The 129,967-nt window shown below is 38.0% G+C and overlaps 2 protein-coding genes across 3 annotated transcripts; one reads left to right on the forward strand and one right to left on the reverse strand.

Annotated features, from left to right (window-relative positions):
- Window positions 1-19,573: 19,573 nt before the first annotated feature.
- On the reverse strand, window positions 19,574-21,157 carry RAG2 (recombination activating 2). Its single transcript, XM_049779661.1, has one exon. The coding sequence runs from the start codon at window positions 21,155-21,157 to the stop codon at window positions 19,574-19,576; it is 1,584 nt and encodes a 527-aa protein (XP_049635618.1).
- A 379-nt stretch (window positions 21,158-21,536) lies between these two features.
- On the forward strand, window positions 21,537-108,754 carry IFTAP (intraflagellar transport associated protein). Of its 2 annotated transcripts, XM_049779898.1 has the most exons (7): window positions 21,537-21,627; window positions 41,072-41,227; window positions 80,591-80,748; window positions 82,893-82,964; window positions 90,404-90,470; window positions 101,574-101,713; window positions 108,368-108,754. In XM_049779898.1, exons 2-7 carry the CDS (start codon window positions 41,095-41,097, stop codon window positions 108,548-108,550), a joined length of 753 nt encoding a protein of 250 aa, XP_049635855.1. In that variant the 5' UTR covers window positions 21,537-21,627; window positions 41,072-41,094; the 3' UTR covers window positions 108,551-108,754. The 2 variants fall into 2 exon arrangements, with proteins under 2 accessions (XP_049635855.1, XP_049635856.1); XM_049779899.1 differs by lacking the exons at window positions 80,591-80,748; window positions 82,893-82,964; window positions 90,404-90,470.
- The last annotated feature ends 21,213 nt before the right edge of the window (window positions 108,755-129,967 follow it).

Consider the following 129,967-nt stretch of genomic DNA (forward strand, 5'->3'; position numbering starts at 1 on the left):
GAAACCTAATTCTTAAGAGCTGGACTTGAAGCTTTATTCCCATTCTGTTAGATGCTTTTGCGTTTCTGTTCCCGTCAAAGTAAAACAAGAACATGTGGTCTGTCATTCTCTTTCTGTGAGTTCAGTGAAGACATAAGATTCTGAAGTGTGGGGCCGGGCGGTGGCGCTGGAGGTAAGGTGCCTGCCTTGCCTGCGCTAGCCTAGGACGGACCGCGGTTCGATCCCCCGGCGTCCCATATGGTCCCCCAAGAAGCCAGGAGCAACTTCTGAGCGCATAGCCAGGAGTAACCCCTGAGCGTCACAGGGTGTGGCCCCAAAACCAAAAAAAAAAAAAAAAAGATTCTGAAGTGTGTAGGGAAGGATATCAAGGTGATAGAATTCTGAATTGGTCATGCTATAGTTCTTTTCCTCTTGTTTCCACAAGGTTGCATCATACTTCCATAGTTTAAGAGAATATTAAGGCTTAAAGTCTGTGTTCTAAGCTCTGCTTCTTGTCAGTTTGAACCTAGGCCTCTGTCTTCAGGAAATTCTCAACTATGGCCTACCCAGTCTCAGTGAGTTCTTGAATCTCAGGTAGAGTCTCCTTTATCCCTTGTGTATAAACACACAGAAACTTCTAGAATACACAGACCAGTTTTCATTATCTTCCAATAGAATTTGAATACATTTTATCTTGTCTTCAATTTAGCAGAATTGTATCTCCAGGACTATTTGGTAGTTGGACAGGCACAAGCACAAATTATAGGGATAGGAGTAATTAATGAGGGCAGCCAGCCAGCAATGGAAAATCTGTGTGCCTGTCTCTTTGACAGTTTTGCTGAATATCAGATGAGAACAAGGCAGTCCCACACTTAATAAGTGAACACAGAGGCACTTGGAGGATAAAGCTAGTCTAAGAATTAGAAAGGGATTTGAAACACAGACTGTACTTTCTCCTGATATTTATTCTGGAGTCAAACAAGCCCTACTATTACAAGTGACTGTCAGTGTTCTGCTTTTTCAGTTTAATAGAGTGGTTAAGGTCACAGGTTTGGAGAGCCCGTTCCACTTTACTATTTAGTGACTCTATGACCACAGGCAATTTTATTGTGTTCAACTTCCATTCCTTTACTTAGGCCACAATGCAAATGCATATATGATGATTGTGGCAATTAAATACTACCTTATAATAATATTACTGCTCTTAATGGCCCAGGGCACAAATATTATGAATTCTAGTTGTAGATAAGAAGATGAAAGCTTTTCCAGTTTAAATAAGGTTTCAAATATCTGAAGCAAAATTTAATTCTGCTGACTTCATAACTGTAGTCTCAAATTTAGGGTTCTAGTAGGTACCTCAAGATTTTCTGCCTGTAAAAAGCCCAGGTTGGAGGGTTCTAAGATGATTTGGATTTCATTACAAAATTAAAAGAAGAAATTATGCTACAGTTAATCTTTGCTGAGTGTTCTTTCAGGGCAGATGCCATGCTAAATAATTTTGCACCTTCATTTTTATTTTAAAAGTTTTAAAAGGGGCCGGAGAGATAGCATGGAGGTAAGGCGTTTGCCTTTCATGCAGAAGGTCATCGGTTCGAATCCCGGCGTCCCATATGGTCCCCTGTGCCTGCCAGGAGCAATTTCTGAGCATGGAGCCAGGAGTAACCCCTGAGCACTGCTGGGTGTGACCCAAAAGCCACAAAAAAAAAAAGTTTTATTTATGCTCTTTGAGCTATATTATATTAGTTATTTTTTTTAATCTTACACATGAGAAAATTAAGGTACAGAGCGATAGACCTTGGCAGAAGTCAGAGGTTATATTGGTAGGATCATTTTTTAATCAGAATAGCATAGGACATCAACAGGCAGCCTTGGCAATTCTCCAACACAAACAACTGTGTTCTTCCTCTACATGAAGGCCCCTCACCCCCTAACTCAGCTTCCTAAGAGCCAGGTGCCAGCTGGAACTGGGGGCTCCTGGCCTGTGATTGGCGGCCATCCTTTGTGGTTAGCCCTCTGTTGTGGGTGAGGTTGGGAAGAACTGTGGAGGCCCATAGATAAATAATGCAGCTGAGAGCCCAGGAGGAACAGGAGAGCAAGGAGAGGGAAATAGTGCCTTCTCTCTGGTCTCAAGAAATATCTGTTGAATTACAGACATCCTAATACTTGGGCCAGGCAGCCTGCTGAGCAAGGTAACGTTCATACTTTTCATGCCTACAGCCACAATATCCATTGCAGTTTTTATTTCTTATCAAAGTACCTGGACTTTTTTAGTTTGTTTTCTTGCTGAGGGTGAAGGGAGAGAATAAAATAAAATGACATCCATTTGAGATTTTTCTCCAGTGCATGTGAAAAGAGAAAAAGAGCAAGAGGCTAAGCTTAGGAAGACACTGGAGGGTGCTAAAGAAGAGGCAAGCTCTTTGTGTTATTGTAAATGTGTGTTGGAGAAAATGGGCTGTAGGAGTGTACCTTGAATAAATGAGGGCTCAAATTAACAGAAAAAAGGCTTAATCTGAGGAAGAGCACTATGCTAGTTCAGGCAAGAAAATGCAGAAGCTAACAGATTCTAGGGCTGAAGGAAATATTGGTTTTCCAGTTACTGGCAAATATTTGCACTAAATTGGAGTGAGTAGAAGACCAGTATTTCTGAATAATTGTAAGCTTTGGATCATTCATGCAAGGTGCACTAGAAGTCTGATTTAAAAAACAACAACAACATCACAATATCTGGATTTCACTCTCGGACCAATTTGAATCAAACTACCTGGGAACTGAGTAACTACTTTACTTTCTAAATAGTAATTCATCACCTGCTATGAGGTGATGAACTTGAGCTAGAATTCCAGCTCAGGGGTTATACCATTACGCTTTTAGTTTTGAAGTGGTTCAGCCAAAAGTTGCCTGGAAGTAAGGGTAAGAATCTTTGATAATTTTATGGATGCTTGAAATGTTTCTAAAAGGTATTTGATGTTGTTGACTTTTCCTGTTTATTTTTTATGATGCCAATGATCCCCAATTTCAGACATGCAAAGCACATATCCTACTGTCTCAGGCTCTGATGCTCTTGAAATTTAATGATAGGACTTGTTAAATAGATGATAGTTTGGTGGAAAGAATGAAAGCATGAGTGGGACAGATGAGACAATGAGAGTCATTTTAGGAAGCCCAGAGTTGTCACTTGGAACTTCACTGAGGTGTGGAGGATGTTGGGGAGATTTGAGGTCAGTCCTAGGGGGAAGATGTGTGAGGGGGTGAGGAGGGGTCCTCTGAAGCCCAGGCTCTGGAATAGCTAATGATAGCACTCATCACCAATAATTTTTGCCCCACCTCAGCCATCTATACAGGTGCATCAAAATGAAGTCAGATCTTGTGGAGAAGAGACAATGATAGTTGTAATTTTAGGGGATAGTGATGCAAAGCTGTTCGTGCCAGTGGGCACAGTGCTGAGCCAGTCACAGCCACTCCACCTTTTAGATTCTGAGACTAGTCCTATTTAGACTTTTTGTTAGAAGGCAAGTGAGTTGACATTTGCAAGATTTTTGAATATCAAAACAAATAGTCATCACAAACAAATCTTTCATATCCTAACAATATCTATAAGCTAGCTTTTAAGTCTATGTTTTATTCCCTTTTCCACATGTTTCCCAGAAAAGTAGATAGAGGTAAGAATAGTGACTTGAAGCATAGCTAGGTTTGAAAGTTTGGGGGAAATTTTGCAATCTGGAAAAATGATTATGTACATATACATATAAACACTTTTGTTTGTTTGGAGGCTATACCTGGCTGGGCTTAGGGCTTGCTTACTCCTGGCTCTGTAATTAGGGGTCATTCTTGATGGTGGGTGGGGGATCATATGAGGTGACAGAAAATGAACCTGTCAGCTGTGTCCCAGGTAAATAAACACCTTACCTGTGCTTCTACCTTCTGAATCTAGCTTTTAACAAAAGTTCCCCCTTAAAAGAAGTTTCCTCAGTTTTCCTTAATAAATGTATGCATTAAGTAAAAAAACCCCAGTTTACTCTAAAATCTATTTTAACAAAGATTTAAATGATTATAATGAAAAATTGAAGTGATATAAAAATGATTACAATATAACAGAAATCTCATTTTACTTTTTACCTTTTCACCTTTCCGGGCTTATATTTTCCAAAGGGTAAATATTAAGATTTAAATACATCTTCCAGGATCTTTGCACAAAGATCACACACACAAATATAAACAAATGCATACACTGGTTTTACTTCACCTGTTTTGTTTTATGCTTTGCCCTGTGGGCATTTTTCTATTTCTGATGCTCACAGGACCTGTCCACATATATCAATTCATACAGACACTTTACATTTCTGTGCTACTCTCCAATATCTATCTGAATTAGAGCTTATTGAATAATACCCTATTGGTGATTATTGTATGAAAGGAACATGCACTTTAAAAAATAGTTTTCTTCTATTTATCATACTTTCTAAATTTTCTCCATAGAAAGATCATTGTACACTTGCAGGAAGAATGTTCTATGGAATGACTTCATAATCATATTGTAATGCTATAATTATATTTTTATATGTTATATAAATATAACTTATACTATATTATATAAACATATGTATTGTATATTAATTTATATTTAATATATATTTACACACATATTAAATACATCCCACAATAAATATAATATTACATAAATATAATAATATAAGTGGGTCTGGTTATATTTTAATTATAATATGGTTATAAGGCTAGGATAATGCATTCAAGAATTTAAAAGAAATTAATGCCCCACTAGTGATAGAGCACCAATTTACACTCCTATAAGGATATACAAAGATACTTTCATTTCTGCACATCATCAATGCTGAATAATAGCAAGATATTTTAATGTTTAGTAATGAGACAATTTTAAAAATCTCATTAGGTCTAGTTTTTATAAATTTTATCTTCTTCTAAAAGCAATACATATTTACTTTGTTAAATTCATAGGTAAGATTTAAAAAATATAAAACCTCTAGAGCAGGGGTCCTCAAACTTTTTAAACAGGGGGCCAGTTCCCTGTCCCTCAGATCATTGGAGGGTCTGACTATAGTAAAAACAAAACTTATGAACGAATTCTTATGCACACTGCATATATCTTATTTTGCAATGAAGAAACAAAACAGATACAAATACAATATGTGGCCCGCGGGCCATAGTTTGAGGACCACTACTCTAGAGCTTCCACAGAGAGAATTATTGTGAGCATGTTACTGTTTTTTCACCGAAAAATGAGAGTAACTTCACCCCATCTTGTTTCTAGTTTGGGTAAAACTTTAAGAATTGAGTTAGAAAACAACCTCATAAAATTTTTTATTAGATTTCCAATGGCCAATAACTGCTTGGTGATGACACTTTTTTTTCCCAGTCATTTATTTTTTTATTTTTTTAATATAATTTTTATTTTGAGATGACACTTTTTTAATAGGAGTAGTTAGTAAATGTATTTTGAAGCAATTTGACATTTCAGGTCCATGGGAGTCAAGAGAACATGAAGTGAAGAGGGAGAGACTGGTCTCAGGAACCTATCAGCATACCCTGTGGTTAACTTTTTTATATAAAAGTTCAATATTTAACTTTCTTAGCTTCACAGATGGTCATGTATTTCTCTCTTTTCTTTTTTTAACACAACAATTCAAAATATTATCTTAAAATGTCAAAGACCAAATGCATTAGAGAAGCCAGGAAACGAAAAGTTGAGTGGAATGAAAAAGGCATTTTGGGAATGACTTCAAGCTAATGAGGCAGGGAAGACATGGAAAGGTCTTATACCTGACAGAGGACAGAATTAAGGAACATCACTGAACTATAAGCAATTCTGAGGAGCTTGTTGAGCTGCAATTAAAGTGCTTTTGAGGCTAATGAGACCTTAGAAATAGCTAAGAACAGTTTAGTCCCTGCACAGAGAACAATTGAGCAGTATTTACTTTTTAGTCAAGTATTAGAAATGGATTTCAGCTTTTATGAAAAATATGAATCATAATGCATCTTTGAAGAATAGTGCATGTGAGATGGAACAAACTTTAGTCACTTCTTGGGATGACTCAAAAAAGAACTTTGTCAGCTGTAGTCAGTATGGACACTTGTCACCTCGTCCTATCTCTGCCAAATCCCATTCATTTCTTGAAAATTTAGTGTCCATGACCACAAGAATATGAAAAAAATAGCATTAATTTGGTTAGTTGATTGATTGTGGGGGACTATAACTTTATATACCTAGTGAATCAAGAGCTTTGATTTAGGTACAATAAGAAGATATAGATGAAAGAAGGAAAAAGTTGCACTTTTTCTAGTTATATGAACTAAAGAATTTGAGATAACTGGGCTAATTAGGATAAGAGAGTACTCAAATGGCATTAACAGACTTCTCTTTTGTTAATAGTGTTAAAATTTTTTTCATAATGCATTTTGGTGGAATGCTTTGGCATATGAACTTGCTAATGCCTTTTTTATCAGAAGTAAAAATATTACTCCTACCTCTTCTAATTATGAATGATAGAATAGTGGCTTTCAGGCTAGCCTATGTGTATTATCTAAAATGCCTTGCATTTTTCTTTTTAAAAGCCCTTTGGAATCTTTGTACATGCATACCGTAGTTTGTTGTACATTTAGAGAGTTCTGTGGTTTTCTGTTCCTAATGTAGACACAGCCTTATAATTTACAGCAGCATTCGCTAATTAAAATTGTAAGCCTAATTACTATCCATGATACTTATTATTAGCTTGCATTCATAAAGCTCAAAATTCACTTCATCCGTTTCAAGTAGTGAGTAATTAGTTTCTTTGGGTCTGTAGCTTTATCACCCCTTTATGACCTGTTTGGAAGAAATAAACAACCAACCTCCTGGGAGATTGCTTTAAAAAGCTGGAAATTTATTGTCCAACTAGTGCGATGAGGCTAATGCAATCTAATATAGTGTGGAAAATATGACTTTTCTTTCATTTTAGTAGTCATTTTCACTTGCGTTTATTCAGCAACTGTGTACTAGGAAACTGGGAGGGGAAGGCAAGGGTGAGAAAGGGGTAGAGAAAAATCACTCAACAATTCTGTCTTCAAAGAGCTTAGCGTTCTGGTGGAAAGGAAATATAATTTTATGTAAAACAATACATTAGTGGTATCTACAGTTGTATCGCTGATTTACACAGGTATAAATGAATGGGAAATGACTGTTCTCAGCACAATGGTTAGCGCTTGACAGCATATTAAAATATAAGGTCTGAGAATAACATTTGGGGTGATTAAATGAATTATTGGATGTCTCATTTTGCAATCCTTCCAAGAAGCAGCAATGGGACATTGAAATCTTTTCTCTGCTGACTTGTTTTTCTTGTTCACAGGTACCTGCCAGCATGGCTGTCTCTTTGCCATCCACCTTGGGTGTCAGTTCTACCCCTGATGAAATTCAGCACCCATATCTTAAATTTTCAGAGTGGAAATTTAAGCTCTTCAGGGTGAAATCTTTGGAAAAAGCACCAGAAGAAGCTCCAGTGGAAAAGAAAGCTTCCTCTGAGGAGAAACTTTCTCTTCAGCCATCTCTAGCCATACCAGACCAGGCTGATGGCCTGAAGCCAGCTCTGTCTCAACCAGTTTCAAAGACTCACCCCAAGTTTCTGAAGAAACGTCACAGAGACGAGAAAGCTCGAGACAAAGCAATTCATCAAGCCAACCTCCGACAACTCTGCCGCATTTGTGGAAATTCTTTTAAGACCTCTGGCTTCAAGAGGAGATATCCAGTCCATGGGCCTGTGGATGGGAAGACCCAAAGCCTTTTGCGAAAGAAAGAAAAGAAAGTCACTTCCTGGCCAGATCTCATCGCCAAGGTTTTCCGAATTGATGTGAAGGCGGACCTCGATTCCGTGCACCCCACTGAGTTCTGCCACCTCTGCTGGAGCCTCCTGCACAGGAAGTTTCGCAGTGGCCCCTGTGAGGTGTACTTCCCCAGGGGTGCCACCATAGAATGGCGACCTCACACACCATCCTGTGACATCTGCTATGGTGCCCGCCAGGGACTCAAGAGGAAGAGTCAGCAACCCAACATGCAGCTCAGCAAAAAGCTCAAGACTGTGATTGACCGAGCGAGACAAGTACGTCAGTGCAAGAACAGAGCTCAGGCATGGCTTCGCAGCAAACAAGCACTGAGGAAGATCTCTGACTGTAGCAAGGTGCATCTTAGCACCAAGCTCCTTGCCCTGGACTTCCCAGAACATTTTGTGAAATCCATTTCCTGCCAGATCTGCGAACACATCCTGGCTGACCCCGTGGAGACCAGCTGTAAGCATGTCTTTTGCAGGACCTGCATTCTCCGGTGCCTGAAAGTTCGGGGTAGCTATTGTCCTTCGTGCAACTATCCCTGCTTTCCTACTGACCTAGAGAGCCCAGTGAAGTCTTTTCTGAGCATCCTGAATTCCCTGCTGGTGAGATGTCCTGCCAAAGAATGCAATGAGGAGGTCAGCTTGGAGAAATATAATCACCATGTCTCCAGCCACAAAAACGCCAAGGAGACTCTTGTACATATTAATAAAGGGGGCCGACCCCGCCAGCATCTCCTGTCCCTTACCCGGCGGGCTCAGAAGCACCGGCTCAGAGAGCTCAAGATACAAGTCAAGGCTTTTGCTGACAAAGAAGAAGGTGGTGACGTGAAGTCTGTGTGCCTGACCTTGTTCCTACTGGCTTTGCGGTCAAGGAATGAACATAGACAAGCAGATGAACTGGAGGCCATCATGCAGGGCCGGGGCTCTGGCCTGCAGCCAGCTGTCTGCTTGGCCATCCGTGTCAACACCTTCCTCAGTTGCAGTCAGTACCACAAGATGTACCGGACAGTGAAAGCCATCACGGGCAGGCAGATCTTCCAACCTTTGCACGCCCTGCGGAGTGCTGAGAAAGTCCTGCTGCCTGGGTACCATCCCTTTGAGTGGCAGCCCCCGCTGAAAAATGTCTCCAGCAGCACAGATGTGGGCATCATTGATGGCCTGTCAGGACTGTCCTCCTCTGTGGATGATTATCCTGTGGACACCATCGCCAAGCGTTTCCGCTATGACTCAGCCTTGGTGTCTGCCTTGATGGATATGGAAATGGATATCTTGGATGGCATGAGAGCCCAAGACCTGGAGGACTACCTGAACGGCCCCTTCACTGTGGTAGTGAAAGAATCCTGCGATGGGATGGGTGATGTGAGTGAGAAGCATGGCAGTGGGCCTGCAGTGCCCGAAAAGGCTGTTCGCTTTTCTTTCACCATCATGAGGATCACTGTGGCCCAGGGCCCTCAGGAGGTGAAGGTGTTTGAGGAAGCCAAACCCAACTCCGAGCTGTGTTGCAAGCCCCTGTGCCTAATGCTAGCAGACGAGTCTGACCATGAGACCCTGACGGCCATCCTGAGCCCACTCATTGCTGAGCGGGAGGCCATGAAGACCAGCCAGCTGAAGCTGGAGATGGGTGGCATCCAACGCACCTTCCAGTTCATCTTCAGGGGCACTGGTTATGATGAGAAACTCGTGCGGGAAGTGGAGGGCCTCGAGGCTTCTGGCTCCGTTTACATCTGCACCCTGTGTGATGCCACGCGCCTGGAGGCCTCGCAGAATCTGGTCTTCCATTCCATCACCAGAAGCCACAGTGAGAACTTGCAGCGCTATGAGGTCTGGCGTTCCAACCCTTACCATGAGTCGGTGGAGGAGCTGAGGGATCGTGTGAAAGGGGTCTCGGCCAAACCCTTCATAGAAACTGTCCCTTCCATCGATGCCCTCCACTGTGATATTGGCAATGCGGCAGAGTTCTACAAGATCTTCCAGCTTGAGATAGGGGAGGTGTATAAGCAGCCTAATGTCTCCAAAGAAGAGAGGAAGAGATGGCAGGCCACTCTGGACAAGCATCTCCGCAAGAAAATGAACTTGAAGCCGATTATGAGGATGAATGGCAACTTCGCCAGGAAGCTTATGACTCAAGAGACTGTGGAAGCGGTCTGTGAATTAATCCCCTGCCAGGAGAGACACGAGGCTCTGAGAGAGCTGATGGATCTTTACCTGAAGATGAAACCAGTGTGGCGCTCCTCATGTCCAGCTCAAGAGTGCCCCGAAGCCCTTTGCCAGTACAGTTTCAATTCCCAGCGTTTTGCTGAACTCCTCTCTACCAAGTTCAAGTATAGATATGAGGGCAAGATCACCAATTATTTTCACAAGACACTGGCTCATGTCCCTGAAATTATTGAGAGGGATGGTTCCATTGGGGCCTGGGCCAGTGAAGGCAATGAATCTGGCAACAAGCTATTCAGGCGCTTCCGCAAAATGAATGCCAGACAGTCCAAATGCTATGAGATGGAAGATGTCTTGAAACATCATTGGCTGTATACTTCCAAGTACTTGCAGAAGTTTATGAATGCTCATAAGGTGTTAAAAAAACCTGGATTTCTCATGAACTCACTGATAAACGATAGGGAGCCGCTAGGGACAGAGGACTCTCAGGAAATGCAAGATTCAATGGAGTTTTAAGAAGGACAGCCACCGTGGAGTTGGTTTTGTTAACGAGTTTTCTTCAGGGTTGCACTGAAGTCTTCTCCAAACACCTTCTATGCCTGTGGAAGGGTCTTCTCCAGGCAAGCAGTGGTAGGTGGGAGAGGCTACAGATGAAGAAACCTGGGCAAGAATGGATAACTGATGAGCTGATGAGTTGAGCCGTTTAGGGAGTTGAGAAAAGCAACAGGAGAAATCAGTTATTTGAAAGCTCAATAACTCAGATCAGGAGTAGCTGCAGGGAAGCAGACAGATGAACAAAGGAGCATGTGTGTGACTGAAGGCATGGAAATCAAAGAACAGCAGTGAAGCCAGGAGAGGGAATTGGGCTTGTGGTTTGCATTGTTTCCCCTCAATTTATTTTGAGTTCTTATTGAGATATAAGCATTGTCTGTTTCATTTTTACAAAGAAGGTGCTTTATTTTATACATTTTGTTGGCTTAGAAGATTCAAAAGAGCTTTTTCAGATTTCTCTATTAATAGTGTCTTACATTTGTATGGGACAATGACCTCTACCAAGTGTTTTCAATGCATTTTCTCATTTGGTATAGTTGTGCAGAAATAACCTACATCCAGAAAGATTTTCTTTAATTCACTCCTTTTTGTAGGTTTAAATGAAGTCTTTGTTGTAGTTTTATATGTGTAGGAGGTCATTTGTTGCCATGGATTTTTCAAGTAATGAGATAAGAACATAGCAGTAAGATAGAGCTAGTTATCCTGATAATAATGTTGACTTACCTATTAGTAATCAAGTACGATTTTTGTTTTTTCTTTTTACAGGGAAGGGTCATACCAAATGCTACTGGGTGTGGTGGAGGTGTCTAGGCCATTTACTGAGATACTTAGTCTGCTTTACAGGTCAGGGCTTAGGCCAAGCAATGAGATGTTTGGTGTTAACCAGCACCATACCAACAGTGAAGACATAATATTGGTGGTGTCATGTGGTGTAGGGATTGAACCAAGGGCTTCACATAGGCTAGGCATGTGCTCTGCCACTTGGGCTATCTCCTTGGCCCATTTTGCTTTTAAGTTTCAATTTATTTACTTTCCCATATAATTTGAAGCCATGAGGCTTTTACACTCTGGGTTTACTCACTGAATTAAAACAGAATTTTTGTCTCGATAAAAGTTTCTGCCAGGTTTTCCTCACAAGCATCTTGGGTCAATTGAACTAAATCCAGGTCTCATGAAATCCTTCCCTCTTCAATATATTGTTCTTTCTACTATGATTGATTTACTTGTCCTGTGGTCAGGTTTTTGTAACAGGACATGTTTGTACTTTTTCCACCTGCTCAATTTAGATTGAGACAGGGAAAAGTTGATATTTGTTGTGTATTTGTTGTCAATTTTGAAATTTCTTCACCTTCTTTTTTTTGCTTCATGCTTTTTCACAAGAACTCTGTACTTAGGTGTCCTTATAAGTTCCAATAAATGAAGAGTTAAACGATTTTCCCAAATTACATGAATACAATTACCTAATCTGGAATTTGAATACAGGATTTTGGTCTCCAAATTACATGTTCTTTCTATCACATGCACCAAAACTAAAACAAACAAATTAAAACAAACAAACAAACAAAAAACCCCAAACAAACCTCAAACCACATATTGTTATTGTTTGAAAAATGATTATAAGGAACTAAATAATTAACCACTCTTGTTTACAATCTTGGGATTACATTTATTGGGGGGAAGAAATAAATTGTATTTTGTCATTGGTGTGCTATATTTTCAGAAAAAAATAATGCTAATGTTCCCCAAAGCCCCCCAACCTTTGGTGGCTCAGCTGTTTGGAACTTATTTATGCCACCTTGAAAATTTGGAGTGTTCCAATTTCTAACAATTTAGAAGAAGCTTGGGATTTTATATTTTAGTGAGTATAATGATAAGTTAGTGTTAATTAGTTTTTTCTTCCTTTGATTTTATTGACCATAATTACCACTCTTCACACATAGTATCTCAAAGAGGGTTGTAATTTAGTTGTCAAAAGTGCATCAGTGACATCATCTTAAATGGTACGCATTTGGTGCTTTTGAAGGAATTGAATCCAATATTTTCCATTAGTAAATAGAACAGTTTCTTTGCTTTATAAAGATATATGTTAAAAATTTCAAAGACATTTATAATTTAGCTGTCAAAAGCATATACATATTTTAATGTTACTTCTTAAAAACTTAAGTTTTGCATTTTGTAAATGAGTAGGCTTTTTAAATCACTCATTCCTTCATCCTGCTTAATCCTAACAAGCATATCTCTGCACTAATACACAGCTAAATTCATGTAATCATACTACTCCCTGAAGCATGCTGGCAATAGTGTGTAGATTTTTTCCCCCTATTTTTACTCTCTTACTTGTACAAGTACTTTTCAATATTAAATTTCCCCCTTTCTAGCATGGTAGGAACTATTTTCAATGCATGTAACTAACAGCATGATTTATAACACAACCTGCCCCATAATCCCTTAATCAGATCACATTTTGATAAACCCCAGGAACATCTGGCCTTAGGAATTTCAATATGTAGAAATGCCGCCTTTGGTTGTTTTTATGCTCATTGTTGAGACTGCAATATCCTAGACTCTGGTTTTATACTTGAGTTTTATTTTTGACAATGCCCATTGTAAATGCAATTGCCTACTCCAGGGAAATTTGCACACGGAAAGGAGGCTTTTTATTTTTTTAAGTATAGACTGGGACTTCAAAAGTGCAATGCATTTTTCTCCCGTGAAACCTGATTCTACAAGTTTTTCTGCCAACCCACTGAGGTACACTGCAGGGACCAGTGATAATGGCTGATGAAAATTGATGAATGGTCCGTGTGAGGTCAAAAAGCGCATTGGGATTAATAAACATGCACTGAGAAGCAAGAGCAAGAGGAAAAGATGTCTTTTCTTTCTAGGTAAACTGGAATTTTTGTTTACCTCAATTTGTTTTCACAAAATATAGATGAAAATACAGATTTTTTTTGAGCATTTGGCTATTGCATTACGTAAGTCAATTCAAATTCCACACAGCTAGGAAGCAGACTTTCTGTAATTTTGGGTGGTTGGGAATACTGAATCATCATTGGGAGCAAGTAATTTTTGACTGCAGGATTTTAGATGTCTTCAAGTTATGCTATGAGTGATAGTACATTTTTCAGTTTTATGAAACTTTAAATAAAAGCAAATTGTTGTGTCTGTTTATTTTTCTTCTATCAACACAAATATACCTCATAATACATCTTTGGTGAGAAGTTTCTTTTTATGAAATTGCACTTCACTTTATTTTTCTACAAATAATTATACATCTTGTTTAGTACCTTCACAGACCCTTTTGTCTTTGCTTCAGAGAATGTTCATGTAATTAATTTTCTAATCATTTTATCATATGCTTTTGAATTAAATGAAGTATGTGTTTTAATATTTTTGTTTTGTTACTTATTTTCATTTGTTTTGTTACTTATTTCTGTTAACATTATAGTCATTGTAACAACTGCATGGGAAAGTATTTGAAATAAAAGTTTAAGATATGAAAATTGTGGTTAGTTGTGATTTATATTCAAATCATTGAATGTAACATTTAAAAAATAAAGTGACATCTTTTGTCTTGAGAAATACAATACAAATTTTATTGCTTTTGGATTGGACATCAAGGGCAAAAGCAGGATAGTTATAATGGTGTGATTTATCCTAATGTTGGATGAGACACTTCGGTTAGGGATGCTTGAAGTAAATCATAAGTTTTATAGAAATGCAGAGTTGGCAAATCATTGGTTTTCAATTCCTTTGAGAAAAAAACGTGGAGTTGTTTTCCTTCACATTTGAATTTTTGCCTATTCATTAGTTCCCCTATGAATACATGAAAGGGGGATATTCATAATCCCAAAATTTTGGTTCAAGTGTTTGAATTGTCTGGGGCTATACTGATCAAGAGACCAGCTTCATTAGTCATATACTATTCCTGATAAAAGTAATATTATTAATAGTAATAACAATAACAATACTAGTAACGGCAACTACCTTGACCACTCTGTAGTAAGCATTTTGCATGTATTTTCTCATTTGATCCTTTTCAATTTGGTATTAGCGATTTCTCCCCATTCCAGGGTTACTGAAGTTGGTCTCAACCAGAAAATAGCAAAGACACATTCAAAATTTCCTCTCTGCACTATCTTCTTGTGCATGACTCAGTCATCTCGTGAACCTCAGCATTTCAGACTTCTCAGGGTTGCCTTTATGGAGACTTCCCATACTACTTCCCTTCTACTCTGCATTGAAATTTATAGTGGCTGCCTCAAAGCAATCACACCAAATTAAAATACTGACCTCATTTGTATATAGAGGTAAACAACCTGTGTCCTAAGAATCTAAGCACCCTTCTACCTATTTGGGCTGCCTCTCCAACCACACCCCTTCCCATACTTGACAGAACTCACAGACTAGGAAGTAATAGACTTAATTCTCAGCAATCCCTTGGTAATTCTCTTTAGCATCAGCTAGCTTCTTTATTTTTTAAAAAAGACCACTTTGCCTTGTTTATTTTTCTTGCCAACCCTTCTCCCCCAAATTTATTGAAATGTAATCAATAAAATGTCTATATTTAAAGTGTAAATTCACATATGATATTTATCACAAGGTAGTCAAGAACTAAAGTAATACCTTCCTTAGTTTCCACATGTGTGAGTGAGGCCATTTTAAATCTACATTCAACATGCTTCAAATGTAGAATTCAATGTTGTTAACTATAATCACCATATTGTACATCAGAGTCTCACAATATGCTCACTTTAAAATAGAAAGCTTGTACCCCTTTACCAAGTTTAAATATTATTCCTGCTATAAAGGATATGGTATCTTCTTACCAGGAGCTAAGAGTGAGTTAAATTCTGTATCACTTTTGATATGCTTTATAATTCCTTCAGTTTATATTTAATCCTTTCTAGGATTCCTTCCATAAGCAGACAATGTGCTCTTGGCACTAGAGATAGAGCAAGGAATAACACAGATGGTTTCTGCTTGCAAAGAGCCAGGGGAAGTAGATGTTAAATCAATAATAAATCTAATAAACACATCACTACAAATTGTCCTGTGTATCATGAAGGAAAAGCATTCCATGCACACAGAGTAGTTCATACAAAGTATGATAGATTCATTGTTTTCTTTTATAATTATTTTTTTAGGTGATGGTGGGGAGGTATCTTCCCAAGCAGTACTCAGAGAGCTTGGAGTGCCATTCTTGGTTATAAATTGGCCCTTTTGTACTAAGCCTGATGGTTTAGTGCTAGGACCTAGTGCTGCTAGCCCAGCTGTGCTAGAGGCCTCTGGGGTCACTTCTGATGGTGGTAAAGTTATATTGGGGGAGAATGAGAAGGTGGAAGGTACTCGATATTGGCAACTGAATCCAAAGGTTTTTTTTTTTGGGGGGGGGGTCACACCTAAGCTCAGAAATCGCTCCTGGCAGGCTCGGGGGACCATATGGGATGCTGGGATTCGAACCACCGTCCTTCTGCATGCAAGGCAAATGCCTTACCTTCATGCTATCTCTCCGGCCCCCTGAACTCAAAGTTTTAAGACATATGCTCCATTACTTTGGGATCTCTCTTAAGGTTTCACCATAGAACTTAAACTCCATAGGATTTAATCAGGTCAGAGAAGTGGTATAAGGGTCAAGATACTTGTCTTGAATGCAGGCAACCCTGGCTTGAACTTTAGCACCTTGTAGCCCCTTGAACACTGTTAGGTGTGTCCTCCAACACTGATGGAGGGGATCCCTAAGAGGGACCTTGAGGCCTTCTGAGCAGCACTTGGGAGCCCTTCCCTGGGGTCTCAAACTCAATTTACCTGGGGGCTGCAGGGGCAAAATCGGGGTGATCCTTGAGTGCAAAGTCGGTAGTATGCCTTGAACATTGGGGGTGTGACCCAAACAACTAAACAAAACAAAACCAAAAAAAGATTCCTCTAGGGCAGGGCCACAAAATGTTGTACGGAGGGCCACAAACGGCCGCGAGTTTGAGACCCCTGGTAGAGGGGTCTTTAAGCCAAGATTGGCAGACAGAGGGCAAAAATAGATAAGGGGGTTATAGAAATGAGATAATAGCCTGTGGAAAGTCTTTGCAGTAGGAGATCAGTGGGAGTATTTAGGGAGTGAAGGAAGTCAGAGTGAATGGATCATGCAGGCCCAAAGGGGAGGACAAGCTGTTTATTTTTGAGACTTGGGCAGGCACTCTGTGTGTAGGTCTCAGTGACTTGAGTGGACACTGATTTTGATGAAAGTTAAAGAGTTGTAGCCTGGCTCTGATGAGTTCTTGTTGGGCAAGGATGGGTGCCTTTGAATAGTTCTTGGTGAGAATGAGGTGTGAGGGAATTTTCACAAGATTGGGATGGGTTGTGCATATTCATTTAAACAAAGGAGTAGTGGCTTTCAATACTTTTGACAGGTAGACAAGTTTTACCATGCATGATGCTTTCACTATTCTGGTCCAGATTCCTCCATCTATCGCAAACAGGAGAAGGGAGGCTCTGAAATACTTTCGACTTGGTTACTTTCTGTTGCCATAATTACCTATATTTGCCTGGACTAGTTTTCTTCTTTTTCTTGGAGAATGTCTCCCTCCTGTTATGGAATTTTTTTTTTTTTTTGATTTTTGGGTCACACCTGGTAGCGCTCAGGGGTTACTCCTGGCTTTACACTCAGAAATTGCTCCTGGCAGGGTTGGGGGACCATATGGGATGCCGGGATTCGAATCACTGTCTTTCTTCATGCAAGGAAAACACCCTACCTCCATGCTATCTCTCTGGCCCCCTTTTCTTTTTCTAAGGTAACAGATATTTCTGCCTGCACAAAACTTTTTAATGCCTTCTGATTTATCTGGATACTTTAATACTGATATCTGATCAAGGCCTAAATAAATATCTTGAGCTTCCCAGATTTCCTCTTTCCTAACTTCATAGAAATATTTTAATTTTCTTTTAGTTCCCTCCCTCTCACCCAACTTTCCAACAGCAACCAATTCTTCAGTTCTTTGAATACAAGTGGATGTCCTACTGTCAGCAGCTTTTAGATAACTTAGACCACATAGGCTAACAGTTTCAGATAGAGTGGGCCAAGAACATTTCTGCCTGACAGGTTACATATTCAGGTCACTCACAACCACCTGCCCCCGGTTTAATAACTCAGTAGAATGACTCAAAAAACTTAGAAAGTCTCTTCACTTAAATTTTGTTGATTGCTGTTTATTTATTGTGATGCTGGAAATAGAACCCAAGGCCTCATACATATGTGTGGAATGCACTCTAGCACTGAGTTACATCCTAGAACTTATTAGTTTATTTGAAAGGATTCAAACAGCCAGATGCGGAGGTACTTACTAAGATAAGTCCTTAAAGGCTCTTGAGTGAGAAACTTCTATCCCCATGGAACTGGGATATGCATTATTTCTCTAGAAACTTTCCTGCTTCTATTGATTAGGGTCTATTTTATAGAAGTTTCTATTAGGTTGTAATGATGATTAAATTATTGGTCATTGGTAACTAAATTCAACTTCTTTTTTTTTTAAAATTTTTATTGTGACCAACGTGCATTACAAATCTTTCACTGCATCATTTATGGTACATAGTGACAATGAATGAGGGGCATTCCCACCACCAGTGCTGTCCTCCCTCCACCCCTGTTCTCAGTATGCATCCCATATCTCCCTCCTTTACCCCCCAGAATGCTAGTGCAACTAGTCTCCACTTTACAGCTTGTTGTAGATTGAGCATCTATTCCACTGTCATTGGAGATAAAAAGAATAAGAAAAAGGGGAGAAAAAAATTTGGTGTCAGCTACCAAAAAATGAAAGAAGAGAGAGAAAAAAAAAAGAAAAGAAAAGAAAAATGGAGGAAAAAAGAAAAAATGGATCTGACAAATAAAAAAATTAAAAATAAATCTCTAATTAATAACCACAAGAATGGAAAAGAAAAAGTGGAAGAAAAAAGAGAAGGAAAATAAAGAAAAAATTAATAAATCAAAACAAAACAAGAAAAAGTAGGGGTGCTGGAGTGGTTAGGGTTTGGCGTTCCCCCCACTTTTTTTTTGTTGCATAGGCACAGTAAGCATTGGGGAAGAAAGGGAATTCCCATGGCCTAAGAGATTCAGTGTTTCTCCATCCTTGAAGCATACCATCATGGGATCAACCCCTGGCTCCATATATACTCATTACCCCATCCCAAACACTTTTTGTGATGCCAGGAAAGTTTCCTCTTGGTTGTGTGTGAGAAAATCAAGCCACTAATTTAATTTTTTATTAATTGCTACAAAGATTATTCACTAACAAAACTTATGGATAAAACTTTTCTGGTAGCTATGACTTCTTTAAAACATTTTTATTAAGGTAACATGATTTACAAAGTTATTAATGATTGAGTTTATGTGTACAATGTTACAGCACCATCTCAATCACCAGTGTTCATTTTTCTTCACCATTGTCCCCAGTCTCCCTCTGAATCACCAGTCTGCCTCTATAACAGGCACTTAATAAATTTGGACACTGTAGTTAACAATACTATTACTAATAGAGTTTTATGCACAACACATTACAGATTTAAATCACTTCTATGTTTCTTTTTTTGTTTTGTTTTATTTTTTTATTTTATTTTATTTTATTTAAACACCTTGATTACATAAATGATTGTGTTTGGGTTTCACTCATGTAAAGAACACCACCCATCACCAGTGCAACATTCCCATCACCAATGTCCCAAGTCTCCCTCCTCCCCACCCGACCCCGCCTGTACTCTAAACAGGCTCTCCATTTCCCTCATACATTCTCATTATTATTAGTTTAAAGATACTTTTAATAGAAAGTTCAGATCAGAATTCTCACTTAAGATATCTTTGAGTGAAATATTTCAAGCACTTAGAATGATAATAAAAGTATTTTTCATGGCAATTAATATATGTGCATATATATGAAACAGTATTTAAAGGAACAAAACCAGAAATACAATTTTATCACTTTTATGATGTTTAAAGAAGGGTTAAATACTTTGATGTATTACAATACTACATTTGAAATGACAAAATTCATTTGAAAAGGTTTGAAAAATTAATCAAACAATCGTCTAAGGAAGGACTTTTTGGCAGGAGTAAATATTTTCCCAGAACCTTTTTTGTGGAGGGATTTCAGTGGTGGCTTTTTCAAAGGTAGTGCTCGTTTAGGGGTTTGCAATGCTCTTGCTATCTCTACATGCTCATTGCAGTAATATTTATTGCTTCCTTCTGACAAGTGGATGAGTGTGCATTCTGCCAGATCCATGCACTGGGCATGAACCCAGTGCCCATCTCCATGGGAGCAGTAGATCATGGCAGGTTTGTTGAGCTCAGTTGAATAAAATGGCACCCAGGTGTTGATATCCACATCACAAGTAGGGCAGCATGTAATCCAATAGCCTGTCTCAGATTCATCTTCCTCATCATCTTCATTATAAGTATCAAATTCATCATCACCATCAAAACTATTAGCTTCTGCACTAAAACAAAATTCTTCTGAATCTTCAAAGGGAGTGGAGTCTCCTGGGTCTTCTGTTGATATCTGACTATTTGTGACTGGTTTTTGATCTTCATTCACATCATCTTCAGCACATTTTAACATATAGAAATAGTAAGCTTCTGAAACAGTCTGTTTATTGTCTCCTGGAATGCCAAGGAAAACATTTCCATTTCCCATGTTGCTTCCAAACCATATCTTGCTGTGCTTAATATCTGGGGTCCAGTCTGGAGTCTCCATCTCACGAATTTCTATCTTGTTATCCTCCAAAGACACTGTGTTGCACACCATTCTTTTTTGGTTGTCAAGCTGGTAACCGCCAACGATAACAAATTCATCATTGCTTGTTTGAGTTACTATTGCACTGGAAACCGAGATTCCTCCTGGCAGGATTGTGCAATTCACAGCTGGGCTGCCCAAGGGCAGATCAACCCTTATTCTGTACAGACTGGCTGGGCGAATGTTATTGGAAAGTGAATGCCCTCCTAAAATATAAATGGTATCCTTTCTGGCAATTGAGACATGAAAAGATAGTCCATCTTGAAGTTCTGGAAGATTGTATGATGTAGAACACCCAAATTCAAAATCCAACAAAAAAACATGGGGCAGGCAGTCAGCTACAGAATTCCATTTTTCTGTGGTTCTTTGGGCAGAAGGCATGTATGAGCGCCCTCCAAAAAGAACACCCATAGTTTTACCTCTACTATACACCATGTCAATGGAATGGCCATATCTAGCTTCGGGGACATCTCCTACTAAGTCTTTCTCTGTGCAGCGAAAGGTAACTTTTTTGTTGTTTTTGCAATCAACAGATATGATATATATCTTATCTGAAAGCTCATTGTTTGGTGTTTTCCCTCCATGGATGATGTATTGATGATTTTCAGACTCTAGGTTGCTTTTGAGTATACAAATGGCTGGATAGCGAAGAGGAGGTAGATAGCAGGAATCCTTTGAGAAAAATGCAGGCTTCAGCTTTAGATTGCTATTCTTTACATTAAAATGAAAAACTCCAGTGGGGCAGGATCTCTTGGGCCAGCCTTTTTGACCAAAGAAAAATACTTGCCCATCAAAATTCATCAGTGAGAAGCCTGGTTGAATTAAGGCTGTGCTGTTACTTACTGTTACCATCTGTAGGGACATGTTTTCTGATGTGGTGAGGTCTTTTATCTGAAAAATTGCCCCAAAGAACTTAATTAGACTACTTCTTTATATAAGTAACATTAGATACTTTTGCTTGTAAAAATTAAGGGAAAAAAGTTCTTCCACTAGCTTTATAGAGATTCAACTAGCAAAATGCAAGCAGGCACGAAAGCAAAGAGCAGCAGAACCTTTCTACTTAATACAATATAAGCTGCTGGGTCAGGCTTTACAAACGGACTGTCTTCCCGTAGATTTCTGGGAATTGTAGTTTGTCTTCTTGAATAATTTACTATTTGTCAGCAGAAAGAACTACACTTCCCAGGAGTCCGTTCGCCCTCTTTGGTTTATCTGGCTCCAATAGTTTATAGTTCCGGGAAAGAAGATTCCCTGCTAGAGGATGTCTCTCACTAGGACCCCAAAAGTGTGAAGTGACTGGAAGGGAGTCAAGTCGGAAAAGTAGGGAATGGGAGGTGAGAGTGTCTAACTCAGACCCCGCAAACACAGATTAGGGTTTCCTGGTAGGCTGCAGCACCCCGAGGTATACATGGGTTACCATCGCCTCTCCTGGTCACTCTTAACTGGTGACCCATTGGGAAGAGTGGCGTTGCCTGGCAACAGTAGCCTAAAGAGACGCCAAGTCTTGCAACCCTGTGCTTCATTAGGTTGCGGGGTGTGAGTGGGGCGACCGTGACTAAATCGTATGCTTAGTTTGCGAGTGCCTCAAGTGCAGGGGAAAAACTACTGGAAAATCTTCTCACCTCTCTTAAAGACGTTCTTGCCTAAAATCAGGCTTTTTAAATATTCTTCAAGGAAGCAGAGATTTCTAAACATTTCCCCCATGTCTTCTTCCTCCTCTCCTTTCATCCCTTCCTCTTTCCTTTCTCACCTTGTTCATCCTCTTTCTGCAAAATAATCCCTGGCTTTTATTTCAGTTACCTCTTTCCACCCCTATGCACTTAAGAGAATTCTTTAGTCATTGTTCAGTAAGCGGGCACTAAGCTGAGAGATGCCACAGTTACTCAGAATTTAACATTTGTATCTGTATATTTGAAACAGTTTACTTAGGTGTATTTACAAGAGGAAGTCAGCTTGATATTTTATTTTGATTTTATTCTTACTTACCTTTGGCTATAGGACCCCTTATAAGAAATATACTCTCTGTTTGCAGAGTGATGTCCTAGCAGCAACAACTAAGAAAAAAAAAAGAAAAGAAAAGAACAAGTTCTTGACTGTTGAGGTGAAGTCTTAATGTTTAAAACAGCTTAAATCTAATCTGTGTAGACATAAGTATAGAACGGAGACTAAGAATTCTGAACTCTGAAGGCTGGCTGTCTATGGTTCATGTCATAACATCCTATATAAATTGTGTTATCTGTATTAGGAGCTCATTTTTGTCCTACCTCATAGGTTGATGTAAGTTGCAGTGATTTCATACATATAAAGTTCTTTAGAACATGGCTTCTGCGTTCTTGTGATTATGCTTCAATTTACCAAAACCAACATTACCAATTAGTCATAGTCAATGATGTTACGTGGGAGATGATAAAAAAGGGAATTGTTTTAGAATCTCTGAACTTGGTTGGGTATAGATGAATTTGAGTGGATGATTTTCTTAGTCTATTGAGGACTAGATAAGCATATACCATGGGATGGTGGTGGAATCAGTTTGAATAACAAATTTTCTCTAATTCCTCGTTAACTATGCATAATCTGTACTTGGATTGTCTTAGTCCAAATCCGGACTCTAAAATTTAATTGTTGTGCAGCTATCTTAGCTTATTTTAGCTATTTTTCTTATCTGAAAAAAAATGGGAATAATATTATGACCTCATTTTTTATTGAAGTATTTGAAGAATAAAGGGACTATGTCAGTCAGCATAGAACCTGGAATGTATAAATATTCAATAAGTATAATTTGACATCTAATTTATTTTTATTCTCTTTGAGACAGTTTCTTGAACCATTCAGAATCTTTGGTTACTCTAATCAGATGCTTGTGGGGTATATTGCCTTCAAGCATGTTAATAGTGAATATTTTCTCGTTATTTTTCATTTACTTGAGAGATTTCTCAAGGTTTGCTATTTTAATGATTATTCTGTGGGATATTAAACTAAGAGATGGAACAGTGAATGAGGAATGTTTTTACTAATGTTATGAAAGCAAATATCTCATATGACCTTAGTGGCCTATAGATTTGTTTAGTTTGTTCTGTTTATGAAGTAAATAGGAAAGTGTTTCATTTATTCTTGGACTATCCAAAAATACATAAGGGAAGGCATCTATGAAGCTAAGAAAATGTTGTTTTGTGGTTTCTAAAAGGAAACATTGGCTCTTAATTCAGTAAATAAAAATCATTAGCAGTTACTCTTAACACGAAGTGTGATGTTTGTCAGAGTTGCTTTCTTTTGGATGTAGGATGCACCAAACCTTTTGTTAAATGCCTCTGAAGACTATTATTGGGGTACAGAGGGAGCCTTATAGGGTTGTGTTTCAGAATCTAAGGGTATATATGCTTAGTACTGACTTGTTTAGTCAGAAAACTTAAAAAAAGTAGTTCTCATTTTACCCCATTAACTTATTATTTTATTGTTTTTATTTTTTTGGTCACACCCAGTAATACTTAGACCTTATACCTGGCTCTGTACGCAAGGTTCAGTCCTGACAGTGCTCAGGGAACCAGAGGGAGTCCAGGGATCTAATCCAGCCCTACTGCAAGCAAAACAAGTTCCCTACATACTGTGTCATTTAAGCTCTTAGCTTATTATTTTAAGATGGCCAAAGGGATTTTGGCTTTTTTGTAAGTGAATATATGATGATTGTAGATTAAACAGAAACATTTTCCAGGGCCAGACATAAAGAGTTACCCATTTTTTGTAGTTTGATCTCTAAAGATTTCTGATTCTTGTCCAGGGTTCTCCAATTGATACCCTGCTATTAGCTCATATCATAATTTTGAGGCCCTAAAGATGGGGGTAAAGTTTATTACTGTTAATGATAAATTAGCTCCTCTCATAGTCTGGCAACTTATATAATTAATTTTTGGATTATTCACTTTAAAGCATAATGAGGTGATTTTTATATTTAAAGAACAATCAGACCATTGATTTTTGCTTTACTTGTTTAAATATGTTTTCACTGATATAAACTATGACATATTTCCCATGACTTTAAGATCATTATGTTAAATCACTTGTGTTTTTAAATAGTTTTACAAAGCTTATACTAGAACTAAAATAACCCAGTAAAGTGTTTTTCTTTAAATAGGCTAGATAAATAAAGGTAGATTTTGAAAAAGGTGACACTGGTCTCCAACTGAAGGAAATTTCAAAGTCAACACATTATTCTTTTAAAAAGACAGAAATATTGGGCCAATGAAGTTACACAATTTCCCCAACCTATGCTAACACCTCACAGTAGGGAGATTTTCATTTATTCTTTGTGAAGCCTGGACACAGTTGAGACTCAAAAGAGGACTAATAGTGTGAGGTCTGGGTTTGTACTTTCCTGAGTCTGAACTGACTCTTTTTTCCTTTTTTTCCAAAGAAAGTTCCTATACTCCTGACATCAAATCTTACTGATCAGTGTTGCTCATGTTTTTCTGACTGCTCCCAAATAGCCTATAATCTCCTGTTACTGCAGTCATTGAGTGCATGAATTAACACTATCTTGCACAGTCAGTCAGGTTTGAAAGTTATATGATTTTTTTTTTTTTTACTGGTAGTAAAGCCAAGAAACTAGGATTAAATATTTCTAATGACACTTCTGCCAGTGTTGCATTTTTGCCACCGAGATTAGTTCATGGGACCTGATGACACAGGAATTAAATCTTTTTAGCAGATCTGAGATCAGAAAGCCCCACAGTCTCTACATAGGTCAGCTTTTTCCCATATGGGCCCGTCAGCCTAGCAGCAAGTAACACATTGCTGGAATAGGGAAGTCATCATCCCCCCACCCCCTTAAATTTACAAATGTAAGGTTCCATCTTTTAAAAGCTTTATTAGAAATGAAGGTATTGGACCTACCTGCAGGCCAGAGGGGCTACTCACTCCACTCTTAATCTTTGCAGCTAACTCAGGTACTAAATTTCAGCACTTGGGGAAGAGTCACTGAGTGCCCAGTCTGATTGGCAAGCAGAAGGCAGGAGAAAAAGAATGTGTGTGTCTGCTACAGATGTTCAGAGACACTCATCATCTAGCAGGAGTAACTGACTGTGACCTGTTTTTTTTTTCTCCCCCTTTTCTTTAGATGGTTGAGGGAGATAATCATCAGGGTATACTCTTGAGATTTAACTATTTCCTTACTGGTAAACAAGACCCACTATTCTGTTAAAACAAATACTATTGAGTCCTGAATGATATTAGTATGCTTTTATTGAAAACATTTTAGAAAATTAATTTAACTATGATTTCAAGAGATGCTCTTAGGAATTACATGGAAATTTTTTTTTTTACTAATACTACTATCCATTTTGACTTCAGATTCTTCTTAAGTGGTCTTATAAAGCAAGATTCAGAAGAAATTAATTTTTGGAAGCCCACTACTAACTTTATTTCCCTGTTTTCTTCACAATCCAACCCATGTTGGTAGCCTGTCCTGCTTCTTCAAAGTTTTGAGAAATTTTTTCTTTTTTTTTTTTTTTTTTGGTTTTTGGGCCACACCCGGTGACGCTCAGGGGTTACTCCTGGCTATGCGCTCAGAAGTCGCTCCTGGCTTGGGGGACCATATGGGACGCCGGGGGATCGAACCGCGGTCCGTCTCCTAGGCTAGCGCAGGTAAGGCAGGCACCTTACCTCCAGCGCCACCGCCCGGCCCCTGAGAAATTTTTTCTAAAGCTGTCTTTATTTTGGAGAGACTAATTTTCAGAGAGATTTTAATTTTCATAGCAACATGGAGTAGAAGGCATACTTTCTGAAATTCCTCACCCTTCATATGTAACTCCTGCACACCTTCCACCTTCTCCAATTAGCAGCCCCAACAAAGGGGCATTTGATATAGGATGAACTTATATTGATACAACTCAAAGTCATTGATATTATAGTAAGACTTACTGGTGGTGCCTAGTCTGTAGATTTGGGCAAATCCATACTTGTCATATATATATATATATATATATATATATATATATTTCATCGTTGCAGCACACAAGATATTTTCACTAGTGTTTTTCTCTCTCTGGCAAAGACAAAACATGTAATTTTTCTTGGCTCATGTGCCTCTAAGGATTTTCTTTAAATAAAAACTATTTCCTTCCCGTAAAAAACAACAAAATAGTTTCAGTGCCCTCAGAATATTCTTTTCCATATATTCATATCTTGGGAAATTTTGTTTTTACTGTTTTCACATTTTATGTATTCCAGAATATCATGTCATTGGGATCAAATTTTATAAGGCCTTTCAGAGTAGCTTCTTCTAGTAATGTATATTTATCTTTTCTCCACATATTTTCACAGCTTGATAGCTCATTCACTTTTAGTGCTAATATTCCGTTGTATTGATATACTATAGTTGAAATTTATATTTCTGATGAAGGATACCTCAGTTGATTTAGCCTTGTTTTTGCAAGAAAGTTTTTATTTAAAATTATTTCAAAAGATACGTTCATTTCACTCTGGAGAGCCTGGGCTTCTACAGAGTGAAAAAAGTAAGCAAAAGGGGCCAGGAAGGTGGCGCTAGAGGTAAGGTGTCTGCCTTGCAAGCGCTAGCGTAGGACAAACCACTGTTCGATCCCCTGGCATCCCATATGGTTCCCCCAAGCCAGGAGCGATTTCTGAGCGCATAGCCGGGAGTAACCCCTGAGCATCAAACGGGTGTGGCCCAAAAACCAAAAAAAAAAAAAAAAAAAAAGCAAAAAAAAAAAAGCAAAAAAACATAAACAAGCAAATAAGGTATGTGTTCAAGGAAGAACACAGGTTTAAAGAACAAACCAAAATTGATTTTGGTTTTATAGAGTAAAGGTGCTATAAGCATTATTTTTCAAATTTTAATGTGGATATGTTTTCAACTTCTTGGGATTATATAAGATGCAGACTTTGTAGGTCATTTGAAAAGAGTATGTGTAATATTGAATGGAACTACCAAAATGTCTTCTATAGTGACCATACCATTTTTGCTACCCCTTTAGAAATGTGTGAGAATTTCTGTTGCTTTCAAATCCTCATCCTCCTCAGTTATTGGTGTGTCAATATTCTGGGTTTTGGTCACTCATATGTATGTACTAATCTCATTTTAGTTTCTATTTTCTTTATGGCATGTGATATTGAACATCTGCATATGGATGTCTTCTTTGGTGAGGTGTCTGATAAGGTCTTTTTACCTTTGTCCTGTTTCGAAATTGGATTATTTGCTTTCTTCCTAATTTTAAGAGTACTTTCTATAATTTTCATGACTACTGTTTTAATATTAATCACCATCAATTACAAAGTTACAAAATTTATCCCCATTTTGTGTTTTCCCCCATTCTCTTGTCTTTGTCATTCAATAGGGCTTTTTTTTTTTTTAATTTTTGTTTACCTTCTTAGTTATTTTGTTCTTGGATTGGATCAGCTTTGTGGAAGGCAAGCACCCTACCTACTGTACTCTCTCTCAGCTCTCAGAGTTTGTTTACTTTGCTCTTGTCTATTCACATGAATAGCTTTTGTTTTTAATGTATGAATGATATATTTCTTTCTCCTTTTGGTTTATTTCCTTAGTCTGACCCCCCTCCAGTTTCAGCCATGTTTTTGCCAAAGGCAAAATTTCTTTTTGGGAAGATTGTCTTTGCATTCCTGCATTGCATGAGCTCTTTTCTCAAAAATCTGTTAGCTCTGGACCAGAGCAATAGCATAGTGGGGAATGCATTTGCCGTGCACATGGCTGACCTGGATTTGATTCCCGGCATTCTATATAGTTCCCCGAGCCTGCTAGCAGTAATTTCTGAGCACAGAGTCAGGAGTAACTCCTGAGCACTGCTTAGTGTGCCCAACCCCCAACCCCAAATCTATTAGTTCTGTGTCTAGTTCTGGACTTTCTGTTCTGTTCTATTGATCTATTTTTTTCTTTTTTTACCCACACTACACTGTCTTGAATACCGTAACTGAGTTAATTCAAAAAATGGGCCACTCCTTAAGCTTAGTACCTGACTGTATTTTTTATTTATTTGTTCTATATTTTAATTAAAACTTATTTATCTATTTGGGTTTTTGCCACACTTGCATGTGCTCAGGGCTTACTTCTGGCCTTGCACTCAGGGATCACTTCTGGTAGGCCTGGGGATCAAACCCAGGTCAGCTTTGTACAAAGCAAACACCTTACTCACTGCACTATCTCTCTGACCCCTGTATTCTAATCTTAATTATATTTCATATGCCATAATCTTTAATAGTAGCTTAACATTTTATTAATTAACCATAGCTTAATTTATCTATCTGCCCAGTATTGTTTAGCTATCTGTTCATTATCATTTAATGATAGGATTTGATGATAGGATGCAGGATGAGAAGTGAAAGAAGACCATTGAGAGAGTATAGCAAGTAAGGTGCTTGCCTTGCATGGAGCTGACATTCGTTCTGTATTTAGCATCTTATACGGTTCCCCAAGTACTGCCAAGAATGACTTCTGAGCACAATGCTTGATATAAACCCTGAATTCAGTTGGGTGTGTCCTCAAAAAAAATAAATAAAAGAGAGATCTGGGTTTGATTCTCTTCCCAATAACTAGCTGAATGACTTTGTTATCTTTCAGTTTTTTTTTTGTCTCTAAAGTTGGGGTTGCTCTAGCTTTATTATTAGAATTAATGGATATAAAGTATATAGTACAGTGTACTCAATATGCCTTATTTTATGATGGTGATGCTATGTAGTTATATAAGAAATATATGCGACTGTTTTCTATTTTTAATGCAGAATTTTAGAGTATTTTCTGGGTTGACTAAAAACTCTGGCAAATAGCATAGTTGCTTGGTTGATTGTCTTTGATGTGTTGATCTATCCTTTAAAAAAGCATCATTTTTCTAGCTACTTCCATCATGATCTTTTTCTTTGTCTGCAAAAGAATATTGAGTTATTTTCCTAACCTATTTATGGTGTTATATAATGATTATGATACTTGAAATTCCAGCGACAGTGACAGTACTCATAAAGTTGACATATTGGATAACTCCACAGTAATTGCAAACTAGGAAATGGAACATAGCGAGCATGGGTAGGTCTAGGCAAGTACTTTAGCCTTTGCATTTTTACCAACACTAAAAAAAAAGCATTTTGTTGCATGACATTTAGCTGAATGTGTTAGTTGTCTTCTGAAGAAACTGAAAATTAGCAATACCTTTGGAAATGGGTTTTAAAAGTCTGAGCCCTTGCTCTGCCATTAGGAGAGCATTAAACTCTCAATGACCTGTCTCAGTCAAGGTCATACTCTACCAAAGTGTTTAGCAGAGAAACTAAATGTGAAGTAGTAAGAAATATTTCTTGAATGTTCACTGTGTAGAGTCATGTGGAATTAGGAAAAACAAATTCAGATACTGCTTTTTTCCTTTGAGAACATTTGTTCTAGTAGGATGAGGCAACTTTTGATTATGAATAAACATAGTTTATGTTACTCCTACATTTACCCTTAAAAGTTCATATAAGTTCATCAGAAAACCACAATTGTAGGTTAAACAGCTCATTCTTAAGACTTGAGCCAGTATAATAAAATGCAACCTACCAATATATTGATTTTTTGCTACCTCAAATTAAAATAATAGTGGACAACTAGAGAATATAAGTTATTGTAATTACAAAATAAAGTAGTCCCCTCCACTCTGTGAAAAGAAAATAATCATATATATTAAAACAATAATTGAGGGGCCGAAGAGATAGCATAGTGGTAAGGCATTTGCCTTGCAAGCAGAAGGATGGTGGTTCAAAACCTAGCATCCCATATGGTCCCCCGAGCCTGTCAGGAGTGATTCCTGAGCATAGAGCCAAGAGCACTGCTGGGTGTGACCCAAAAATAAAAAAAAAACAATAATTGAATGAAAAGAAAGCATAATATGAGAAAAATAGAATATTAGCTATGGAAGATAATTTTAAGTTTAATTATTTTAATTTTATATTCTAGTAACTTAAAAACAGAAGAGTGAAATGACTTTGCAAGGGTTATACAGCTTCAGGAGTGTGTGCATATGGTTGAGTGGGGAGAACTCTCTGTTGTGAACTCATGATAAGAGTTTTCCAAGAAATGCAGTATACCTCTCAAACATTTCTATGTCCACATGAACAAATGGAGAAATAAATGTTACTGTTGTTATTGAGTTAATGTTTGAAATAAGGATAAAGCCTGCTTTTTATTATACAAGTAGTTTTACTTTTTCCCTATAAATAATTAGTTATTTTTAATATATGAAGAACTTTTATTAAAGCACTGTGATTTACAAAGTTATTTGTAGTAGAGTTTTAGACACACAAGTTTCAGCACCTATCCATCACCAGTGCCAGCCTACTTTCCCCAATCTGTGAGGAACGATGCAATCATGCAATTCTTTGCAACATGAATACAAGTAGAAGATACCATATTAAATGTAGTAAGGCAGAAGAAAAAGGATAATACAGGATATCACTTACATGTGGTATTTCGAAAAACTGCAAGAGGAAATACAATGGTTTAAAAATCACTTTATATAAAGTGAGGATATAAATATAAATATAGTGAGGATAAGAGAATGAAGGGGGGAGAACGATAAATGAGAAATAATGTGGAGCAGGCTTTAAGGGGACTCACAAACATTGGTGGTGTTAAGGAAGGGCAGAGCTAAATATCCAAATGATACTCACCAACACTGAAATCATGAGATTCAAACTTTAACAACCAAACATAAAAAGGTGCCTGTCACGATGACAAGCTGGAAAGAAAAAGTATGGAAAGGGAAGATTGGGGAAAGTAGGCTGGCACTGGTGATGGATAGGTGCTGAAACTTGTATTATGTGTTGAGTGCAGATTATTTTTTTAGTTTTTACTTTTTTAAAAAAAATTGTAGATTTTTAGGATATAATATAAATAAAATAGAAAAGGGAGATGCTTGGCTTGTTGAATGAATCTCACATTAGGAACCACAGCTGAAAAAGGCAAAGAGAAGAAAAGAGGAAGCACAAAAAAAAATGTATAGTCGGAAGCAATCTACAGTTAGTGTGATGGATTGTTAAGAGAACTCATGACAAGTGACTTGTCACTTTTATTTAAAGCAGATCACTCAACCAGAATGACCGGTATTTTCACGTGTTCTGTATTCTCTGATTTGAGAGGGATTTATTTATTATTTTTGGAAAATAAGGGGAAAGATTTTCAATTTTTTATATAAGAAAAACCCACTTAAAACCCACTTTATATTTAGAGAAGCAAGGGATTTATGTTTCTTACTTTCTATCTTTGAGTATAAAAGCTCTGTTGGCAAAAAAATTATTTATATGTAGGGAAGTCCCAGTAGTGCTTCTTGGATTTAATTCCCTATACCCCATGGTTCCCCAAGCACTTCTGGGACTTCCCTAAAAATGAAATTATTTTTGTCTGTGAGTCAGTTATGTTGTGAACATTGAGACAAAATAAAATGTTGAGAAAAATTGTAAGTTAGGGCGGTCCAGGATTACCTCTTAAATTCTGTTTCTATTCCACAGTCATGGTAATATAGAATCAAAAACTTGTCTGATAAATGTCTTAAAAATCTCATTTCTTTTAAGAGATTGTTGAATAAAAGATTGATTTTATTTGCAAGACTTGGGATTTTGAAACACGTAGACATAGATTCCTAAAAGCAAGAGCTCATTCACTTTGTTTGGTCTATGACGGCTCCTAAATTAACTTTTGCAAGTTTTGCTTTCAAATAGACTTTCTGGTATTCTTTGCGCTGTGATGTGTGTAGGTGAGTAGTGGACTCAGGAAGTGGAGAGAAGGGGTGACTGTTATGGAGAGCGTGGAGTCGCTGTTGTGCAGTGCAGATGTGTATTGATGGGCCATTGTACCCCAATGTGAAGGTCTGATGACAATCCAGCTAGCAAATCTTGTTCAGTTGAATGCTACTTTGATATCATAGAGCTATAAAGTTGACCTAGAATCTCTAGTGCTTATGAAATCACCACTCTTCAAAGGAACTTTTACAATCTCTTTCTGAGAAACTCACTATTATTGTCCTAAATCACTGGTGATTGTAATTGATTGATCACATTTCATCACATTTCATCAGAAATGGTTGGAGTATTGTCTTGGAGTATTGGAGTATTGTCTATTTTTCTTCCTAAGTGTCCTAGACTTGAGGCCAAATAATATGACTGTATGAGTTTTTCTCCAGTGGCTGAAAGGTAGGGTATAACAATTCTAAAGTTTTGATTTTTAGAATACAAATAAAGAAACAAAAATGGTTATGGAAAGGTAATTATTCTTATCTTAAAAGCAGTGGATCTTCTGAAATTTATCAAAAAGAAGATAGGGAGAAAGTCGAATATTTAACTTCACTTTGTTTTTGTTTAATGGAATTAATAGCTGTAATAAAAAACAATTTAATATTTGGATGACCTGTCTCTGAGTGCAAATGTTTCTGGATTGACTTAAACAGCTTGGAGGAAGAGTGTATTTTGGGTAAGTTAAATTGATTTTATGAAATCCGCTGACGAACATCAAGACTTCATGAATGATGGCCTCAAGAAACCTTATTATAGTAGCCTAGATGGATGAGCAGGAAAGGAAAGCAAGGTTTTCAAGAGGAAAATTTCTTTTTAAACATGTAATTTGAAAGATAAGTATTATTCCCAACTCACAGAGCTTTAGGCAGGAGGAAAACAATCAGCATGCCTAAATTCGAACATTCTGGTAAATTTTAATAATCATTTAATAAAAATTTATTTCCCTGGAGGCGGAGAGCTAGCATGGAGGTAAGGCATTTGCCTTGCATGCAGAAGGATGGTGATTCGAATCCCGAGCCTGCCAGGAGTGATTTCTGAGTGTAGAGCCAGGAATATCCCCTGTGCGCTGCCGGGTGTGACCCCCCCCAAAAAAGTTTATTTTTCTTATTTTGCTTTAATTGATGTACTTTTTTTCTCCTGCTTCTGAACCCTTCCACTTTTTAAACTTACAGTTTGCAAATAATTAAGGATTTGTAAGAAAAGACTTATTTGAGGTGGCAAAGAAGCACACAGAGATCCCATGCAGTCTTAGTCTAGCCTTTAGCGGTGTTAATGTCTTGAGTAACTATAAAACAGGATACTATATAGGGACACTGACCCAATTGATAGAGCATAGAGCATATTTGGATTTCTATAGTTTTAGACACACTTATTTTATATATGCCTGTAGCTCAAATATATATATATATACTTGTATAACTGCCACCATGATGAAGATGCTCAGCTGTACTACCATTCAAGTAAATCCTTGTTTGACACATTCACCTCAGTTCCCACCTCTCATCACTAACCTTGGCAAACACTAACCTGTCCTCCATTAGAAAAACTCTGATATATCAAAAATATTGATTGCATTAATGAAATCATGTATTATATATAGTCTTTTGAGATTGTTTTTTTTTTATTCAGCCGAACTTTTTTGAGATTCACCATGATAGTTAATAAATTAGTGAATAAATTTTCCATGACAGTAAATAAATGGTGAATAAATTAGTTTGTTTCTTTATTTTTCAGAGCAATATTTCATGGGACAGATGCTCTAGTTCATTTATCCATATACTCTTTAGAGGATACTGAATAGTCTATATAGGCTTTGACTATTATGAATAAAGCATCTGAATTTTTAAGTACAAGTTATTGTACTTGGGAATGTCTTTATTTTTCTGGTATAAATGCCTGTGACTGCGATTGTCAATTTGTAAGTTTACTTGTTGCTTTCAAAAGAACTACTGAACTATTTTCCAAATGAGCAAGATTGTTTTACATGGTTACCAGGAGCATATAAACTATCCATACTAAAAACTGCATCTTTGACAGATTTGGTTTTAGTATTTTATTGTGGTTTTAATTTTACATTTATCTAATGGCGAATGATACCAAATACATTTTCATTTGATTATTTGCTGTTTTTTACTCTTTGGGTGAAATATTTGTGCTTTGTCCACTTTATTTTATTTTATTTTTTTGTTCTTGGGCCACACAAAACAATGATCAGGGATTACTCCTGACTCTTCATTTAGAAATTAGTTCTGGTGGTTTTTGAAGAACAGTATGGGATGCCCGGGATAGAACCTTGGTTGGCTGCATGCAAGGCAGCATCCTTCCCATTGTACTGTTTCTCCAGCCCCAAAGTACCACTGTTTTCTTCAGTTTTATTTTTTTTTAAGTTGTTGGGATTTGAACTGATAACCCCACATATCAAGGCAAGTTCTCTACCACTGAACCACAGCCCTAGCCCCAAATATATTTATTTTTTATTTGGGGGTCATACCTGGCAGTGCCCATGGCTTGTTTCTGGCTCTGTACACCGGAATAACTTCTAGTGGTACTCAAGGGGCTTTATGGGGTGTCAGGAATCAGGTATCTAAATCACGTTGGTCATGTGCATGGGAAATGCTCTGCTATTACTTTGGTTCCTAATAATGGTTCATTTTTAAATTATACTTTTAATGTCGAGTTGGTTGCTTATGTGATATAAATAATAATATAATAATAATAATATTTTCTTTAAGCCCTTGATTATCTTTCCATCTTAAGAGGATCTTTTATAGAAAAATTATAATTTCTTAAGAGATTTCTTGTCTTTTCATCTTATTTAAATTATGCTTTATTTATTTTTAAATTAATTTTTGGGTCACATCTAGTGTTATAAAGAGGCTATTCTTGCTAAGTATCCAGGGTTGACTCCTGGTGGTGCTTGGGAGACAACGTAGTGCCTAGATTCAAACCTGAGCCCCAGCATGCACTCCATCTTTCAGCTCTATCTTTCTGATTTCGAATAAGCAATGAATATGCATCATCTCCATTCAGCAACAGTATTGCAAACCACAGTGAGTGAGAGAGGTAGATGGGGGGGAGAGGTGAGGAAAGAGAGATAGAGATAAAGATAGAAAGATGAAGGGGAAAGGGGTAGAAAGTCGGAGAGAGAGACAGAGAGAGGGGGGAAGAGAGATGGAGATGGAGGGGAGAGGGCAGGAGGGAAATTGGGGATATTGGTGGTAGGAAATGTGCACAGTGAAGGGATGAGTGTTGAGTATTTTATAACTGAAGCTTGATTGTGAACAACTTTGTAACTGTACCACAGTGATTCAGTAAAAAATTTAAAAAATCATAATTAGGAATATTGTATTACTGTGTATGGTAGGAGAATCAATAATACTGTTCAGCATTAAAATCATGTTGGCAAAAATCTTACCTAATTTTTAGACTTGCTCATTTATTCTCTATAACCTTGAGATTTCTCTCAACTCTGATAATTTCTGTCACTGGATGTTTTCTTAGAATGATCTAAAAGATATAAAAAACCTAGAAGATGCAAACTTGTTATAGTTCAGTCAAGGAAAAAGAAATAATTTCATACCAAATATCTTCTATCATATAAATAAATCTGTACACTTACAATGTAATTGGATATTTTTGAGATTTATCCATTTCCCTAAATATAAAAGGAAGATTCATCCTGTGAAGGACTAAGGTTGATGGTTTTACTTCCTTAGGCAAGGTATTATTTTGATAATATTCACTCTTACCTCTCAGCACAGCAGGAGATTCTTGTTGAGCAGAACTATGAAAATTCGAGAAGGTTGACTTTGATAGTTTCTACACAGTGTATCAAATGCAATAAAAATGTGTTTATGGGGTCGGAGAGATAGCATGGGGGTAGAGCGTTTGCCTTTCATGCAGAAGGTCAGTGGTTCAAATCCCGGCATCCCATATGGTCCTCCGAGCCTGCCAGGAGCGATTTCTGAGCCTGGAGCCAGGAGTAACCCCTGAGTGCTGCCAGGTGTGATCCAAAAACCAAAAAAAAAAGTGTTTATTATTTTTCAAGTATTGAAAAATTTTAGTTTTTTTCCCATGGTGTACAACTCTAAGCATGCATTACAGATTAACTGTATACAATTAAGAAGAAGATTATGTATTTTGAGAAGAGATTAGTTTTTTTTTCAAGGTTTGCTGTACTTGTCTCTTAAATTTGCCTTTGTTTTAATAAGTTACTTTTAGTAAGAGCCTATTGATAGACACCAAATATGCTCTAAATCAGTGATGATACTATATTTTATACTGATGGCCTTTCGGTGATCCCACACTGCTGACTGGCTTTGGTGGCTGTTAGTTTCATTATTTGATAGTAGAAAAATTTGTAGAGAACTTTGGCATTTTTTGTTCCTCTCCCCATGTCTTAGAAACTTAATAAAAAGAGAAACTTGTTCTTTACCAAGCCTATATTCCTTCTTCGGTTGTTAAGTAGAACATGGCACTCATCCTTTGCTTTTTTTTTCGGAGGCTTTAATTTTTAAAGTATTACTGATTTACCACTAGATGTTTCTATAATTTACTTTTCATCACAATTTTTTTCTTGATCTTTGGTGTAGATTTTTAAACCTTAAAACATAAAGACTAAGTGAAAACATGTTAGCCAGTCTCTTTCTCAACACTTTTTTTCCCTTTTAGACAAATACTTCATGATAAAACACACAAAATGTTAATGGCAATTGAAAAATTTTCTTCTTTCTAGAAAACCACCAGGATTTGCATAACCGATTGACTGCTTTGTAATTGATTGTATGCTCTGTCAGACCCTGGAGACTTTTAACATTAGGTTATTTCTGGGCTTGAGTGATAGATAGCACAGTGGTAGGGCATTTGCCTTGCATGTTGCTGACCCAGGACGGACCCTGGTTCAATCCCTGGTATCCGGTATGATACACCGAGCCAGCCAGGATCAATTTCTGAGCACAGAGTCAGGAGTGACCCCTGAGCACCGCCGGATGTGGCCCCCCCCCCAAAATCAAAAACAAACAAAAATATTAGGTTATTTTGTTTTTATAGGTAAGGAAAGTCTCCACTTTGAAGGTGGAGATTTGTTAAACTCTGGATAATGGCAATTGGTTAAACTGGTTTTTGTAATAGTCTCTGCCTTATAGATTTCTCAAAACACATCAATTTGAGAATTGAAAAGAAGCTTTAAAGATGTATATTATCACTCTCATGGGATCTGTGGAAGACATTTTCAACAACACACAATTCAAACTGGCTATTTCAGTTTTATATTTGCTTACTGAAGTCAAAGACCTTCATGATTGGAGGAAGACACTCCATGCAATGCTGGAGTTCTGTGGGGTTCAATTCTGAAAAATAGATTGACATACTTTTAATGAAATGCATATCTTGAAACATAATGGCCACCTTTGAGTGTATTTATCATTATTTATCAACTGCAGGCATAATTTATTAAAGTTTAAATTGCTAAAGGCTGACAGTGTGCAGATAAATTTTCAGAAGCTATAACTTTTTCTGTTTATCTAAAATTTAAATATGAAACAGATTATTTTATGTTGTCTCTGCAAAGCTATACTTCTAATTTTTACTTTGTCTCTGCCCAAACCATGCCTCATCTAGGGTTATAACACATGAATTAGCTTGGTTTATCTTTAGGTAATCTCAGTACCTTAAGGTGAGAGAGATCCCTGTTCATATAATTGTAGGCAAAGGAAAAAATATTATGACTGATCAATTGCTAAATTAATTCCTTCCTTCCTTCCTTCCTTCCTTCCTTCCTTCCTTCCTTCCTTCCTTCCTTCCTTCCTTCCTTCCTTCCTTCCTTCCTTCCTTCCTTCCTTCCTTCCTTCCTTCCTTCCTTCCTTCCTTCCTTCCTCCCTCCCTCCCTCCCTCCCTCCCTCCCCTCTTCACGCCCTTCCTTCTTTTCTCCCTCCTTTCCTTATCTCCTTCCATTTTTTCCTTTCTCCCTTTGTCCTTCCCTCCCTTCCTCCCCCCTCTGTCCCTTCCCACTCTCCCTCTATCTCCCTTCCTCTGTATTTTTCTCCCTCCCTCTTTCTATTTCTCCCTCTTCTGTTTCTTTCTCCCTTCCTCTTTTTCTCACTCTTCCTTCCCTGGTGTGCCCAGGAGTTACTCCAGGCACTGCACTCTAGAATCACTCCTTCCAGGTGGAGGATCAATGGAGTGCCATGGGTTCAACTTGTTTTGACAGCAGGCAAGAAAACGGCTCTGCCCACTGTAGTATTTTATTGGCCCCATTGGTAACATTTTCTGAAATACTTTGTACTCCTATAATCCTCATTGTAAACCTATGAGAAACATGTATTTCATAATTCCTTACTTAAAACCCTTGAGCTTAGAAGTGTTTGGAGTGTTTTGGAGTGTAGAAAAGCAATTTGTGGGTCCAGAGCACATATGTGTGTACAATGAGCAAAATGCTTGTCTTGCATATAGCTGTTCAGAATTCTAACCCCCACATCCCATATGATTTCTGGGGAACAATCAGGAGCAATTCTTGCATGCAGAGCCAGGAGTAACCCTGTGCATTGCTGGGTATGGCCTCCAAACAAAAACAAAACAAAAAGAAAAAAATAGGCAGTTGGTGCAAATGCAAAATCTCAGTGAGTCTGATAAAGTACTTTAAAAGCAAGACCATTAGTATTTCTTCTGAGAAATAGATAAAGACTCATTAAGTTATTTAAAGAATAACCAATACCTTTCTATTAATTGGGAATAGGTTTTACTGTTAAATGAGGTTAGGTATCTTATGAAACACATTTTTAAATAAACTTTTTCGAAGTACTAAAGTGCAGTAACAGATTTTAATTTGATTAAAAATGGAAGAAATTGGGCTGGAGCAATAGCACAGTGGTAGGGCATTTGCCTTGCATGTAGTTGACTCAGAACAGACCTGGGTTTGATCCCCAGCATTCCATATGGTCCCCTTAACCTGCCAGAAGTGATTTCTGAGTGCAGAGCCAAACCTCTGAACACTGTTGTGTGTGGCCTCCCAGAATAAAACCCCAAACAAAAAACAAATAAAAAATGGAAGAAAATTTCTTCTAGCAATACAATATTGAAAATTGCTTACTTATATTATTTCATAATAGTTATACTGGAGAGCTGACTCATTATTCTCCAGCTCTTCAGCTTTCTGTAGTCAGTTTTCTTAAGACTATGCAAGAATGAGATGTTATTCAGAATGGATGGAATTTAATCAGATGAAATATTACAAGTAGACAACTTCAGTCTCTGCAAGCATCGACTCATTGTATCTTAGCTGACAAGTATTTTGTTAGCAGCTATAGGTTATGTGAACTATTGATATGAAATGGCTACCAACATTGAGAATATGATCTTCAGCTATGGAATAGATGGACCATACTCAGAATGAGGGATTTAGTCAGATCTCACTATGTCTAGGCCATATTTGGTGTCTTGGTCTACTTTCTAAATGGCTTATTTTGAAAGGATACAGTATGGTTAGTGAGTAATATTTTTTTCAGATAGACTGTTCAAGAGGTGAAAGTGCTGGAAGTCATGTCATATAAGGGCACTGGTGAATTTGTCAACTTCTAGCAATATTTATCTACAGTACCTGTTCAAATCAGTAATTCTCTATTGACTGCTAACCAATGTCATAACTTGGATACAATAGTGAAAATATGTACACCTTGCCCTTTATGGCGCTATATCTAATAGCACAGAAATAAGCATAGCTTCTGCTAAAGCAGTGCAATAAGAGACATTATAACTAGGTCTTTCTAGGATGATGGGAGATGGACAACTAAAGCCTTTAGCCAAAAACAAAATTCTGTACTGGATTTTGAAAAAGAGATTTTGTTTTTGTGAATGAAATGAGATTTAGAAATGACAGTATAGATATTTTATAAATATTTGAAAGGATGCTGGTAAAAGCAGGGCTGAAAATTATTCAGTCTCATTCTAAGGAACCAGGGGACTTCTAGTTGGAGTCTAGTCTCTCTGAGGAAAGATATTTAGGCCTAGTTTTGGAGGGAGTCTTTAATGGAGCTTTCCTGAGTATTATTTGTAATGTTCAAAGTTCTCAGTCTGTGGATGTGTTGGAGCTCAGACAAGTTCCCTGTTAGGCAGCAGTAGTGCAAAAGTACAGGGATGAGTAGATGATTATCACACAATTGGTAGACTTAAGCTCATGATAATGGTCATGGACCCTGGCATTAGACTCCCATAATTTAGCAACTTCAACTAGGTGAGGGTTGTTATGACTTTGGGGGTGGTGTGGGGTGCAGAAGTTTGAACTAAGGGTTTCACACGTGATAGGCAAGTGCAATACCACTGATCTACATCTCTAATCTTGTTAAAGCTGATATGAAGGTACTATTCAAGTGTTGAGAATAGGATCCAGGGATGTGATTTAGGGTAGAGGACATACCTTGCCTGTGTGATGCCTTGAGTTATATCCCTGGCACTGCAAGCAGCAAAAATTAAAAGTAATCAGATAAGTACCTATGCACCTATGAGCTCCAAATAAATAGTTAATAAATGTTGGCCAATATTTTTGTTGTTTTTAACTGTTGGTTGGATTGGTGATGGAATATTATATGCTTAAGTCTCACCTACCAAAAACTTGTAAATCATGACTCTTTAGTTTAAATAAAATTAAAATTGTTTTGTCATTGGATAAATGGTATGTTGGAAATTTATTTGAAGTGCACCTCACTTTGACAGACTTACCTACTTATATAGTTATGTGATATACTACCTATTTACATAGTTATGTGATATTTCAGAAGTTAAGAAGATATAAGTGGGGAAACTGAAGCAAAAATCAATTATGGCTACAAAATTTGGCATTCAAAATATGAGTAAAATTTTGGTGTATTAATGCAAGAAGAGTTTATTGCTCTAATGTTTTGATGTATGCTTTTGGAGATTTGAAATCCTTTTGTCTCCCTGTCTAGAATATTGTCATTGAGGCTGGCATCTTAGTTTCCTCTCAAACTCATATTTTCCTTTGTCTTGTAGATAAAGTGGCCTCGTGAATAGAAATGCCTGCCCAGACATCAGGATTGGAGATGATGGATGAAGATCGATCAGTTGAAGATGTTCTAGATAAATTTGTTAGTTGTCATGAGCAAACCTATGAAGAATTTCTAAGCACTTTTACTCATCTTTTAAAAGGTAAAATTGATGGGGCTGGGAGATAGCTTATTGGTCTGGGGCACACGTTAAATCCTGGGATTTAATATTCAGCACTACATGATCTCCTCAGCATTGCAGGGATAGAGCATCTTAGCAGAGCACCTTATCAAGAGTAACATGTGGTAATTACTGAATGTGGCCCCAGAAAACAAAAGAAAAAAACAAAACAAAAAGGTGAAATGGAGAGTTGAAATTTTTATAGCAGTTGAAGTCAAGCATTTTATTATAATTGTATCTATCTTTGCTATCTCATCAGACAAGTTACTTAATGAGCAGTCAGTTTTTTCCTTAGACCAATCATTCTTATCAGGGCAATTTGTAATATGCATATGAATACTCACATTTATATACAACCAAAGGTTGTATTCTATAATACAATGGTCAAATATAATACAATGGTCTATAAATCAAATGGTCAAAGCCACTGAGTACTAGAAAGGACCTGAAAAATCCTTTTCTCTTGACTAAAATTTGATGTATTATTAGTGGAGATTTTTAAAGCTGTTTAAAACTTTTAAGAAATATTACATGCTATAGGCTATGGCAGACACTGTATACATTTGGGTCCCATCATTTGCCATCACTGCTTCTGTGTCCATGGTAGTGGTGATTACTGAAAAAAGGGAACTCAAAGGTTGGTGGAAATTCACTAAGGTAATCTATGTAAGCTTTTGTCATAGTGGCTAATATAATAAATCTTGGTGTTGTTATTATTATTGAGAGTGATGCAATGTTTTTTTTTTTTATCAATTTAGACCACAAATGAGAAACTGAATGTGAAGGGAAAAACATCTGTAATATGTTTGCCTCATAGAACAATTTAAATGCTTGAGTGTGTGTATTTGTGAGTTTTGGGCAAGGGAAAAAATATCTGTTTTTGGTATTTTCTCTCACATCAGTCTCTGCTAGAACTTATGAGCCCTTGCCTTGTGAGCTCTCCAGTTTATCACTATTTCTGACACACAAAATTCTCCAATGTATATATAAAGTGCCTACTTTATTCATGTAAGTGACTCCAGTAGGCATCTGAGTTTGTCATCTTTTCTCTTGGTTTTGCTTCAGATTGCCATTGACTGGTTCCTTCTATAGCTGTTGACCCTTTGGTTTCCTGTCTTTTGGATACTCTTGAGTATTTTGGAATTGAAACCCACTCAAATCAGAGCTTGGCCTAGGAATCATAGTATTTTTAAAATAGCCTCTGGTGAGTTAATATGCCTTCAAGGTTGAAAACAAAATTTCATAATCCCAGAGGTAAAGAAACTCTAGAGGTACTTCCCTTTTTGATTAAGTCATGATTCATGTGTTCTTAACCACAGTGAAAGAAGGGTGTTCATAATGAAAAAAAGGATTATGGTTCTAACTTATTTTGTTCATTGCACAAGGCTGTTGGAAGATCAGCAACTTATTTTTACTTAAAGAAAAGAACAGACTTTGGTTACATTTATACAAAGAGGATTTTGATTTACTATTAATTTTGATTATGATCAAGTCTTCCTTTGTATTTAAAATTTTAAATAGATGAATGTTTTGTCTGAGCCTCATGATTTAGTTTCTTTTATGTACTCAAATGTAGTAGCATGATGTTGTGAGAATAAGGTTTGGAAGCAAGTATGAAATTGGTGGAAATCAAGTCCAGAAAGATAGAGCAGGTGCTGAAGCAATAGCACAGCAGTAGGGCATTTGCCTTGCATGCGGCTGATCCAGGACTGACCTCGTTTTGATCTCCGGTGTCCCATATGGTCCCCTAAGCCATGAACAATTTTGAGTGAATAGCCAGGAGTAACCCCTGAGTGTCACTGGATGTGGCCCATAGACCAAAAACAAACAAACAAACAAAAAACAAAAACCAAAAAAACAAAAGAAAAAAGATAGTGCAGCAGGTAGGTTGTTTACCTTGCACATAGTTTATTTGGGTTCAATACTCAGTATCATTTATTGTACCTCCACCCCCATCAGGGATATGAGCCCTAAGCATAGAACCCAAGAGTAAGCCGTGAACACAGCATGGTGTGACCAAAAGCAATGCAAAGAAAAACAAAACAACCTGGCTGAAATAATGTCTTATGATATGCCAGAGGATTTGTAGTTGATTATTTTATAATAATTCAAGTTATTTTGAAAATTATTTGTAAGACTTAATTTTGGTGCTATGAAACAGTACTAACTTCTTGAAAGAGCTGTAAGATTTATAGGATGTTACAATGCTTTTGTTTTGGGGGGTATGGCTTCAATTCAGTTTTCAGATTTCTGTACAATCATTGCATGCTGAGAAAGAAACTGTTGCAGATGTGATGACTTCGTTTTGAGTTTAGTTTTAGGCTCCAAATTGAGCTGAAATAAATGATGACGCATGTCACATAAACTGCATCTCTGAGCACACTGGGTTTTTTTCCCTTTCAAAATATCCCTAGGCACCACTTCACATTATAAACTAATGACCTGAAAAAATTCCTCTTAAAGCACAAAGAGTTGTGAATGCAAAAATGTGTCTTAAATCAGTAGGACAGTCCCCAATACTCCTACCCCTGAAACATTTTAATAGCCTTCTGAAAAACCAAGCAGGATGAAGGATTAAGTCTAAGAGTTGAGTGATAAAAAAAATTGATCAAAGTGAAGGTAGTTAGTTATGTTTTAAAGAAGATACAAAGGTATTTTCTCCAAGTTTTCCCCTTCTTTCTTATCTTTCATTTATTTTGGGGTGTGTTTTTCTATATGCAATGAAATAATTTTGTTAAAGTGGTTATCATCACGCATACTTAATATACAGTTTTTAAGTAACTAGTTTCTCAAGTCTATTACCATTTCTACTGATTGACTGTTCTATTTATTTTTATAATAGTTATATGCCAGAATGCTTATGGGATTCATTTTCTTTCCAAGAGTGTTAAAAGGGTCAGTAATCCTATTAAAATACTTTCTTGGAAAAAAAATTAAACTACAGTGTTATTGAAAGGAATTCACAGTACTGCTTTAGATTCTTGGAAAACAGTTGGAAGCTGTTAAAATTTTGTAGCACAATACAGCACATTTGTGTTGATTATGTTTTGCAAAATATGTATTTTTAAACAGTTTATTTAAAAAAACAGGTTTTTAGCAGATAATAAATATAATGTTTTCTCAAAAATGTTTAAAGATATGTTTTATTAGTTCTTAACAAAGTGTTAATAATTGAATTTTCAGCAGTGTCATCTGTTCAAGAGAGTAAGACAAAATTGTATGATTAGTGTTGGAAAATTAGCATGCAAATTTTGATTTTATTCATTACAGGTAAAGACATTATTATGCCTTTGGCATTACTGTGGATAAAGATGAGAGACTAGATTTCAATCTTTGATATTTCTGTCTCTTTGTGATTATGATTAATTTATCAGCCTCTGCAGAAAAAATGCCTCTTTCTCTTTGTCATATGTCTATACTTTTTAGGTTATAAAAAGAAATGTGAATAGTTATATTTGATTGCCTGTTACTAAATTCATTTATAATTCTGTTTGATGATCTAAGTATTATTTTAGGTACTAAGGATTCAAAACTAGATTGTGTTCCTCAGGCACTCCAATGAGAGACATAAATAAGCAAATAAGAAATTACATTTATGGGGCTGGAGCGATAGCCTGGTGGTATGGCATTTGTTGTCCAGTGGCCTACCCCGGACAGACCCCAGTCCGATTCCAGCATCCCATATGGTTACCCTGAGCCTGCCAGGAGTGATTTCTGAGCACAGAGCCAGGAGTAACCCCTGAACACTGCCAGGTATGACCCAAAAACCAAAGAAATAAAGAAATTACATTCATGTTTAAGTATACAAATGGGGAGAAGGACAGGGTCTCTGTGAGCTTAGGTGGGGGGGCATCCAGTGATCCCTGAGGAAGATATTAAAGTCTACTCTGAAGAGTATGTTGGAGGTGTGACTGTGATCTTCACTGAGCCACCAGTTCCTGGGTCCTCAAGATGTTAAAATGGATCTACTTGTGATGGTCCCTTTGCATCATGGATTTATTTATTTATTTAAAGAATATATTCACATATATACTCTATGGGGTCACACAGTGGTGCTTCTGGGACCATATGGTGCTCATGATGGAATCCATACCTTCCATATACAAAACGCGTACCCCAGCCCTTTGAGCTATGTCGACAATACCTGTATTTATTGGTTTTGAAGAGTTAGTTTTCAAAACCTTAGCGTTATGGCTATACGATTGAAAGGAAATACAGGAGATTCTTTTAGTTTTCCATCCAGGATTATCACATAGTCCAATTTGGGAAGCATTTACTCCACGAATTATTTATTATTTTTATGTCTTTTACATTATTTAAACATAATGGTTTACAAAGTTGCTCATAATATAGTTGTTTTGGCATTCCTTGTTTTAATACCAATCTCACTACCATTATCCCAGTTTTTCACCCACCTACAAGCCTGTCCTTTGGGCAGGCTTTAAAGAATTTACTTTATATTGCTTGTCAAAACTAAGAGGTAATGGAATTATTGAAAAAAACTTAAGTAAAAGAAAATCTGTGAAAAGTTATATCTCACAATAAAGTCATTAAGTCATTGTCTGAAGACTTACTAAAGTATTTTGTTGCTAGTTGAACATTGTTATTGATTTTGTTTGCTGACCTGGGTGGCTTCTATGCCACTTTGACATCTAATTTGGTGAGTTCCTACTAGGATGTCCATATTGAAAAATTTGGAGATGTCATGTGGCCATGATTTCAGAAATTCTAGAATCTGTTGCTCCACCTTTTTGAGTGGTTAGTTATTGCTCTACCATTATGCAGAAATTATATATTTAAGATATTGTGGATAATAAATTGATGTTCAGGGCCCAGAGAGATAGCACAGCAACGTTTGACTTGCAAGCAGCCGATCTAGGACCAAAGGTGGTTGGTTCGAATCCCGGTGTCCCATATGGTCCCCTGTGCCTGCCAGGAGCTATTTCTGAGCAGACAGCCAAGGAGTAACCCCTGAGCACCGCCGGGTGTGGCCCAAAAACCAAAAAAAATAAAAATAATAAAAAAAATAAAAAAAATAAATTGATGTTCAGTCTTTTCAGCTCTTTTTTTACATATAGCAACCAGCGTGGATAGCAGGAGATGATAATAACTAAACAGCTCTCTCTCTTTCATATACACATCATTAATATGATTTTTAATGCTAATTTTTAAATGAACATTTATTTTCCTTTCTCAGTTTATTCTTAAAATTCCTAGGACCCATTTTGCTGAGTGAAAATTTAATTCTATATTACCATATAATAGCAGCATTCTAGTCATTGCCATATTTATTGACTTTGATATCTCTACATCAATTTTTCATTTTGATGAATAGTTTTGTTTCTACTTAATATGTGCTGTTTTCTTTTTATATATATATATATATTTTTATTTAAACATCTTGATTACATACATGATTGTGTTTGGGTTTCAGTCATTTAAAGAACTCCACCCATCTACCCATCACCAGTGCAACATTCCCATTACCAATGTCTCAAATCTCCCTCTTCCCCACCTAACCCCTGCCTGTACTCTAGACAGGCTTTCTATTTCCCTCATACATTCTCATTGTTAGGATAGTTGACAATGTAGTTATTTCTCTATCTAAACTCATCCATGTTTGTGGTGAGATTCATGAGGTGAGCTGTAACTTCTAGTCCTCTTCTCTTTTGTGTCTGAAAATTATTATTGCAAGAATGTCTTTCATTTTTCTTAAAACCCATAGATGAGTGAGACCATTCTGCGTCTTTCTCTCTCTCTCTCTGACTTATTTCACTCAGCATAATAGATTCCATGTACATCCATGTATAGGAAAATTTCATGGCATCATCTCCTGACAGCTGCATAATATTCCATTTTGTATATGTACCACAGTATGTGCTATTTTCATTTCACTTTCATTACTTGGTGTTTTTAGTATTTTATTGTCCTTCAATATATCTGGTTAAAATATTCTGTGAATTCAATCTCTTTCACCTTTCATACTTGTTAATATGTATTTGTTTTCCCCTCCCTTGCCTTTGTTGTCATTACCTTGCATGGTTGCATACTTGATTTTCGTGCACAGGAGAATGTCACTAGGGATCTCAATAGGAGTGCTTCTAGTCTTCCCGCTTGATATGTGCCGTAGTTCAAGGGAGTGACTAGTGACTTTGCTCCTTTAAGGCAGGGGCTGTACCACTCATCTCCAGGCCCTTAAAGAACATATACACTTATGATTAGGAGTCTACAAAGGACTATAGCCTGATCCTCAAGTTTGCATTTTATATTCTAGCTCTGAGGGAGTCACAGTGGAATAGATACACATATATGCATGTATGTGATGTATGCACACATATATACTTACGTACATGCAATCACATGCAAATTCACACTCATTGCAAGTGATTTTGAAAGGTAGAAGCAAAGGAGAGAAGCACCTAAATTCTAGGAGACTAGCCAGGATGTTTAGCAGAAATAAGTAATATGGCAATAAGGATAAGATCACTGGAAGAGGAAATGCGGAGAAAAAGGGGCCCATGAGATACTCTTAAAATAGGGAGTGACAGTACCTGATAATGAGAGTGACAGAGGATAAAGAAGAAGGAAGTCAAAGATGAGTCCCAAGTTTCTGGCCTTGGAGACACCGAGATTGGAAGAAACTGAGTGACATCTTTAAGATCTAAAGTTATACAGATTTAATTTCAGGCATCTTTTCATTCTTTTTGTATTGAGTGTTTGTTCTGTCAGGAGCTTAGAGTCTTGGGCTGGGATTTGAGTTACACTTGTGGACTGGTAAATTTTGACTTGTCAGTTCAGCCACAGGAATATCAGTACACACCCTTGACTACTTTCAAAAAAAGGTAATTAAAGACAAAACGTGACAGCACATAAAGACAACATATTTCCAAAGTTGACATGTCATTTTGGTCCCCAAAGCTGTTTTGAATATGAACGTTAGAAATCCATCTTTAAACTTCCACCAGAGTACAGTCTTTTGCCAATCTGAAGAATGAATATAAAGTCTGTTTAGAAAAACACCACAGAGAAAAATAAGAGCGAGCAGCTGGCCCTCTTACCAATTTCAGAGCAGGAAAGGAATTTCAGCAGAGCAGAAAAACAGCTTACTCTCATAAAAGAAAACACAGCAACAAAAAAATAATCCTTGCTGTGTAGCCTTTTGCAGTTGTTTTCTTTCGAGTATTAGATAGACACCAGCGGGCTAAACATTGTTTTGATACCCTTGCAACTGGCAGATTGCCTGCCAGAGGAAGTTGGAAACGAACTGACCAGCTTTATGCATCCAGGTGGCACTTCAACCACATTTTCTGTACTGTTGTTATCAGTCATTTAATTCCCTACAGAATATTGACTGGTGTTTTTGGTTCACAGGCCATTTGCAGTGTCTTTCTGTTTTTCTTTTTTTTTTTCCGTTAGCCATTTTAAGAAAAAACAGGCACTTTTGCAAATGTGAGTCTACCAGTAAAGTGTGCACTTTGAAAATAACATCGCACATAGCAATAAACTTAGTTCAACATAAGAGAAAGGCCATCGGGATATGAACCTCAAGAGAAATTTGTTGTAGAAAGCAGCAGAGGAGAATCTGCTCCTAAAAGCAATTAACAAAATAGCCCACCTAATTAATCTGGTATCCCAAGGGAAGGTATAAGCAACCAGTGTTATTTCAAAGCTTTTTATTGATGTTATTATTTTTTTCTGGTATTGCCTAAAAGAATAGATGGAGAAGATTAACAAGTTCATACCTTTTTTCTTCATCATAAATTTGGTGGCGATCCATATGTCACTTCTTTATCACGACTTATGTAACATTAAATATCACATAGAAATGCTGAAGGAGGAAAAAGGATGGGATGAAGTGAATTAATTTATAGCAGAACTCTATGGAAGAAACTGCATCAGCTGCTTTAACCTGCTCCTTCTCTTTGAGGGAACATCTGCAAACTATAATTAAGCAATTTTCATTTGTTTTTCTATTTCTTTTGTCATCACTAAATCACTACACTTAGGGAACAAATTGACAAATTATGAAACGCAAAAAACTGCTGGTTCAGTTGCAGAAGGAAATTTCCCCCCTCAAATTATGATGGATTTTGAGCTGATCAAGCCATTTTGTTTTAGATATATTAGCATAAATCTTCAGCTGTGGTTGTTACAATTCATGTTTATTCTACACATGAATATTTGGTCCATAGATAATCATTTGTTTTTCGTGTCTGCTGTAGTTTAGGTGTAATTGGATAAGGAGAGAAAATGTATTTAAGTATTTACACCATTTTGAATTACAATCATTAAATTTATTTTTTGGCAGTATTTTTAATGCACAGTATTTTGTAACAATAAATATATTTTCTAGTATTTTTTCTCAGTAAATAAGGTATTATGAGATGTTTTCAAATTTGGTTTGTGTGCAAATAAAAGCATTTTTGTCCTTCTATATGTTCAGCTTATATAATATAGCACAGTTTTATGGGTACAAATAAATTGGAGAGGAGAATTTTTTAATGCAATAGGATTTTGAACTTTCTGTGTGTATTTAGTGCCAGAGACTGAATCCAGGACTTTAGAGATCTGAATTTTTACAAAATACATGTAAAGAATTACTTATAGCCAAACAAACTTGTATTATGGTTACTGTCAACCTTTAAGTAGTTCATATAAGCTGTGTGAAGTGGGTGCATATTTGTTTTTTCTGTACTTCTCTGTAACCTGAGCTGTTGATTTTATTTGTTGATAACATGTCTGTACACCCAGGTGGTCATAAGATTTCATCCCTTGATTCAATTGAATGAGCATATATTCAAATTGGATGGTTTTAGCAAAATGTTATTTCAAGCCACTAAAATAATACAATAATATTTTCTTTGAAATGGTCAGCTATACCCAAAGGGATGCAAACAGGAAACTTAATCTTAAAACAATCTCATATTTTGCCAATATGAAACTTAAATCACAGCTGGTAGAGTATGAGATTTTTAGTGTATTTTCCACAATTCTTTCTACCTCTGCTTTCTTAGAGCTGAGATTCGCATACCCCGAACAGTTCCGTTTGGGGTATGCAAATGTTTAATGCGATGTTTTGCGATTTTTTTTCTTACTAATGCGATTTTTTCTTGTGAATATTCGGTAAGCGAATAATCATGAATACTTTGCGCCTAGTGCACACGTCATTTCCGCTGCTCCTGCCCGCTGTCCCTTGCATTATTGGAGGCCTAAGGGAAAGAAGGGAGAGAAGTTTATTAGATTTTGTCATACCTTCATCATGACTTCATCAAAGTCTGCAGTGAAGAGAAAGATTGATGATGAGCACAGACAATTTCAGGAAAAGTGGGAGCCGCAGTATTTCTTTGTTGAGCACAGGGGCATCCCACATGTCTTATTTGCTCAGAGAAATTTGCAGTGCACAAGGAATACAACTTGAAATGCCGTTTTTCAACTAAACATGCTGAGGAATGTGCAAAATATCAAGGAAATGAGAGAGCCAAGCGGGTTGCCAGTCTTAAAACATGTCTAATGAGGCAACAAGACTTCTTCAAGAAAGCAACCAAGGAGAACGTTGCATCAGTGAGATGATTGCTAAGGCAAGGAAACCATTCACAGAAGGAGAGTTTGTTAAAAAATGCATATTACAGGCTACAAGCATTATCTGTCTGGAAAAGAAAGGTCAGTTTAGCAAAATCAGCCTTTCTGCCAACGCTGTTGCAGAGAGCATTTCTGACATGTCAAGTGACATTTATCATCGACTGTGTGAGAAAGCCAAATGTTTTGATGCATACTCAGTTGCTCTTGACGAGGGTATAGATATAACAGACACTGCGCAGCTCACAATTTATGTCCGTGGTGATGATTGCAATTTTGAATTGACAGAGGAGCTGCTCCCAATAATTCCAATGCATGGCCAGACCACCGTTAATGAGATATTTTGGCATCTGTGTGATGCCATTGAGAATGCACGTTTACCATGGAAGAGGTTTGTTGGAATAATAACCGATGGAGCGCCATCGATGACAGGGAGGAAAAATGGACTGGTGGCACTTGTTCAAAAAAACATGAAGAGGAGGGTGTAGAGAAGGCCATTGCTCTTTACTGCATTATCCATCAGCAGGTCCTTTGCAGTAAATGCCTGCCGTGTGACAATGTGATGTCTGTTGTTGTGAAATGCATCAACCAAATCAGATCCAGGGGCTTAAAGCACAGGAGGTTCCAAGCTTTTTTAGAGGAAATGGAGTCAGAATATGGAGATGTGTTCTATTTCACTGAGGTACATTGGCTCAGCAGGGGAAATGTCCTGAAAAGAGTTTTTGAGTTGAGAGAAGTGAAAGCCCTCATGGAGAAGAATGGGAATGCTGTTTCTGAGATGAGTGATCACAAATGGCTCATGGACTTAGCTTTTCTTGTTGACATCACACATAAGCTCAATGTACTAAACAAGATGTTACAAGGCCAGGGGCAACTTATCAGTGCTGCCTATGACAACTTGAGAGCATTCTCCATAAAACTCATATTATGGAAATCCCAGCTCTCTCAGACAAACCTTTGCCATTTCCCAGCCTGCCAGGAACTTGTGGATGCAGGCATAACATTCAGTGGTGATCTATTTTTAAGCTAGAGAAGGAATTTGATCACAGATTTGTAGACTTCAAAAAGCACAGAGCCACTTTCCAAATTTTTGTGGACCCCTTTTCCTTTGATGTGCAAGATGCCCCTCCTGTGCTTCAAATGGAGCTCATTGACTTGCAATGCAACTCTGATCTCAAAGCCAAAGTTCAGGGAAATTAGTAGAAAAGCAGACATGCAAGGGCAATTTTTTGAGAGAATTTCCCCCCAGCTTCCCTGAGATTTCCTGAATGTTCAAGCGCACCATGTGCCTTTTTAGAAGCACATATTTGTGAGAAAATTTATTCTCCATATTGAACTTCAATAACTCAAAGTACAGGTCTAGACTTAATTATGATCCTCTTCAAGTCATATTGAGGGTCTCAACTGCTTCCTCTCTAAAGCCAAATGTGGTTCAGATTTGTGAGAAGAAGCGCTGTCAAATCTCTGGCAGCAAGGAATAGGCAAAAGATGCCATTTTCAGAAGAACTGTTCATGATCTTCACTCAATGTTCTATTCATGTTCAGAAGAAATAATTAAAACTGTTAATAATGCCGTTGAGGACTTTTTTTTTTTTTTTGTGAAATCCCTTATGTGACCCTGTCTCACTCTGACTTTGCCTCCTGCGGTCGCCAGGTAAGTTGAGTTTGAGACCCCTGGAAGGTGATGGAATGGAGGATGAGGTATTTCTCCTCCAGCTCGGACCACTTGTCTGCCACCTTGTTCAGCTGGCAGGTCTGAGGGTTCAGCATAGCAGTGGGTAGAAAATTCACAGGCAGTCAGGCTTCAGGAGATATCAGCTTTTTTCTATTTTTTTTTTCAAGGGTGAAGAAACACTGTATCTTTTAGGCTAAGGGAATTCCCTTTTTAATTTCCCCAATATTTACTGTGCCAATGCAAAAAACGGAAACCAAAACCAAACCAAACCAAAACAAAACAAAAAACCTTGCCACACCAGCCCTCCTTCCTTTATTCTTTTCTTTTTGTTTTTTTTTTTTTTTTATTCTTATGGTTATTGTTTGGTTGTTGTATTTGTTATGGTGGTGCTTTCTTTTGTATTGCTGGTTTTGGTCTTTTGTTTGATTTTTTTTTTTAGTCTTTTCTGTGTTTATCTCTGTCACTCTGATGAATTTTTTTTATAATATATTGTATATACATTGTATTCCATTATTGAATAACAATATTTTTTTTTCTTAACACCACCCATCACCAGTGCAACATTCCCATCACCAATGTCCCAAGTCTCCCTCCTCCCCACCTGACCCCCGCTTGTACTCTAAACAGGTTCTCAATTTCCCTCATACATTCTCATTATTAGGACAGTTCAAAATGTAGTTATTTATCCAACTAAACTCATCACTCTTTGTGATGAGCTTCCTGAGGTGAGCTGGAACTTCCAGCTCTTTTCTCTTTTGTGTCTGAAAGTTATTATTGCAAGAATGTCTTTCATTTTTCTTAAAACCCATAAATGTGTGAGACCATTCTGCGTTTTTCTCTCTCTCTCTGACTTATTTTACTCAACATAATAGATTCCGTGTACATCCATGTATAGGAAAATTTCATGACTTCATCTCTCCTGACAGCTGCATAATATTCCATTGTGTATATGTACCACAGTTTCTTTAGCCATTCGTCTGTTGAAGGGCATCTTGGTTGTTTCCAGAGTCTTGCTATGGTAAATAGAGCTGCAATGAATATAGGTGTAAGGAAGGGATTTTTGTATTGTATTTTTGTGTTCCTAGGGTATATTCCTAGGAGTGGTATAGCTGGATCGTATGGGAGCTCGATTTCCAGTTTTTGGAGGAATCTCCATATCGCTTTCCATAAAGGTTGAACTAGACGGCATTCCCACCAGCAGTGGATAAGAGTTCCTTTCTCCCCACATCCCCGCCAACACTGTTTATTCTCATTCTTTGTGATGTGTGCCATTCTCTGGGGTGTGAGGTGGTATCTCATCGTTGTTTTGATTTGCATCTCCCTGATGATTAGTGATGTGGAGCACTTTTTCATGTGTCTTTTGGCCATCTGTATTTCTTCTTTGTCAAAGTGTCTGTTCATTTCTTCTCCCCATTTTTTGATGGGATTAGATGTTTTTTTCTTGTAAATTTCTGTCAGTGCCTTGTATATTTTGGAGATTAGCCCCTTATCTGATGGGTATTGGGTGAATAGTTTCTCCCACTCAGTGGGTGGCTCTTGTATCTTGGGCACTATTTCCTTTGAGGTGCAGAAGCTTCTCAGCTTAATATATTCCCATCTGTTAATTTCTGCTTTCACTTGCTTGGAGAGTGCAGTTTCTTCCTTGAAGATACCTTTAGCCTCAATGTCCTGGAGTGTTTTACCTACGTATTGTTCTATATATCTTATGGTTTTGGGGCTGATATCGAGGTCTTTAATCCATTTGGATTTTACCTTCGTACATGATGTTAGCTGGGGGTCTAAGTTCATTTTTTTTGCAAGTGGCTACCCAGTTGTGCCAACACCACTTGTTGAAGAGGCTTTCTTTGTTCCATTTAGGATTTTTTGCTCCTTTATCAAAAATTAGGTGATTGTATGTCTGGGGAACATTCTCTGAGTATTCAAGCTTATTCCACTGATCTGAGGGCCTGTCCTTATTCCAATACCATGCTGTTTTGATAACTATTGCTTTGTAGTAAAGTTTAAAGTTGGGGAAAGTAATTCCTCCCATATTCTTTTTCCCAATGATTGCTTTAGCTATTCGAGGGTGTTTATTGTTCCAAATAAATTTCAAAAGTGCCTGGTCCACTTCTTTGAAGAATGTCATGGGTATCTTTAGGGGGATCGCATTAAATCTGTACAGTGCTTTGGGGAGTATTGCCATTTTAATGATGTTAATCCTGCCAATCCATGAGCAGGGTATGTGCTTCCATTTCCGCGTGTCCTCTCTTATTTCTTGGAGCAGAGTTTTATAGTTTTCCTTGTATAGGTCCTTCACATTTTTAGTCAAGTTGATTCCAAGATATTTGAGTTTGTGTGATTCTATAGTGAATGGAGTTGTTTTCTTAATGTCCATTTCTTCCTTATTAGTATTGGTGTATAGAAAGGCCATTGATTTTTGTGTGTTAATTTTGTAGCCTGCCACCTTGCTATATGAGTCTATTGTTTCTAGAAGCTTTTTGGTAGAGTCTTTGGGGTTTTCTAAGTAGAGTATCATGTCATCTGCAAACAGTGAAAGCTTGACTTCTTCCTTTCCTATCTGGATTCCCTTGATATCCTTTTCTTGCCTAATCGCTATAGCGAGTACTTCCAGTGCTATGTTGAATAGGAGTGGTGAGAGAGGACAGCCTTGTCTTGTGCCAGAATTTAGAGGAAAGGCTTTCAGTTTTTCTCCATTGAGGACAATATTTGCCTCTGGCTTGTGGTAGATGGCCTTAACTATATTGAGAAAGGTTCCTTCCATTCCCATCTTGCTGAGAGTTTTGATCAAGAATGGGTGTTGGACCTTGTCAAATGCTTTCTCTGCGTCGATTGATATGATCATGTGATTTTTATTTTTCTTGCTGTTGATGTTGTGTATTATGTTGATAGATTTACGGATGTTAAACCAGCCTTGCATTCCTGGAATGAAACCTACTTGATCATAGTGGATGATCTTCTTAATGAGGCATTGAATCCTATTTGCCAGGATTTTATTGAAGATCTTTGCATCTGCATTCATCAGCGATATTGGTCTGTAATTTTCTTTTTTCATAGCATTTCTGTCTGGTTTAGGTATCAAGGTAATGTTGGCTTCATAAAAGCTATTTGGAAGTTTTCCTGTTTTTTCAATTTCATGAAAGAGTCTTGCCAGGATTGGTAGTAGTTCCTCTTGAAAGGTTTGAAAGAATTCATTAGTAAATCCATCTGGGCCTGGGCTTTTGTTTTTGGGCAGACATTTGATTACTTTCTTAATTTCCTCAATAGTAATGGGTGTGTTTAGATATGCTACATCCTCTTCATTTAATCGTGGAAGATTATAAGATTCCAAAAATTTATCCATTTCTTCCAGGTTTTCATTTTTAGTGGCATAGAGTTTCTCAAAGTAGTTTCTGATTACCCATTGAATCTCTACCATATCAGTAGTGATCTCTCCTTTTTCATTCCTAATACGAGTTATCAAGTTTCTCTCTCTTTCTTTCTTTGTTAGTTTTGCCAGTGGTCTATCAATCTTGTTTATTTTTTCAAAGAACCAACTTCTGCTTTCGTTGATCTTTTGGATGGTTTTTCTGGTTTCCACTTCATTGATTTCTGCTCTCAGCTTTGTTATTTCCTTCTGCCTCCCTATTTTTGGATCCTTCTGTTGAGCACTTTCTAATTCTATGAGCTGCATCATTAAGCTATTCAGGTATGCCCCTTCTTCTTTCCTGATGTGTGCTTGCAAAGCTATAAATTTTCCTCTCAGTACTGCTTTTGCTGTGTCCCATAGGTTCTGATAATTTGTGTCTCCATTGTCATTTGTTTTCAGGAAGGTTTTGATTTCCTCTTTGATTTTATCTCGTACCCACTGATTATTCAGTATGAGGCTATTTAACTTCCAGGTGTTAAAATTTTTCTTCTGTGTCCCTTTGTAGTTTATATATAATTTCAGGGCTTTGTGGTCAGCAAAGGCAGCCTGCAAAATTTCTATTCTCTTGATATTATGGAGGTATGTTTTGTGTGCTAACATGTAGTCTATCCTAGAGAATGTCCCATGTACATTAGAGAAAAATGTGTATCCAGGCTTCTGGGGGTGGAGTGTCCTGTATATATCTACTAGGCCTCTTTCTTCCATTTCTCTCCTCAGGTCTAGTATATTCTTGTTGGGTTTCAGTCTGGTTGACCTGTCTAGTGTTGACAATACCGTGTTGAGGTCTCCCACAATTATTGTGTTGTTATTGATATTATTTTTCAGATTTGTCAACAGTTGTATTAAATATTTTGCTGGCCCCTCATTCGGTGCATATGTTTAGGAGGGTGATTTCTTCCTGTTGTACATATCCCTTGATTAATACAAAATGTCCATCTTTGTCCCTTACAACTTTCCTAAGTATAAAGTTTGCATCATCTGATATTAATATGGCCACTCCTGCTTTTTTTTGGGTGTTGTTTGCTTGGATGATTTTCCTCCAGCCTTTTATTTTGAGTCTATGTTTGTTCTGACTATTCAGGTGCGTTTCTTGTAGGCAGCAGAAGGTTGGATTGAGTTTTTTGATCCATTTAGCCACTCTGTGTCTCTTAACTGGTGCATTTAGTCCATTGACATTGAGAGAAAGAATTGTCCTGGGAGTTAGTGCCATCTTTATATTAAAGTTTGGTGTGTCTGTTGGTAAGCCTTGTCTTAAAGTATGCCATTCAGTTTTTCTTTTAAGAATGGTTTTGAGTCTATGAAGTTTTTGAGCTGTTGTTTGTCTGTGAAACTATGTATTGTTCCTTCAAACCTGAAAGTGAGTTTTGCTGGGTGCAGTATTCTAGGCGAAGCATTTATTTCATTGAGTTTTGTCACTATGTCCCACCACTGCCTTCTGGCCTTGAGTGTTTCTGGTGACAGGTCTGCAGTAAATCTCAAGGATGTTCCCTTGAATGTAATTTCTCTTTTCGATCTTGCTGCTTTCAGAATTCTGTCTCTATCTATGGGATTCGTCATTGTGACTAGGATGTGTCTTGGGGTGTTTTTTCTGGGGTCTCTTTTAGTTGGCACTCTTCGGGCATGCAGGATTTGATCACATGTATTCATTATCTCTGGTAGTTTCTCTTTAATGATATTCTTGACTGTTGATTCTTCCTGGAGATTTTCTTCCTGAGTCTCTGGGACTCCAATAATTCTTAAGTTGTTTCTGTTGAGCTTATCATAGACTTCTATTTTCATCTGTTCCCATTTTTTGAATAATTTTTCCATTGTTTGATCATTTGCTTTGAGGCTTTTTTCCAATTTCTTCTGCTGTATGTAATTGTTATATATCTCATCTTCCAGTGTACTGATTCTATCCTCAGCTGCTGTTAACCTGTGGGAAATCTCAAACATGTTTTTCTTCAATTCATCTACTGAGTTTCTCAGACCTGTTATTTGATCTGAAATTTCTGTTTGGAGTTTTCTCATTTCTATCTTCATATTCTCCTGATTCTTTTTAGTTTTCTCTTCTATACTTTGTTTGAGTTCTTTGAACATGTTCCATATTGCAACTCTAAACTCCTTATCTGAGAGACTGACTAGGTGGTTGGTCATGTTCAAGTCATCAGAGTTGCCATCTTCATTCTCTATGTCTGGCACTGGCCCGTGTTGTTTCCCCATTGTCACACTAGTACTGCGTGTTTTTCTACGTGTTGTGATTGTATTCATCGGCTAAATGCTGTGCACCGTCGCGAAGGGGAGCGGAGCAACTGTGCTCCTCTGGCTTCTCCCTTTCTGGGCGTGTCGACTCACCTCCATGGAAGGCTCACAGGAAGGCAGGCTGGCAGATGGGCCGCACCCAGGATGAAATTAGGCCAAAAATGCAGGACAGCAGAGTAGAGAGGCAGAAGTGTGCTGGCATCTGAAATCCAGCGAAGTTCAGTGGCTCCTCCCTTTCTGGGCGTGTCACAGGAAAGCAGGCTGGCTGATGAGCCGCACCAAGGGTGCAATCAGGCCAAAAATGCAGGACAGCAGAGTAGAGAGGCAGAAGGGTGCTGGCATCTGAGATCCAGCGAAGTTTAGTGGCTCCTCCCTTTCTGGGCGTGTTGACTCACCTCCACGGAAGACTCACGGGAAGGCAGACTCCCCGGAAAGCTCACAGGAAGGCAGGCTGGCTGATGAGCCGCACCAAGGGTGAAATCAGGCCGAAAATGCAGGACAGCAGAGTAGAGAGGCAGAAGGGTGCTGGCATCTGAGATCCACGGAAGGCTCACGGGAAGGCAGACTCCCCGGAAAGCTCACAGGAAGGCAGGCTGGCTGATGAGCCGCACCAAGGGTGAAATCAGGCCGAAAATGCAGGACAGCAGAGTAGAGAGGCAGAAGGGTGCTGGCATCTGAGATCCAGCGAAATTCAGTGGCTCCTCCCTTTCTGGGCGTGTCGACTCACCTCCACGGAAGGCTCACGGGAAGGCAGACTCCCCGGAAAGTTCACAGGAAGGCAGGCTGGCTGATGAGCCGCACCAAGGGTGAAATCAGGCCGGAAATGCAGGACAGCAGAGTAGAGAGGCAGAAGGGTGCTGGCATCTGAGATCCAGCGAAATTCAGTGGAGATATCTGCTTTATACAGTGAATAAGGCTGAAGAATCCACCCCAGAATGACTCCAGCCTTCCTCAGATCTTTTATTATACACAAGAATCAGGTACCTCCCTAGGGTGGGAGCAGAATACCAAATAAGAAATAATCCAGTATACTATCACCAGGTCACACCCTAGAATGGGGAACAATTATTCATTAGGGTAGGATCAGTAACACAACAATTGGATATTGGTTTGTTTGTTTGTTTGTTTGTTTTTGTTTTTGAGCCACACCCGGTGATGCTCAGGGACTAATCCTGGCTGTGCGCTGAGAAATTATCTGACTTGGGGGACCATATGGGACACTGGGTGATCAAACTGAAGTCCGTTCCAGGCTAGTGCGGGCAGGGCAGATGCCTTACCGCTTGTGCCACTGTTCCAGCCCCTGGGTATTGGTTTTTAGCCCTTTCTATGAGTGTCTTGTTAATGTGAGGTCATTTCATTATTGGCTGTGTTCTTGCTATATCTTGGCTATTGAGCTAGAATTTGGGACTAGAAGATGAATGACACAGATTCTCCATTTTAACATATCAATTCTCATTTCTGTATATTGGTGTTCCATGGGCTATTAATATATGAAAGCACCACGTCCGTTTGCATGTTTGTAGACTGTAGAGTTAGGGTTGATTGGTAGGGCAATGATCATTACTCTTTATGCGGTGCTAATAAAACGATATCCAGAATATAGTTCTGGGGTTTGAGATTACATTTTTTTTGGGTGAATAAACATTCTCTACCAGTTAATAGAAGAGCAGTAAGAATAGATAGTGGTTCCACAGACTGTATTTCTCTCTTTATGTTTTAGACATTTTTGGACTGCCCCGAAAAGATGAGAGAATGTGAAAGATAAGTGTATTGATTATCTGCTCTGGTGTTGCCTTAATGTTGCATGCTAGTGTATGAATTATGGATTATTACAAATTTCTGCAGAGGAAGTTCTACCTCAAAAATTTTGAAAACTCCTAAAAACACTTATTTGTAAAGGTGGCAAAAGGAAATTGCTCCATCTAACTTTATCTAAATTTATGTGAAGAGGCTAAGTTTTTTTTGAAACACTTAAGCAGAGGCATTCTTATGTAGGCAAGCACAAAAGTATGGCTACAGGACAAGGTTGGATTTTTTTAGGTTGATAAGATTTACTTTTATGAAGTTTTATGTAAGTTATATTTTTTCTTTTTTTTTCCTGCAACACCTGGCATGCTCAGGGGTTACTACTAGCTCTGCCTTCAGAAATCACTTCTGGTGGGCTCGCAGGACATGTGCGATGCCGGGGATCAAACCTGGGTCCATTTTGGGTTGGCTGCATTCAAGGCAAACACCTACCGCTGTGCTGTTGCTATGGCCCCTATATTTCTTATTTTATTGGACAAGACCAGTGTATTGGAAATGTACTCTTCTATATTCTGCTTAAGATTCAGAAGATCTGGTCTAAGTTTTTATTAAATCTTTAAGACTGCCACTTGGGAGTGGTACTCAGGCTCTCTGAATCTATAAAACAAGAGTTTTGTATCTACACTGGATGTTTCTTATGTATTTTGCAATAACCAATAGAAATAGTACTTGGCAAGTTTTAAAGATTTAAAAAAGAAAAAAGAAACAAAAGAAGGAAGAGAAAAACAGAACAAAACAATAAATAACAACAACAAAAACAACAAAATTTAGTCATAAGCAAATTTGTGAAATGATGGTATCTCCAATAATATCATTAAGTCATTATCAGAAGATTTAATAAGCTTCTGTTGTTAGTTGACTGTTCTGTTACTTAATTTGTTTCTGAATATCTGACTTCAGATATACCTTGAACTCTAAAATGGAGTGTTCCTATGAGGATGACAGTATTAAACAAAAAAAAAATGGAGTTGTTGAGGGCCAAAGTGATAGCACAGATGGTAGGGCATTTGCCTTGCATGGGGTCGGCCTTAGTTTGATCCCCAATATCCCATATGGTCCCCTGATCACTGCCAGGAATGAACCCTGAGCACAGAGCCAGGAATAATCTCTGGGTATTGCCTGGTGCAAACCATCCTGCCCCATCCCCCAAATGGAGCTGTTGTGCTGCCTCAAGGTTTAGACATTCCAAGCACAATTTCTGACACTTTAGCTTTTGTGGGCTGTGTTTTCAGCTGCCAGGTCTTCTGGAAGTACAAGAAGGCAAGGCAAAGGTACCCAGACTCATTCCAAAAATGTCATTGTGATAACAGCTCAAATACTACTGGAGTTTGGTCAGATTGGTATCTCTGCAGAGAGTCATAGAAGAGTGGTGAAGAAGTGATTATATGTGATATGTGCAGTAGGCATAGCATCAGCAGGGTGGTGACTTGGCCTGACTTCTCCCAAGATTGAGATTTCCAGCTTTCAGCTGTGTCTGGTGTACCCATAATTTTTTACAGGTTGGTTTACAGCTCTCTCAAAAATAGTGAGTCTATGGAGCTGGCTGGATGTAGACATGGTAGCTGCCCGCCTTTCAATTATGAGGATTATTTATGATTTGGAAGAGACATATCAAGATTGAACATTGAAGAAATATTAAATATACAGATAATAAAAGTAAAAATATTACAGTATTGGTTGTCCCTATTTTATTCTTAGAAATAACCAACTGTGTATATTAAAGTAAACCAGTGATATGTAGAATAAAAGTAAGTAGTTATAGTATGTATTTTACAATGTCCCTCTATAGTGTATCTATAGTATATATTACAGTCTTTGTAGTGTTCATTGCACAGTGTAAGATATAGTTCCGGAACTAATGTTACACTGGCCTCTGGTGGATAGACTAAATATTATGCCTACACATAACCTTAAGGCAAAGGTATTTGCATATTTTGGCAAAGGTAAGATCAGATACCTTTAACTTTTTTAGATTTAATTAACATTTAAAATATAATTTATATTCTTATATAATCCACCAAATCCTACTATTTACTTATTTTAATGGAAATAGATTACATTAGAATCTTTGTTTCAGGTGTGCATTTTGTGAAAATCATGCATTAGGTGAAAATCAGCGTGCATTGACATTACAATATGTTCATGACTAAAACTCCATTCTATTCTCCACATTCAATTGTCCTTTTTGTTCCAGTTTATCCTCCCTTTTTCTTTCTTTTCTGGTAATCACTAGTTGGCCTTATAGTCTAAATATTTAATTTTGTTTTATTTAATTTATCCATTTTTTTCTCTATATACATGAGTGAAAATATACTATACTGCTTTTTTGTTTGTTTATTTTGAACCAACAATTATTGTTACTACCTCTGTGTTCAGTGATCATTGGTGGCTTGGGATACCATGTGGGGTGCCCAAGATTGAATTTGGATTTTCTGTATTCAAGCCAAATGCTCTAGTGCTGTATTAGTGTTCCAGCCCCAGATACTTCTTAATTCTTGGGTTCTACTTAGTGTATGTTTATTTGGGACTCTTTAGAACCTGTGACTATCACTGGGTAATCTTGAAGGTCCTTAAATGACTGACTATATAGATATATAGACATATACTCAGAAAATAACATACACCTATGAATATGTGTATAGATAAATGCATGTTAGTAGCTAAATCTTTGTATCCTTATTATTCATGGCCTTTGGATAAATCTTTACACTTGAAACTTCTGGTTAAAAGATTTGCAATTTTTTTATACTTTATTTATTTATAGATTTATTGTTTTTTGGGCCACACCCAGCAGTGCTCAGGGGTTACTCCTGGCTCTGCACTCAGAAATTGCCCCTAGAAGGCTGGAGGACGATATGGGATTTTGGGAATCAAACTGGGTCAGTCTGGGTTGGCTTCATGCAAGGCAAATGCCCTACTGCTGTGCTATCTCCCTGGCCCCAGATATGCAAAAAATTAAAGCTTGATTTAGTGAAACACTTTAAGGGAATAGATTAGACATCTTTGTATTAAAATCTTTGCCCACAAAAGTTTTTCTTTTGGATAAATTCTATAATGTAGAAATGCAGGCAGAAAGATAGGCAAAATGTTATGGGTGACTTGGTGTGAGCAAGAGTTTTAAAATTTGTTTCTCATAGGCAGAGGCCATGCCCTGCATTTTTCTGAACTCTAGTCTTTCAGCCTAGCAGATTGGTAAACAACTGGGGCTTCCTGGTTGGAGGACTGGGTATCAGACTGGATTCAAGATTTAATAGTTCCACATCCTTTGACAAGAAGAATGGGTGTTTCCTCTTTCAGGAACTCTGAATTCCTGGGGGGAGAGATCCATTATAATGGGAAGAAATAAGTAACTGAAAACAGTTATTTCAGATGATTTCATCTAAATATGAAGATATAGGATCATAGATATTAAGTAGTGTGATTTAAGGCTATGATCCTACTGAGGAGGTAAGGAGACACCTTTGTAGTTTCAATGAATAGATAGATGCATTTCTCCCACTGAGCAGGAGTTTATCAGTAGCCATTTGTTTCCACTTTACCATGTAGTAGCACAACATGGACTTGGATTACTGACTCATAATCCAGGGGAAACAAATTGTGGACCCTATCTACATGTCCATTGCCTGGTGAATATTCAGAAATAAATTTTATTTTATTCATACGATGGAAAAGAATACTTGTGAATGAAAAGGAATAAAGTATACTACCATATTTTTCGGCATATAAAACTATTGGGTATATAAGACACCCTAATTTTACAGTTAAAACATAGGTTTAGGCCTATATTCACTGTATTAGACAGAATGTTCCTGTGCTGCAACTGTATATACCACTGTGAGCCAATCACAACAAGCAAAGGTTCAAAGGTTATACGGTAATAGACTTCCTCTCTGACTCTGGCCAATCTGAGCAGGTTTTTTACAGTGTAGATTCGGGTACAGAACTTGCATAATTTGCATGCATAAAAAGCCTGCTTGGATTGTCTGAGTTAGAGAGGCGTCCAAGCATCCTTGCAGTGATCGGTGCAGGATCGAGTTGGAAAATTCCTTTCATGGCAATATCCAGACGATTTTCGTTTAGTGGCATATTGTAACGTTTTTCGGGATATACTCAGCATATAAGACGAACCCTGATTTTCAGTTGACCTTTTTCGTTTCAATGGTTGTCTTATATGCCGGAAAATATGGTATCTGGATATATCAATAAGAGGGTTATCTCTAAGATATTATCCTAAGCTAGGAAGTCAGACATAAAGACCATATCTCACTTGATTTCATTTATATAGAATATCTAGAAAAGGCAAATCTGTAACCTAACTGCATAGTAATCTATCATAGTAATATATAGTAATAAGTATTTGTCTGCAGCTGAAGTAGCTGCAAATGAACATTAGGGACCTTGTCAGGGTGAGGAAAATGACCTAAAATTTTAACTGTGGACATGGTTGCACATATAAGATTCAGATATTACAATTAAAATGAATAGTTTATGAATTATATCTTAGAAAATGTATGCAGAGGTAATATTTTAAGATACTTAGATTCTTAAATCAGTACTTAACTGGATGAGTGTTTGGTTCTCAGATTCTGATTTTGCTAAAGAACTAGAAAAATCCTGTTTGTATATAGTTCTTACTTAGAAATTACTTGTTTTGTGCATTTAGTTTGAAAACTTTGTAGTTAGGTAGTATGGTGGGTGGGGTATTTGTTTTGCACGTGACTGAACTGGGTTTGATCCTGGCACCTCAGATGGTTCTCCAAACCCACCAGGAGTGATCCCTAAAGGCAGAACCAGCCTTGAGCACCACCAGCTGTGGCCCTCGTTCCCCAAAACCAAACTAAACCAAACCAAACCAAACCAAACAAAAAGAAAAAAACCCAAATCAATGAAAGCTTTAAATAGATGAGACTGGGAAACAAAAAGAAATAACTTCAGAAATGACATATTGATCCCAAATGCCTGTAGGCATCCTGACCAGCAGCTGTTCCGTTTCTAGGGCTCCAGTGGAGCCCTGCTCAAACATACCTCCTCTGCTTCTACTCTGAGCTGCTTCCCCTCTGTTGCCTTGATGGACTGTTGAGATGAGCTCATCTTCTAGGGTAAATATGTGTGCTTTCTCATCATCAAACTGCTTATTTGGCAGGGTGCAAGCTTGCCTTATTATTTCTTCTACCACCAGAGAAACTGTGGGAAAAATAAAAGAATAAGCTAAAAGAAGAGTATAGATTGCAGTGGAAAGATAAAGTAAATAGCTGAGATATTTAGAGAGAGGAAATATAATCCATGGGAGATAAAGTTCTCATTTATCTTTTTTAAAGCAAGAAGATCCCCCTCTGCTGAGGCTCTCTTCTTACCTGGGTTATTATACAAGATTTGTTCTTTCTGTCACCAATATCTTTACCACTGTGCTCTATTCTATTTCATCTCTTAGAGCACAATCATAACTCCCATGATAATGTCCAGAATATCACACCCTCTCTAAATTCTAATATTAGGTTTGATTGCAAGAGCACGAATTGCCAGTTCTGGAGAGATAGTACAGTGGATAGTGGATAGGGTGCTTGCCTTACGTGCAGGGGACCCAGCATCCCATAAGTTCCCTCAAGCTCTCCAGGAGTGATTTCTTGAGTGCGGAGTAAGCCCCGAGCATCATAGATGTGACCCCCAAACCAAAAAAAGTGCTAACTGCCATTTTTATGTGGATAAGTTTTACTCTGATTCAAGCTAACTGTATATAATTACAACATATATTACTGAGTTGTCTATATTACAGTAATATGTGTATACAACTCAAGTACTGGGAAGGAGCAAAGGGAGGGGCATAAACCATGTAAATGTGGAGGTTCAGGGGACATGTGAGCTACAAGCATTAGTGGCAGTCCAGAGTCCCTCCACTGCTACACCCCTCTTCTCCACCATGATGGTTCTCTGTGCTTTGTTAAAGAAAAAAAAACCAAAACAAACAAAATAAATCTGACTGTGGGTGGAATCTAGAAGACCTCTCAAATCGGACCCAATTTGATGCCCAAATTTGTACCCTATTTCCGAGTTGTGTTTACTGAACTGTGAGTTTTGATCTGATCACAGTTCTTTCTGTTTTTACTTTTTTTTTTTTGTTTATGGGTCACACCCAGCAGTGCTCAGGGGTTACTCCTGGCTCTACACTCAGAAATCGCTCCTGGCAGGCTCGGAGGACCATATGGGATGCTGGAATTCTAACCACCGACTTTCTGCATGCAAGGCAAATGCCTTACCTCCACACTATCTCTCTGGCCCCTGTTTTCACTTTTTTGCATGTCTTTTTTTATAGTGATAACACATGGCTCACTATTCTCCAGGTCTTTGTAGCAGGGGGCTGCTGCTCCATCTCAATGCCCCTTCCCCCTGCCTTTTCATCAGCTGATCATTGTGGCATCAATGTACATAGCAATTTGTTAGGATCATCACGCTGTCAATATAGTATATGTGACACACGTCACTGGACTGCATAATGAGGTAATTCTTACTCAGACTCTGCGTTTTTTCCCCAGGAGTGTCTGATAAGTTTTCCCTCTATGGGATAACTCAATCCTCCCTGTGTTTGCTTGTCTTCCCAAGCCGATCCTTTAGGGAAAGCATTACATGAATCTCAGCTGTCATTTTGCCTTGCTCCAACTTGGTCCCTCCCTGCCTCCTGCCACCATGGTGTTCTATTTAGGTGGTTTTTATCTCTTGGCTTAACCTCCTTGTAATTTTTTTTTTTTTTGGGTCACACCTGGCAGCTCTCAGGAGTTACTCCTGACTCTATGTTCAGAAATTGCTCCTGACAGGCTCAGGGGACTATATGGGATGCCAGGATTCGAACCATCGACCTTCTCCATGAAGGGCAAATGCCTTACCTCCATGCTATCTCTCTGGTCCCTCCTTGTAAATTCTTTAAGGGGCAGGGACTTTGTCACCTCACACATAGTTGAAACCTAGAATAAATCTGTTTGTTTCTTAAATTACTCTTATTTTGGACTTTTCTGGATTTATTTTCTGTCACTGCCATTTCTTTAAGTTTTTTTGGAGCATGCAATCTGAAGTAAACTTTTTCTATGGCTGCTAGGGGCTTAGGGCTTGGTGGGTGGGAGAGAAACTGGGAGACATTAGTGGAAGGAGGGTAATAAGGTAGTGTTGGTGTTGCTAGTGGTTCTGTAAGGTGAGGAGCAAAGGAGGTGACTCAAACAACCAGTTGCTTCCACCTCTCTGTTAGACCCACTTTGGCCATCCGTGCTTGGGAAATTGAATGAGGAATTGCTCATTGCAGGACAAAAAAGTTCGTTCTTGGCACAAGTATTCTGTGTCTATGTTCCCTCATAGAAAAGAAATTTAGGAAAAATAGTGATGCAAGATAATTTGTAATTGAGTGAAACTAATAAAGATATGAGGAGAAAAAAAAGAGAAACATGGGCTTCTCCAGAAAAAAATAGATGTAGAGAATCTCAGTGAGATAATATATGCAAGGGAGAATACAGGCTTAAAGAGCAAACCTCAAGTTATTTTTTTGTTGAGTGATTTATATTTTCAGTGGTGTATAATATTGTAAATGATTACATGTTTTAGGATGTGGACATGATTTAGTCTTATTATCCACTATGAAAGTGTCAGCACCCCTCAAAGATAGTTTACCGGAACTCTTTCACCTTTCTAGCTCACTCCCTCTCCTTGGTAAGATCGGTTCTGTGAGCTGATAGTCCAAAGGTTTCTATATTATTGGCATTATCTGTTCTTTTGCTTTGTTTCTTCATATACAACATCTGAATATGACCCTCCAGTATCTTTCTCCTTTGCCTTATTTTGCTTAGCACACTCCTTTCTAGTTATTGTAGTAAAAGGTGAGATTTCACCATTTCTAATAGCTGAGTAGGCAGAATATAAATTTTGGATTGAATGATTTGTAGAACTCCAAATTTTCTTCCTGAAAATAAACTCATCCACTTTATGACTTCAGATTTTTTTCTTTAGAAGTGCTTAACACCAGACTTTTCATACTTTCAACTTACTGCTATTGTGTCCCTTATCTGGGCTTTTGACATACTTTTTTTTTTCCCTTCAGGCCTGGGTTGTGCATTTGTGTCTTAGCAGTTTGAGAGCTATGACTATGAATAATGAGTCAATTATCACCCAGCCTCAGGGAAAACACAATTATTCCCAACTGGCCAGGCTGAGGTAATCCTCTCCTCCCTGTGCCCTTTCAAATGAAGAACATAAAACAGTTGGAATTCAGAGCACTGCAAAGGGAATTCAGAGAAAACATTTGTCTGCTGAGTTTAGCATCTTTGAATTTATTCTGATTTATGATTGATTGGTTTTTAAATTGCTTATTTAATCCTAACAAACATTGCTCCAGGGGAGGCCAGATACCAAGGCGCCTGTGATCAAGAAGCAGTGGAGTGAAGTAGTTTGGCTGGACAAATCAAGAGCAAATATTATTGTCCAGAGAAACATCGCTCTAGGCTAGGAGTATAATGTGAAAATCACCCCCTGACTTTCAAAGTACTCAACCTTGTTATAAGCATGATTGCTTATCCCCTATTCTCTTTGCAGAAGGCTATTTGCCACTGCCTACTGTTGCACAGAATTTCCCCCCATGAATGTTTCCTTTCCTTCTTGCAACAGTCAATATCTGTTTGCAACTGAGAACATGTTCCTGATTTATATTGCTGCTGACTGCGGTTCAGAAGAACAAACAGAGGTTGCTGGTAGGCTTTGGTTGTGAAATCTGAGGCTAGTTGGGTTGATCTATGAAAGGCATGCTGCAGGAGTGATGGTACTTCTTGTCATGAGAAGGAATTTGACTTTAGTGTGGGTAAATTTGAATATTTTTTGTTTGTTTGCTTATTTTTGTTTTGGGGCTATCCCAAGTGGCACTTGGCTTATTTCTGGCTCCACATTCAGAAATTACTCATGGCAGGCTTGGGAGACCATATGGGATGCTGTAGATCGAACCCGGGTCAGCCGCATCCAAGGCAAATACCCTACCTGCTGTGCTATCTTTCCAGGCCCTAAATCTTTAAGTGTCTTCAGAATTGAATTTTCTGAAAGTGACAAAGCACTTTCATCAGGAAGATGTCTAATTGGTATGTGATTAGTGTTCTAATTTATTTTTTTTCCTCTTCTATATTTGTGAGGGGAAGTGCTTCCAAACAAAGGGGCTAGGGACCACTCCTTAGCTCACTCAGCTGGATGGTTCAGCACTCATCCTGGTAGTGTGATGCTGCACAGCTCTTGTGGTGGTGGGGGCCACCCAACTATCTTAGAGGTGCTCAGTGACCACCAGGGCCACGTGGGTAGTGCTCTGGGGTAAAGCAGTGGTATTTTCAACTTTTCCAAGGAGTGTAACCTTTTTCTTTGGCCTGAAATTAGACATTGTAGGATAGTTGGTGGCCTTATCATGGAGATCTGTTGGAAGCTTGTCTGGTATCAAAAGGACATTGAAATTCCATTGCTTCAGAATAATGAAACTTAAAAAAAAAAACCTTTAGAAAAAAACCCCTTTGTTTCATCTATATTGAAGTTTTGACTCAGAAATGCCCCCAAAATGCTCTTTCAGGTCTCAATAACCTACTTGTTCTCTGAAATATTGCTGTCAGATTTCTAAAGTGTATTATGTCTGACACTTATTTCAAAGCAAGAAACATTAGGGATAAGATGAAAGGATAGAAAAGGACTGTGATGAAAAACAGAAACAGAAGAAGAGATGGATACTTGGGTGGCACTTTTGGATTGTCACCAGGATAGCTCTGGGAAATAGCATCTGACTCTCCAATCAGGCTTTCAGCTACTTTGGATTCTGGGCTTCATCATCACCTGCCATTTTGACATTATCATATTGAAAAAGAAATGTTATGTCTGTTTCTGCCAAGAGATTTATTATTTGTTTATTTTTAATAATAAATAGTTGCTGTTTTAAAACAAATTAAAGATTGGAAGTGATAGTACAGTGGGCTGGTTGCTTGTCTTGCAAGTAGCTAACTGACTCTGTGTTTGATCTCTGCACCACATATGTTCTACTGAGTCTCACCAGGAGTGAACCTTGACCAATGCTGGGTGTGGCCTCCAAACAAATGTTACAAAAACATTTTTTTTATTGGGGGTGGCAACACCTGGCTGTACTGTAAGCACAAAAATTTATTTTGGCAGTCTTGGCAGACCAAATAGGCTGCTGGGGATTGAATTTGATGGACTGTATGCAAGGCAGCACCCTACCTGCTGTGCTTTAGTGTGGGTAAATTTGAATCATTTTGTTTGTTTGTTTTTGTTTTGGGGCTATACTCATTAGCACTCAGGGCTTATTTCTGGCTCTGAATTCAGAAATTACTTCCAGCAGTCTTGTGGGTGGGGGCTCATATGGGATGTTGCAGATCAAACCAGGGTCAGCCCCATGCAAGGCAAACACCTACTTGCTGTGCCCCTAAATTTGAATCTTTAAGTGTCTTTCAGAATTGAATTTTCTGGGGGCCGGAGAGCTAGCACAGTGGCGTTTGCCTTGCAAGCAGCCGACCCAGGACCTAATCCCGGAGTCTCATATGGTCCCCTGTGCCTGCCAGGAGCTATTTCTGAGCAGATAGCCAGGAGTAATTCCTGAGTGCCACCGGGTGTGCCCCTCCCCCCCCCAAAAGAATTGAATTTTCTGAAAGTGACCAAATGCTCTAATAAATTCTTTATAACAAAAAGCATTTCAGGACCTTTGGAGTGATGTACTCATGTATTAAGGTTTAGGGAGAAGGAGCTTTGAGAGACAGACAGACAGAGACAGAAAAAACCTTTTTAAATCTTCCAGTGTTTTAATGTTTATGGATAGAAGTTTCAAAAGAGTGTGTAAGAAATTTTTTTAGATCTGAGACTCCCAACAAGAGTTCATCAGCAGCAGCTGGGAACTTATTATATATTAAGTATTTTTTTTTTTTAATTTGGAAGATTCTCTGGTTATCTGCCAAATAACCTGCCTCTTGTTGCAAATGGAGGGGTACATTGAGTGATAATGAGAACATATGGAACTTGTCCTTCTGAGACATCTATTCTTCCCAGACACCATTGTGCTTTTCAAGTACTTATGTCAGTAGATGACTAAAGCTATATCGTGGTGGGCATGTAGTATTTTCTTATTAAAAACTGGAATTATGTTAGACATAAAGGACAGGCAGGGATGACTGACCCTGCTTTATCTCTTATTAAACAGGGCACTGAGAAATGGCAGGTCATCACAAGAGGTCTTTTTGCCTCTTACTTATCTGACATTTAGGAAATCTTTTATTCTGCAGATAATTTCCCTGCCCAACCAGTTCTAGGCCTATCTTGTTCTACCCTCCTATGTATTATTTTTGCCCTGGGACTTTATTTGGGACAGTATTAATGTGACTGTAAATAAAGCAGTAAGCAGGATAAATCCTAAAATGATTTCTAACTTGTCTCATAATAGTGATGTTTATTACAGCAGTATCCCTGAAACCTTCTGTCACCATCCACACACAGAGTCCCTCTACCCCTCCAAGAAATATTGGAGTTTCTTGAGATCTGTGGAGAAAAAGCAGAGGTTACCACTTCCATGAATCATGAAATCTGCTGTGTGAGTAGTAGAGAGAGCTGGCCCATTATGTTTGTGTTTAGCTAATATAATCCTTTCAGAGAGAAAGCCATGTGTTCAATGTTTATATTATCCCTTCCTGGCTTATTGAGTTAACAGTGTATTGTTGTCTAGTTTACCTCTTCTCCCCAGTGGTACTTTTATGTTGATGTTCTATAGACATTCCTATGTCTTAATTCTACCCATGATCAGATATTCAGAATTAAAGGATTCCAACTGGACAATCCTAGGGTATAATTATTAGAACAAGGATATCACCAACATTGATGCCATAGAGTTAATAACTCAAACACATGTGGCTGCTTTACTGGCTAAGGATATCACTTTACTCCTTCAGTTAGAAACCTGCTTACACAGCTCACAGAGTAAGTGTTATCTGAATCTCTGATACTGGGTTTCTGAAACTTTCATGGTAGAGCATTGTAAAGGGGTTGATGGACTGGGGGTCTCCAACTCGATTTCTGTCACTTGGCTTCATTTGAACCTCTTTATAACTTTTCTTTTTTAAATTTAACTAAAATCTGGGGACTTGAGAAAGAAAGACAGAGATACAGAGACAGAGAGAGACAGAGAGAAGATAGAGAAGAGAGGAGAGAGAAATAGAGGAGAGACAGAGAGAAGAGAGAGATAGAGAAAGAAGAGAGGAGAGACAGAAAGAAGACAGAGACACAGAGAGGAGAGAGACAGAGAGGAGAGGAGACACAGAGACAGAGAGAGGAGAGGAGAGAGAGGAGACACAGAGGAGAGAGACAGAGAGAAGAGAGGAAAGACAGAGAAGAGAGAGACAGAAAGAGGAGAGAGAAAGAGAGGAGAGGAGACAGATAGAAGAGGAGAGGAGATTGAGAGGAGAGAGAGAGGAGAGAGACAGAGAGAGAAGAGAAGAAAGAGGCAGAGAGAAGAGAGGAGAGAGACAGAGAGAGAAGAGAAGAAAGAGACAGAGAGAAGAGAGGAGAGAGAGACAGAAGAGAGGAGAGAGATGAAAGGAGAGAGACAGAGAGAGAAGGGAGACAGAGAGAGGAGAGAGAGCCCTTTATCACTTCTCTAGTAGACACTGACATTGAGTTCTGTATTTGCTCTTTTCATTTGTAGCAAGGGAATTCTGTTGTAGGAATGTACCCTGAGCCCTTAGCTCTTCTAGACTTCTTGTCTATTCTCTGGACTTCCCCCTTCATTTTTCTGTTCATTCTTATTCGCTAAGGCCCTTTACCTTTCATTTGAAATATTAGATTTAAGTGACATAGCACAATGGTCAGGCGTATGGAGCTTTTTAGTCAAAAATCGGTTCAAATCACCATACTGCTATATACCAACTGTGTAACTTTGGACAAATTAAGTAATTTATGTGTAGAACTTGGATTTCTTATCTATAAAATGGGATCTAATGATACCTACCTCTAGGACTGTGGTGAAATTAAAATGAGATTTAAGAGATGTTGGTAAAATGCGTTACTAAGTTTAATATTACTGTTTTTAATATTGTGGTTTTATCAGGATTTTCTAAAGTGCGTGAGACCACCTCCTAGGGCAGTGGTCGGCAACCTGTGGCTCGTGAGCCACATGTGGCTCTTGTACACTTTTTTTTAATATAATTTTTATTTTAATCATAGTGGCCTACATATATTGACAATAATATTTTAGGTACATATTAACATAAAATCAGGGGAATTTGCATCACCGAATTGTCTTCCCTCCACCTCCGTTCCCATCCTACCTCCCATATCCTCCTCCCTCACCCCCGGGGCTGCCAGAATAAGTGGTCCCCTCTGTGCCTAGCTAACTACTTAGTGGTCCTACACCTGTTTGGTCTTGGTACCTCCCTTATTTTCCACTCTAGGTGAAAGCCGGGACTAGATAGTTCAAGTTATGTGGTTTTGTTTGAAGAAGAGAAAAGTAATAAACTGGGGAAAAAATCAAATACGCCGAAAATGGGCAGAGTCCTTCTGGAAGCTCTCATCCTAGTTTTGAGAGACCAAGGGGAAAAAGGAGGTGGAACACCACAGCAGTACAAAAAGAAGTGTCAAATAAAACATCCAGTGAACACTCCAACAATAAAGATAAGTACCACATAAAGGCCATGGTCTTGAGATAAAAAACATGGCAGAGCACATAAAGGGAGAAAAGAAAAGAAGAAAAAAGAACTAAATATGAACGGAGACAATAACTGCAATAACCACACCAAAACAAATAAATTGGCAAAAACTAGATAAATATATAAAAAAAATTTGTGCTTTTTGCCTTTTTTTTTTCTTCCCTCCTGCACAGGCACAGTAAATATTGGGGTCATTCGAAAAGGAATTTTCTTGGCCTAAGAAAAACAGGGTTTCTCCACCCTTGAAGTATATTGTCATGGGATTAACTATAGACTCCTTTCAGGTACATTTACTCTCCCCTTGGTGCTTTTGTGGTGTATGGAAGACTTCTGCTCCATCCTGGGTGATAAAATCAGACCTCTGTATCTTGTACACTTTTAATTTGGCTCTTCTGTGTGCCGGGCAGCCGTTCCAGGAGCCTCAGTGCACGCCCTGTGTGTAGCCCCAGCAGCAGGCTCCAAGAGTGTAAGATGATACCCAATATCAACCCTAAACAAAGGTGTTTCCCCAACGTCATCCTTTCTTAATCCTCTTCCTTTGATATGTAAAACCCTACTGAATATGTACTTTTGTCTCTCTCACTTGACCTGAAGCCTCCTGGTATTGGGAATTGGTTTTAATAAAGAAAGAGGTGTTCTAGCTTTTTGGGCTAGAGGCAGAGTGTACAAGGTAAAAGGCCATGGACTCCATGATCATCCTTTCCTGTCTAGCTTGGTTTATTATTTCTTTCTTGCTACCCTGCTTCTTCAGACCAGTTTGGGTGGAGTGATCTTAGAACACATATTTTATTTTGCATAAGAGTGGGCTTCTTCCATGAAGGGATTCTCAACCCAGAGTTTTCTTTTCCGTGGATTCTCATGTTCAGAGAGTACTCATGATTAAAGTTGTGAGCTAATGCCCTTAAATGCTGTTTTTCATATTGATTATGACTTTCACCATAATATAAGTGCCACTCAGAAATTTTTTGCAAGAGTGGAAATATCTCCTCAGACACAGCTATCCCAGAATCAGATTCTTTTCTGAACACATCCATCTTATGTCTCACTGTAAAAACTACTTGTGAAACTCCTCTGCAGAGAAATATTAAATTCATAGAGAAAATGAACAATGTCTGCCTAATACACAAGCTTAGCTACTCATTCCTTGTCCAACTGGGGCTGTACACAATTGTGAATTTCACAAATTATCTTTACTGTGTCATTTGTCACAGAGTTTAGTTCAGCAGGGAGTTTTTGAATCCAGTCTATCATACAATGAGTAGATACAACGTATGGGTGTGCAACTTCTGTTTCTTGTGACTACACAAAAACTATAAGCCATGCACAGTGCAACATCTGTACATACATCAACACATCAGATTATTATTCTGAGTGAAATGAGTCAGAAGGAGAGGTGGAGACCTAGATTAATCATTTGTGGCATATAAGAATTGTTGTATATGTAAATATTTTGGGGGATTACTCTGTTGCTCACCCTAAACTGATTAGGTGATTGTGCCCTACCCTAGGGTGTGACCTGGCATTCTGCCCCCACCCTAGGGTAGGACCTGATTCTGCTTCCACCATTGGTTGGTATCTGATCCCACCATTGGGTGGTACCTGACTCTGGGGTATAAGAGCAAGGGTCTGTGGAAGGCGGGGGCTTTTGCTGGCTGGAACTGAAGCTGAGTCTTTGGACTTCAGTTTTGTCCTCCGAATAAAGCGAATATTTCCACAAGCCTGACTGTCTGCGAGCTGTTTACCTGCCGTTTCACCTCAGAACCATGGGCTAGACAGGGTGGCAGGCGCGTGCTCCGAGCTGGAAGAAAAAGGCCTCATTCTCCATCCCACCATCAGTCAATCTCTTCAGGGGCTGACTTGCTACAAGAATAATAAATGGCAATATTGTAATAATATCTAGAGAAAATAGGGATGAGGGACAGGAGGACTAGTCCATGATAGGAAGCTTGCCATAAAAAGTGGTGAGTTCAGTTAGAATAGAGAAAGGTACATTATGACATTGATAGTTGGAACATATAATTCTGGACAAGAATTGGATGCTGAAAATGGATAAGTGACATGCACGGTACCCTTTAATTAACAATATTGCAAACCACGGTGGCATAAAGGAAATTTTGCAAACCTCAGTGTCATAAAGGAAAAGAGAGATATAAATGGCCAAAAGGCACATGAAAAATGCTCCTCGTCACTAATCATCAGGAAGTTGCAAATCAAAACAACAATGAGATACCACCTCACACCACAGAGGTTGGCGCACATCACAAAGAATGAGAACAATTAGTGCTGGCGGGGATATGGAGAGAAAGGAACTCTTATCCACTGCTGGTGGTAATGCCGTCTAGTTCAACCTCTATGGAAAGCAATATGGAGATTCCTCCAAAATCTGGAAATTGAGCTTCCATTCGACCCAGCTATACCACTCCTAGGGATATACCCTAAGAACACAAGAACACAATACAAAAAACCCTTCCTCACACCTATATTTATTGCAGCACTATTCACAATAGCCAGGCTCTGGAAACAACCAAGATGCCCTTTAACAGACAAATGGCTAAAGAAACTGTGGTACATATACACAATGGAATATTATGCAGCCGTCAGGAGAGATGAAGTCATGAAATTTTCCTATACGTGGATTTACATGGAATCTATCATGCTGAGTGAAATAAGTCAGAGGGAGAGAGAGAGAGATGCAGAATAATCTCACTCATCTATGGGTTTTAAGAAAAATAAAAGTCATTTTTGCAGCAATCCTCAGAGACAATGACAGGAGGGCTGGACTTCCAGCTCACTTCATGAAGCTCACCACAAAGAGTGGTGAGTGCAGCTATAGAAATAACTACACAGAGAACTACCATAATCATGTGAATGAATGAGGGAACTGGAAAGCCTGTCTAGAGTACGGGTGGGGGTGGAGTGGGTTGGAGGGAGATTTGGAACATTGGTGGTGGGAATGTTGCACTGGTGAAGGGGGTGTTCTTTATATGACTGAAACCTAATCACAATCATATATGTAATAAAGATGTTTAAATAAAGAAAAAAAGTTTAAAAAAAAAGAAAAGAGAGATAGAGAGAAAATAGTAAAATGCCTGCCCCTGACATAGGCAGAGGAGGGTGAAGGGGAAGGAAACAAGGGACATTGGTGGTGGGGAAAGTGCACTGGTGAAGGGTGGTGTACATTCTATGATAAAAACTCAAGTATGAATAATTTTGTAACAAATATGCTTAAATAAAAATTATTCCTGACTTTGTCAGGATGTCATTTTCTCTACATTGTAAGGCAAATTTTATGGAATTTAATGTTATTGATAAATAATATAGTTCTAAAGTTTTTGTTTTATTAGTTGTGTTATTTGTATCCTCCCGACCCATGTGGATACTTGCATGCAGAATCTTCTCAATAAAAACTTATTGAAACTAAAAACAGTGTACCATCTTATGTATTTTCGGTTTTAAAAATGTGGCTCTCAGGGCTGGAGAGATAGCCTGGAGGTAGGGCATTTGCCTCTCATGCAGAAGGTCGGTGATTGGAATCCTGGCATCCCATATGGTCCGCCAGGAGCTATTTCTGAGCATAGAGCCAGGAGTAACCCCTGAGCGCTGCCAAAAAAACAAAACAAAACAAAACAAACTCCAAAAACCAAAACCAAAAAAATGTGGCTCTCAAAATAAATTTTGATCGTGGTTTTTGTGGATTTGGCTCAGTTGAAAACAAAGGTTACCGACCACTGACCTAGGTATTCTGGTATGTGTGTGTGTGTGTGTGTGTGTGTGTGTGTGTGTGCTTGTGTGCACACTTCAGTGGGGCTATAGCCTCAGGTGGAATTGGAGGGTGATTTCTCTTTGTTTAATGTACTCATTTTTACAGGGGCATTGAATAATTTATTTTTTCTGAAAAGTGGGCAGTAGTCAAATTTGGGAACCTCTCTTACACAAAGTAATAACATTAAAAATAACTATAACTTAAACCATGGCTCCCGAATAATCTTACTATTTTTTTCAAATTAGCTTTGATAATTTAGCTTACATGGATAGCAACTCCTGGGACTGTTTCCTCTTAGTTTTCAAAGACAACAGGTCAAAGTTTAATTATATTTGTTTCAAAATTTATATTCCACATTCTTATAAATGGCATTATAATATAATTTTCTCAGCCGTTAGTTGGACTAATTTGAGATTTTGCTTTATTCTAAGGAAAGGAACAGTTTTCAAGGTTAATAGGAAAGTATTCTCTGTTTATGGTTTTAAATGGTCAATAATAGGTATTGATATATTTACTATGTTACATGTTAACTATGTGGAATTCTCATTAAAATTATGTAGAAAATTAATGTGATTGGGCCAGAGCAATAGCACAGTGGGTAGGGCATTTGCTTTGCACATGACCAACCCAGGCTTGATCCCCAGCATCCCATATGCTCCCCAAGCCTGGTAAGAGTGATTTCTGAGCACAGAGCCAGGAGTAACCCCAGAGCATCACTGTGTGTGACCCAAAAATAAAGAAAAGAAAAAAAAAACAGTATGTTATTGTCAGGTTTTACTACAATATTAATGTATAATTTTATGTGACACATATGTATATATATGTATATATACATATATATGTATAGTGATTAAAAATATTGCTCTTGAATACTTGTATTTTGTAAGATCTTTTTTGTCATATGAATTATTTTAAAATATTAATTATTTTATCTTATAATTTCTAGACTCCTGTCTATTTCTTCCATATAAGAAAAATATCTCTAAAACTTAAAGAGAAAATGGGATAGATAATCTCTGATAGACTTGTAAATACATTATTGACCTTTTTAATAACTGATATATAATACTTGGTATATAATAAGTTCATATATCTATTTTTAGTACAGTGAATGAAATAAAATTGCTGAAACAGTGAATGAATTGTAGAATTAAGAAAGCATAGCAACTCAGACTTTCATTCTACATTTTTGAAAAATATTAGGTGACCCTGCTCATGGATTGGCAGGATTAACATCATCAAAATGGCAATACTCCCCAAGGCATTATACAGATTTAATGCTATCCCTCTAAAGATACCCATGACATTCTTCAAAGAAGTGGATCAGGCACTTTTGAAATTCATTTGGAACAATAAACACCCTCGAATAGCTAAAGCAATCATTGGGAAAAAGAATATGGAAGGAATTACTTTCCCCAACTTTAAACTGTACTACAAAGCAATAGTTATCAAAACAGCATAGTATTGGAATAAGGACAGGCCCTCATATCAATGGAATAGGCTTGAATACTCAGAAAATGTTCCCCAGACATACAATCACCTAATTTTTGATAAAGGAGCAGGAAATCCTAAATGGAGCAGGGAAAGCCTCTTCAACAAGTGGTGTTGGCACAATTGGATAGCCACTTGCAAAAAATTGAATTTAGACCCCCAGCTAACATCATGTACGAACGTAAAATCCAAATGGATTAAAGACCTCGATATCATCCCCAAAATCATAAGATATCTAGAACAACACATAGGCAAAACACTCCAGGACATTACAGGCATCTTCAAGGAGGAAACTGCACTCTCCAAGCAAGTGAAAGCAGAGATTAACAGATGGGAATATATTAAGCTGAGAAGCTTCTGCACCTCAAAGGAAATAGTGCCCAGGATACAAGAGCCACCCATTGAGTGGGAGAAACTATTCACCCAATACCCATCAGATAAGGGGCTAATCTCCAAAATATACAAGGCACTGACAGAACTTTACAAGAAAAAAACATCTAATCCCATCAAAAAATGGGGAGAAGAAATGAACAGACACTTTGACAAAGAAGAAATACAAATGGCCAAAAGACGCATGAAAAAGTGCTCCACATCACTAATCATCAGGGAGATGCAAATCAAAACAATGATGAGATACCACCTCACACCCCAGAGAATGGCACACATCACAAAGAATGAGAATAAACAGTGTTGGCGGGGATGTGGAGAGAAAGGAACTCTTATCTACTGCTGGTGGGAATGCCGTCTAGTTCAACCTTTATGGAAAGCGATATGGAGATTCCTCCAAAAACTGGAAATCGAGCTCCCATACGATCCAGCTATACCACTCCTAGGAATATACCCTAGGAACACAAAAATACAATACAAAAACCCCTTCCTTACACCTATATTCATTGCAGCACTATTTACCATAGCAAGACTCTGGAAACAACCAAGATGCCCTTTAACAGACGAATGGCTAAAGAAACTGTGGTACATATACACAATGGAATATTATGCAACTGTCAGGAGAGATGAAGTCATGAAGTTTTCCTATACATGGATGTACATGGAATCTATTATGCTGAGTGAAATAAGTCAGAGAGAGAGAGAGAGAGAAAAACGCAGAATGGTCTCACTCATCTATGGGTTTTAAGAAAAATGAAAGACATTCTTGCAATAATAATTTTCAGACACAAAAGAGAAAAGAGCTGGAAGTTCCAGCTCACCTCAGGAAGCTCACCACAAAGAGTGATGAGTTTAGTTAGAGAAATAACTACATTTTGAACTTTCCTAATAATGAGAATGTATGAGGGAAATGGAGAGCCTGTTTAGAGTACAGGTGGGGGTCGGGTGGGGAGGAGGGATACTTGGGACATTGGTGATGGGAATGTTGCACTGGTGATGGGTGGTGTTCTTTACATGAGTGAAACCCAAACACAATCATGTATGTAATCAAGGTGTTTAAATAAAAAAGAAAGAAAGAAAGAAAGAAAAAAAAAAAAAGAACTGGGCTAGGGCCAGGGAGATAGTACAAGGGTTAGGACACCCATCCTGCATATGCCTAACCTGTGTTTGCTCTCACCAAATGGTCTCCCATTAGTATAAAAAAAAAAGAAAAATATTAGGTGAAGAAATATTCTCAGTAAGCAAAAAATAAACTACTGGAGGTAGCAAATGTTTTCTAATACTATGTTACTTATCATTTCAGAAGATATTGTGGACAGAGGAGGAACAACTGGAACTATCTATTCAGAAAACTTACTTACTTCAACAAAATCGACTCATGAAAATGAACACAATGACCACCATGTTAGAAAAACACCCATCTTTCTTGATACTTCATCACAGTGTTCAGAAGAGGAACAGGTGCTGCCATAGTATATCTAAAGAAATAATTACAGGGTAAAAATTTTCAATTAAAACAGCATATGATAGTACACCTGGTAAAGTGTACTTTGCACGTGGCTGACCCAGGTTTAGATCCTTAGAATCCCATATGGTTCCCCAGTCTGTCTGAAGAAATACCCGAGTACAGAGCCAAGAGTAACCCCAGAGTAACTCTGGGTGTGGCCCAAGAACCAAAACCAAAACCAAAACCAAATAAAGTCCAGCATTAAAAAATTGAGAGAGGGGTCCGAGTGATAGCTCACAGTAGGGCATTTGTCTTGCACACGGCTGACGCAGGACGATCCCTGGCGTCCATAAAGTCTCCCAAGCCAGGAGCGATTTCTGAGTGCATAGCTAGAAGTAACCAGAAGTAACCCCTAAGCATCACCGGATGTGGCCCCCAAACAAACAAACATACATACATACAAAAATTGAAAGAGGAGTTAGTACAGTGCATAGGTCACTTGTCTTATACATGATCGACCTGGTCTTGATCCTCAGCATCGTATATGATCCCCTGAGTTTTAGACCTGAGCTCAGAGCCAGGAGTGAGCCTATAGTACTACTGGGTGTTTACTCCACTCAAACAGCAATGACAACAAGAAAAGAGAAGGGCTGGCATCCCATATGGTCCCCCGAGCCTGCCAGGAGTGATTTCTGAGCACAGAGCCAGGAGTATCCTCTGAGCACTGCCAGTTGTGACCCCAAATCTCATCCTTCAAAAAAAAAAAAAAAAAAAAAGAGAAGGGCTGGGAGATAGTATAGTGTGTATAGCAAGTACCCAAATTGGGTTTGATTCCTAGCAGCTCTAGTTGCACCTGTGGGTCTTCCACTCCATCTACCCCACTTCCAACAGGACTCACTCCAACAGAAGCCTAAAGGCATCCAACAGGGTAACACAGGTATCCCTGGTATCAACAGTACAGGATCTTCCCACCCAGTTGACCAATAATCACTAGTGGAGTCCCCATCTCATGCCTGCTGAATACTGGTTGGGAGTGTCTCCACACACCAGTATGTAAGAACAAATTATTGAATGTTACTTGTTCAGTAATTCAGACTCTTGTTTCTATAAGGGAATGTCTGGGACAATTTATTGAAAGTCATTATGTTTCATGATTTCACCAAAGTTTATGACGGTAACTTGGATTGTCCCAGTTTTATTAAAATTTCTTGAGTGTTTGACATTATACATTCTTCTTAATATTTTTTACATGTTTTTCAACAGTTTATTTACTATTGGGGCCAGAAGTTTTTAGAATTCTCTGTTCAAAATCTACCTTTAATTTGTCCTATGGATCAAATGCTTTCAAACTTAAAGTAGAATTTGTTATTTTGGTTTTCTAAGATTTAGTCAATACATGTTTGAATATTCTCTTCCTAATTTTAACTCAAGATTTTTTTCTTAGTCTCTATAGTGTTTTTAACTACCAGAATGCCTATAATTTTTCTTGTTCATTTGAGCCTCTACCTTCTAATTTATTGTTCCTACCATGTGATATTAAAAATAGAATTGTTTGTGACAGTGGTATTCAACTGGAGCCATTATACCTTTCACATGTTTTAGGTGGCCACAGTTATGCAAGCATCTTGCCTATTAAACCAATATATGGTTTATTTTAGAAAAAAAGAATGCAATAATCTATGGTAGATATATGTGTTTCATCTACAGTAGAGACCTATTAATTTCAGAATTTACTTCCAGGAAATAAATAGATCCAATTTGGCAAATTGGAATTATATTATTTGTGAAATGTTTAACCATCCTGTGAGGAGCAAAGACTTGTTTGATGGCTTTATAATATCTCAAAAACATGTTAGTGGTTTCTTATTTGAATTCCAGGGATTCACTAAGAATTAATGGAAGATGGTGGTAAAAGGTAGAGATTTTTACTTGGAAAAACCAAGTTAGTAATCTATATTATGTAGCATAGATGAAAACAGAGTAGAAGTCTGAAAACTCTCCCCTGACCTGCTATGAGTTTGCTCAGTTTATGAGTAAAACCCAGAATAGATGCTTTGTCAACTAAAGGGCTTATAAAATCAGCTCCTTGGTTTTTATTTACCACCAATAAGATGTCTTCACTGTTTTATTGTTTGTTTGTTTGCCCCCCATCCCCCAGATAATGCTGGATGAAGGCCAGAAAGTAGGCAGTTCATTACAAGGTGACCTGAATCGAGCAGGAAAGATAATGGTAAGATATGGTTTAGTTTTCTACCCTGGCAAAAGACAACCTCCATCATGGTTCATAGTTCAGAGGAAATTATCAGCTGCCCCTTTGGGTTCTTCAGAGACTAGGCTTATAATCAAGCTTCAGACAGATTGATCAGAAGAAGAAACCTAAAGGCAGTTTAATAATTTATATACTTCTGTGTACCTCAACAATGCTGATTAACTCATCACTATTAATTTCCTCAAGGTCTTTAAACAGCTTTGCTAAGACAAGCCTTTTGGAAGGAGAAAAGGAAGGCCAATTATTTAGGAAAGGCCCAATGAAAAAAGCATGCATATCAAGCGAGGAGCAATTTCTGAGCACATAGCCTGAATAACCCCTGAGTGTCACTGGGTGTGGCCCAAAACTCCCCCCCCCCCCAAAAAAAAGAAAAGGAAAGAAAAATATATGCATATTTGAGTTATACTTTTTTGAGGAATAAAGGGAAAGTTGTTAAGTACTCCTGAAAGAAGCTACTCATACAAAGATAAGTTTACATAAAAATGGATTTTCTTAAATGATAACCTTCAGGACTACAGAGATAGTACAGGAGATAAGTTTACATAAAAATGGATTTTCTTAAATGATAACCTTCAGGACTACAGAGATAGTACAGGAATAAGGTGCATGCCTTGTATGTCTCTAATTGGTTCAATACCGATACCACATATGGTCCCAAACTGCCAGAAAAGATCTCTGAGCACAGAGACTGGTGTAAGCCCTATGCACTGCCAGATATGGCCCCCACACAAAGCAAAACAAGCAGAAAAAGCACACATTCATCTAAGGTCCCTCACATAAACGCAGCCTTTTGCTAAAAGAAAAGGTGTATTTTGGGATGGTTATTTTTGTTTCCTTACAAAGCCTTAAAAATAGAAAAACAGAGAACTCATGAATTCATTTATGGTCTCTTATACAGTGTTGGAAAGTTCAGCAGATTTTGTCCATTTGTGTGTTTCTTTTAATTAGTATTGAGAAGTTTCAACTGACCTTGGTTAGCTGGGTTCTGGAATATACATATATATACATACATATATATATATATATATATATATATATATATATATATATATTTCCCTCAATCTTAACAAATGGAAGAGGTGATTTGATAGAGAAATAGGACTCTAACATTCAGAGAAAAATACCATTAAAGGAAATTCCAATCTTAACTGATTCTCAAATCTTAAATCTCTGAAACCATCACATGAAAGATAGATATATGATATCACTTGGATATCAAGAAATAAACACTCTGCTCACAAGCAGTGGAAGCTACTTACCATGTTTAATTCTTTTTATTTTTTGTTTGTTTTGGTTTTGGGCTACACTCGGTGACGTTCAGGGGTTACTCCTGGCTATGCGCTCAGAAATAGTTCCTGGCTTGGAACGCCAGGGGATCAAACCATGGTCCTTCCTAGGTCAGCCGCATGCAAGGCAAACGCTCTAATCGCTGAACCACTGCTCTGGCACCACCATGTTTAATTCTTACATAATAGCCATGCTCTTCCAAGTAGCGCTGGAGTAAGAAAGACCCAGGCTGTCTTTTGAATTCCAATTATGAGATCTAAATTTGTAATTTTAAGGCATTTTGTTACGCACATGTTTTAGGTCATGAGCATAAAAGGCGATTTGACATTATGCCTTTAGTAGGCCTCCTTCCTGCCAGTGGTGAAATCATTTTCTTATTTACATTTTTTGTTATTCACCTGCAATGAATTAGTTCTTGTCTGAAATGTTACCATTTGGTTAATCTAAAATGTCTCATTGTCAGCTTGCAGTGGAAAGCAATATTCCAGCAGGAATAGTTTTTCATTGAAATGCTGCTATTGTGTCTGTAAAGGTCATTTGCTTTGTTTTTTACCTTTGAAGTAATTTTCAGTTTTATTTGCTTGAAAGAGAGAATACTTGATTTTTTGCCCTGCTCTTCTCTCTTGTGATTTACCTGAGGTAGGATGATTTGGTTTTGAATGAACTTTTCCCCCCTGCTTTTAAGACTGCTCTCTACGGCTCTTCTAAGTGAAAAGAAAGCACTGTTATGATAATAGTCAGACTAACTACCACTATTTGCTTGGTATGAAAAAGCAATAAACCTAAAACCAAAAAAACAGAAGCTCTGTTTTGGATGTCTTGGTGGCCATAATATATATTCTGGTAGAGAATTTGGAACAAATTCCAAAAACTTTCCAGACTTGTTTTCCCTTTTCAGGATAGACAAACTTATGTTGGTATCTACAAAAGCCAGATCAACTTCCAATTTTACTATTTTTTCCTAGTGTCTCTGGGTCTTTGGGAAAATACCACGAACACAAAGACTTTTAGCTGAGACTCAAAAGTTAAAGAGAAATGTGTATTCAGTTGCTCATTTGAGTAATGTGGAAGAGGATGCATTGATTCTGAAAAGGGAAATCAGCCCCCCCCCCCACCAACCTTGGTGGGTGCCCCGCCCTTTAGGGAAGTTGTCACGGCTTTGGCCCCACCCTTAAGGAAGTCGTCACTGCCTCGGCCCCACCTCTACCCCTACCTCACGAATCATTGGTGTTATTGTAGCGGAAGTCCAGCCCTCAAGGACTCTTCTTCCCCTCCCACTTCCCATCCTATATAAGGGGGTAACGCGGGGACCCATGAGGTCTTTGATTCTGGTGGGAATTCATAGACCCTGACCATTCATAATGGTCAGTATTAAAAGCACTTTTTAAAGCATCTGCTGGAACTCATAAGCCTCTTCATTTCTTTGCGCCGGGCAGCTAAAATTAGGACTTCCGGACCTTTCATTTTGGCGAGCCAGCCAGGAGTCCTCACTCATTCTGCCCGGCACAAAGCTATGAAAAGGTGTCTGGTGAGTTCTGATGTGTGTATGTGTGTGTGTGTGAGCACGCTTTGCTTCGTGTCTGTCTTAGTCTGAGATTATGTTGTATTCTGTGTCCAGTGGGAAGCTAGCTTTGTGGTGGTTTGGCAAATGTTATGAGCTCTTTGCTCGATGTGGAAACCGAGTAGAAGCAGACTTTGTTTCATAGGGGGGTTAAAGTCCCCCCGGGTGACTAAGGAATCTTCCACCTGATGCGTTTCCAGGTGTGTGTGGTTCCCCGTCTGATGCGTATACCAGATGGGCAAGAGGTTGACGAACTTTGGCTGCTTAGGTCACGACCCTGGTGGTACCCCAGGGGTTTAGTAAGAGCAGCTGGAAGACGTTCCGAGCTGCTGAAGAGGTTGTCTGTCTGTGATTTTTGGAGCTCAAGAACTTGGTCATTGGCATAGTTGTCTGTCTAGGATTTATTGTGGAATGCAGAGATTACTTGAACGCATTTTGCTTGGTTATTTGTGGCGCCACGCTGTCTGTTTGTCTGTCTGTTTCTTGTCTGTGTGTTCTATGTTTTTTTTTTTTTGTCTAACCACGGGACGCAAGCCCGACCCCCTCTCAAGGGCCGACCCCTGGGGAAAGGGGCCGACCGCCGGTGAGCCCGCGTCTCCCTCGCCCGTCAGTCGTCCCAGCAGCGAAACGCGCAACCCCCGCTGCCCGCGGCGCGGCGAGAGGGCGCCCGAAACCCGCCTAACCCGCTCCCCACCCAACCAGGAAGCTGGCGCATGCAAGGTCCACACTAGGGACTTGGCGGGGGGGTGTTGGAAATTGCAAATCCCAGATTTCTCAATGGCCATCGGGAATAAATTTTCCTGGAGAATTTCTGAACTTTGCAATTCCCCAACTATCCTGCCATGCGTTCAGGCCAAAAAGAGCAACTGGCCGTTTTTTTTCTAGCCGAAAAAGAAAAAAAAAAAATGCTTTTTAACTCACCACGTGGTGAAGAAATTCACCACGCCCCAGGGCAAACTATTGTCCTCCCAGCTCCACCTGGCTGAGGAATGTAGGTCATTTACATATCAAAGAAAAATCTAGCAAATGGTTTGGAAGTCAAAAAAAAAAAAAATTTTTTTTAAGCATTTAAATTTCTAACTTAAAGGTTTCTTAAAAAAATTAATAAGAAAATGTTGCAAATTACTGTTGTTATTTTTGTTTGTTTTTCGGTGCACGTGAAAATTTTTAGCAGCAGAACCACTGCAAAAGAATGAGTGGCGAAGCTTAAAAAAAAAAAAAAAAAAAAAGGGGAGGAAAAAGAGAAGGAGCCAAATGGTAGGGCGTTTGCCTTGCATGCAAAAAGGAAAGTGGTGTAAAAGAAATTAAAAATGTGTAATAAAAAATGTGTATAATCAATCTAAATAATTATTAATATGTCTCTAGGTTAAAAAAAAAATGTAAATGTTTTTAAGCATGTTCTACCAAAAGTAGTAAGTATTCATTCTTTCTGGTTTTCAACATTAATTTGTGTAACGTAAATTCCTGGTGTTTTCTGTTTAGAAAACTAAGTGAATTTCTATATTTAGAATTAAGCATAATTAAAATATTATTTTGCAATTTTTCATTATATGTTACCAAGAACATTAATATTTGTATCACAGGAGGTTTTATAAAATTGGTCATGGTTTTATTTAAAAAATGTATAAAATGTTTCGTTGCAGAAAAAAAAAAATTCTAAAATTATCTAAGTAATTTAAGTAATATTTGCTTTTTCTCTTCTCCCAGAACCTTTTAGTACCATTTATGTCATGGCATCATGTTGCTTTGCACAGAATACAAGCAAATGGCTTTTCTCTCTGCATGGGGAGTAGTCCTCATGCAAACAGAAAATCAAAAAAAAATTAGTAAGGGAACCCCAAAGCCCTCTTTCAGAGGAATAATTGGAGTTGAGGCGGTGTGACAAGCAGGCACCGGGCGAGAAACTGAAATAAAATGCCTGAGTAAGGAAATTGAAGATTTTCCTAGAAGATTATCACAGCCTGTGGGCCCTGCTCTCTCCCTCAAGCTCAGAAGAGAATTCGAGGTCAGTCTCTTCCAACCTGGAGAGGAGTGGAACAGACAAGTCACCTCTAAAAATTCCTGCAGAGGGTGAGATGCCCAGCCAGAAGAACCTCATGCTGAACCGACCAACTCATCAGCCAAACCTGAGTGACTAACATGAAAAACCCTGCTGTGTCTACAACCTATCCTCAGAAAAGCTCTGTAAGTAATGGGGGTGCCCCAGATGGAGATTTCTCCAACAGTGCTGTATATGTGCAAAGAAAAAAAAGCCAAGTTATTCAAATACCGGGTAAGGTACAAGGTAAAGGTGGAGAGAAAAAACCATTTTTGGTAGCTAATTAAAATTCTAGTGGGCCTAATTTAAAACCCACTTCTTTGAAGTAACTTATGTAAAAATGCTCTTACTAGTTGTATTAAACCAAATCATAAATTGTAAATGCAAATGTTAGTCTAACTGAAGTAACTCAAAACTGTGTTTATTCATAATGCTATAATGCTTTGTTTTCTGTTAATTAATTTGTGCTATCATTACAGACAATAAGAACAGCTGTGCCATTCAAGTTGTGCTATTTACTGCTCCAAGGCCTGAGTGGGTTAAGTAATATTCCCCTGTATAATTAATCTAATCCTTTTCAGGTGTTAAAACTGCAAAAGTGAACCAGTTAACTGCTCCTTTAGGGAAATATGAGATTTCACCCCTATCTAAAGATTGAAACTGCAGTCCCCTGTCAGCCTGAAGTAGCTACAGAAGATTGATCTTCGACCACGTTCCCTCTAATAACTTCTAGGGTAATAAAATCTCTAAAGCAAAATGGTCTTCAAAGAAAAATAAACTATAAGGGGAAAATAAAGGCCGCAGAATTAATAAGCCAAGTTAACTACTAAGAATAACATTATGCCTATCTATCCCAGAGGTTAAAGCAGGTAGCAAAAATTATGCTTCTCTTGGTAATGTTAAAAAGTAAAACAGTCATTAATAAAAATAAAATTTCTTCATCTCTGTCTAACCCAGTGCAGGAAAGGCAACTGAAGTTTAGGGCTCTCTACTCCAACAGCTGTTTAAGTTGCAAAAATGAAGAAAAGAAAGCAGAAACCTCCTTATTTTCGTTGTGGAATTCACAGCCTATGTGAGAAGAACTGCTGTCAAGGTGAACTGCATGCTTCCTGGGTTCACGCCTTCCATCTAAAACCTGAAAAGTGAAGCACACTGAGAATCCTCTCAAGATACGGGTCCGGCGGGCACACTTCAGCCCTAATGCACTCACTAACTCTGAAAATGCTCTCCCTGGCACTTGCTAAGGAAGGGCTCGAACTGCTTACCTCCGGTCCTCTACTTCCCATGTGTGTGTTTGGGGGAGCCGGAATGGGTGTGTAAAGCAAAACCTCAGCCTTTAACTCCCTCTTGGGGGTGGGGGAAATTGGCCTCTGGCTGTCCCTGTCTCACTAGGTAATCTAACCTTTGCTTCTTCTAGCTGTACTTATGTCAAAAGGTAATCCCGTTTAGCTTTAAATCTTCTGTTTGCTATTCATAACAGCACCAAATCTGTAAACCTGGGTCAGGTAAAAGGTACTCAGTGCTCAAAAGTCCTGCCTAATCCCTCTAGCCCAGGGTATTTACCTCCGAACGGATATAAATATGTGGTAAAAATTTGGCTTATGCATCCCAGCATTAGTGCTCCCCAACATTAACATCATCCCAGGAACAGAGCCCATCCCTCTGCCTAGCATACATTTCTTAGGCACTCCTAGGTCTGAGCACTCTACTGGTAGGGCTCAAAAGTTGCAGGAAAATTGGTAACTGGAAAAGCAAAACTAGCAGGGCTAAACAGAAATAACAAACTCTCACAAAAGTTAATTTCAAATGTGTGGGACAGAATCAAGCACCATCAAGAGTAGCTGGCCAAGATACAAAGCTATTAAATGGTCCCTTATGGTCTTTATGGAATGGAATTCTCCCCTATCTAATACTCCTACTGGGGCCCCTCCTAAGCCTTTTTTACTTCTGGTAGCCATTGGCCCATGCAGGGTTAGCTCATGCAAATAATTATAACCAGTAATATCAAAAAGTAAAGGCCCCAAAATCACATTGGCTTCTAGGATTAGAAGCCTCCAGTACAAGAAGTGGGGATTGAAAAGGGAAATCAGCCCCCCCCCCACCAACCTTGGTGGGTGCCCCGCCCTTTAGGGAAGTTGTCACGGCTTTGGCCCCACCCTTAAGGAAGTCGTCACTGCCTCGGCCCCACCTCTACCCCTACCTCACGAATCATTGGTGTTATTGTAGCGGAAGTCCAGCCCTCAAGGACTCTTCTTCCCCTCCCACTTCCCATCCTATATAAGGGGGTAACGAGGGACCCATGAGGTCTTTGATTCTGGTGGGAATTCATAGACCCTGACCATTCATAATGGTCAGTATTAAAAGCACTTTTTAAAGCATCTGCTGGAACTCATAAGCCTCTTCATTTCTTTGCGCCGGGCAGCTAAAATTAGGACTTCCGGACCTTTCAATTCTTAATCACATACTTTTTCTTTAGGTTCAATATTCATAAAAATGTTATTAAACCTTTTCTAGGTAGATAATTTCCTAGTTTTAGAAGACTTGGAAATGGACGAAGAGATTAAACCTCAGTTGAACCAGGGTATGTTTTTTTTGCTTCCCTTCTGTACTGTTAAGAATATACAAATAAGGCTTTAGAGTTAGCTTCTTCTCCTCCTAGCCTCTCCTTTCCTCCTTCCTGCCTTCCCTCCTTCCTGCCTTCCCTCCTTCCTGCCTTCCCTCCTTTCTTTCTTTCTTTCTTTCTTTCTTTCTTTCTTTCTTTCTTTCTTTCTTTTTTCTTTCTTTTTCTTTCTTTTTCTTTCTTTCTTTCTTTCTTTCTTTCTTTCTTTCTTTTTCTTTCTTTCTTTCTCTCTTCTCTTCTTTTCTTCTTTCTTCCTTCTTTCTTTTCTTTCTCTTTCTTTTCTCTCTCTCTCTCTCCTCTCTCCTCCCTCCTCCCTCCCTCCCTCCCTTCCTTCCTTCCTTTCTTTCTTTCTCTCTCTCTTTCTCTCTCTCTCTCCCTCTCTCTCTCTCCCTCCCTCCCTCCCTCCCTCCCTCCCTCCCTCCCTCCCTCCCTCCCCTCTCCTCCCTCCCTTCCTTCCTTCCTTCCTTCCTTCCTTCCTTCCTTCCTTCCTTCCTTCCTTCCTTCCTTCCTTCCTTCCTTCCTTCCTTCCTTTTTCTCCAAGGTCCATCCTGGATCTGCTGCATGAAAGGCAAATGCCCTATTGCTGTGCTATCACTCCAGTCCACAAATGATAGATTTTTTTTTAAATGATTGATCTTTTAAATGAAATAACTGTCTCAATTGTCATTTAAATGAAACTCTAATTCCTAGATATCCCATGTTATAAATTAAGGTTATTATTTATTGATACAAAAACATATTCAGATTATATTTGGCTGATAGAAACAAAAATAATATTATCAGAGTTGGTTATAGGTTATACAATGAACAAAAGAAAATAAAACCCAAATGTTCCTTTTATAGACATTTATCAAATATTTAAACCAAAAACTTAGTCCTACCGACACACTATAACATTTATTCTTGGCTTTTTCCTACCTAGGCTCAACAGACAGATTTTGTGCTAGTCACTGCACTGAATCTTATTTATATATGGGTCGAACCGTTTTTCCTTTCTGAGTTAACATTTGTATGGAAGTATAAGTATCATTGTTAAAAGATTTTTGAAATATATTCAAAATTATGGTTATTTGTTTTGAAAAAAATCTCATTCCTTATTGAATATGTGAGGATATTCGAATTTTAGGGAAGGGGCATTTTCCTTGGGATTTGATGGTTGGTGCTTAAGTGTTGATCACAGCCTGAATGAGTCATGGTTATTATTTGGGATATTCTGGTTTATGACACACCGGATATTATTTAAGTGACTTGTAGTTGGTTTAGGGATGATGAATGAACTCTGTAAATTGGCTGTTATTCCCCCCCCCCCCCTTTGGCTTCTCTCCTTGCTGGTCTTGGAGAGGCTTTGTTAATTGGTAGCACTTAGCATTTCTATTCTGTTTCCAACAAGTACACTGCTGTATATTGAAATAATTTGGTTCTCAAGTACTCTCTAGCTAGTAGACTTTGCAGGGTTTTTTTTATTTTAAACTTACTCTGTTCAAGTGAGATCAGAGACCTAAAGAAAGCACATACTCCAGGAAGAGTTTCTTGTAATCTAATAGCCTGGGCAGTTCTGAATTTCTGTATGAGCAACTCAATGGTTCTAGTTGAATTAGAAGGGATAGAAAGGATTTACCAGGAAGCTGAGTTTGAAAGCTGTTTTTGAATTTGGGGGAAAAGGTTGGCTTTTTAAAATTTGGAGGATGCTTTTTATTAGACAGGTGGGGAGGAGGGAAGGAATGGGGGGGGGGGAAAGGGACAAGATATTTTAAAGTGCAGTTTCCTGGGCTCTATGTCCAAAATAAAGTTTTATTCAGAAGGTGTTTGGTGAAATTTAGTAAGATGCATTTTAAACCTGTTGTTTCAGGGGATTAGGTTCGTGGAAAACACTTTGAGACAAATGTTTCTAGTTTGCAGGTAGTGCATTAGCAATCTAAAAGTAAATTCCTAGGAGGGCGTGAAGGCACATATTTGTACTGTTTTACATTTCTTGCCTTCTGCCAGTAAGAAGAGAGTATTACTGATATAAAATGACTTTGCCAATGAATCTGATCTTGGTATCTGCCATTTTTTCTAAAGTCTCAGCCAACTAGAATGAGCTGGTCAAGACCTTCTCAGATGTAAACTAATGTAGAAAATAAAGGTTGAAAAGCAGACCAGGCACACACGATCTATTCCAATTATGAGAAAGACCACTCAGGCTTCGCAGTTTTCATAAGAGTACAATCTGGGTCATTTGAAAGGAGTAAAAATTAAATAGTCTGTATGTACCAAGGTGAATTTTAGTTTGAGTCGAATTTGTATGAAACTTCAGGAATGTGAACAGCAGGCAAATATTTATATCACATGGGAGATGTGACACTTTAATAGGCAAGATGCTTATATAATTTTGGCAGCGGAGCAGGTGACTGATTAGATTCTGTTGTTATTGTTTAAGCAACAGATTTGCCTGGGGCTACAATGAAGTGCATTTATATTGTTTTCTATCACTGATTTTATTTATTCACCTCACTTGGCTTTCAGAATTATTCTCTAGGATTCAGTTCTGCCATTTCTTTCCTTTCCGGTATTTACTTATTATTTTGGGATATCACTTGGAGACACTTTCTCCAAAGAGATAGCTCAGTGCTTTGGTTTTGAGTAGTATCTGAAGATAATTTTGTTTCTACAGTTTGAGGGTTTATACGTTGTTTGAATGGGGCCATACCCAGATGTACTCGCAACTTACTCCTGATTCTGCAGACAGGGATCACTCCGGATGGGGCTTGGGGACCTAAGTGGTATCAGGGATTGAACTTCTCTTATGCCTGTAAGGCAAATGTTTTACCTGCTGTAAGTAGTATTATCCTCCAGCCCTTCTACCCCTTAATTTATTGGGTAGAGGATTCTACCCTTTCGTACCTCTTTCTCCACTGTCGATGTTAAAAAATATTATTCTGGGCCCGGAGAGATAGCACAGCCACGTTTGCCTTGCAAGCAGCCAATCCAGGACCAAAGGTGGTTGGTTCGAATCCCGGTGTCCCATATGGTCCCCCGTGCCTGCCAGGAGCTATTTCTGAGCAGACAGCCAGGAGTAACCCCTGAGCAACGCTGGGTGTGACCCCAAAACAAAAAAAAAATTATTCTGTTCTGGTGTTAATTATTGGAAATTGTTGAAATACCAGATGCCAGTTAGGTTGTGGTTTCCTCTTATTTGACCACATTTGTGATTTTCTTTATTATCCAGTAATTTTTTTTTCACAGGTTGGTATTTTTTATTTGTATTTTATTTGGTTTTGTAGAGTGTTGTCAAAATTGGGAACTTCTCAAGTGTATCTCTTCAAATATCTTCTGTGTCTGGACCATTTACCATGTATAATATCTAATGTTATAGAGCATCTTCTGTTCTGTTTCTTTTTTTTTTTTTTTTGGCCATACCTCGTAGTGCTCAAGGTTTACTCTAGCAGTACACTTAGGTATCACGCCTGCTGAGGCTCAGGAGACCATATAGGGTACCAGGAATTGAACCTGGGTCAGACACATACAACACGAACATCCTACCTATGTACTATAACTCTGGCCCCAGGAGCTTTTGTTTTTAATTTTATTTCTTTAGTTGGAGTTATTATCTACTATTTATATTCTGGCTCACTAGTCCATTCTTGAATTGCATCTAAAATGCAATTAACACAATTAATTTTAACTATTGAAGTTTTTAAAAAAAATGTAGAATAAATTTAGTTCTTTGCTCAAATGATAATTTGCTCAAATTTTGTGGTTGATTTTTGGAACACATTAAGTAGTGTTATAATAATAATAAGTATATAATAGGTTTATAATAATAAGTATATAATAATAAGTAGTTATTTATGTTTTATATTGATGTCTCATTTGTTTACATGTCTCATAATTAACTCTAATATTTAGATTTTCTGACTATATTAATATTATTAAATCCTTCATTTTTGGGAATGAAGTTTGACTCATATGATCCCACTGTATTCAGGGCTTACTCCTGACTCTATGTTCATAGATTACTCCTGATGGTGCTTGGGGATCATATGTGGTTCTGAGGTTTATTGTAACTGTCATATGCAAGGCAAAACTCATTTTAACTCTCTGTACCCTTATATCTTATTTGTAGTACACTTTGTGTATCCTTGGTGGTTTTTATTTGTGTGCTAGTCATTGTAAATAAAATTTGTAGGTCCTGGATGAAATTATCTACTCTAGCAAGAAAGTTCTTTAATCGTTTGCTAGCAATTAGGGTAGAAACAGATCTTCTTAAAACTAATCTGGGATTGAATTTCAGGCTTTGTGATGACATCTCTACTTGCTTAGTGTCCAGCAATAGTTCTTCAAGTTCCCTTGTTCTTGGAGAACCCTGAAAACTCTTAAATTCTACCCTTTCAGCACTGTAAATTTGTTGATAGTTCTAGGTTTTTTGCTTCTGACCCTCTTCTTGTATTCTCAATCTCTTATTATAAAGCAATAAATACCCAATTTAAAAATCTTATAGGCTTGTTTTTAGTAATTTTTAGTAATTTCTTGCTCTCTAGAACCTTAGCTTCTCAAGTTCTGGACTGCCCAGGTAGTTTTCCAATTCAATTGAAGAGCTGATTTTTTTTTTTTTTTTTGGTAATTTTTATCCTGCTTTTTTAATGCTCTTAGTGGAAAGATTAGGCTAATCAGAATCTGTCAAGTAATCTAGTAACTTTTGAAGAAAATCTAGCATCTGGAGGTTAAAAGAGTTATAGTTTGTAGTAATGTTGTAAAAACTATAATGAAAGATAATGCTTGAAACTTACATGTGTTACCAGTTGACTAGTAGTTATTCCTTTTCATGAATTTGTACATCAGGAGACTGGGAGGGAATAGAATGGGGTAGGGTGAGGTTGGGGAGACACTGAGACAATGATAGAAGTAGACATAGTGGTGGAAGATATGTTATTGGAATGTTTTATGCATGAAACCTTGCCATTGACAGTATAATTAATAATAATTTTTGAAAAATTAGTTAATTTTGAAAAATTGTAGTTAAAACAAATATCACTTTCTCTGAAAATGTCTTAGGTGAAATGGTAAAAATTTTTAGTCTTGACCCTACAGTAGAGCTTACTTTAATGTTTTGCATATTAAAATATGTATACATGAAGCACTTTTGTATCTGAAATACTGTGCTTATCTTGTAGTAAAAATCTTGCATGATTGAATGATGTGCTGAACTTGATTTTTTTCCCTCTTTTATTCCATGACTCATCATTTTTACTTGAAAGAATGAGAAACTATAGTTCTTAAAATGAATGAAGTGAGTCTGTCTCTTGAAGATTAATGACTGGTAATATTCATTGACAATGATAAAATTGGCAATGGATCAAGTGGAAATTAGGTTTTTGGAAAACTGATATCCAATACTGTGTGCTTGACATCTTCCCAATATTTAAAATCTCTTCTTATAAAATTGATGTTGTTAACTAATGTGATTTTTGACTGGATATTGAAATATGTCAACATTTAGAAGATTTTCTTAACACACATTGTGAGCCAATATTTTTTACTCAAGAGGTTACAAAATCATGCATAATAAAGAGACACATTCAATGTGTAAGATAGAATTGTGGGTTTTTAACATAATAATTTTAAAAGTTTGCAGAAATGGTTTAAAGTTATACTTTACAGTTACTTTAAGAAACTTATTTGTCAATGTTTGATGTAGTGCCAAAGGAAATCCACAATTATATAAATTACAGTATATTTACACAGTAATTCTTCCCCTTTACAGCTATATCTTTGTGAAACTAGATTTTCTTTTTCTTCAATAGAAACATCATTTTCTAAAAATTGAATGCAAAAGCAAATATAGAATCCAGTTTCTCTTTATGTAGATGTGAAAAATTAAATATAAAGCAGTATAGATGTTAAAATATTTAAAGGAAAGCAATACTTCTCAAAAATTTCTTAATTTTAAGAATATAAATTTTTCATAAATAATCATTTTCATGAAGTTTGGGTGATGACTCACAGGGTGAGACCACATACCTCGCATGTAAGAAGCCCTGAGTTCAATCTTGGTACCACATAACACTGGAGCATTTCCAGGTAGTGTTTGGTGGCACCTAGTGTGTCTCTGGGTATATCTTTGTTGGTCCCAGTACCACTGGCATAGCTTTCTTGGCCCTTGGATCACTGGGCCCAAACATTAACCATTCCAGACCAGCAGGGTAAAATATCACTAGAAGTAGCAGCTAGATTCGCTGAATGCAGCTGGGAAACATTGCTCAAACTCTCTCTCTCTCTCTCTCTCTCTCTCTCTCTCTCTCTCTCTCTCTCTCTCTCTCTCTCTCTCTCTCTCTCTCTCTCTCTCAACTGAAACCCAAGTACAGACATGTTTATAATCATGGTGCTTAAACAAAGACACTATTATAAGAAAAGAAATCAAAAATAAATCTTCAGTCCATTTTCCCTTTTTTCTTCTCTTCTTTTTCTTCTTTCTTATTCTTCTTCCTCCTCCTACTTCTTCCTCTTCTTTTTCTTTCCTTTCCTCTTCTTCATTTTCTTCCCTTTTCTTTTCTTGTCTTTTCTTCGTTCTTCTTCCTCTTTCTCTTCTTCCTCTTCTTCTTGCTCTTCTTTTTCTTCTTCCTCTTCCTCTCCCTCCTTTTCTTCTTCCTCTTCATCTTCTTTTTCCTCCTCCTTCTCTTTTTTATTCTTCACTTTTTCTCTTATTCTTCCCCTTATTTTTCTTCCTTTTCTTCCTCCTCTTCCTCTCTCATACTTCCTCCAACTCTTCTTAATATTCTCTTCCTGAGTCTCTATGACTCCAATAATTCCTTTGTTCTTTCTGTTGAGTTTATCAAAGACTTCTATTTTCATTTGTTCACATTTATTGAATAGTTTATTCATTGTCTGATCATTTGCTTTAAGGCCCTTTTCTAATCTCTTCTGTATGGAGTTGTTCTGCATCTCATCCTCTGGCTCATTGACCCCATCCTCAACTGCTGTTACTTCCTTGGAAAGGCTTTTCATTGAGGTTTTAATTTAATATATTGAGTTTTTAGACCTGTTGTTTGAGTTTGGAGTTTTCTGAGTTCCATCATTGTGGTCTGTTCAGCACGATCTATGCTTGCTTTGAGTTCTTTGAGTATGCTCCATATTAATACTCTAAACTACTTATCTGAGAGGCTTTTTCAGGTCATTTTCATTCTCTATGCATGGTGTTGTCAAGCATTGTTTCCCCATTGCAACACTTGTGTGGGTTTTATTATGTGCTGTGCTGGACTTTGTGGGTTAGAAGATGTGCACGGCCGGCCACTGAGCGAAGTGGAGCGGCTGCGCTCCTCTGGCTCCACCTTATTGGGTGGGCCTTATTGGCCTTACCAGGTTGGGGCCCTGGAAATTGTGTTTGATGGCATCTTCTTGGCTGTCTAGTGCAGAAAAGTCTCAAACTTTTTTTTTTATATATGTAATAGCATTTTTAAATGATTCACTAAAATTGAATTTGAAAAATTGAAAAATTGTTAGTTTAATTTATAATGTGATAAGTAGTGGAAGGTATAATCCACAAAGCAAAAATCTCTTTGAGGTCTTCAAAAAATTTGGTTGAGCTTCTGAAACAACTCTAGTTGATACTTAACAGGCAGGATTGCTTCAGTGCATAATCTTGGTGATACTTGGGCCAGAGGTTCGCTACCAGAGCCACTCTGGAGGTGCTTGGATGACCATCGGAGGCATTCCTTAGAGTGCTCAGGAGCCCATGAAGTTCTAGTGAGTTAACTTGAGTCCCCATGCACCCCTAGCCTCTGAATTATCACTCCAGCCCTTTCAAACATTTTTTAAAACAGACTGCTGAGATAAAGTAGCATAATTACAGAAAAGGACTGGATTATGAAAGTGTTTTCTTTTTCTAAACTTATGTTAAACATCATTCTAACATGATGTGAAATTTGTGTTGTCTTATTTAAAATCAGTGTGTAAATATTTTAAGTTTAGCATAAAAATCTAATTCTGTCCCTCATCAAACATTAGTCTCTATGACCTAACTTATAACCTTTATTACCCTTGCCCTCAGGTAACCAATTGAACTTTTATTTAAACAATTTTTTAAAAAATAATATCTTTAAGCATCATGATTACAAACATGATTGTAGTTGGATTAGTAATTATAGTTTTGTCTTTCTTTTAAATAATTTTTATTTTGACCACAGTGTATTACAAATCTTTCACAGTAATATTTTAGGTACATAGTGACATTGAATCAGGGACATTCCCACAACCAATGTTGTCCTCTCTCCACCCCTGTTCCCAGCATGTATCCCATATCCCCCTCTTTTGCCCCCTGGGCTGCTAGTATAAGTGGTCTCTTCTGTGTCTAGCCTGTTGTAGATTGGTTATCAATTCTATTGTAGTTGGGTTTGGATTTGGTGTTCAAGTCTGATCATTTTTTATTTCTACTCAATGTTTATACATCTGTTTAGTCTTACAATGTGCATTAACCTCAATGATGGTATTCAGTTTAGAGGAAAATAAGGCCTTTGATGGATTTTATAAATAATCTAAGGTGAGATTGAGTTTCTAAAAAACTCAAGAGTTTTAGAAACTTTTGCAGAGAACCTTAATAATTCATTTTTTTAATCATTACTGGACATAATAATTTCATTCCAAGAGAGTATGAATAAATATGTAACCCACCCATGATGGTAAAATTACTAAGGATAAGGTTATTTTCTTCATAGAATGGTTTTTTTTTTTTTTTTGAGGTAAACCTCAGGCCTCACACATGCAAGTGCTATTGCTGAGATATATCCCTTCCATAACTGATACCTTATCAGACTATTCCCATCCTCTCCGATTTCACTCTTTTACAAATCTGTTCTTTGTTAAACTAAAGTCATTCAATTTTATTCTTGCTTATTCTCTGATTTTGTATATAAACATTTTATCCCTGTAACAAAATTTGATACTTGAGAGTAAGGACTATGCATATTTTATATCCTCCACAAGGTTCTATTGACAGGTTGACTTGATACTTGCTATTGAGTTTAAAAGTTGAGATGCAGGAAATTCATTTCCTATTTGCAAGTATTTACTGAGAATTTGCGATGTAGAAGGCACCAATAGATATATGTTAAGCACCGATAGCTATGCAGCTGTGCATTTTACTTTTTCATCGAAGCAGCAAGGGACAAGAATTTTAAATTCAGAGGATACTAAGTCCTGTTGTGCTGAAAAGATTGTTCCTATGGCAGTAGAATTTTTATGAAAGAAACTGTTTTGTGGAAAACATTACCTTCTTTGCAAGCACATTAGGGAAGTAAAGTGTATCTGCAAAGGGATGGCAATGCCTCCACTTCAGTGCATGTTACTGCCAATCAGGTTTTTAGATAGCCCAGAAGTAGGATTGATTTTGATTTCATATTTTAATTGATGTTTGCAGGTCAATGGGTCCAGATGTGATGGTTCTCTCATTAAGAGACCTAAATCTTTCTCTTCATGCCTTTATGTTTGGCAAGTTTCTATCTAAGCTTGTACCAGTCTAAGGTAGATTTATCAGGGCTCTTTTTTTTTTTTTTTTTTTTTTTGTATAAGAGTCTATAAGTTCAGTGTTGATTTTTTAATATATTTTATTTAAATACCTTGATTACATACATGATTGTGTTTAGGTTTCAGTCATGTAAAGAACACCACCTATCACCAGTGCAACATTCCCATCACCAATGTCCCAAATCTCCCTCCTCCCTACCCAACCCCCGCCTGTACTCTAGGCAGGCTTTCTATTTCCCTCATACATTCTCATTATTAGGATAGTTCAAAATGTAGTTATTTCTCCAACTAAGCTCATCCCTGTTTGTGGTGAGCTTCATGAGGTGAGCTGTAACTTCCGGCCCTTCTCTCTTTTGTGTCTGAAAATTATTATTGCAAGGATCTCTTTCATATCTTAGTGAGGTACTTTGGCTTTGAGTTCATAGAGTAGGACATTGGAAAGCCAGTCATTCCATCAGCCTGAGTTTAAAAATATATATAAATTGTTTGAATTATATATATCTAGATACACTGCCATAGGAAACAATCAAAGCATGTTTGTTATTAATTAATCATTTCCACTAGGAACTTAATTAGTGTCTTAATTAAGATCATCATTGAAGAGCAGACAGCAGCATCATGGCAGCTGCACATAGACCATCTCTAACCATCCTTCTGGTTCTCTGAAAACTTAGACTGAGGAGGAGGCCAGTGATGTTCCTAACGTCTTTCTTTGTCCTCCTTAGAGAAAGCTAAGGGAGATGACTAGATACCTACCACATATCCACATTCAGAAATAAAGGAATGTATCCAATATATATAGCCAATACTGGTTATTCAGTAAATGTGACTGCTTTCTTTTGTTTGTTTTTGGGCCACACCTAGTGGCACTCAGGGGTTACTCCTGGCTCTGTGCTCAGAAAGCACTCCTGGCAAGCTCAGGGGACTATATGGGCTGCCAGGCTTTGAACCCAGGCCCATCCCAGTTCATCTACATGCAAGGCAAATGCCCTATTGCTGTGTTATCACTTTGGTCCCACATGTGTCTATGTTAACAAAGCTGGAACCATGTTGTTTCAAGGACTGAACCTTGGACTATACATTGGAATAATACAAAGTATTTCATTGTTCTGTTAAAAATTAAGGTTCTTTCCTTATGACATAATTGTCTTTTAAATATTATGTTTTTTTTTTGAGATACTTTCTTTTTGTTTCAGGAGAAAATGAGTTCTACCCTTCAGAAATATATTGGAAAATGAGTCAAACGAGCATGTTCTTAACCTTGTTTTTTTTTTCCTACAAAGTAGATAGTAGACTGGGGTGGTGGTGGAAAGTGTGATTATGTAGACCCCCAAACAATTATTTTTCCAAGACTTATTAGGTATGATGTAATTTTTTTTAATTACATAAAAGTAAATGCACTGAGTGCTTCTATCTTATAGAAAGGACAGTGCCTTGAGTTAGGTTCTCAAATAAGACAAGGTAGGCATGGTGAATGCTACTTTCCTTGTCCTTTTGACTCTGTTGAAATTGAGGGAAATTGTGAACTGGGTAACAGGATTAAGTGAAATATTTTGTGTCCAACAGATTTGATGCTGCTTCCAGGAGAAGTGGAACAGGACCTCTGCATGAGCATGCCTTCCTACACCCCCTCCACGACCTGGCCTCCTGCCCCTGGAATAAAGCCACAGCCCACTGTCAGAAGTGCTCACCAACAAATGGAAGAGGTGCTTATGGGAAATTTATCTGTATCAAAATTTCCTGGATATTATCCATTGTCCTTTACAGAGGCTGGAAAAATTGAGAATTTAACTTACCTAATTGGGTGCCACTCATGGCTACCTCTCTTTTTAACACGAGTATATCTTTTTAAGCTCAGGGTGCAATTATGAATTAAATGGAAACGATTTCAGTTTCATGATGTATGTCATGCTAGAGGACAGTGCTACCTGGGGACTTTGCATCAGAAACTGTAGGCAATTTCTCATAGCTTTTAGTGTGAGCTGGCCATATCTCCTTTTTATTATTTTTTCTATGATCATACAGACATTTTTGTATTAGTTAAAGTAAAGCCAGCTGCTCTTGGAGAGAATCCCAATGTTAATTCAGTGGCTGAAAGGAGATTGGAGTTGATTTCTCTCCAGAAATAATCTGTGGAGTCTTTTAACTGCTTTAGCAAAGCTGGGATGATCAAGGACAAGGATTTCTTCTTTTTGTAACTCTACTGTGTTTTGGACATGCAGGGTACATTGGCCTGCTAGCCTCTAAATCCTGAGACAGCCTGACCCTGGTACCTGACAGGGAATATGAGAATCCTTTTTAGCATTGGCTATAATCTGCCTATATTGCTCTGCCTGCCAATGATGTTGTAGAAAAAAAGTCTCTCTCACTCTCCCCCCCCCCCCCAACCTTAGGATACTGTACTTCACTGTCCCAAGTCAAGTGATTGTCTTACCTTGAGGCTGGGAAATAACCAGGGGCCCTTATGTTCCCTCAGTGTTTGGAGTCAACTTTTCTGCCTGTTTCTATTGGTGACCAGTCCTGTCTGTTCACAGGAAGGATGTGACAACCTATCTAGTCATGAATTTCATGGGAGATACATGAATCCTGTCATTCTTTACTGCCTTCAATGTACAACATGGGCATTGTGCATCGTTTTGGTTCTTACTATTGTTAGATGAATGGTGGGGTTTTATAGCAATGCTCAGGAAGCCTGGCAGTATTGGACCAACTGCAGTTAGGGTACAGTGTTAGTACTTGAGGATGTTGTGTTGCTCAGTCTCTATGGAACTAGGGATTACCTGGGCAGTACTGGGTTTCCTTAGGGGTCTCCAGAACCTCATCCAGTGGTGAACTGGGACTTTGAAGGCTATGTCATTGATGTTTGGGAGGGGTGGACATATAGTACTAGGGATTTAATCAGGGTTGACTGTATACAAGCCATGTATTGTAATCCTACACATTATCTCTGACTCCTAAAATTGAATCTTTTGTTATCATTTGCTATTCTTCAGATACACACACACACACACACACACACACACACAAACACACACACACACAAATCATTAGCGAAGGCTGCTAATTCGGTGATGGGAAGGAGCATGGAAGAGAATCAGGCACAAGAAGTTATTTACAAACTCATTTCTGTTTCCTAATAAATTCTTTAAGGTATCTAAGCTATCACTCAGATGCTAGTAATTTAAAGTTATTCTGATATCAAAACAGTCAATCAGAAAGTCCATGCATTTCAAATGTAAATCACCTCTTTCTTATAGAACTTTTGTTCATGGACATCACAAAAGCATATGTAAAATGCTTTCTGGCTTATATTAAAATACCAAATTGGTTCCCAGATAAACTGTCAGGGATAGCTACGTTTGAGCATGTTTTTAGTATTATAGATTGCTTTTTCTGAGTACTAAGAAACTAAAATTGCAAGGTTATTTCTAGCAGGAATTAGTTTCTTTTAAAGACTTGTTCATATTTTTACTTCAGTTGTAACCACATGAATTACTAGACTGGCCAGTGGTTACAAAAATCGTTGTAAAATGATTTTAGTTGATGAAGGTAGAGGGCAAAAAATGATTTCCAGAATTTATCAAATATTTGGTAAAATACAAGTTAATACTCAACATATGATTGCATCTTTTGTTCCAAAATGTAAACATTAAAAAATTGGAGTTAAAATTATACTATTTTAGAGTAGTTTAAAACTTACTTTAAAGCTCTAGTATTAGAAGAGCATCATCATTTATTTCCATAATTTTTAAACATATTTCATAAAAGGTGGTTTATGTTTAATTATTTTAATATTTTTTATAAAAACTTGCCAAAGGGCTAATTTAGGCCTGAAATGCTCAGAGATTTCTGTGATTTCATTCCAAAAATATGCAAATTTATCATGAATGCCTGGACTTTTCCTTAATTGCCTAATAAGACACCATAAGCTTACTGATATGGATTGGACTAATTTAATTAATTTAATTTATCACTGTTTTTATACATGTAGATTTTTTTTCACATAGAATTAAACCTTTCTTAATAACCTTCTAGCTTTTATTTTAAAATAAATATTTAGTTATTTTATTTTGATGAATTTTGAAAGTTTTGGAGAGCTCTTAAAGAGTTCTTAACATAAAAATAGTTTGTATTAAGAAAATGAAAAATTGTGATTTCTCTTCTGCATCTCCAACCATAGAAAAGGTCAAAGAAGAAACCTATGTTCATCTTTTAATAAGAGCTTCTGTTTTTTTCAACTCATAATGGGACTCTAAGTTTTTTAACTTATAAAGACAGTTTATTTACTATATTACTTTGTTAGATAGCCTACAGCTAAATGCTGCATTATTGATCTGAGCATTAGTTCTGTTTTCTTTAATTTGCCTGTGTACTTCTGTGAATGAAAATGATTCTTTCTGTAACAGTCTCTGTTAGACAAAATCACATGAGCAATTTTAAGTAGAAGTTTTCTATTAGTGTACAAATTCTATTTCCTGAGAGGCTACCAAAAGATTTCAATTAGATCTGAAATTAGACACCTGAAATCCACATATTTCTCTCAGCAGCTCCTTAGGCAAAAATAACAAGTTAATAACTTAATTCACAGTTGTTTTCTGTTTCAAGGCAGGGGATTTGGTGTTCCATTGCATAAATTCTTCTCTTTGAAATGAGTCAGGATTTCAGTCTGTAATCTAAAAATCTTGGAGTCTTAATAGCTTAGAACCCTAGAATGAAGCTAGCTTGAAAGAAGAGACTTCTCCAAGTGTGCCACTGTCGCTGATATCTGAAATATATCCATAGACACACAACCTTACTTTATTTTAAAAGCTGTCAGTTCAAAGCTCAGAATGCTGTCTTCACCATGCAGTGACAATGAGCCTCAAGTTTACTTTGAGTTTTTTATGTGCTCCTTTTCTTGGAACATTAAATTCACTCATGGGTAATCTCTTTCATTAAAGTTCAGAAAGGTTAGAATTGGTGCTGAGTTTCTTGTGCCATTCGTATGGTGCCTTGTAGTAAATATTTATTGTATCAGCATAAAAATAAACATCCTTGTGACCTCTGGGCTATGATTTCCAGATAGAAGATGGTAAGATCAGGGCTGGGACAATACCCAGTGGATAGGGCATTTGCCTTGTAAGCAGCTGATCTGGGTTCAATCCCTGGTATCCCAGATGGTCCTATCCTCGGCATCACTTATGGTCCTTCAAGCACTGCCAGGAGTAATTCCCGAGTGCAGGGCCAGGAGTAATTCCTAAGCACCTCCAGGTGTGGCCTTAAAACTGGAAGAAAAAAAGATGATAGGATCTTGGTTCTCTTTCTTGTTCATCATTGGTTCTCCCTCCCACAACACGGTAAGCATGTTCAAGTCTCCCATCCTTATCTGAGCAAGGACACTACCTTACCTTTCCTTTTAGCCCATCTTAGACTATTCGTCAGTTTTACCCTTTCTGCTCTTCACAAAATAATTATATTTGATGTTCCCTCTTGTTTCTGTTTCCTTTCCCATGTTCCTCATTCATTGTCCAGCATAAATGTTTCAGTCACTTTTGTTTTAGTCAAATCAACATGCATGTTTCAGTCGCTGGTTTATAGCTATTCAGAATAGAGGCATCAGTAACTTAAATACTACTGTCTAATTCTCATGGATTTGTGCTAGTTTGATTTTATTTTTGATTTTTCAAGCCACACCTACCAGTCCTCATGGGCTACTCCTGGAATGTTGCCTGAGGGTTGCTCCTGGCAGTGCCAGGACAAAACTCAGATATCTCATGTGCACAGCATGAATACTGGCCCTTTGAGCTTCCTCCCAGCTCTCTTACTCTTGATTTTAATCACTCTCTCCATTGCATTTGACTTCTGAGATGACCCCTGACACTCGAACTCCATTGGTTTACACTCTATTTGCTCTGCTCAGAATTTTGTTTTGTGTACACAGCAGGCTCTGAGACTTGTTTAGTTTGACATCATTTGGTGAAAAAAATTGGTGAGAGGGGGACAAAAAAATAGTTTCCTGTCTGAAACTAGTGTCTTTGTGAAATTGTATGTTTTCCCAGGTCTGTGTTGCTATTTCTGAGTGATAACTGTTTCATCTGCCAACCAAAGAGGTGCACATTTTTCACTGGGGTACATTTCTTCCAGGCCTGGACAAACTTTCCATTTTTATTAAGAGCTGGAATCAGAGAGTTAGAAAATGAGCAAATAAATACAAATTATTGATGTGTCTGAGAAGTGCTTGTGGTCTCTAAATGTGATGTTTGATAATGTTTTATAACCAGAAAAAGGTTAGAGGAATTTAACTTTTGTATGTAAAACTGTTTGTGGTCAAAATTGTGGAGTTTTTTGTTTTTAAGTTTTTGGGTCACAACCAGCACTGATTAGACACAGGGGTCCACCATGACATTTCTTGGGGCTCCTTAGGTGTGTGGCTCCTTAGGCTTAGGGTGTGGCCAAGTATTTGCAGGACTTCAGTATTGCTGAGTAGAGCTATAGATAGCAGAACTCTTGTATTTGGGAAAGGAACATGTGGTATATGTTTGTATAGTGTTTGTATAGAGCTTGTATAGTGTTTCATCTTTTGAGCTGGTCTTAGCAATATTGCCCTACTGTCACTTTGCTTGAGATGATATCTAATCTACTTTCAGAAAGAGACCGAAATGGGACTGGGCGATCAAGCTGAGAGGTCAAACATTGTTGGTTGCATGCGAAGCAAGTGCCCTATCCACTGTACCATGTCTCCAGCATTTGGTTACATATTTTTAATGAGCCACTGTGCAAATTCCTTTGGCTTATTCAGAAAAGAACTTTTCTTCCAAAAACCCATGGCTTGGCTTAGTGATAACATCACAGTAGATTTTTGATGGGTTTTTGCTGTTGTTAAGGGGAAGCTTTGACTGAGATAGATTGCCCCAGATTCAAATCTTGCTTCTCTTCCTTACTAATTGTGTGGCCTTGGGCAAGTTGCTTAACCTTGCAGAAGGGAGTGACTGTGTCTCCTGGCAGGGCTCTCAAAGGTTGTTTCTGCACAAAGGGTCACCTACTGCTAGGGTTGGCACCTGTGGGAACGCACTCCTGCAACTCCTGTTACTGTTTCTAGGATTGTTCTTTGGCTTACTTTACTAAGAAAGGCCCAGTAGGTGTTCTTGTCATTAGTACTGCACACCAAACCGAGAGACACAGCTTGCAGAGCACACAAGAAGACATACTGATTGAATCACCTGTAAGAACAACAGCATGTGGTTTCTTTGCAATATGGTCCACTTCAAAAATATTGCCAAATGCATACAATAGGATCATTTGCTACGCAAGAATATTTAAGTTGATTGTAGCTTTAGGCCTCCCATTCTTGTATAAATCATAGTTTTTCATTTTTCAGCATCATCATATGTGCTATAGAGCTGCATAGAGGTTCCTTGATGATTTCATTGCCTCACACTCCATTTGCTTTTGGAAAGGCTGTTTAGAGGATGTTACAAGGAGATTTAAGGCAGTCTCTTGTTTATTGGAAAATATGCTTTTGAAAAATCTGCCTTTTTTTAGGAGGTCTTTAAAACTTAGATTATAAACAACTTGATATACTATTGTCATATCTCTTTGCAGGCATGATGTCTTATATACAGTATTTAAAACCTTTATAATAGAATAAAAGAAATTCTGAAGCTTTAACTTTAAGATGATATATTTTTATATTTCACATTTCCCTCTTTTATGTTGGTTTTAGTCTGATGTCGGGGGTCATACTAGTTGCATACATGATAGTGCATGTGTCTCTGGGCACTGCACCTATTGATGTGGGGTAGGGACAGGATTGAACTGCCAATCTCATGCATGCAGAACCACTACCACTGAGCCACATCCTTGGGTCTGAAACTGAACTTTTAAATTCAACCTGTTATAGGCCCAGGAACTATAAATATTTATGAAGAGTAAGCATATTATTTATGTTATTTTTATCTTTGAAAAATTGTTTTAAAAATTTTTTTAGCAAATGATGGCTGTTATTTAAGGTTGATATAAATTTTAAAGTATATTTTCTCATATTTTAATGTAACTCAGTGTTATCAGTTACTACTAGCCCAACAATACAAGTGGTAAAAACAATGAATGTGTGCAAAAGAGACTTTTTGATTTCTGCTGTGGGCAGAACTAGTTAATGATATTCATTCAGATGTAGGATAGTACAAATGGGGCATATTAAGAAGCTTAAATTAGGTCAAATTGAATAATTCAATTTATTCCTTTACTTAAAAACAGCTTAATCAGCTGAGAGTACTAAAGTCTAAAATTTTTTTGATTAAATATTAATAGGGAGTTTGAGTTTTCAGCTCTATCTTCTTTACAATGATCACATGGTTTTCCTTTTCTGCTACCTTTGCTAGGTATTCGGAGATGAAGTTCAGCCCTTTTCCCTCAATGAAGAATTTGATTATGACAGTGTGGTATTAACCCCCAAGTTCACACCTGAGGAATTGCAGGCCATTCAAGAGCTATCCAAACAGAGGAGAGAGAATGTCAACACAGACCTAGAGGCACCCTGTGACTCCTTCACCAAGACATCTTAGTGTCATTTTCATTTGGTTTCTTTTCATATTTCTATTTAATAGAATTAAAGTTAAGTCTCTTATAGTCCCCTTTGTGGAATGTATGTGTGCAAAGACTTATCAGAGTTATTTGTTAGCAGCAAGATGTGACTAACAAGACCAAACTATCTACCCCTTATAGGATTCTCTTCTATTGTATTGCTGCTACATTCTTTGACTGGTAGAGGGAGATCAGAGTGACAAATGGGGACAGAGAGCAGCCTTTATTAAAGCATCTTTTGTTTCAGTTGGTATACAAGACTATAAATATTGTTATGGCTCTGTGTTGTTACTTCATACTCACCACTCAAGTACTAAAATCTTTCCAATGCAGTCCATTGAATCCCTTCACTATTTTATCCCACTCCCTAGCACATAAAAATTTGCTTTGGTTGGTAATGTGCTTGATTTGTTTCTTTATACTGCAGTGACAACAATTTAGCGGATCTGGCTTTTATTTTTTCTATTTTCCGCGTGTTTCACATAGACTCTTGGTTTTTGCTTTCTTTTTTTTTTGAGGGGTGGGGACAGAGGTTGTGTGCCAGGCATCAAACTTGGAAATGCAAATGTTCTGCAACTGAGCCACATCTCCTTTAGAAGGACACATTTTACGTTTTTGTTGAGAGGACTGTAACAAGGTAATGTGTGGTATGTGACAAAGTTTGGAAAAATTCCACCTTTTTGGGGAAAGGATAATTACATGCAGAATACATCATCACACATAGAAAATGTGGTAGATCTCTGGTCCTAGCTCTCCAGAGGTAGTGGTATAAATGTGAATACTGAGAGGTTGGGATTCTTGAATTGATTGGGAAAAGTTTTAATGAAAAAGAAATCACCTGAAAATTGATTATATGTCATATATTAAAATATCGTGCTTTGTTATTACTTGTGAGCCATGTGTGAGAGTAATTTTAAAGTACAAGGAATCCCCCCTTGTCTTCAGAAGCTTAAAATATAATTTGAAAAGGTAAGGCAGAATTAAAGAAGCAGCTTGAGAATGTGAAAATATGGAGTGCTACATAAAAACCCCAGAAATATATTAAGAGCAGAAAAAGTAACATAACAGAAGAGAGGGTGATATGTATGAAGTAATTTTATTATTGAAGGAATCAATAATAAAGGAAATGTACTTAGTCTTAAGTAGTTTTTATGCAGGCCATTAGTTCTGTGCATGTATATATGTACATGTGTTTATAGCCACAAAAATTGCCATTTGTAATCTTTAGGAAAGAGTACTCTTGATTTAATGTTGCAATAGAGTCAAGTGATTTCTCCATCTATCTTTCTTTCCTTAGTGAACAAACTTAGAAAGCTCCACTTAACTGCCAAGCCTTATGCTAGACAATGTGGAGGTTTGTATAAATTAGACATGACCTGACTTAGTGGGGAAGACAAGTGAATACACAAATAATTACAGTAGAGCTTCTTGGTTCAGTAGAATAGCTACTAGCTGTATGTAGCTATTGAGCTCTTGAAATGTAGCTAGTGTAAAGAGGTGAATGTTGAGTGATAATTTTATTTCAGTTTAAAACAAAAGTTGATGCCCATGAAATGGAGCTCAGCAGTAGAATGTATGCCTTAGCATGGGTGAAATTCTGAGTTTGAGCCCCACCACCACCACAAATGTCTAAAATAAAACATAAATAGGAGTTTATCTTTGATGTAGTTATGAAACTATCAAGTACATTTGAGGCAAATTGTATATGTCAATTCTGCTTTTTTAAGTATAAAATTTATGACACTCAAATCCAGATTATATTTGATGACGATATAGTGACTAAATGTGAAGTATTATAAATGTAAACTACATAGTGGATTCCAAAGAACTAACATAAAATTGTAGAACACCTGGTTATATATTTTTTGTTTGTTTCTGGGCTACACCGAGTGACACTCAGGGGTTACTCCTGGTTATGCGCTTAGAAATCACTCCTGGGGACCGGAGAGATAGCATGGAGGTAAGGCCTTTGCCTTGCGTTCAGAAGGATTGGTGGTTTGAATCCTGGCATCCCATATGGTCCCCGTGCCTGCCAGGGGCGATTTCTGAGTGTAGATCCAGGAGTGACCCCTGAGCACTGCTGGGTGTGACCCCCCCCCCAAAAAAAAGAAATCACTTCTGGCTTGGGGGACTATATGGGACTCCGGGGATCCAACTAGGTCCGTCCTGCATCTACTGAATGCAAGGAAAATGCACTACTGCAGTGCTATCTCTCCGACCTCAATATATTTTTTAATATTGGTTACATGTTAGAATAATAATATTATGAACATACCTGGTTAAATAAAATGTATTATTATAATTAAACCTATTTCATTTTATCCTTTTAATAAAGCCCAAATCAGACATATGATTGGGATATTTTTATCCGCCAGCATTGCAGTCAAGTGTAATCTAAGTTGTAAGAATGTTGTGTGCCAAGACTTTGTAGAGTATTGGCAGTTGTAGTTCATTAATCATGCTCCTGTAGCTGAGGAATCTTCATAGAGGGAGTGACATTTGAGATTGGTCAAGAAGAGTAAGTAGAAGCTTTTGATTAGAATAGTTTGTGTGAGAGATGATTGAGAATTTGAATTAAGGTATTGCAAGTAGGAATAGAAGGTACTAATTTGATGGGATATTAAGGCTTAACTGGCAAGGTCTATTCACTGTTGCAATGTATGAGAGCCATTGGGAAGTTTATACATGATTTGTTTGTTTTTGGGTCATGTCAGGTGGTACTCAGGGATTATTCTTGGCTCTGCCCTTAGGGGACCATATGGTATTCTGGGTATAGAACCCAGGCCAGCTGTGTGCAAAGAAAGTGCCCTATTTGCTGTACTATTTCTTTTTTCTTTTTTTCTTTTTTTTTTTTTTTTTTTTGGTTTTTGGGCCACACCTGGTGCTGCTCAGGGGTTACTCCTGGCTGTCTGCTCAGAAATAGCTCCTGGCAGGCACGGGGGACCATATGGGACACCGGCATTCGAACCAACCGTCTTTGGTCCTGGATTGGCTGCTTGCAAGGCAAACGCCACTGGCTGTACTATTTCTTGAGTCCCTAATACAAGATTTATAACACAAAATATTTGTATCATTTAAAGAAAAGCCATATTGTGATGTAATTATTTATAAAACTAGAGGCTAGTCATGACCTTGATTTGAATCCATTACCCACATCCTGAGTACTTCTAGGAGTCACTTCTGAGCATAGTGCCAGGAATAGCCTTTTAGCAACCTAGATATGGCTCAACCTTTACCACCCCCCTAAATTTTTTAGTAACATATTTTATTAACTAGGTAGGATAGTGTATGAATATTATTTCTGACCATTCTATTTGTAGAGTTGGTATATTTATTTATTTTTTTTTTTTTGGTTTTTGGGCCACACCCGGTGACGCTCAGGGGTTACTCCTGGCTATGCGCTCAGAAGTCGCTCCTGGCTTGGGGGACCATATGGGACGCCGGGGGATCGAACCGCGGTCCGTCTCCTAGGCTAGCGCAGGTAAGGCAGGCACCTTACCTCGAGCGCCACCGCCCGGCCCCTGGTATATTTATTTTTCACTTGATTTCTTTTGGCAATTTTTCAGTTTTTAGGGCAGTTGATCATTATAGCAACATTCACAGTGGCTTTGGAAAGAGGTTCCTTGCTTGAGGCCTCTTGTTTTTAGATAGTTTTATCTCAGTTATATTGCTATTCTTTTTTATTGTTTGTCTTTCTCACACAGTGCTCAGGATCAAATTACTCCTGGCTCTGCTAAGGGGTTGCTCTTGGGAGTGTTCTGGGACTATGCAGTGCCTGGGATCTAACCTGAATCTCTTACATGCAATAACTGTACTCCAATCCTTTGAACTAATTCCAGGCCCCATCTTGCCCTGCTGAGAAGTACATCTCCAGAACTACCGTAAATCTTATGAATTTGTTTTTGAATTGTTGTACTGGATTTGTTTCAGATTGATTGGAAAACCTTAACAAAGTACTTTAAGAAATAGCTGTGCTTTTCTAGATTATGTAGTGATGGCAGAGGTCAAATGAATATAGATTATAGATAAAATATATGTGAAAATATATTTTTTATATATAATGTATGATTATATATATATGAATGCAACACCAAAATGGTAGGGACAAATGGTCACACAAAACATGTTGAAGACTCTAGAACAGAGAGCTGGAAAAATAGCACAATGGGAAAAGTGTTTGCCTAGAACCTGGCTGACTCATGTTCTACCTTTGGTATCCAAATGGTCTCCAAACACCACCAGGAGTGATCCTTGAGCACAGAGCTAAGGTTAAATCCTGAGCACTGCTGGGTGTAGGGGCTCCCCACTAAGAAATCTAGAGCAGTGTGATAGTTGCAACTCAGATGATAGAAGTTTTTATTTCTGGTCTTCAGACCTGTCCTAACCAGTTCTGTGTGGTGACACACCGAGCAGTTTATTCCTTCAGATCCATCTTATATGTAACAACAAGTGATAGCTAGCAAATGTATTAAGACTTGATAATAAATTTCCTTGATACTCTCATTAAGAATTCTCATTTCTGAAGGAGAGAGAACATGTCTTGCATGCAGCCTAACTGGGTCAATCCTTGGTACCAAATATGGTCCCACAAACACCAAGGAGTATGGCCACAGTGAGAGAATAAAAATTAAACAAGAACTGCAGGAAATATTTGCTGAAGAATCCTAGCTATCATTTTGTAATGCTGTTAGTATTCATCATGCTTAGCCTTGTGTTATTTGTTTTTCTTGCAGTCCCCAGGGCAAGCAGCAAATCTCATTCAGTCTAAAATCTTTGGTAAGCACCATCTCTTATAAATTATGCTTCTTCTCCTGACTTAGTTTACTTATAAAATCTACTTTTATGAGGGCCATCAAAGTATCTCATTAATATTTATAATATATGACTTATTTGATATATATTTTTACTCCTTTCTCACCTCCCATTCTCTCAAGCCTCCCCTTCCTTTTGTTGTTGTTGCAATGACCAAGAACTGAATATACACTTGGCTTGCTGATCACATTCTTTTAGCTGTGGTATTTGCTGCATTGTGGCGATGGCGCACTTGACCAGTGTGCTCACCGAAGGTTTTCACCTTTCACAATCGTGCTCATAGTAGTGCTTGCTCTCTTAAGAATTATGATAAAATTTAAGACAAGCATGCTCTAGTTGAGCTGACCCGGAATAGCTGCAGTGCTCCCTTGAGTGCTCACTAGTAGCTGCAGTTCTGCTGTAGCACTTGCACATCTTTTCCTTTGTGGTGTCATCAGGGGTTGCATCCTTTTATCTAGTGCTCACATAGACCTAGCTGTGGAGAAAGGGGAATGGTGACAGAAGTTCTCATGATACGAGGAACAGACAGTAAATTTGCCATGTTCAAACTGAAGAGCTCTCAGGACCACCATTGGCACTTATGGGCACTGGGGATTTGAGTTCATGATCAAATGCTTGAAAGGCAGGCACTCTAAATCACTGTACTAATTCTCTTATCCTCTTTGCTATACTTTGTTATAGAAATAATGTCATGAAGCCATTGAGTTCATAGTAAAGAAACTAATTAAAAATATCTGTCCAAGCTGTACTAGAATGTTGACTTATTGACATAACAATAAAAAAATGTAATTCTTCAGTACAGAAGTGGGAGAAAAAAATGATCCAATAATAAAATTTTAATGTAAGTAAATTTTGCATGAAGGAACAGAAGAAGATACTTTGGTATCAAAATAATAGCAAGTTAGTAGTAAAGGCTTTTTCATGTTTATAGAAATGTGCAGTGTTTCTAAAGAGTTTCCTTGCCTGGTTCCACTTCAGATGGTAGTAGATTATCTCCATTGTGTGCATGTAGAATATTGACATCCCTGTTAAGATTAAAAAAGTAAGTCTCAAAATTGTGTTAATATTGGCGATGTTCTCAGAAGAAATTAGCATCAATTTTAGTTTAGGTTGAAAATTATTTTCAAAGGATGGCTTATGTGCGAGTGGTAGTAATGGTGCTTAAAGTAATTAGAATGTTTAACAATCAAGCAGAAAAAGACCCTACTAATTATTCTCATCTCCTTACTCCACACACAAACATACACTCACATACACAGCAGCACACTGATACGTATTCACACATGTACAACCTTGCATAAAAAATGGAAGAGCCTGGACAGAATTTTAATCATCATGTACTTGAGAATTTATAAAAACACAATTATTTTATTTTCCCCCCCAAAATGTACATTTATTTCCAAAATGATTTTCTAAGTACTTAGGGTTTAAAAAGTTCAGTGACTTATAGAAGACTTAGCTTTGGAAAATGAAGTCAGCTGGTTCTGAAAGAGGATTTAATTCCTGAAAAATGGTTTATGCCTTTAACAGGTTTAGCTTGAGTGTCATACTGTTGATGCACTAACTCTGGCGATTTCTGATGATTCAATATACATACAGGATACACATTTCTGAGTTCTCTGTGTGTATACACACATACAGGCATTGATTTTTTTTTCAGTGAACAACTGCTTTTCAGATATGACTATTTTTCTGAAGTTGAATCTGCTAACCTTTTTCAGAGGGAAAAACATGCTACATTTATCTTTATTTAATTCTATTTTGTTTTATTGTTTTAGCTGTGGGCTGTGCCCACAGCATCTGCTTTTCCCAGTCCACTGAGAGTAAGTGTAACACAGAGAGAAGCATGTTGGTAGTTGTTTCTGTTTAAACAGCTGAACACCTGGATGTTCGTATGCAGGTGTGGAGAATTCTAGAGAAGGGGGTTTCAATTGAAGATGAGCAGAAAGAAGAATCTATACAAGCTGCAGATGAAGACGTTGGTGTTGGAGACTTCAGATGGTTTAGTACGTTTTTAAAAACTAGTAAGGATATGTGAGTCCCTTACATGTCAGGGACTGCTTAAAATAATGGGATAGCATTTCTGAAAAAAAAATGTTTTTGCTTACATAATGGCTTCCATATTTGTCATCCTGAGTTTATCATATCTGAGCTTTGCAAGAATTACAGAGTTTTACACAGAGAACTAATGTGATTATTTTCTATTGTGCTAAAATTAAGCTCTAATATACCAGGTGTCAGATAAATATCTGTTCACTACCATTTCAGTGGTTTATAATGAGAAAATAAAATACATCCATTTTTTTGTATATGTTAGTATGTCTATATCCATTACTCCCAAATTTAACAGTCCTTACATTCACATTAAATTTGTTTTTTTGTTCTCAGCCTACACTGATTATGCCTATGTCTTACTCCTCATTCTGAGCTCATATATCACTCCTTGTAGGGATGGAGAAACATATGTGATGTTAGGTATTGAGGTGGGTTCAACTACATGTAAGGCAAGTGCCTTACCTTTTTATACTGTCTCTCCAGCCAGACTTTAAGTTTTATTTTTATTTATTTTAAATTGACTTTTGGGTCAGAGTTGGATGTGCTTAAGGCTTACTCCTGGATGGGTTCAGGGAAACATGGATTTCTGGGGATAGAACCTGGGTTACCCAAGTCAAGGCAAGTGCCCTACATACTGTATCTCTGGCCATGCTCCTTATATCTTGAACAATAATTGAGAAATGTTTAGTATCAACTGAGTTTCTGCTACAAGTTCAGAAGCATCTTAGTGAGGTATGGGGGAAGGAAAAAAGGATCAAAATGCTTTATGACAAGGAGAGAGTTTTGACATAGGGCTGAAAAGTCAATTCATTATCCCAGGGATCCCAGTGTTGAACTTGTATACACTAGATTCCTCACTTTAAGTATTGGCTTAAAAATTAGCTAAAAGCAGTACAAAGAGTGTCTTTTTGCCTTCTGGAAGATGAGTCAATGTTCTTTTGGGCAAAGATGGTTTGTTTTTGTGCCTCCATGGCAAATGCCTGTATAAACATGTATTTGTTTGGTCTGTCTTGTTCCTTGCAAAACACTGGGCTGCATTGCAGATGGTACAAGTTCATCTCACAGTGGTGGTGGAGGGTTGACATGAAAGGCAAAGAAATCCTTGAAACCCATCCTCTCAGCCCACAAGAGCAGCCTCTTTCTCTCTCTACCACAGTGATAAAAGCCAGAGATAACAGGGGCATTCCCACCACACACTCTGTTGTGGGGAGCTGGCAGTTAACACAGGTGGGTGTAAAGAGCTGGCCGCTGTTTGAAGTTTATCTGTTGAAGGGAGATGCCTCCTTTCTCTGCCATCCATGCTCTGCTTGTGTCCATGGAGCTGCTGCTCCTGAGAAGTCACCAGGTGTTGAGTCTCTGTGCGCTTGTCAGAGAGCTACTAGTTTGTTAAGGCAAGGTAGGAAGTCAGTCTCTGCTACGTGCAGCTGTTTAAGGCCACGTTGGTTCATGGCTGTTTTTATTTTTTTTTCCCCAGAGGTAAAACTAGATTGCTGAGCAACACCTGTATTTCTTTCTTTTGGTTTTCAGGTCACACCTTGGGTTCTCATGACTTATTCCTCACTCTGTGCTCAGAGATCACTCCTGGGAGGGATCAGGGGATTCAATGGGATGTCGGGGATTGAATATACCCTCTCCACTGTACTATCATTTTGGCTCACTGAGCACCTGCCTTTCTATCTACTTCAGTCCACTAGATGGTAGGGAAGCTGAGTCTATTTCAGTTTGTTTGCGTGCAGCTAAAATGCGTTATGAAGAAAAGCGAGTGTTCGATGATTCTGCCATTCACCAAGCAAACAGCATTTCATTAAAATTACAGTGTGCTACTTTATCTTGACCTACAACCAAATGGAACTCATTGTAATACATTATCACATACAAGATAGTTGGCTCATTAATAAAACCCTAGGAAAGAGACAGGAGTAAACAATAAAAACTCCCACACATTAGCACCATAATGTATGACAATATTTTTTCATCTTTTCATCAAAATACCCCATGTAATTAAATCCCAAGTAAGTCAACAAACAAATTCTTCAGCTTCTTTTATTGCACTATTTTTTTTAAATGAATTGTTATTTTTCCATACTAAGGAGCAAGTAAGCATCAATTCCTAGGTGGTGCTGAAAGTTTTCCTATAAAAAATAAGCACTTAGTGAATGTAAATGATACAGAAGAACATTTCCAGTATTTACTTGAAAGATGGTATAATGGAGTTAGTTAGAGTGATATGAAAGAGATTGTACATGGAAAAGGAAATCTTCAGAGGTTGTGATGACAAGATGGCCAGATTTAGAGTGATGGAAGGGGAGAGGGAGCATCTGAACCCATTTGAGCTATGTGCCAGGTTGAAGATCTCCGAGTGGTAATAAGAATGGTGTCCCAAGGAATGTTTGGAAATTCTGTGTAACTGGGGTGTAAGGAGGAAATGTGAAGTTTGTTGGAGATTAAGTGATATGGGGAATACAGAGACTTTATATTATTGTACATCATGGTAGGGAGTTGTATATAATCTTTTGCTCTAGGTATTGGTTTGTTTTTTTTTTTAATTTTGGGTTTGGTGCCACACCTGGAGATGCTCAGGGGACCATTTGTGGTGCAAGGGATCAAACATGAATCAGCTTCATCCAAGTCAAGCACTGAATTATCTCTCTGAATCTTTAAGAAACACTGGTGAGGTTGAGATGGGGTCAAGAATAGAAATGACCCACTCAGGGAATAGATAGCAGAAATCAGGATGAGGTGAGGGTAGATTTTATTTGGTTAATGGTTGATGTAGAAGAAAAGGGATGGGTTCAGTACCTCTCCTAGTTTGGAGATAGAGTTGATAGACTCAGGAGGATGAGTGAATGAGAGTTGAGGCTGAATCATAGGTTTTTGTTCTACAGATTCTCTTTTAACTTCCAAGTGATAGGGCCAGGATAAAGAAAAAAGTCGATAAAGGAATTATTTGTCTGGAACTACAAACACAACTTACAGTACAATATCATGGGAGGTTTCATTCTCTACTAAATATGTTTTTCTCTGTATATGATAGTTATCAAGCCATGTGCTGTCCTTCTTTTCAAGGTTAAGTCTGTAGATTATTTAATAATACTATCATTTTGTAATAGCTCAGCCTCATTCTCATTCATCATCACATTTGAAGGAAGTTTCAAGCCAGCCATCTAAATATCAGTGGTGCCCACAAGCACCTAGCTTAGATACAGAATTGCCCAATAAATGTCTGAAATTGAATTGAAAAGGGATTTAGGGCAATATGCTCAGTGTGGTCTGGAGTCCTGTGGGAGACAATTTGTTATGAATCATTTGTTACAGGTCCATGGTAAGATAGTTTGGAAATAAAGAGTAAACATTTTAAAAGTATGGCAATTTAAAATTGCTATTACATGTAAACATTTCCTTTCCCCCTAGTAACTTAGTTTTTATTTTATAAAATAATGTATACATTTTCAAAAATATATGGATTAGAAATTTAAAAAATCTTCTCCCTTTGTTTTCCTTTCCCTTAGCCTCATAACATGGAAAGTGCTGACTGAATAATAATAGTCAATGATATTTCTTTGTCCAGGGACAAGTCTACAGGGTCATATCACAGAACAGGTCCCAGATATTGGGTGGAAAGGGCTTTCTTTGTTTTTATTTTTCTTCCAAACACAGGTGGGTTGTAAAGGATTTGGAACTTTTTTGACATGTGTTATCTCTATAGGTATCTGAGGAATGCACATGAGAAGAAAAGAGTAGAGAGATTCCTAGAATTTACTTTATTGGATAGCCTGACACTGAGATTGAATAGACAATTAAATATTTGAGTGGAGGGAACCAATTTTACATCTCTCCTCTGCCAAAGAATGTTCTATAAACCATCCCAAATGAGTGACTTTGGAATGGGTTGTACTATCTCATAAAGCCATAAAATTTGGAGAAGAAAGGCACTGCAGAATCAGTGTCTTTCTATTACTCATTGTAGGTAAGTTGCTATTATCCTGAGGATATTTGGGGGGGAGGAGAAAAAAATCCCACAGGGTCCAGATGCCCAGGAAAAAGCATGCTTACTTATCTTTTCCACCACAAACCCAGCCTAGGTAGTGGACTTTTTTTTTTTTTTTTTTAACAATGCTCATTTTTAGTGTTCTGATTTTCACAAACTTTTTTTTTTTTTACAAATACACCTTGTGAAATTGAAGCTTGTGAACCCACTTTTAGCTTCTGTTTTGACATTTACCAAAGTTCTGTTTAGTTGCAAATTTGGGCTGGGAAAATGAAGTTGTGAGCTGCAGTAGCGTTCCTCAGTTTGCACATCTGTCTTAAAATAATTGCCAAGAAACCTTCATGAGGTGCCTCTCATGAGGAAACAATAAGCAAATTTGATTTTTCTGTCCTTCCTTTAAAAAAATTCAACTTTCTGTAAGATTTTCTGAGTATCCAGTTTTTATTAGATTCCCTCAGGGATTTGTCAAAAGTCAGGATTGAATTCTACACCTATGAGTTGTGTGACTGTAATTTATGTACCTTTTTATGGTGGTAGTTTACTTTTCAAAGGGGGGTAATAGTCTAGTCATGAATCTGTTATGATGTTTCTCTTAACAGCAGGAGACATATATGATGATGGTTCCAATAATCTACACCACTGCTTTTTTTTTTCTCTTTTTTTTCACAGACTGAGGCCAGTTGCAGGTAGAGAAAGGTTGAAAACCATTTACAATCTTGATAAGAAAGCAGAAACTGTGCAGGTCCTTAGTACATGTAAAAGACTGAAGAGTGCTGCTATATACCATATAGTTGAAGTGTGTGGTAGACTATGCATCTGTAACATTCACGAGAAAAGTACCTAATGACACGTGTCTCAGAACATATCCCCCAGTGATAATGACAGTCCTTCAGTGTTGTATGAGTTAAAGGGATAATATCTATGAGCATTGGCACTTAGCATGGTATTTGGCACAGAATACATACTCAACCACAGTGGGAGGCTGTAAGCAGATGTATTCTGTGAGGAAATAGATAATGCATGCATGCAGAGGATAAAGATAGCCAGTTAAGTCAAGTCCCATACGACAACTCTTTATTTCAACATGACCATAGAGGCCAAAACTCTCAAGTTCATTAGATATTCAACAGGGTAAAGGGACACCTCAGATGGGTGCTTTCCAATGGCCAATACCATTGGAATACTGCTGAGTGAGCTTTCTCCCAACTAGAGAATTAGAAGGGTGGGGGTGATAATCCATTTGAAAAGCATAATAGGGAATTAGATCTCCAAAGCGGTGGATCTCTATCCTAGGGGCTCACTTGTAGGAATGGAGGGGCATGCTTGTGGAAGCTAGTCACAGCAGAGGGCACTGAACAAGGTAGGAATGAGAAAGGGGAGCAAATGAGGATGACAGAAATGTGGGTAAGAAATCCAGACAGAACCCAAGTTCTTTACTAGCAATAAAGTAAGATGTGTTGTCCTGGGAAAATTTCTTAGTCTTTCTCTGTCTCATTTTTTCCTAAAGATTAAATTGGTTGCCTCTTAACTTGAAGACTTTGTTATGAGGCCAATAGAAAATGCATACCCAGATATCCAGCACAATATTCTGGATGTGTGAGCTGCTAAGCATTGTTTATTACTGTTTTTATTTATTAGCATCTTTTCTGATTCCTAACAAAGTCCCTAGAGTCTTTGAGCAGCCCAGACGAATAATCCTGTACATAGGTCTTTGGCAGTTTAGGGGAAATGGACTGTAGGTTTTGTGAATTCTACCCTTTCTTCACCTGCTTATGGAGTAGGGAACCTGGATCCTAGAGCAGAAGCAGATAGAGGAGACCCACCACGGGGATGACTCCATGGCTTGATTGGAATTTTATATCGTCACCCCCATTCATTCTCTTTCAGAGTCTCCTTACAGCACATCTCTTTCCAGCAGTAGCTGCCTTGGCAGCTCGTGGTTCTCTTTATTAGTTGCTCTCAAGGGATGTCCAGGGAATCTATGATTTTGGGACTGCCCCATAGCTCTGTGTTCTCTCTAAGGCAGAGCTATCTCTCCTGCCCTCCTTGGTCTCCCTTGACTCCTCTCTTACAGCATCCCATAATTAACTGTATCCCATAGTGCCTGTTCTTTCAAGAGTCTTCAGGTCTCTTGTGTATAGGGAAACAGAACAAAGCCAGCTTGATGCCAAACCACTTTCCTTGCAAATGTTCACATAGCCACATATTCAAATGCCCCACCAAATTCCATTCTTTAGGATTCCTTTCACCAGGGTCCTGCTGTTTTGCCCCAAACCAAGAATTAGTTCATTCCCAATTCAAGCACAAACAGCTGCTTCTTTCAGACAAAGGTCTACATGTTCTTGGTGTGAGATAAAAGCCCAACACTGAGGCCAGAGACATAGTACAGTGGGTAGGGCACATACCTTTCATATATGTATGACTTGGGTTTGATCCTCAGTATCTCATATTGCCCCCCAATCTCCATCAGGAGTTATCTCTGAGCACAGAGCCTGGCATAAATCCTGAGCACCTCTTTATCCCCTCCCTGCAAAGCTCAATACTCTTACCAAAAGCCCTTTAGCACAAAACCCCAGCAAATAGGATGGTTTACTGAGACCAGCACTTCCAAAGGTAAGTTTCTCAACACATTTATAAGGCATTGAGATGCTCCATAACAATAAAGCTTTTAAGGCTGAATTCTGAAAATAAATCCCTTGAGAATTTCAAACTTCACATTAAGGTATTAAAAACTCTCAGAAGTCCTAGACTAATAAATAATCATTTAGCTTACATTGCAATATTCTCATGGCCTCTTCTCTCTTCCTTTTTTTCTGTCATGCGATTCTGTCTTTTCTTTCTATCCACACTAGCTTTTACATAGTCATCTACCATCTTGCTGAGGTGATGTTTCTCCCGCTGTGTGAACCAGAGATGTTTTCTAAGTCTTTAATTAATTAAAAGAAGAAGAACAAAGAATTGTTAACAAACTCTATTAGTCTGATCAGTAAGATCTTTCAATACTCCACGCAGGTGGGGAAGAGTTAATTATAAAGGATGACTGCTTTTTAATGATCACCTCCAATTATTTGACAATTCTAAGTACTGGGGCTTTGAAAGGACCGATAAGTATGCATCTTTCTGGACGACTCAATCTCTAGCAACATCTGTCCTTTACAGCTAGATTATACACATAGATTATGATTACATATTGCCTCTTGCACTATTTCTGTGCTAAGGGAGTGACTTGGGAGTAAATAGAAGGTGCAGTGGAAATGCTAGTTGAAGAGATTTGGGACCTGGGAAACCTTTTAAAATCCCCATTTGCAGGGAAGGCAGCTGTGTCTACTGTCTAAATAAGGCTCTTATCTGGCTCTCAGCAGAGGGCACCAATCCTCTTTATGGAAGTGAATATTGCAGGTGAACAGTTTTTCCAGAGAATCAGAGATGAGCAAACAGGGCTAGCACTTTTTCCTCCCCATTGCTCTTCATTCTAAGAGCCGCTAATGATCTCGTCCCTGCCTGGACTGTTAAAATACATAGCTCCAAGCTTTACTGAAAGACAGAACATGTTTCATCCTTCTTTTTTGCCCTTGTGTGAATTTTTGAGAGGAATTCAGTCCAAAGGTTCTAGAAACTCTGAATGTAGCTGTTGGCAGGTTCACAACAGATTCACAAAGTGCGTGTAGCCCAGGGGCTCTTTTGGGTGGAAACTGTGATCTCCTTTGAAGAAGTATTTCAAAACTCTGCAGAATTGAGATATTTTGGAAAACCCAGTGTTTAAGAATTCTCATTTGAAACATAAAAAATAAAAGGTATGAAAATCAATTAACTTCACACATGAAAAAATTCCTCATATGGTTAATCTTCCTTTACATAATTTCTTGATTATGTTTGGAAGTAAATTGCCTTGATTATACCTTGGATGGAAAGGAATGTCTTTTAATTAATTTGAAACATGCTGTAGTGATGCTGATTTGTACCACAGAATGATAAATTGGGTTGAAAGCAATAAGTCTTTCTGATAGGAATGCACAGCAGTTGGATTTTTGACTAAGTAGTAGACTCAGAGCTCTTTTCTTTTAAAGGGGGAAATGGAAGAATCTGTCTTAGGTGGAGTCAGGCTGGATTTATTTGCTTTAGTTTACAGGGTTATTTATGGAAGCACTTTACCTACATTTTTCCTGTTAAGAAAAGATAACCAATCTCACAGCAATAAATTACTGTGGTCATCAAATGAGACCCTGGGGCCAGAGAAATAGTACAGTGGGTAGGGCTCTTAGCCTTGCAGATGGTCAACCCATCTTCAATCACTGGCAACCTAAATGGTCCCCTGAGCACCATCAGGAGTAATTTCCTAGCATAGAATCAGGTATAACCCCACAAGATTTGCCTGTTGTGTTAAAAACAATAGGAGTTAAAAAAATGAAATGAGATGTTGTCTACCGCTAAGATCAAAACTTGTTGGAATAATCGGTTTTCCTTCTAGTCAGTATATTTGCTGGTGCTTATCATTCATTGAATTGAACATTGAATTGAAGCACCTTTTGGATCGGTCCCTCATCCTATCTGCTCTCCACCCCTTGGTGTTGTCTTTCGCTTCCCAAAAAAGGCCCGGTCTCAGGGAGAAACTGCTTGCAGTTTCGATTTTCCACAACTGAACTAACTATCTGCCTGCTTGCCTTAATGTTAAGGATGGAAAGTTTGTGGTGGAACTTTCCTGGGCCTGTACCATCCCCTCCAATTTGTGTGAATTATTTTTTGTGTTGGTGTTTTCTATCAGACCCGCATGTCAATCCCTTGGGATTGAGTCATGAAGTTTCTGGTTCATAAACTGATTATTTTTGAAAGATAGAGCTAGAAAGAACAATTGCATATAGAAGACTATTCTTTTTTTTTTTATTTTCACATTTTTTTTATTTAAACACCTTGATTACATACATGATTGTGTTTGGGTTTCAGTCATAAATGGAACACCACCCATCACCAGTGCAACATTCCCATCACCCAAGTCCCAAATCTCCCTCCTCCCCACCCAACCCCCGCCTGCACCCTAAACAGGCTCTACATTTCCCTCATACATTCTCAATATTAGGACAGTTCAAAATGTAGTTATTTCTCTAACTAAACTCATCACTCTTTGTGGTGAGCTTCCTGAGGTGAGCTGGAACTTCCAGCTCTTTTCTCTTTTGTGTCTGAAAATTATTATTACAAGGGTGTCTTTCATTTTTCTTAAAAGCCATAGATGAGTGAGACCATTCTGCGTTTTTCTATCTCTCTCTGACTTATTTCACTCAGCATAATAGATTCCATGTACATCCATGTATAGGAAAATTTCATGACTTCATCTCTCCTGACAGCTGCATAATATTCCATTGTGTATATGTACCACAGTTTCTTTAGCCATTCGTCTGTTGAAGGGCATCTTGGTTGTTTCCAGAGTCTTGCTATGGTAAATAGAGCTGCAATGAATATAGGTGTAAGGAAGGGATTTTTGTATTGTATTTTTGTGTTCCTAGGGTATATTCCTAGGAGTGGTATAGCTGGATCGTATGGGAGCTCGATTTCCAGTTTTTGGAGGAATCTCCATATCGCTTTCCATAAAGGTTGAACTAGACAGCATTCCCACCAGCAGTGGATAAGAGTTCCTTTCTCTCCACATCCCCGCCAACACTGTTTATTCTCATTCTTTGTGATGTGTGCCATTCTCTGGGGTGTGAGGTGGTATCTCATCGTTGTTTTGATTTGCATCTCCCTGATGATTAGTGATGTGGAACATTTTTTCATGTGTCTTTTGGCCATGCGTATTTCTTCTTTGTCAAAGTGTCTGTTCATTTCTTCTCCCCATTTTTTGATGGGGTTAGATGTTTTTTTCTTGTAAAGTTCTGTCAGTGCCTTGTATATTTTGGAGATTAGCCCCTTATCTGATGGGTATTGGGTGAATAGTTTCTCCCACTCAGTGGGTGGCTCTTGTATCCTGGGCACTATTTCCTTTGAGGTGCAGAAGCTTCTCAGTTTAATATATTCCCATCTGTTAATCTCTGCTTTCACTTGCTTGGAGAGTGCAGTTTCCTCCTTGAAGATGCCTGTAATGTCCTGTAGTGTTTTGCCTATGTGCTGTTCTATATATCTTATGGTTTTGGGGCTGATATCGAGGTCTTTAATCCATTTGGATTTTACCTTTGTACATGATGTTAGCTGGGGGTCTAAGTTTAATTTTTTGCAAGTGGCTATCCAATTGTGCCAACACCACTTGTTGAAGAGGCTTTCCCTGCTCCATTTAGGATTTCCTGCTCCTTTATCAAAAATTAGATGGTTGTATCTCTGGGGAACATTTTCTGAGTATTCAAGCCTATTCCACTGATCTGAGGACCTATCCTTATTCCAATACCATGCTGTTTTGATAACTGTTGCTTTGTAGTACAGTTTAAAGTTGGGAAAAGTAATTCCTCCCATATTCTTTTTCCCAATGATTGCTTTAGCTATTCGAGGGTGTTTATTGTTCCAAATGAATTTCAAAAGTGTCTGATCCACTTCTTTGAAGAATGTCATGGGTATCTTTAGAGGGATGGCATTAAATCTGTATAATGCCTTGGGGAGTATTGACATTTTGATGATGTTAATCCTGCCAATCCATGAGCAGGGTATGTGTTTCCATTTCCGTGTGTCCTCTCTTATTTCTTGGAGCAGAGTTTTATAGTTTTCTTTGTATAGGTCCTTCACATATTTAGTCAAGTTGATTCCAAGATATTTGAGTTTGTGTGGTACTATTGTGAATGGGGTTGTTTTCTTAATGTCCATTTCATCCTTATTACTATTGGTATATAGAAAGGCCATTGATTTTTGTGTGTTAATTTTGTAGCCTGCCACCTTGCTATATGAGTCTATTGTTTCTAGAAGCTTTTTGATAGAGTCTTTAGGGTTTTCTAAGTAGAGTATCATGTCATCTGCAAACAGTGAGAGTTTGACTTCTTCCTTTCCTATCTGGATTCCCTTGATATCCTTTTCTTGCCTAATCGCTATAGCAAGTACTTCCAGTGCTATGTTGAATAGGAGTGGTGAGAGAGGACAGCCTTGTCTTGTGCCAGAATTTAGAGGGAAGGCTTTCAGTTTTTCTCCATTGAGGATAATATTTGCCACTGGCTTGTGGTAGATGGCCTTAACTATATGGATAAAGGTTCCCTCCATTCCCATCTTGCTGAGAGTTTTGATCAAGAATGGGTGTTGGACCTTATCAAATGCTTTCTCTGCATCTATTGATATGATCATGTGGTTTTTATTTTTCTTGTTATTGATGTTGTGTATTATGTTGATAGATTTACGGATGTTAAACCAGCCTTGCATTCCTGGGATGAAACCTACTTGATCGTAGTGGATGATCTTCTTAACGAGGCATTGAATCCTATTTGCCAGGATTTTGTTGAGGATCTTTGCATCTGCATTCATCAGTGATATTGGTCTGTAATTTTCTTTTTTGGTAGCGTCTCTGTCTGGTTTAGGTATCAAGGTGATGTTGGCTTCATAAAAGCTATTTGGAAGTGTTTCTGTTTGTTCAATTTCATGAAAGAGTCTTGCCAAGATTGGCAGTAGTTCCTCTTGGAAAGTTTGATAGAATTCATTAGTGAATCCATCTGGACCTGGGCTTTTGTTTATCGGCAGACATTTGATTACTGTTTTAATTTCATCAATGGTGATGGGGGTGTTTAGATATGCTACATCCTCTTCCTTCAACCGTGGAAGATTATAAGAGTCCAAGAATTTATCCATTTCTTCCAGGTTCTCATTTTTAGTGGCGTAGAGTTTTTCAAAGTAGTTTCTGATTACCCTTTGAATCTCTGTCATATCAGTAGTGATCTCTCCTTTTTCATTCCTGATACGAGTTATCAAGTTTCTCTCTCTCTGTTTCTTTGTTAGGTTTGCCAGTGGTCTATCAATCTTGTTTATTTTTTCAAAGAACCAACTTCTGCTTTCGTTGATCTTTTGGATTGTTTTTTGAGTTTCCACTTCGTTGATTTCTGCTCTCAGCTTTGTTATTTCCTTCTGTCTTCCTATTCTTGGGTCCTTTTGTTGAGCATTTTCTAGTTCTATTAGCTGTGTCATTAAGCTACTCAGGTAAGCTCCTTCTTCCTTCCTGATGTGTGCTTGCAAAGCTATAAATTTTCCTCTCAGTACTGCTTTTGCTGTGTCCCATAAGTTCTGATAGTTTGTGTCTTTATTGTCATTTGTTTCCAGAAACCTTTTGATTTCCTCCTTGATTTCATCTCGGACCCACTGGTTATTGAGCATGAGGCTGTTTAACTTCCAGGTGTTAAAGTGTTTCTTCTGAGTCCCTTTGGAGTTCACAAATAATTTCAGAGTCTTGTGGTCAGCGAAGGTAGTCTGCAAAATTTCTATCCTCTTGATCTTATGGAGGTATGTTTTATGTGCCAGCATGTAGTCTATCCTGGAGAATGTCCCATGTACATTGGAGAAGAATGTGTATCCAGGTTTCTGTGGATGGAGTGTCCTATATATATCCACTAGGCCTCTTTCTTCCATTTCTCTCCTCAGGTCTAGTATATTCTTGTTGGGTTTCAGTCTGGTTGACCTGTCCAGTGTTGACAAAGCCGTGTTAAGGTCCCCCACAATTATTGTGTTGTTGTTGATATTATTTTTCAGATTTGTCAACAGTTGTATTAAATATTTTGCTGGCCCCTCATTCGGTGCATATATGTTTAGGAGAGTGAATTCTTCCTGCTCTACGTACCCCTTGATTAATATAAAATGTCCGTCTTTGTCCCTTACAACCTTCCTGAGTATAAAGTTTGCATTATCTGATATTAGTATGGCCACTCCAGCTTTTTTATGGGTGTTGTTTGCTTGGATAACTTTTCTCCAGCCTTTTATTTTGAGTCTATGTTTGTTCTGACTATTCAGGTGCGTTTCTTGTAGGCAGCAGAAGGTTGGATTGAGTTTTTTGATCCATTTAGCCACTCTGTGTCTCTTAACTGGTGCATTTAGTCCATTGACGTTGAGAGAAAGAATTGTCCTGGGATTTAACGCCATCTTTATTTCAAAATTTGGTGTGTCTTTTGGGTAGTCTTGTCTTAGATTAGGTCTTTCAGTTTTTCTCTTAAGACTGGTTTTGTGTCTGTGAAGTTTCTGAGCTGTTTTTTGTCTGTGAAACCATGTATTCTTCCATCAAACCGGAAAGTGAGTTTTGCTGGGTATAGTATTCTGGGTGAAGCATTCATTTCATCCAGTCTTGTCACAATATCCCACCACTGCTTTCTGGCATTGAGCGTTTCTGGTGACAGGTCTGCTGTAAATCTCAGGGAAGCTTGCTTGAACATGATTTCCCCTTTTGATCTTGCTGTTTTCAGAATTCTGTCTCTATCTGTGGGATTTGTCATTGTGACTAGGATGTGTCTTGGGGTGGTTTTTCTGGGGTCTCTTTTGGTTGGTACTCTTCGGGCATGCAGGATTTGATCACATATATTCTTTAGCTCTGGAAGTTTCTCTTTAATGATGTTCTTGACCATTGATTCTTCCTGGAAATTTTCTTCCTGGGTCTCTGGGACTCCAATGATTCTTAAGTTGTTTCTGTTGATCTTATCATAGACTTCTATTTTCGTCTGTTCCCATTCTTTGACTAATTTTTCCATTGTCTGCTCATTTGCTTTAAGTTTTTTGTCCAATCTCTCCTGCTGTATGGAATTGTTATGTATCTCATCTTCCACAGCACCAAGTCTATTCTCAGCTTCTGATACCCTGTCCCAGAGCTTATCCATTTTGTCATTCACTTCGTTTACTGACTTTTTCAGTCCTGTTAGTTGACATGTTATTTCAGTTTGGAGTTTTGTCATTTCTGCCTTCATATTTTCTTGGTTCTTATTAGTGTTCTGTTCAACTCGATCCATGGTTTCTTGGAGTCTGTTGAGCACCTTCCATATTGCTAGTCTAAAGTCCTTATCTGAGAGGTTGATTAGTTGTTCAGTCATTATCTGGTCCTCAGAATTGTCATCTTCATTCTCTATGTCTGATGCTGGCCTGCGTTGTTTCCCCATTGTCACACTTGTATTGTGGGTTTTTCTACGTGTTGTAGTGGTATTCATTGTCTATATGATGTAGGCAGCACACTCCTCTGGCTCCTCCCTTTCTGGATGGGCTGACTTGCCTCTAAGGGAGGGGAGTCCTCCGTGGATGAAGCCTCACACTGGGTCAAATCTTAGGCCCGAGCATGCAACAGAGAAGACAGTCCAGAGAGAAATGTTTGCTTCTGTGATATAGCGCCGTTCTTAGTGTGATTTTTCCTTCTTGTTGCAATGGAGTTCTTTCCTTAGAAAGAGTGCACGGCCGCGTAGCGAAGCGGAGCGGCCGTGCTCCTCTGAGCCTCTTTTTGCCCCACTCGCAAGAGTTTCACGCAAGAGGACAGTAGACAGACATAGACAGGTCACACTCACAGTCTTTCACAGCTGAGCCCCACTGGGCCGGTGTACTTTCGCGGATTTTCCCCGCCTGGTGTCACACACAGGGAGCCAGCTTTTGCAAAGGTTAGCCGGTTTTTATGCTCTGAAGTCCCTCC

Source organism: Suncus etruscus, chromosome 9 (genome assembly GCF_024139225.1).
Source record: "Suncus etruscus isolate mSunEtr1 chromosome 9, mSunEtr1.pri.cur, whole genome shotgun sequence".
Taxonomy (NCBI): Eukaryota; Metazoa; Chordata; class Mammalia; order Eulipotyphla; family Soricidae; genus Suncus; species Suncus etruscus.

Excerpts from the sequence above, each read along its gene's own strand:
- IFTAP (XM_049779898.1), top strand. The coding sequence starts at position 41,095 with ATGCCTGCCCAGACATCAGGATTGGAGATGATGGATGAAGATCGATCA. Across the intron at positions 82,965-90,403 it reads ATCGAGCAGGAAAGATAATG|GTAGATAATTTCCTAGTTTT; the intron begins GTAAGATATGGT and ends AACCTTTTCTAG. Across the intron at positions 90,471-101,573 it reads TAAACCTCAGTTGAACCAGG|ATTTGATGCTGCTTCCAGGA; the intron begins GTATGTTTTTTT and ends TGTGTCCAACAG.
- RAG2 (XM_049779661.1), bottom strand. The coding sequence starts at position 21,157 with ATGTCCCTACAGATGGTAACAGTAAGTAACAGCACAGCCTTAATTCAA.